We start from the raw sequence: 142470 nt of genomic DNA, 5'->3' as shown, positions 1-142470 counted from the left end.
ATACACATAAGCATACATATCATACTTACCTTATATACAGCGTTACAACTTGACAGTACGTGCAATATCCGAAGATCGTTCACGTACCATCAAGCAATCATTCATACATATCACATCATTCATATAAGGCATACACTTATCTCTTAGGATAAGCGTATTAACAAAGAGTATGCACACAGCCCCGAAAACATAACACATAAATGGGGCTAGAAACTCACCTGAACTCTGCCTCTTCCTCCGATAGTTGTAAATCCCTTCTTTAACTGAGCTCGGCTGACTGTATAAGTTACACGTATCAATACTCGCCTGATCTAATCTGGTGGTCTAGTATTAGCTTACTTTTACTTATCGTTTTTAATTTATCTTCTAATCGAACTTGACTTTAGGCGAAGTTAAACCTTAGGCGAACTTAGCTTTAGGCGAAGTTAAACCTTAGGCGAACTTAGCTTTAGGCGAAGTTGTCATCAGGCGAACTTAGCTTTAGGCGAAGTTGTCATCAGGCGAACTTAGCTTGCAAGCGAAGTTCATCAGGCGAACTTAGCTTGCAGGCGAAGTTGTCCAGCTGCGGTACTGTTCGACCTTAATCACCTTCGTTTCTCAACCAAATAACTCGATTTAGGTATCCACGGAATCGTCTGACCAGCGCCTACAAACCCCAACCATCAAATCGACCTAACATCGATGTTTAAAGGGTGCGATTTAGGCATATAGGTTACGGGTTCTTTTTATCAATCGATTAACCCATCAAATCATAACCATTTTCAGTAAGTTTAGCTTTGTTGGATTCGTTTTTACCATACAAACTCAGATCTATCATTCCTCAAATCAAACCGAACCTATACGAACGATTTCTAACTATAAACGTACCTTGAACGAGTCGAACTACGAACACGGTTAAGCCTTGATGTTGTTTTGGTCCTGTCACGACGTTCCAGCACCAACAAGCTCGGGTTTTCGCCTTCGGATCTTGGTTCGGGTTATAAGATGGTGTTGTGTGTGTTTTGGTGGTGTATGGAATATGTGAGAATGAGGATTAAATGGTGATTAATGGTATTTATATTTAGGGATCATCGGCTTAAGCCCATGGACTCTCCTTCCTTCTATCATAACCCAAGTCCATAACCCATATCCATTATCCAACACTAGCCCGACCCATACCAACTCCTACTCTATTTATTTATTTCCCGATAACCCGAGTAAACTTTCCCTCTATTATTAAGTAATATAATTAATATTATTTTGGAAATTTCGGGATGTTACACTCGTTTATCATTTAAACGATATTTGCATAACTATGCTATTTATATTGAGCATTTATGTAAACACGATTCTATACATTATTCTATATCATTTCATCTAATCTATTAACGGCCTATGTGTAGCTGTCTACAAGTTTTGGCGCTATTAGAAACCGTTATTATAATGACGATTATATAAATAGTTTCACAATAGTGGCCGTATTCACGTTTTATTACATTTAATCGATGGTTTTGGTTGTTAACTAGATGCTATTTTATTTATATTGATGCACGTATGCGTCACCCCAAAGAAAACTCACCTCATTCTCGTGTCATTCTTTTCATGTAATCATATCCTCAACTACTTGTAATCTCAAGTTGATTCGCGTGTAAAACTCATTGTACGACATAATTGTTAATTGTAACGTTGTTTACCTTGACCTCATACTCACTTATCGGCTTCTCATTTACATCTAACTGATTTTTCATTTATGCTTATCGGATTTTATACTAGTCTAATGACCCAACTTTAAACCATGGATTCTAACGATTTACTTATTCCATCACGCTGCAGACATTTGACTTCAATCTTTGTCTCGAAATTGTCTACCCTGGATTTTATTTACTCGATCGTCTTTTTTTTACTTAAACCAAAATAGCTATTTTCACCTTGGATATACTTTAAGACTTTAAATTGTTTCATTTATGTATTCCCATTTTCCTACTTATTAAAAAGTCAATCCCGAAATTTGCAACCGCTAATACTGTTTTGTCAATATTGGTAAAATTCAACAAAATTTATTTACACATTTAATAGTTAAAGATTTTAAAATAAATATGTCTCTTAAACCACATAATGGAACGAACCATGTGGACCATACGACGATCTAAATAATTATGTGTGCACACTTAATTATCGAAATCCCCATATGGAAGCCATGGTAAGTACGCTTGTGTGCGATAACTCAGACCCGAGGATGATGGCAGAAAAACGATAGAAATGACAAATGAGATAAGGGTATGGTGGATACGCCGCTGGTACTTCCTATATATAAGTGCCTTTATCATGTTCCTCATTTGTAGCGTTTTTCGAGTCATATAAGGATTTAACGTTGTTCTTTTGCATAAAATTTGTTAATGCAAGTATCGTATTAAAGACAATATTCGTTAGTAATTACTTTCTTTAAGTTTATTTTAATTTCGGGACGAAATTTTTAAAAAGTTGTGGATACTGTGACATTCGTCAAATTTGAGTTTCGATTTATATTTCGTTTGTAAACTTTCATATTGTAAAAACCGACACAACACCCTTTGTTCTTTATTTATTTATTATATAATATTATAATATACCTCGACCGTAAATAAACCAATGTTTGTCGTAATGTAGTGTCGTTAAGAAAAACTTATGATGGTCCAAACTTATTTTCGTAAAGTGTTATAAGCATTAGAAGCCTTCAAACTCGTTTCAAACAACCATTAGAACTTGAGGGGCCTGTTGTGTAAATACGTATTATATAAACATAACTAAAAACAAACCCTAACATTAACTTAAACATTCCCAGCCATCTTCTTCTTCTAGCCGCTTTCCGGCCGCCGCCTTCCGGCGAGCCCAACTCCGGCCACCACCATCTTGCACCACCATCACCACTAAACCACCACCATCGCAGCCCACACCACCACTTCCATCACCTCCACCTCATTCTCTATAAAACGCAGCCGCCGCCGCCACAGCCGACGCCACCCCTGCCGGCCAACACCACCAACGAACACCTTCACCCAGCCGCCACCCACCCCCCTGCCGTTTTCCGGCGAACCTCCATTTCCGGCGAGTCCCGTAACTCCGACGCACGCCCAGCCACCACTTTCCACCTCCCTTTGGTCCATAACTCCGCCAACACCCTCTCCTTCCCTCCCTCACGTTTCCGGCAGCCCTTTACCCCTTTCTCCTCGGTTTTCATTTTTCTGGCGCCCGGAATTCCGGCCGCCGTGGCTGCTGTCACTCCCTCTCTATCTCTCACTCAGTCTCTCTCTAGCTCTCTTCTCTCCCTCTGTTTGGTTTCCATCTTCGGCAGTTTTTCGACTCGGGAATATGTGATAGGTAAATAAATTTCGGTTTTGGTATTATTAGTTTCATATATTGATTTCCGGGTTTAAGTAGTTAATAATTGGTTTTTGTATCGGTTATAGTTTTGAAGCGAGATTTATGGGTATGGAGTTGGTTTGTTTTGGGTAAAAGATAAACGAGCGGGAATTGAATACATTATGTTCTTATGGGTTTAATTATTTTGGTTCGGTTGGTTTGTACATAAGTTGTTGAACGAGAGGTCTCGGGTTCGTGTCTCAACCTAGACCGGTTTCGATATAATATTTTTAGACTTAACAAATTGTTACCATTAGTATTAATATCAATATATAAAATTTATTATTAGTATTATTACGTATAACTTACTAATATATTTATTTATCATTATTATTATCAAATAGATAATTATTAGTATTATCATTATTATTATTAACAAGATTATTAATATTTTTTTTATTACTATTATCTTTTAACAAAATGATTATTATTATTATCACTATTATTATAAATATTAAAGTTGTTATTAATATTATTAAAGATCATATTATTATCTATTAAAATCATATTTTTATCATTTATTTATTAACAATAATATTATTATATTTATTTTGTGAACTCGTTTAGAAATCGAACCGACATCGAGTATAGTATCATTATTTACTATCAATATCATTACTTATTATTATTACTATGTTTATCAACAACACCTTAAAATTAATACCAAGATTTTATTCTTTAACTATCATTATTAGTATTATTATAAACTTTATTATCAATTCCTTCTTTTTATAAAAAGCGAACCCTTGATTTAAAACCCGTCTTGTTTATATTTAATATTGGTTTGGTTGTTTAAAAGCCCAAATAAAATAATATTAATTATCATTTAAGTATGAGTCCCTAATTATTAACAAATTAACCGACAATCCGATTTACTATCGAACCGTCCTATTTATATATTTTACTTTACGGTGTCAAGTTCATTAATATATATTACATTATTTATTCTAGCTAAGGTGTTTATCAATTAAGTTGGATCTTTCGTTTACGTTCAGCTTCATTTACTTGTCTATTTAATTCTCGGTTCATCAGTCGAGGTGAGTACTTTCATACCCCTTTTTTCCATCTTTCGTTTTGGGGTGACATTTCATACTTATCAAACTAAATGCTTTAATTACTTGCATCTTAAACCCACAAACGTGATTGTATACCTTATTTGAATAATTGCTCGATTTGGTGTTCTATGCTTATTTGACTATGTGTTTACAGCTTTTGGATAGTGAAACTATAAATCCTATACCATTTGGCAATGGCAAGGTGTCGTTAACGTATGCTATTAACGATAACTATAAATCCTAGACTACTCGGCAACCCCTTGTAGTTAGGTGGTGCTAATGTAAGCTTATTAGCAACTGTCATAAAATCCTAGACTAATTGCCAATAGCTAGGTGTCGCTAACTTGTTAGCGATAACTATTTATTCCAGTTTATAGCTCTTATTTATTGTTTTGTATACAAGTTTTGTGGATTTTCATACTATACACTTATATGTTCAAACTTATGAATTGCTCACCAACCTTTGTGTTGACAAACTTTATTTTATGAAATGTTACAGGTTTGACTTTTGTTGACTCGAGTGCTTGACGGAAAACGTTACCAAGACCTTTAGGATATTAGCAAAACGAACAATATAATTATTACTTGTATTCAGTTTGTTTGTGTAGACGAGAAGTGTTGTTTATCGATTTGTTGAAATAAAATGAGTTAAATGAATATTGTCACTTCAAATAGTGTCTTGTGTATTTGTCCAATCACGTTGCACCCCGGCATGTTCCGCCTTTGGTCGGGGTGTGACAGTTATCATTTCTTATTTGGGTCTTCAATTTCTTCATTTTAAGAATATCCATATTGTTTTCACTATGCGGGGCTAGCCGCCACCGGTAGGCTTTTGTTTTCACTTATCGGGACTATCAGCGACTCGTGGGATGACTAAGAAACTAATTCTCTCAACCTACCCTCAATATTCTGATCAATAGTTAAACATTTGCATTTACCAAAATTTCAACTTTATTAGATACAATGTGTATAAGAATATATGATTGTGATGAAAAAAATAATAAATAAATATAGATTATTTGGATTGTTTTTATTTATTGGCCTAGCCGGGACTAATGGGATGATTTAGATGGTGAGTCTCTCGTTTTAATTTTCTTTGACACTTAGGCTTTTCATTTCTTCATTTTGGCTTCCATTTCTTCATTTTAAGAGTGTCAAGTTTGTTTTTCCTATGCGGGGCTAGCGAACACTAGTAGGCTTTTGTTTTCACTTAATGGAGCTATAAGCGACTCGTGAGATGACAAAGAAGTTGATTCTCTCAACCGACCCTCAATATTTTGATCAATAGTTAAACCTTCTCATTTACCAAAATTTCTACTTAATTCGATACTATGTGTATAAGAACCCATGATTTTGAGAAAAAAATAATAAATATAGACTATTTGGATTTTTTTTTATTTTTGGGCCTAGCAGGGACTCGTGGGATGATTAAGATGGTGAGTCTCTCATTTTATTTTTCTTTGGCACGTAGGGTTTTCATTTCTTCATTTTGGTCTTCCATTTCTTCATTTTAAGAGAGTCCATTTTGTTTTCCCTATGCGGGGCTGGCAACCATCGTTAGGCGTTTGTTTTCACTTAAAGGGTCTGTTAGCGACTCGTGGGATGACAAAGAAGCTTATTCTCTCAATTTACCCTCAATATTTTGGTCAATAGTTAAGTAGTCGTATTTACCAAAATTTATACTTTATTTGATATTATGTGTATGAGAACCAATGATTCTGAGAAAAAAAAAATAACAAATAAATACATACTATTTGAATATTTTTTTTTGGCCTAGTAGGGACTTGTAGAATGATTAAGATGGTGAGTCTCTCATTTTATTTTTCTTTGGCACATAGGGTTTTCATTTCTTCATTTTGGGCTTCCATTTCTTCATTTTGAGAGTGTCCATTTTGTTTTCCCTATGCAGAGCTGGCTATTATGGTTAGGCTTTATTTTTTCAGTTAACGGGGCCATTAGCGACTCGTGGGATGACTAAGAAACTGATTCTCAACCGACCCTCAATATTATGATTCAATAGTTAAACCTTCGCATTTGCTAAAATTTCTAGTTTATTTGATACAATGTGTATAAGAACTCGTGATTTAGAGAAAAACGAGCCTCAGGGGTAGGTCTACGGTCTTTTTCTTGATCCGGTTCTTTCGTAGGGTCTTATAATATTCTATGGAAGCCTCCAAGACCGAATTTATGAGCTGGTTCAGTGGATCGACTAATACGCAGTTTTTTCATTCAAATATCATTTTAATTATATATCGATATTTTCATTCATAATTTGTTAAATACCTCAACTACATAATCATTTTTTTATGTATAAAATAAAAAACTTTTTATTTTATTATATACAAATTTATACATGTACCGTGTAGGTAGTTTTATATATTGCCTACACAGATTGTTAGTTTGTGTAGGCAATGTGTGAATAGAACACATTTTTGTGTTACAGTTTTGAAAGAGTAGATGAAAACTTCATAAACTCATGGAGGTACACAGAATGAATATGTGAGAATAAAATTATCATTTAATCATAATTTCTTATTGTATTTATCCTCTTACACCTACATATCATTTACTGAATTTTATCACGTTCATCTCGTATATTTAAAATTGTATATAAATTGATTTAATAAAAAAAGGTATATCTAATTTCATTAAATAGCTAAATATTTTGATTATATTGGCATAACTACTCGTATATTTTTAATCCCTATAATTTAGGTAATTAATTATTTGATTAATGGTGGATTGATATGTTTTGATTTAATCCTTATAATTTAGGTAATTAATTTATTTAACTAGGTTAGAGCCTGTATTCCACACGGGTGAAAAATATAATCAAAATATAAAACTATTATATGTTACGTAAATTCAATTGTTTCATATAATAATTTTATTTATGATTTTCTTTATTAAGTTTTTAATATATTATGCACTATAATTATAAGTTGAAAACCAAATCTTGATGTTTCATTTATTTCAAATAAAACATTCATATCGATATTGTTATATTAAATATTGTGTGTATAAAAATGATATTTATAAAAAATGTTGTCACATATTAAAAAACTAAATTTACAAAGACTAAGGTTTTGTTGTAAAAGAAAATAAATAAAAATATATTATATTTTAAAATAAAGAGAAAAACGATGAACAATCTTAAATGGTTGTGTTAAAGAGATATGAAAAGACAATGTCATATTATGAATTATGAAAATGTTAACAATTAAATATAATTTTGGTTTTATACTTGAAGAGAAATCACATTTATATATGTCAAGTCAAGAAGTCAAACACAATTACTATTTTAGTGATGTTGGTAAGCACATTTGGTTTGAAACATAAGGTCTTGGGTTTGAAACCCGTATCACACAATAATATATTTTTTAAAATTTTATAAAGCCTTACGGGTCATAGGTTATAATAAAAAAACGGGTCATGGGTCATAATATAATAGAAAATAGTGACATGATATCTACTTGACATCATATGTGGAGTGCCTAGTTGAATGTCATGTGGACAACTTTTGTTGATTTAATAATATAGTTATATTAGATTAAGGGGTGAATTGATATGTTTTGATTAGCTGACATAAATATGTTTTCATTAAAAATATAATAGTTTGATCTAGAAATTTAGGTTATGAATGAATCAACAAGACATGTGTCTTAAATTATTTTATTAGAATAAATAGATAACATTTTTTTATAACAACTAATATTCAACTCTTAAATCCACCAAACCAGCTAGAGGATTTAAACAAACAACCTCTAAAGTAAAAGAGCACCTATTGGCTATTGCTCCACCAAATATCTTTGAGACAAATGCTCTTTCATACTTAAATAACTTGTATTCATGTGTCAATATGTTATCACTACACCCACCTTATATCATCAGTGTGCATGTCTGCTCAATAAATGCAGCAGAAGGTTGGTAGTAAGAAATAAGAATCACCAGGCCAGGAGGCCATTATAAATGTCAAGGTCTCCCAACAGCTTTGTGGCATGAATCACAACACTACTGCCTTTTATAATAGTCAACAAGACCATTTGCTACATTTGTGCTTCATCGCATATTCTTAATCTTCACTCTGTTTGAATATATGATAATATTTAACCCGCATTTCCATGTTTACAACCTCCATCAAGTTTTGATCTTTTGACTACTTTGCCATCATGCATGTTCCAAACATTAATCAGTGTCTTTAAAGAGATCAAACATAAATCACTAAATCAGTATCTTTATAAAACCCTGCTATTAAAATACCAAACGTAGTTGTGCGCGGCTTACAACCCTTTCTAACCATCTCATCAATCACCGAATAACACAAGCTGGACTCGTTAAAAAGCCCGATCGAGCTGAGCTTAATCGAGCCCAAGTTCAAGCCTAAAAGTAAGCTCGTTTAATTAACGAGCCCGAGCTTCACTTATCGAGTTGGAGCCAGCTCGCGAGCCTAAATGAGCATGTCATTAATATAATTTTATAAAGTATATATTTAATAGTTATTAATTAATATATATAATGTTATGAAAAAATAAATAAAAATAACTAAGTATATATATTATTTTATACATAAAATTATAATAAAAAAATAATATAAATATATAAAAATAATAAACAAGCTGACCTTGAAAATCTACTCACGAGCAGAGTTTGAGTTTTGAAAATAGAGCTCAAAACGAGCGAGCCTAGTCGAGCTCGGGCTTGCCTCGTTTGCACCCTAACTGGACACACCCGACTCACAAAACGACTTGATCACTGTGTTATAAGTATCAAGATTAACCTTAACAGTACACTTAACGTGAAACTTGAGATAAGCACGCTTTATCTCGTCGTATCTCTCCGCCAACATACACGAAAACAATAACATGTTTAAAAATTTGGTATCAATAACAATACCTAGTTGAGGCACTTTATCATAGCCTCATGTTGTCGATCAGTTACTACAATCATCATATGTCGATTATCATTTTCTACGGCTAGAGCAATCAACCGGCTAGAACAAAAACCTCTTTTAGACGCTTATGGTCAAGTAAACAAATTTAAACACATTGTGGGTGCTACTTGCCCGTTGTTGCAAGGACTTAGAGTTTTGAACTCCCAGTCAAAGGCGTTAGAATAATAAAAAGATGGGACGCCCAGACCAATTAAGTTTACCGATTTAACTTTTCGGTCTTGAATTTTTTTTAATGTGTGGTGAATACACTTACAAACGCCCGTAAACGTGCATGGTCACATGATATATTGCACCCACAAACTTCCTTACAAACGTGCGATAGACAAATGCATTCATAGCACAATCATTGTTACATTTTCCATATCTTTTATATTTGTTTATACCAACGTGTGTTTAGATAGTACAATAATAAAATATTAAAATTTAATTATCAAAAGTTTGTAGAAAGGTCTATTATATAGAAAGGTATTTAAAGTCTATTTAAAGTTTTAACGTAACTCAACGTTTATACACTTCAAAGTTCAAACACAACTTAATTTGCTATAAGTTAATGAATTCACTATATAAATTTAATAACCGCATACATTTATATACTTTACAAACATGATTGTATAAAAATACAAACTTCGTAAATATACTTCGATTTTGTTTCGAAAATGAAAAAAAAAAGATAAAAAAATAAAAAAGACAAAACAAATAGAAAAAATTAATAGGACCCACCTTCGTGTTTTTTTACCTTCCGTCCTCAAACTACCAAAGACAAAGCCACATGATGGGGGCGGCCTAGGCAGTAGATCTTCAAAAAACTCACTGTGTGTGCGATCTAACCAGTAACCACATACTCCAAAAATAAACAAATAAATAAAAATACTTGTACATATACTAATAAAGAAAAATTCTAAATGTTCGGTTCCGTTTACACTTTACGTTTTAGGCAAACCCGAACTTTCGGGACGCCTAGCCAAATGGGCAATAGAATTGGAAGAATACGCGATAAAATACAAGCCAAGGCCAGCTATAAAAGGCCAGGTCTTGGCCGACTTTATTGCCGAAGTCCCCGCATCGCGGGAGAAAGAGTGCCAGGACGAGGCTCAGCCCTCTCCAGCACTAGACATCGATGAAGTCTGGCGACTTTACACTGATGGAGCGGCCAGCAGCGAGGGCTCAGGCGCAGGGTTAAAACTTACCAACCCAACAGGCCAAGAATACACTTACGCTATTCGACTAGACTTTCCAAGTACGAATAACGAAGCTGAGTATGAAGCATTCTTGGCCGGGTTGAGGACTGCGCGTAAAATGGGAGTAAAGAACTTGGAAGCCCATGTGGATTCCATGTTAGTTGCCAATCAGATAAACGGGACGTACACGGCCGTGAACGACACAATGGCCCTGTACCTCGCTCAAGCAAAAACCCTCATGCGCGATTTAATGATTGTAAAGTCATACACGTCAAGCGTAGCGAAAACAAATCTGCGGATGCGTTAAGCAAGCTTGCGTCATTAGCTTTCACTCACTTGGGAAAGGACATCCGCATTGAACTCCTGGGAGCACCATCAGTCCCACACAAGGAAGTCTGTGTCATCCAAACCGGCACAGAAACGTGGATGACACCAATAATAAATTACCTTGCGGCGGGCATACTACCAGAGTCAAAAACACAGGCAAGAAAACTACGCTGTAAAGCACTGAACTATCAACTCATTGATGACGTCCTTTACAGACGTAACTTTCTTGGCCCCCTCCTCAGATGCGTTGACGACCAAGATGCCAACTACCTCCTAAGGGAAGTACACGAAGGCATCTGTGGGATACATGCAGTGTAACACCCCGACCAAAGGCGGATTATACATCGGGCGCCACATATTGTTTCATTACTCGTGACACTATTGGGTGTCAATATTTAATAAATACATTCATTCGCGCACGCGCAGGGTAAACAAGAGATAACATAAAACATCATAAATCAATATATTATAAATCATAATATTCGAACAGCAAAAACTTGTCTTGATACATTTTAATCTAGGTCCAAAATAAAGAAACTTCCTATGTGTCCACAAGCTCCAAAACAGCTACTGCAAACCTGAACATGTGTTAAAATAAACGTCAAACACTTGCGTGTTGGTGAGAAATCAAGTTTAATACAATACATAGATAACCATAAATCTGCGCGCAACATGTGTATGTCTGGTTTTCAACAAGGGTGTAATCTGATCGGGACCAACTCTAAGATTCATAAGACTGCCAGTGCTCACAATTGAGCTCACAAACAAGACAAACTGTGTATGTGCAAACAAAAGAGAAAATCATAAATGATAGTTCTCCCGTGTTCATCTAATGGTACCATGAAAACTGCGGAATAGACCGACAAGACGGTTAATGATCCACACATACAAATAAACAGCCAAGTCTACGTCCTCAACACATGGGATACTGCGCGACTAAAGTTCATAAACAAGTTTAAGACTCTAAGTTTGTATGAACACATGAACATCCCAAAACATTAAAAGCAAAAAGGGATTAGGTACGAGATTACTCACTTGATAAACGATGCGGTGTAAGATAAAGCAAGAACCAACTTTAAACAAGCACAAGTTAACCTATAAATAAGATTATTGTTTTAATGAATTGATTTAAGTCTTGATTATAAGTTAGCATAATTAATAAGTAAATTATTATATATAATATATATATATTACCGGAAAAGCAGGGCAGAACAGGGAGGAAGACGGAGGCAGAGAGGAAGACGGCAGAGAGAGCAAGGGGCAAGAGAACAGGAGAGATTAAGTGTTTTGTGTGTGTAGTGTTTATGAAAATATTACTATTATTTATAGAGAAACCCTAGGAGACATGAATCCAGAAAAAGGGGAAAAGATTCCAAAACAAATAAAACAAGACAAAACAAAAGATAACGACTAGATTAAACAGAAGGAAACTCAAAGGGTTCAGCGCGAGAAGGCTAAGGCGCGAAGGCAGACACAGAAGGTCAAGAGAGCGCGAGCGCGAAGGCAGACAGAACCAACCTTAACGCGTCGCGGAAAGAACTACATTTCTAAGCGCGCCGCGGGAAGAATCACATTTCTTAGCGCGCCGCGGGAGGAACTAAAATTCCTAGCGCGCCGCGGGAAGAACTATAATTCTTCGCGCGTCGAGGGATGAACTTCGATTCTTAGCGCGCTGCGAGAAGAACTACAGTCCTTAGCGCGTCGCGGGAAGAACTACCGTTCTTAGCGCGCTGCGAGAAGAATTACAATTCTTAGCGCGCTGCGAGAAGAGTTCGTCTCGCGTATCGCTGAAACAGGTGGTCTTCACGCAGGATTCCTTGTAAGGGGTCTGGCGCGTGGAGCTGCGCAGACAACCTTAGGCGGGAAGGAACAAAGGACAAGCAAAGAGTTAGAAGAAAAAGAGGGAAACAAGGCGTAAGGGCGGGACGGCGACAAGAGGGAAAAGAGGGCGGAAAGAGAGAAGGAGAGGGACGGGACGGCGGAAAGAAAGAGAGAGAAAGAGGCGGGAAGGAAAATATATATTATTATTAAAAGTAAAATATAAGTATAAATATTAAATCATAAAAGAAAGAGATCGGGTCAGAGAAACGGGTACCTGGGTCGGGTCGGATCGGGGCAGATGTCACAGTCTCCCCTACTTTAAGAAATTTCGTCCCGAAATTTATCTCGAAGTAGGTTGCGCAGAGAACAGGTGCGGGTACTTGATCTTCATTTGATCTTCCCTTTCCCATGTAAACTCGGCTCCGCGCTTGGACTCCCAACGAACTTTCACGATAGGGATACGACTGCGCTTGGTCTGCTTTACCTCGCGATCCATAATCTCAACAGGCTTCTCAACGAAATGCATAGTTTCATCAACTTGAACTTCATCAAGTGGAATGTGAAGGTTCTCGTCAGCTAAACACTTCTTGAGATTGGATACATGGAACGTTGGATGCACATTACTGAGCGCGGGCGGCAGGTCAAGTCTGTAGGCAACTTTTCCCACACGCGCGAGAATCTTGAATGGACCAACATAACGAGGAGCAAGCTTACCCTTCTTCCCAAAGCGGACAACACCTTTCCAAGGCGACACTTTGAGGAGAACAAGATCACCAACTTGAAATTCGAGAGGCTTTCGCCTACGATCTGCGTAACTCTTCTGTCGGCTTCTGGCAGTCAGCAGATGATCACGGATCTTGGCGATTTTATCGGTTGTCTCTTGAACAAGTTCGGGTCCTGTGATTTGAGCTTCACCCACTTCGCTCCAACAAATCGGGGAGCGGCACTTACGACCGTAAAGTGCTTCAAATGGGGCCATACCGATACTGGAATGATAGCTGTTATTATAAGAGAACTCGATCAAAGGCAGGTGTGAATCCCAATTACCTCCAAAATCAAGAACACAAGATCGAAGCATATCCTCAAGAGTCTGAATAGTTCGCTCAGACTGACCGTCAGTCTGGGGATGATATGCCGTACTCATGTCCAAGCGAGTTCCTAGCGCAGATTGGAGAGATTTCCAAAAGCGAGATATAAAACGGCCATCGCGATCGGATATGATGCTCAAAGGAGTACCATGGCGGCAGACAATTTCCTTGACATAAAGCTGCGCGAGTTGCTCAACACGGTAGTTTTCACGAATGGGCAGAAAGTGAGCAGACTTAGTCAATCGATCCACTATTACCCAAATGCTATCATGTTTGCTTGCTGTCAAAGGTAACTTGGTAATAAAGTCCATCGCTACACATTCCCATTTCCACGTAGGAATTTCTGGTTGTTCGAGCAAACCAGATGGGCGTTGGTGTTCAGCTTTTACTTTAGAACAAGTCAGGCATCTAGCTACGAACACAGCAATATCCTTTTTCATACCGGGCCACCAATAAGTAATGCGCAAATCCTTGTACATCTTATCAGCGCCAGGATGAATAGAATACCGAGATTTGTGCGCTTCACTCAGGATATCAGCGCGAAGATTCTCATCAAAGGGAATCCAGATGCGATTGAGATAGCAGAGAATTCCACTCAGATTAGGGACAAAGTGTGCTTCCGCGCCACACGCTAACTCGGCGCGAAGGTTACCATTACTGATGGATGCGCGCTGCGCGTCACGAATACGCGATTCAAGGTTGCTTTGAATCGGCGCGAAGTGAAGCTGCGTGCGCGGCAAGATACAGTTAAGCTGGCAGGGTTTTCGGCTGAGCGCATCGGCTACCACATTAGCCTTACCAGGATGATACCGGATCTCACAATCGTAATCGCTGATGAGTTCGTTCCATCGGCGTTGCCTCATGTTAAGTTCCTTTTGATCAAAGATATGCTGAAGGCTTTTATGGTCAGTGTAGAGGATACACTTAGTACCATAGAGGTAGTGTCTCCAGATCTTTAAGGCAAAAACAACTGCACCAAGTTCGAGGTCGTGAGTTGTATAATTCTTTTCATGAACCTTGAGTTGCCTTGATGCGTAAGCGATGACCTTGCCTCGTTGCATAAGAACACAACCGAGACCTTGGTTGGAGGCATCGCAGTACACGACAAAATCATCATTACCCTCAGGTAGCGCAAGGACAGGAGCTTCACACAACAAACGCTTGAGCGTCAGAAAGGCTTCTTCTTGCTTCGAGCCCCAAATATACGGTTTACCTTTGTGCGTTAGAGCTGTTAAAGGCAAAGCGATCTTCGAGAAGTTCGAAATGAAGCGCCGGTAATAACCAGCTAAGCCCAGAAAGGAACGGATCTCAGAAGGAGAGGATGGCGTAATCCAGTTCTTGATTGCTTCAATTTTGGATGGGTCGACATGAATACCCATCTTGTTGACAACATGACCAAGAAACTGTACTTCATCAGACCAGAATTCGCACTTGGAAAGCTTAGCATAGAGTTGCTCAGCTCTAAGCTTTTGCAATACCAATCGGAGATGTTGCTCATGCTCGGCCTTAGTCTTAGAATACACCAGAACATCATCGATAAACACAATCACGAATTTATCCAAGAAAGGCCTACACACCCGATTCATTAGATCCATGAAAACGGCGGGTGCGTTGGTTAAACCGAAGGACATGACCAAGAATTCAAAATGGCCATAACGAGTTCGAAAAGCAGTCTTCGGAACATCTTCATCGCGGATGCGCAACTGGTGATAGCCAGAGCGGAGATCAATCTTCGAGAAACAAGAGGCACCTTGGAGTTGATCAAAGAGGTCGTCAATACGCGGTAAGGGATACCGGTTTTTAATGGTGAGTTTGTTCAACTCGCGGTAATCAATACACATGCGAAACGATCCATCTTTCTTTTTAACGAACAACACCGGAGCACCCCAGGGCGAAGAGCTAGGGCGAATGAATCCTTTAGCAGTCAACTCTTGAAGTTGGCTTGCCAATTCTTGCATCTCAGCGGGTGCAAGACGATAAGGAGATTTGGCTACGGGGGAAGCACCAGGGACAAGATCAATACGGAACTCGACTTCACGAGCGGGGGGGATACCAGGAAGATCATCAGGAAAAACTTCAGGGAAATCACGCACAACAGGGATATCGCGAAGCTTCTTTTCTTCAGCAGGTTTAACCACATGGGCTAGAAATGCAATACACTTCTTCCGCATGAGTCTTTGGGCTTCGGCGCAAGACATAAGTTTAAGACCACTGGAGGGTTTTTCGCCGTAAATATGAAGATCACCATTTTCTCGAGGTATGCGAATCATCTTCTTGGCGCAAATAACTTCGGCGCGATTCTTCGAGAGCCAGTCCATACCAATGATAACATCAAAGCTTCCAAGAGACATAGGGATGAGGTCAATCAGAAAATCGTTTTCGTTAAGGTTAAGCGTGCAATCTTTAATCACCGAGTTTATTAAAATAATTTCACCATTAGCCAATTCAACTGAAAAATCTTCTTTTAAATCGTTGCGCGGTCGCGCAAGCTTCTGCTCGAAGGCGCGAGAGATAAAACTTCGATCGGCGCCAGTATCAAAAAGTACAGAAGCATAAAATCCGTTAAGCAAAAATGTACCATTAACTACGTCATTATTCGCTTGCGCTTGGTGCGCGGTTATGTTAAAAGCTCGGCCACGCGCTACTTGGTTTGAAATCTGGTTCACCGGATTCGCTTGCGTAATCTGAACTTGTAGTCTTGGGCACGCGTTCCGGAAATGACTGGGATCACCGCAGTTAAAGCACGATCTGGGTCGTGGGTTTTGGTAGGTTGGTTGTGGGTTCTGCGGGTAGACTGGTGGTATTGGCGCAATTGGGTTGGCGAGAGGGACTCTACAGTATTCGGCAGAGTGACCAACGCGGCCACATCGGTTACATTGTCGACACGGGGTTTGGGTTGGGTGGTGAAGTCTACAGGTTGGGCAAAAGGGTTGGTTTCCTGTGTAAGGTTTCTTAGTTGGCGGGGCAGGGAGTGCTGGATTGGTTAAGGCATAGTTGTGAACTACAGGAGGTGTTGGGTAGGCTGACAGAGGGTTAGGCGCATAAACTGGAGGTTGATAAATGGGTTGCTGGACAATGGGCGGGTTGGTAAGGGCATAGGCCTTGCGCCTGCGCTTGAGGTTGTTACGGTTTGAGGGTTCTGGTTTGGTTTCTGCGGGTTCAGGGACAGTCTTGGCGGGTTTGGTTTTCTCTGTTCCCCGCAGGAACAGGGTTCCTGCTCTGACATGGTTGTCGCTGAGCACGGCGGCCAACTCGATGGCGTCAGAGAGGGTTACTGGGTTTCTGGCCCATACAGAATCTTGAATTTCCATGGGGAGACTCCCAAGGAATTTCTCTATGGCTCGGCGGGAAGGGGTAACAAGGTGAGGGACAAGCAAACTTAGTTCATGGAAGCGCGTCGCGTACTCGCGCGCTTCGCCGCTGTATTGCTTCAAGTTCCAGAATTCTTCCTCCAGGCGCTTAACTTCGTTGGGAGGGCAGAATTCTCGCGTAAGAATTTCCTTAAATTCCTCCCAGAGCATGCTGGAAGCAGCTTCTGCGCCACGCGCATGAGCTACTCCATTCCACCATGTAAGCGCTCTGGATTCCAGGACACTGGAAGCATACAGGGTTCGTCTGTCTGAGGGGCATTGGGTGTGGAGGAAAGTGTTTTCTATTTTCTCAAGCCACTGGAGCATCACGGTGGCTCCTTCAAGTCCTGTGAACTTTGGAGGGTTACCCGCGTTAAAGGACTTAATGTTATAACTGGAGGTATTGTTTTGGCTCAAGGCTTGGGCTATCGCGGCGGCCATTTCCTGGGAACGTTGCTGTCTACGCATGCGCGAGGCTTCTCTTCTCTGAAATCGGCGAGATAGCGGAGGCATTCTATAAAAATTTTAATTTTAGTTAATATCTTGGTTTTATCGCAAAGTATAACTTTATAAAGCTTGGTTTCGCAGGGTCAGTTACTGTCAAAAGTTAAAGTAAAATAAATGACCCTAAATGCAGACTTAATAAAGGTAACAAATTCGAATCAAGAATCGACAATTCATGTATCACCATGACTTTCCGAATTCCCAATTTAAAATATACGAGCAAACGAGTATTGGAGATTGACGATTCATGTATCACCATGACTTTTCAATCTTCAATATAAAATACACAAGAAAATGAGTATTGGAGGTTGACAATTCATGTATCACCATGACTTTTCAAGTTTCCAACCTCGGAACATAATCGTAAATGGAAATTGAAAATCAACTATTCATGTATCACCATGACTTTTCGGATTTTCAAACCCAACAAACGAATATGTAAGAAAAATCAATAAAAATCGAAATTCAACAAAAATCGAAATATCGCGAAATAAAATCATATACTGCGCAAGTGCGAGCATATTCATAAATAACGAGTAATTAACAATAAGCGCGCAAACATGAGATTTCTCTCATGCGCGAGAAGGGACTCTTAGGTATTCTAGGCCGTTACGTCTAACCACCTATCCTAAAGTCAACGAGCTCTGATACCAATCTGTAACACCCCGACCAAAGGCGGATTATACATCGGGGCGCCACATATTGTTTCATTACTCGTGACACTATTGGGTGTCAATATTTAATAAATACATTCATTCGCGCACGCGCAGGGTAAACAAGAGATAACATAAAACATCATAAATCAATATATTATAAATCATAATATTCGAACAGCAAAAACTTGTCTTGATACATTTTAATCTAGGTCCAAAATAAAGAAACTTCCTATGTGTCCACAAGCTCCAAAACAGCTACTGCAAACCTGAACATGTGTTAAAATAAACGTCAAACACTTGCGTGTTGGTGAGAAATCAAGTTTAATACAATACATAGATAACCATAAATCTGCGCGCAACATGTGTATGTCTGGTTTTCAACAAGGGTGTAATCTGATCGGGACCAACTCTAAGATTCATAAGACTGCCAGTGCTCACAATTGAGCTCACAAACAAGACAAACTGTGTATGTGCAAACAAAAGAGAAAATCATAAATGATAGTTCTCCCGTGTTCATCTAATGGTACCATGAAAACTGCGGAATAGACCGACAAGACGGTTAATGATCCACACATACAAATAAACAGCCAAGTCTACGTCCTCAACACATGGGATACTGCGCGACTAAAGTTCATAAACAAGTTTAAGACTCTAAGTTTGTATGAACACATGAACATCCCAAAACATTAAAAGCAAAAAGGGATTAGGTACGAGATTACTCACTTGATAAACGATGCGGTGTAAGATAAAGCAAGAACCAACTTTAAACAAGCACAAGTTAACCTATAAATAAGATTATTGTTTTAATGAATTGATTTAAGTCTTGATTATAAGTTAGCATAATTAATAAGTAAATTATTATATATAATATATATATATTACCGGAAAAGCAGGGCAGAACAGGGAGGAAGACGGAGGCAGAGAGGAAGACGGCAGAGAGAGCAAGGGGCAAGAGAACAGGAGAGATTAAGTGTTTTGTGTGTGTAGTGTTTATGAAAATATTACTATTATTTATAGAGAAACCCTAGGAGACATGAATCCAGAAAAAGGGGAAAAGATTCCAAAACAAATAAAACAAGACAAAACAAAAGATAACGACTAGATTAAACAGAAGGAAACTCAAAGGGTTCAGCGCGAGAAGGCTAAGGCGCGAAGGCAGACACAGAAGGTCAAGAGAGCGCGAGCGCGAAGGCAGACAGAACCAACCTTAACGCGTCGCGGAAAGAACTACATTTCTAAGCGCGCCGCGGGAAGAATCACATTTCTTAGCGCGCCGCGGGAGGAACTAAAATTCCTAGCGCGCCGCGGGAAGAACTATAATTCTTCGCGCATCGAGGGATGAACTTCGATTCTTAGCGCGCTGCGAGAAGAACTACAGTCCTTAGCGCGTCGCGGGAAGAACTACCGTTCTTAGCGCGCTGCGAGAAGAATTACAATTCTTAGCGCGCTGCGAGAAGAGTTCGTCTCGCGTATCGCTGAAACAGGTGGTCTTCACGCAGGATTCCTTGTAAGGGGTCTGGCGCGTGGAGCTGCGCAGACAACCTTAGGCGGGAAGGAACAAAGGACAAGCAAAGAGTTAGAAGAAAAAGAGGGAAACAAGGCGTAAGGGCGGGACGGCGACAAGAGGGAAAAGAGAGCGGAAAGAGAGAAGGAGAGGGACGGGACGGCGGAAAGAAAGAGAGAGAAAGAGGCGGGAAGGAAAATATATATTATTATTAAAAGTAAAATATAAGTATAAATATTAAATCATAAAAGAAAGAGATCGGGTCAGAGAAACGGGTACCTGGGTCGGGTCGGATCGGGGCAGATGTCACATGCAGGTCCACGCGCAGTTGTAGCTAAGCTAAACAACGCGGTATACTTTTGGCCGGGGATGCATACGGATGCGCTGGCGTACATCAGAAAATGCAGGTCTTGTCAGCTCTACGCACCCAACACGCATCGCCCGAAGAATGAACTTGTTCCAGTCACCTCTGCATGGCCATTTCAGAAGTGGGCCATCGACGTGACTGGCCCATTTCCCACAGCAGCAGGGAACGTCCAGTTTCTAGTGGTCGCTATCGACTACTTCACCAAGTGGATAGAAGCAAAACCCTTAGCCCAAACGACCGCGAAACATATCAAAAAATTCGTTTGGGAATTTATCATTTGTCGTTTCGGGCTCCCACAGAATTTGGTGAGCGATAACGGCACCAACTTTGCTGACAAGAAGCTACAACAGTGGCTTAAAGAACTTCAAATCACCTACACCTTTACCTCGGTGGCGCACCCGCAGGGTAATGGTGAGGTGGAAAGAGCAAATAGGAGCATCGTCGACGGCATAAAGAGAAGACTATTGAAACACAGATCCGGCTGGGTGGACGAAGTTCCACACGTACTTTGGGCACACAGAACGATGAAAAAGGCAAGTACGGGAGAAACCCCGTTCAGCCTCACTTATGGCACTGAAGCCATGGTCCCGGTCGAAATTGGTTTACCCTCACCAAGGGTCATGATTCAACCAGAGGACAATAATGCGGAAAGACGGTTAGACCTTATGCTAACCGAGGAACGCATAGACTTAGCCGCAATGCGTGAAGAGAACTACAAACGACAAATGCAAAAGTACTACAACACGCGGGTAAAACTCTGCAACTTCAATGTAGGAGACTACATATTGCGTAACAACGAGGCTTCGAACCAAGATCGCCCAGGAAAGCTGACTCCTGTCTGGGAAGGTCCGTACGTTATCAAACAAGTGCTGGGAAAGGGCGCATACCGGCTCGAAAGGCTCGATGGCACCCCCGTCCCAAGAACATGGAACGGAGCTCAATTACGCAAGTGTTACATGTAGATCAATTCCAAATTTGTAAAAGGCCCAGAGCCACTTTTAATGGAAATGATTCTCCTTAGAACATTGACGCTGATGATTTTACATTTATACTTGGAAACTTTCCACACGGATATGCCGGTCTTCACCGCATAATTACGAGGAAAGTCGTTGCGTGGGGAAGGCGGCAAAACCCGCATAAACCCAAAAAACGGCAAACCTTCACGCAGGTCAGTCATAGGTAAACTTTGGTCATTCCACTAAATGAAAGTGCCGGTCCTAACCGCACAAATCATAAGAAACCGAACCTATTGACAACCACGCGTCGAACGGTTAACTTATCCAAAACACTGGGAAAATTGCTAAAATAAACTAAAATATGCATGCGCAATTCATATAACGTTTATAACGCAAGTCTCAAAGATTCAAAAGTAAGCGGGAATATACCCCTTACCTCGGCAACCAAGTAACTATAAGACGGGTGCGGGTACAGTGTCAAGGCAAAACCCTTCACATACTTAGCACCCGCAGGGAATTGAAGCCAAGAATACCTCGGCAACCAAGTAACTATAAGACGGGTGCGGGTACAGTGTTAAGGCAAAACCCTTCACATACCTAGCACCTGCAGGGAATTGACGCCAGGAATACCTCGGCAACCAAGTAACTATAAGACGGGTGCGGGTACAGTGTTAAGGCAAAACCTTTCACATACCTAGCACCTGCAGGGAATTGATGCCAGGAATACCTTGGGAGTAAAGTAACTATAAGACGAGTGCGGGTACAGTGTCAAGGCAAAACCCTTCACATACCTAGCACTCCGCAGGGAAATGAAACCAAGAAGGATCTTCTGGGCCATGCTTGCGCAAACGGGAATAACATCCCCGCATAGCGGGAACGTCGAGAACTAGATTGTTTGAAACTTCAAGATGGAATTGGTGGTTTTAACATAATTGATCACTATGTTCAAAACTACCAAAACCTCATGGAGAATCTACACAAGAGGTACTCAACGCTCCTGACTTGCGAGGAGGTTACAGACCTACCCGCATCATACCCAAAGATCAAGCAGAACAGTGGGAAATTCTGCGTGACATTAGGACTTCCGCGGGAAGAATCCCCATGAAAAACCTTAAAACTAAACTCTTTTCAAAAACCCTTTGCTTAAGTCCAAAAGTTCACCTCACTTTATTAAACATTCATGAGAAGAACATTGGACTGGGGGGACTTGAAGAGGTAGGTCCCAGCAGAGCCCAGTTGGACCCACAGACTCACCTTGAAAAGGGACGTCTGCGCAGTTCAACCCGCAAGACTCCTTAACGGACGTCTGCGCGGTTGAACCCGCAAGACTAAACTAAAGGAACGTCTGCGCAGAAACCAACTGGATCAGCAGGACCCACCACGCTCAGAGACGTGACGTCCTCACGTGCGGTACGCAAGCTGTCCCCGCAGGAAACGCCTCCCAATGGTTTCCAGGTACTCCGCCTGTTCCCGCAGTTACGGATACCGGCCATCAGGGAAGGCCACCCGCGCAGCATGGCTACACGCACAAGGCTTAACTCTCATAATAATTCAGCAGTCACCTGAAGAAGGAATGAGCAAGCCGGGAACAGTCCCGCACAAAGGCGGGAGGGGGAATACTCCCGCCCAAATGAGCCAGTCCGTACGATACTGAGGATCTTTTACTGTACCTGACGAGGTATGGGCAAAAGATCTGTCCAAAGATACGACAGCTCATTGACAACAGTATGGCGAGCAGCATGCTCTTGTACTGTATGTCACTATTAGCCGCTACCTACTCACCAACTCCTGACATACCACGTGCATAGCCTGTAGTTGGTGAAAAAGGAATAGTACACAACAGGCCTGGTCACTATCAGCCGCTGCCTACCCACCAACTACCAGCATGGCACGTGCGTAGGCCACTGTTGGTGGAACAGGAATACTATTCAGCAGGCCACACCTCCTTGGAAACCTACCTTCGGCTATAAATACCACAAATGGTATGATCATCTCATCTTAACATATCTTATCATATTATACCTGATATCTGCTCTAGCAATCTCTTAATATACATTTATATTTAAAGAGCAATCTAGTCTGATTCTCACGCCGGAGGGTGGTCACAAGGAGGAACCCCCCCCCCCCTTCTCAGTGACAAGCTCACGGTGTCTGTTTTGCAGGTTATCAGAAGAACCATCTTTGCCGGGTCTAACCCCTCGTGGGAAACATCTATCTAACCCCCAGGTTACCCGTAATCTGCCCGGGGTCCGGTTAGTGTTTCTTCAACAACCGATTTAAAACTTCAAATCAGGATTAACTATTAAACCAGAAAATCAAACCAATCAGCTGTATTTAACTTTACATGATTAAGTTCTTTCTTTATAGCAAAATATCATCTTTTGTTAGATTTTTTAAAATAAATCAGGATATGTTTACTTTATATATTCATGAGATAAAATACTATATACATGAGATAAAATTATTTACATTTATAGATTTGATTACAAAATTAAAACCAATCTTTAAAGCACACGTTCGTTTTTGAAAAACTTAACCTGAAAATTACAAAACTTTAAAACAATACTAATGCTAACTTTATAATCACAATAAAGCTTGTCTTTAACTCTTTATTATTATTATAATATTATTACAGAGTGAACAAACTCTTTCCTTCTATAATCTTCTTTCTTTCTTTCTTTCTTTCTTTCTCACTATTAATCAACTTCATCTTTCATTTTCCTTTCTTTCACCTTTTGCCCCAATATGTACTCTTTCTTGCACCTCTAAAGCACCCGTTTTTATTGCAATTCTTGATCAAGATTGCCTGTGCGATCCATCAATCAACCGATTTGTGATTGTGGGTCGAATTTGATCAAGATATGACGAGATTCCAGCTGGGTTTTCCGTTGTCTTCGATAAAGATGGTTGATTTCTGGGTATCGGCTGATTGGTGGGATGAGATTAATGAATCAAGAAAGTGGCAAGATGGAATCTTTTTCACTCTTTGTGCGTCGTACGGCGTCGTTTCGGCCATTGCTCTTGTAAGCTTATTCACCCAGATGATTTACATCAAACCCAGTCATTAAGTTTGTTAATTTTGGGTATTTGTTATAGTTGTACCTCAATCTTGCTTTTTTTTAGCCCTTGATAGATTAGGTTTATTAAACTATTGGGTGTTTGTTTAAACAGTTAATTGTTAAGAAATTGTTGAAATGATTGATATTTTTAAGGATTTAGGGGATTAGATTTGATATGAATATTGATTTGTGCATGTTGTATGTGAATATTGTGTGGCAAGTTTTGCCTTTTTGGATTTAATCATTTATCGATAAAAAGATGGATCATTTCTTATAATATTGTTTGTTTTGAATATGTGCATGATTGCAGATTCAGTTGATTAGGATTCAGCTAAGAGTGCCCGAGTACGGTTGGACAACGCAAAAGGTTTTCCACCTCATGAATTTCATTGTGAATGGAGGTAGAACATTAAGCATCTATTAGACTAGTTTTTGTTAAATGATTCATGGTGACACGTATAAAATGTATTACTCGCTCGGTTTTATTGCAGTGCGTGCTGTTGTGTTTGGGTTTCACTTACAAGTGTTCAATTTGCATCCAAAGGCGAGTATGCTGTTTTTACTACATTTTTATGAAAGTATTTCACTTTCATATGTTTTTAGAAATAAGAAAACAAATTTGAAATCTTGATCAAATTTTGTTATTAGGTTTGCATTTGGATGCTATTGGAAATACCTGGCCTACTGTTTTTCTCGACGTATACTCTTCTAGTCCTATTTTGGGCTGAGATATATCACCAGGCTAAGAATTTACCAACGGGTAATCTCAGGATTATTTATGTGTCGGTTAATGCAGGGGTTTATTTGATACAAGTAAGCTGTTTGTGATCCCTTATGTTCAATAAGTCAACTGTCACTTGATTGCTATTTTGATCTTTATATGTATTTAACACAAGTTGTTCGCTTTAGGGTTGTCTTTGGCTTTATCTATGGTTGGATGATAGCAGCTTGGTGCAACTCATCGGAAAGATATTTGTTGCAGGTTAAGTTTTTTTACTAGTTGTCAAATGTCTAAAATACCCCTTGTTTAATTTACTGATGTATTCTTGCTTCATGTTTATGCTTCAGTTATATCACTTATGGCTGCAGTAGGCTTCCTGCTTTACGGAGGAAGGTGAGACTTGTAAAACATTTTGGTGATTCTATCGAGTATTTATAATACTTCCTGCTACCAAATAGTTTTAGGTTATTTCAAGTTTGTAAATGTTTATATCGAATGCTTTTAGGTTATTTATCATGTTGAGACGATTTCCTATTGAATCTAAAGGCAGACAGAAGAAACTTCATGAGGTTGGTGCTTAACATGTTTGGCATAAACTTATGTTAATTCTTTGATTATTCATGGTAAAAGAAGTAGCGAAAAACTGATTCCGATTTACTTATTGTAGGTTGGATCCGTGACGGGAATATGCTTTACTTGTTTTCTTGTAAGAGGCTTTGTGGTAAGATCCGATTACTCTTCTTCAACTGTAACTTGGTTTGGCAATAATTAGTAAACGTTTTGGATTGGCAAGTGTGTGCATATTAGTTATAAAGATTGTTGTCTATCCATGTGATTTTTTGTTTATTTGAACTTGATTTTTTTTCAAATGCAGGATGTTGTATCAGCTTTTGATTCACAAGCTTCATTGGACGTACTTGATCATCCGGTTTTGAACTTTATTTTCTACATGGTACTTTATACTAGCTATTCTTAAGTTTGGTTCGCTTAAATTTGACAGTTTTCATGTTTCTTTGTCGACCCGTCTATTACTAATATTTCTTTTTTTTTGCTCCTTAACAGCTGGTTGAGATTCTGCCCTCGGCTCTCGTGCTCTACATTCTTCGAAAGCTGCCTCCCAAGAGAGTATCAGCTCAGTACCACCCTATTCGTTAGTAGCTGCCTGCATCTATGCAGTATGCTGGTTACCATTGACTTTTACTTTCAACGGTCGATTCAGTGTTTGATGTTATTGGATCTGAGCAGACTCAAATATATGCAGATTTATGTTGCTAGTTTGATGTAGAATAATGGTAGCAATATGTCAATTGTCATTGCAAGTTGCAACTTGGATTGGAGAAATCTTTTTGATCAATTTCTTCGAGAACCTAAATTGTCATTTGGTCACCATTGTAATGCTTGACTTGAAGAACCTTATTTTTGGCTATTATTGTTTTAAGTGTCTTGAATATTTGGTATCCAATAAATAGAATCTTTCCTTGTATTAAGGTTGTGAGTTGTGACATTTATGAGCAAGAAGTACCCAAATCCTTTATTATGCTAAATTCTGAAACATATTTTTTTTACAAAACATCATCAGATTATATGCATTTTAACTATAAAAATAATCATTGTCTGATTTCATCAACTCCTGCGGCCGCAAATCTTACTTCAGCTGGTCGGGCTACTACAACGGGTTCATCAGCAAACAGGGCTTGGATAAATGGCGGGGTTTTTAGGGGTCGACGTCCAGTCATTTTCGGATAAACGTCTTCTAGAAAATAGTAAGCGTGACCCGCTATCATTCCCTGTATTTTTCAACAAATAAATTATTTTTCATGTTGTATTCTTAACATAAAGTAATATTTGTTTATGACTTACAAGTAGATCCACCCAAACACTAGCACCAACAAGAACAGAGAATCCCAATAAAACCTGCAAGTGGATAACAAGATTAATTTAATCTTAAAAGCAGATTTAGAAATCATAGATATATGTATTGGCAAGATTAGTTGACTCACCCATGGTAAGTATCCTGCTGTAAAAGTAAAGATGCCCAAGAAGCTCATATGTATTAATGGATTTTGTTTGCACCATACATAAACCTGTGAAGCAAACAATATGAGAAACGAAAGAGCATTAAATTCCAGTAACTCTATAAATCTATAATATTTGAAGATAAATAAAGTATATGCAGAAAACTTACCATCATAAACGTTAGTGAATTGCTAAGAAAGAAAATATTAGCAAATGATTCTGACAGATAAGGTATCATCCCTCCAACAATCACAGAAGTGGTTAAAACAGTTGCGCCAAATAAGAGCATATAAAAGAAATCCGCTGTCCTTCCCCGGAAGGAATTTTCTTCTAGAAGCTTGCAGTATCGAGACAGGAAGAACATGTGAAACAGAAAGTTCAAATCTGTAAACAAATAAGTTATCATGTTAGGGACTTTCTTCATGAATATACGGTTTCTCGTTTATAAGAATAGAACATACACAAAAGCATGTTTGACCACAAATTACATTTCTTGTTTCTGTGACAACAAAAACCAAAACCGGTTGAAACATGTGCAAGAATGCTTGCTTACCCATCTTTCGGAAGTAAAGGAAATTGGTGACCAGCCGCCAGATTTGATATTTCTCAACAACAAGCATCGGATTCAAGTACAAGTGCTTTGGGGAGATGATCTGCACAAAATTATAAAATTTCAAGTTTTGTACTTTCTGAGCTCATATTTACCTAAAACGTCACACATAAAATCTGTACTCAACAGATAGTTGAACATATAGCTTTCACTCATTATATCATATTGTAACTATAGTAAATTTAGTTAATATCAGCAAAAAACCTCCAACTCTATTAGTTTGGCCTCCATGAAGAACAATTTATACTCAACATGTAAATGCCACCACCTGCTAGTGGTATGCATGGTTCGGTTTGGGTCAGTTTTGGTTTAAAACCGAAACTTTGGTTTTTGAATTTTTGAAAACCATTTGGTTTCAATTTTAACGGTTTCGCCATTTGAGCGTGAAAATTTTGAGCCAAAACAATGGTATTGGGCCTAAATCATTTTGCTAATTAAAAACTAATCGATTATTATACATTTGAGCTAAAACATTCACATTGCAAATTTATTAAACTCCTATAAATTACTTAAAATTAAAAAGAAAAAATATTGAAATCTATAACTTCAGTTAGGTTCAGTTTTTCGTTTTTATTACATGCAAAGCCAAAACCGAACGGTTAGTTCGGTATTTACTTTTCACAAAATCATAAAACCTATTTAGTTCAATTTTTTTCGTTTTCTTATCGGTTTTTTCAGTTTCACACACACCCTGCCCCCTTCATAGTTTTTCTTATTAAAACAATTTAGTTTTTCAATGAAATGTGAACCCAAGCATACAATATTACAATTAAACCCTTTAATTTAACACAACAATAATTCCCAAATTATTCTGACCATATAAACCCTAAAATATTAATCTCACCCAATCCACACAAAATTAAACATTTTTATCACTTAATAGCCAAATCCACACATAATTCAACAAACAATTAAACTCATTAATCATCATGCAGCGATTTTAATAACCTAAAAATCGACGGAAAGCTGTAAATTAATGTAATTAACGTAATTACCTCAAGTGAACAGCCGATGGTGGTTACGACAGCTGCCGTGAGGTACGATCGAGTGATAATCGGCATCTGTTTGTACCAATCTTCCACAGCTTGAGCCATTGTTTAGCCTGAAGAAGAAGAAATAGAGATACAGTGATGAGTAAACCCTTGTGGGTTGGTTGGTTGATTGATAATAACGATTTGATGATGATATAAATATAAATATATATATATGTGTACTCTGAGGTACAAGTAGTGATAGCACAAATAGGATTCAAACAAAGTGAGTGGCACGTGCCAATGAGAGGTGGTTGTGACATGTTGTAGCCAATCACATCTTCTCAATTTGGGACAACATGTAGGAGGTTGACTATGTGGTTATTGGAAAACATCGTATTTATCTCAAATATACAAAAAAAAAATAAAAAATGGCCAGCTTATAAATAATAATAACAATTATTTTAGGTTGCCCGTGATTGCATATAACGCTGGTGATTCAGTCTATCGTTCAGAGATTTATTACAATAAAACCCTGACTCTTGCGTGATATTTTGTCACGAAATATACTAGAATTCATAACCTTTTATAAGGATAGCCGTAGAGCTACCATAGAACCAATTGGTTAATGGTAACTTTAATTGGAATTATTAGTTTATTACTTATTATCGCACATATTAAATAAATACTTTTTTTAGAAATATATATTTTAAATAACGTATCGTATGATATTTACCAAATTAAAAAAAAAATCATTAGCATTGTAATTTAGTATGAGAAAATTATAATCTAGATTTTACCATAAGGCAACACGTGACAATAGATAATTAATAGAAAAGATAGTGAAAAATAAACTTTTAGGTGGTTTACAAAGTTGACACGGCTTTTTCATTGTTTTTTTTATATTCATGTGGTATATAATTTATTTGATAAAATTCTTCTCTTACCTTTCAAGTATATTTACTTTTTTCAAAATAAATTATTTTATTGAAACTATTGTCAAAATAAACAAAAACACTTGTTTTTATAACACTTTCACCCTATAAATTGTCACATTGTATTGTTGTACCATGAGACACAAAGTAGCAATGCAATAGTTTAAAATTTGTGATTTCTCACGTCGTTGCAATTAACTACAAAATCACCTAACTTTATCCACTTATTATGATAGTTCGGTGAGGAATAATCAAACCTGGGGGCAGTAAACTAGGACCAAATTTGACTTTTTTCCTTTTCTCCATTCACCCTCGCGCCAACCTTCAACCCACTCCTCGCCTTTGAACCCAACTTCACACCTAGGAATAGGGGGGACAGTTTACTCCTTGAAACCAATATTACTCGGAGGGTTGGGTTGGGTTGGGTTGGGTGCCCTGCCTTAACGAAAATAACGAGGCGTTTTTCACCATTTAATGAAACCATTATGGATGTTTTAAAGTGATAGAATGAGACCACGCATGCAAATTAAAAACAAAATTTCTCGTTCATTTTGGTAAGGTTTTCATCAAATTGCGTTCACAGTGTGATGTTATTATTACATTTCACCTTTTGGTACACTCAGAAACCATTACTAGTTTTATCAACAATAATAACTATATTTTAGTATCTTTTCTTGAGTGGTCAATCTAGAAGTTCCATGAGCTTATTGTTGAGGATAAACTGGTTTAATGCATTTGAAGATTATACATTGCATCGGGTATTTGTGTAAAGCACGTAATGTTAAAAGTGACTTTAAAATAAGTTGGGGTAAACCATTAAACCAACACCAGCATACAGAAAAAGAACATCAGAAGCACAATGCAAAAACCAAATTACAAATCTTTATTTAAAAGTACCAACATTGTCAAATACAAACCAAACCAAACATTTGCCAAACCACTTAAATCTTTCACAAACTGACAAATAACCAAAAGCTTCAATTCAGTTACCACCACGCAGACGAAGGACAAGGTGGAGGGTGGACTCCTTCTGGATATTGTAGTCCGCAAGAGTGCGTCCATCCTCGAGCTGTTTCCCTGCAAAGATCAGCCTCTGCTGGTCCGGTGGGATGCCTTGTCCTGAATTTTAGCCTTCACATTGTCAATAGTATCCGAGCTCTCAACCTCCAGCGTGATGGTCTTGCCGGTCAAAGTCTTCACAAATATCTGCATACCACCTCTGAGACGAAGCACCAAATGGAGAGTTGATTCCTTTTGGATATTGTAGTCTGCAAGGGCGCGGCCATCCTCGAGCTGTTTCCCTGCAAAAATCAACCGTTGCCGGTCTGGTGGGATGCCTTCCTTGTCCTGGATCTTTGCCTTGACGTTGTCAATGGTGTCAGAGCTCTCAACTTCCAGTGTGATAGTCTTGCCGGTCAGTGTCTTCACAAAGATCTGCATCCCACCTCTCAAAAGTAACACCAAATGAAGGGTTGATTCTTTCTGGATGTTATAGTCTGCAAGAGTGCGGCCATCCTCGAGCTACTTTCCTGCAAAGATCAATCTCTGCTGGTCTGGTGGAATCCCTTCCTTGTCTTGGATCTTGGCCTTTACATTGTCAATTGTGTCGGAACTCTCAACTTCCAAAGTGATGGTCTTGCCAGTCAACGTCTTGATGAAGATCTGCATTCCACCTCTCAAACGAAGCACCAAGTGAAGAGTTGATTCTTTCTGAATGTTATAATCTGCAAGGGTGCGACCATCTTCGAGCTGCTTTCCCGCAAAGATCAACCTCTGCTGGTCTGGTGGAATCCCTTCCTTGTCTTGGATTTTTGCTTTCACATTGTCGATTGTGTCAGAGCTCTCAACTTCCAAAGTGATGGTCTTGCCAGTCAACGTCTTGATGAAGATCTGCATTCCACCTCTCAAACGAAGCACCAAGTGAAGAGTTGATTCTTTCTGAATGTTATAATCTGCAAGGGTGCGACCATCTTCGAGCTGCTTTCCCGCAAAGATCAACCTCTCCCTTCCTTATCTTGGATTTTCGCCTTCACATTGTCGATCGTGTCAGAGCTCTCAACTTCCAAAGTGATGGTCTTGCCGGTGAGAGTCTTGACGAAAATCTGCATACCACCTCTAAGGCGGAGCACCAAGTGAAGAGTTGACTCTTTCTGAATGTTGTAATCGGCCAAGGTACGACCATCTTCAAGCTGCTTTCCAGCAAAGATCAACCTCTCCCTTCCTTATCTTGGATTTTCGCCTTCACATTGTCGATCGTGTCAGAGCTCTCAACTTCCAAAGTGATGGTCTTGCCGGTGAGAGTCTTGACGAAAATCTGCATACCACCTCTGAGACAAAGCACCAAGTGAAGAGTTGACTCTTTCTGAATGTTGTAATCGGCCAAAGTACGACCATCTTCAAGCTGTTTACCAGCAAAGATCAATCTCTGCTGATCTGGAGGAATCCCTTCCTTGTCTTGAATCTTGGCCTTGACATTGTCAATGGTGTCAGAGCTCTCAACTTCCAAGGTTATGGTCATGCCGGTCAAAGTCTTGACTTGGATCTGCATTCCACCTCGGAGGCAGAGCACCAGGTGAAGGGTAGATTCCTTCTGGATGTTGTAGTCAGCCAAAGTACGGCCATCTTCTAGCTGTTTGCCAGCAAAGATCAATCTCTGCTGGTCTGGAGGAATCCCTTCCTTGTCTTGGATTTTGGCCTTAACGTTGTCTATTGTATCGGAACTCTCGACCTTGAGAGTGATGGTCTTACCAGTGAGTGTCTTAACAAAGATCTGCATCTGTACAATGAACAAACACAATAAGAATCAAAACAAGAAATTCACATTCACTACCAGCTAACAAAGATCAAATCAAATAACATGCTCAGAATAGAAGAAACATGGTCAAATCCCCAATACACTTAAAAAATTGATTAAATCATAAACTGTAGCTTACTAGTTTATTCAATCATAAACCTGCAACGTAATTTTATTCAACCATAAACAAACCACAACAATCATAGACCTGCAGTAAGCTAAATTTATTCAACCACAACAATCATAAACCTGTAGCCTAATATATTCAATCACAGCCTGTAACCTAAATTTATTCAACCATAAACTAACAATCATAAACCAGTAACCTCATTTCATTGAATCATAAAGCTGTAAACCTAATTTAGAAAAAGAAATCGTTTCCTACACACCTACAATTAACCAGATCTACAATAGCATCACACCTAGGGTTTGTATTAACTGTTTTACAAGTCACAGATCTATCTGTTAATTAAACGCTTCCAATCTCATAATTGAATCAAACGAATCACAGATCTATATATTATTAATCAAAACGTTTATACTTTCGTGACAATAATATAACAACAGCAAGCAGCGATCGTGCGTGCAACTATTGATCTGATAATTGAATTAAACGACTGAAAAATAGAAAAACGAAAGAAATAATAGATGGATAGATACCTTGAGAGAGAATTGAAGGATTATATAGAGAGGTATGAAAAGAGGGGTGGGCATGAAGGCGAATTTATAGAATAGATGATGAAGGTAGAGTGTTCGGGTATGGTCTCTACAACCGGAACGCATCACGCACTTACAAAATCTCGACCGTGCGTCGATTAATCGTTAGTCCTAACTTCAATGATTAATTTTAGGCTAATCGGTTAACGGTTAAATACGGCCAAAATCGACGTTTTCTGGCGAGATTCCATAAACAACCATCAATTTCCTGCAAGATTGTAGCCAATTTCCAGCCAAAATGTGTTTATGTATGTATAAGAATGAAAATTACATATAAAATGTGTGTATGTATACATAAAATTAAAGATTATTCATTAAAGTCCGATCCAATTAATCCTGATTAATCGCTAGTCCCCACCCTACCGTCCGATTAACGACTAGTGATTTTTACAACATTATTCACGCCCTTTATCTTGCTTTTTAAGTTATACCTTCGAGTTTTGAATTGTAATATACAAGTTACTCGTGCATCAATGTATAAAAGTTTCTTATGAACACACACTTTTATAATTTGATTCAAAGTTTCATGGGATTTCTTGACTTTTTTGAGCTACTTGCATGATAAACAACTTTTGTTAACACTATTCAAAATTCAAATACTTTATTTCCTTAAGGAGTATTGGTTTTGAATAATTTCCAATGCCACCAACTAAATGTTAAATGAGATTTTTATTTGCCAACGGGACATAGTTGGGATTATTTAAAACCAATATTCGTTTTCTTAATAGTGTTTTACTTCACTTGATAATGAGTTATTCATTTTCTTAACAATGCTTTTATCTTTACTTGATAATGTGTTGATCAAGCGTTGCCATACCTGCGAAACATGGGATAAAAATCTTCGTCAAATATAACATAGCATGTTATTGTTTTCTCTAGTTAACTAAAGTAGTTATAGTGTCAAATTAAAATTTAAATAGATATTATATGAACCAATACTTCTCGTATGGTGCCCAGCCGTATAATATATGTGGTAATATGGATCTCATGTGACCCAATACTTGCTTAGCGGGGTCGAGACGTATAATTCAAATGGATCTTGTACGACCGATACTACTCGCATGGGTTTGATTCGTAAAGCCAGTGTCGTATAAAGTGGCCAATGATCTCTAACACAAAAAGCTATCATCTATGCGATTGTATGAACCTATACGGCTTGTATAGGTGAAGTCACACGCAGGGCTGTAAACGAACCGAATGAATACGAACAAGGCCTTGTTCATGTTCATTTGTTAAGGAAATAATGTATTCACGAACACTTACCGAACGAGATTTTATATTTGTGTTCATTCATTAAGGATATAAATGTGTTCATGAACGGTTCACGAACAAACAAAATCATGAAGCTTAGAGATTAAGATCAATGCTTTATCAATGTGAATAATGAGAACGAGAACAATGAAAAAACAATGTGAGAATATGACTTTCTAATTTATCTCATGTGTAATAAACTAAAGAATATAAAATGTTTAGATAATATAAATAAAAGTACAAAAAAATTTCATGAACAAAATGTACAAACGAACATGAACGAGTGTTCATGAACGCATTATCGAACGTTCACGAACACAATTGAACGAACGGGGGCTCTGTTTGTGTTCGTTTGTTTAACCAATCAAACGAACTTTTTCTTCATGTTCGTTCATTTATTAAACGAACAAACATAAACAAACTTCCCATCAAACGTTTGGTTCGTTTACGGCCCTGGTAGCACGTCTTGAATAGCGAAAGCCTATTTTAATTAGTTGATAAAAAAGGAATGTAACGTTACACTTTATTATTACCCTCCGTTTCAAATTCAAATTCAAATCATTTTCCGTCACCTTCAAACTCACCGGAACCCTAGATCCGATCACAGAACCACCGATTCAATGGAATCAAAGCAACAAAAGCATCAAATTCCGTCATCTCCATCTTCTTCATTACTCCGAGACATTTCCAATTTCAAAACCCCAAAACCGCAACGCCGGTTTCAACCAAACCCTAGCTTCAAGTTTGAATCACCGTGTCCTCAATTCTTCACGGCCTCTAAACAGACACCTAAGTCATCATCAACATGCTCGATGTTTCGCCGCCGCTCTAGGTTTTCCCTTGCTGCTCAGAAACTTAAAGCGGTTGAGCTAGAGCATTCGAAGTCGTCGAGGAAAACGCAGACGGATAAAGAGAAGTCCTTGAAGTCGTTGGCGAAGTCGCTTACTGTTTGGCTCAATTTCCTATTTGAAAACCCTAGGTTGTGCCATTTGTTTTAGTTAATTTAGTTTGTAGTACTAATATTTATAGGTTTATGTTGTATTTTTGTACACTCTGGTTAGTTAATTTAGTTTTTTTCTCTAGTACTAATTTTTATTGATTTATATGGTATATTTATGTACACTCTGGTTAGTTAAGTTAGTCTTCTTAGTTAACTTAGTTTGTAAGACTAATTCCTATAGATCTATGTGGTATTTTTAAATAAACTCTGGTTAGTTAATTTAGTTTCCTTAGTTGATTTAGTTTATAGTACTCATTTCTATAGATTTATGTTGTATTTTTGTACACTCTGGTTAGTAAATTTAGTTTTTTTAGTTCATTTAGTTTGTAGTATTAATATTTATAGATTTATGTGGTACATTTGAATAAACTCTGGCTAGTTGTATTTTCATACAGGCATAAAATAATCAGTTTTACGTAACTTAATATAACCTCAGTTTTCCAAACATTCATCTCTATCAGAATTGATTTTTACAGCTGTACGAAGCACATCTAAAACACTATTATATGTGTAACCTGTTAGTGCAAGAGATTCGCGGAGCTGATTATGATTATTCAGCATCACATGATTACCCTAAAACTGGGTTTTCTTCGGCATTAGTTTGTTTTGACTCATTTTCTAAAATTTTAGGTCTTGTGGAGTTGATGTATCAAGATTTACGGGTGAGGATTCGTCTGATGTGTCATCAGATGTGGTATTTTTGGGTGCCAAGCGGGAAAGTGTGTCTCATGGTGGAGTGGACATTGATCGAGAGTGGCGTGGGCCCAAGCGCAGGAAGGATATTTTGTGGGTTGATAAGGGTAAAATGGGAAACAAAGTCTTGAGTCCGCCGCATTCCCGTTTGCAGGCTTCGCTTGAGGATGTTTGTAGCTTGGATGACTTGAAAGAAAGAATGGCAGTTTACTTGAGCCAAACTAGTTGCCATGAGATTCTTGTTGTCATGACTCATGTTACAAAGGTTTGTTTTCTGTTTTTTGTGGGCTTGTGTTAGTTATAGGCCTAAATCTATGGTCACAAACTCACAATAATGTTTTTAATTATTTAACTTTTCAGAATGTTGATGAAGGAAGACTAAAGATGAAGGCTCACTGTCCGATAGTTACTGATGTTGGAATGAAGGAGAATGCCTTGAAGATTCTAATGAGCTATAACCCTGTTTGGCTAAGGACTGGGCTTTACATCATATTTGGTGTTGAATCCTTGTTACCAAAGCCAAACACAGACACAAATTCAGAGCAAGAGTTTTCTTTTCTAAAAATGGTTTCTGAAAAGTTGTTTTTCTCACATTCTGGACTAGCAAAAGCCTACATTTACAACAAACTGGTTGATGGTTTGTACAGACCGGGCTATTATGAAAAGTTAGGAAATGTTAAGAGAATTTTATTGCTAGTACTCATACTTGACCGAGCTAAATCACAGAGCAGTTTGCCTATTTGTTATGGTATCGATGGGATTGATGGTGGGTCCCCTTTACTGTTCCCATCTCAAGCTACTATCAACTCAAGTTCTGATGTGATTTCCGGTAAATAGAACATTTATCATTATTTCATTGTTCAAGAAACTTTAATGTCACAAATTAATGCTTGCGTTTTTTATTTAGGTTTTTTATCACCTGAGGTGATGCATGGAGTTGGTAATCTTCTTACACAACTCACAATTATAGGATACAAGCTTTCTTACCACCAAGTATGTTGAAATTTCTTTAATTTATGACTTTATACCACTTTATTGTGTTTATATACAATGATTATGATCATGCTACATATTGCAGAATCCTCCTGTCAAGTATGTGTTTAAGGTGACCGATCTTTTTAATGATTTACAAGATGGAGTTCTTCTCTGTAGAGTCATTCAATTCTTACAACATGACCCATCTATTCTTAAGGTCGGCTTATTATAAAAATGAATCTTCTAAAAGATTTTGGTTTCTATTAAACTGCATAAAAATAGTTAATAAGTGCTTTAAGCTTCCTTCTGTTATTATAATTATTTTCTTCTTTTGCAGAAAGTGGTTGTTCCATCAGATGATCGAAAGAAGAATTTGGTTAATTGTGAGATTTCACTTAAATATCTGAAGCAGATTGGAGTTCCATTAGTTGACGAAGATGGAACTGAGATAATAACGGAAGATATTGCTAATGGAGATAAGGAGCTCTTAATCTCATTGCTATGGAACATGTTTGTTCATCTACAGGTTTAGTTGAATTTTTATACTTTAATCCAAATGTTACTCATGTTAAATTGCTGGTTTATAAATTTAGCAAAAATTTATGTTTGCTTCTTATAATTAATCTGATCCTTGTGCTTTACCTATAGTTGCCGCTGTTGATCAACAATGAGTTTATATCTGATGAAATCACTAAAATCCGTGGACCTGAAATGGTATGCATTCTACACATACAAATAACATGATTGCCAGTTTACTAATGATCATATGACTTTTATAAATTGGAAATTTGTTTTAAATCATATGGTACATGATTTTTCATAATGCCTTGATAAATTTAATCTACAACTCTCTCTCTTGATCTTAGCAGACGCTTCCAAACACCTCAAGTCATTTGGATATGCTTCTTGAGTGGATTAAGGTAATTTTGTTTTTAATTACCATCCATGCATAAAATAGTTGTATCGTGTAAGGTTAACGTATGCAATGATACCTACTGCTACTCATCTATGCAGGCAATTTGTGATAATTATAATTTGAAGGGTGAGAATTTCACTTCCTTGGTTGATGGTAAAGCCATGTGGTGCTTGCTTGATTATTATTTCAAAAAAGAACATCGTGATGTTAGTTCTAACATGGTATGCATTCTTACCCTGGTAAAGTTGTTTCATTTGTTTTCATGATCATGTTGTTCATTGTTATATGTTTATGAACTTCAAGGATCCAAAAGAAACAAATGGAACGTCAATCATGTCAGCTTCAGATTATGTTGATGCAGTGCATAACTTCTTGTTGTCACAAAAGTTACCAACACTATTGGGGAATTTCCCAGAGGTATGCTATTGCTATATAATCTTATTTTATCTTTTACTTTTCAGATGATCAGAACTTCAAGAAACACTTGACACCATCACCAGTGATTATATTAAAATTGGTTTATAGTTGCCCTAATTTACATTTTCAATGTTTAGGTTTTACAAGTTAGTGATATACTTGAGTATAAAGGAGCCTGCAGTGACCGGGGAGTGATCATTTTGTTGGTTTTCCTCTCATCCCAACTAGTTGTCAAGAGAAAATTGGTAATGAACTAATGACCAAACTATCCTTATGAGGGGTAACTTGAAATACATTTTTATCAACTGGGCCTTAACATGAATGTACATTATTGTTTTTTATGGCAGCGACAGATTAATTTTCATAAACTTTTGGGTCATAATCAAAATCCAGAGATAAAATGTATCAGGCGAGATCAATTCATTGGATCTCATGAAAATGAAGCAGAAACTTGTCAGAATGAGAGTGAAGGTTTCCACTTTGCACTGCTTTATTTTTTTCTTCTCAAAGTTGGATGCTTTTGGTTTTCCATATTTATCATGAGACTTTATTTATTTATTTATTATTTTTTCATGTAGATAATGGGAGAAATTTTAAGGCAATCATGGCTTGGTGGAAAGAAATGGCTCAACACAACAGCAAAGCCAGCGTGAATCCGGTTTTCATAGCTTTAAACAGCTTAAGTGGAAAGCAATCAAGTGATAACAAACGAGGTTATCAGTCTAAGCTTTCTATATCTAGTTACTTTAATAATATTTCTAGTTGGTTGCATAATAAGATTATCATAACCCTCATTTAATGTTATGCATTTGTTAGATGTTTCTTATGTCTGATGTATACTTTCATGTTTGTTTCAGAGAATGCTGCAACAATCATACAATCTCATTTCAGGCGGTTTGTTAAATACCAAAACTTCAAACGGATTAAGAATACAATTTCTTTTCTTCAAGCTGTTATTCGTGTTTGGATAAAGGTGAAGAATACATCAGCCACTGCAAAATTCAATGCAATCAAGATTCGAGAAGAATCATACGGTATTAAGCTAATATTCTTTATTTGCATCATTTCCTGTTTTGTTAATTTCTTAATTTTTGATTTTTTACAGATGGAAGGAAACCATCAAAAAGTTTTTCTAGATATTTCATTGACAGATATGCTTTTATCAAGCTCAAACGTTCTGTAGTAGTCATCCAACATGCTATACGACATTGGATTGCCCAAAAGCATCAAACTGATGCTGCGATTATTATTCAAAAATGCATTCGTGGGCATGCAGCAAGGTCTGCATATGTTCAACAATCAGCTGCAACCAAAATTCAAGCTTGCTATCATGGTTGGGTATCAAGGAAAAGTTTCTTGCATCAAAAGCAAGCAGCAGTAAAAATCCAAAGTCATTATCGTGGACACAAATCAAAGAACAGTTTCTTGTATAAGAAGCATTTCTTAAATCAGAAACAAGCAGCTACGAAGATTCAAAGTCATTATCGTGGATTTCTTTTGAGAAAGAGTTTCTTGAATCAGAAGCAAGCAACAACAAAAATTCAAAGTTCTTTTCGTGGATTTCTATTGAGGAAGAGTTTCTTGAATCAGAAACAAGCAGTAACAAAGATTCAGAGTTATTATCATGGATTTCCATTGAGAAAGAGTTTCTTGAAGCAGAAGCAAGCAGCAACAAAAATTCAAAGTTCTTTTCGTGGATTTCCATTGAGGAAGAGCTTTTTGAAACAGAAACAAGCAGCAACAAGAATTCAAAGTTCTTTTCGTGGATTTCTATTGAGAAAGAGTTTCTTGAATCAGATACAAGCAGCAACAAAGATTCAGAGTTATTATTGTGGATTTCTATTGAGAAAGAGTTTCTTGAATCAGAAGCAAGCAGCAACAAAAATTCAAAGTTCTTTTCGTGGATTTCTATTGAGGAAGAGTTTCTTGAATCAGAAGCAAGCAGCAACAAGAATTCAAAGTTATTATCATGGGTGGTTGTCAAGAAACAGTTTCTTGAGAAAGAAGCAAGCAGTTATAAAACTACAAAGGTCATATCAGGCAATAAAGTGTTTGAGAAGCTTTAAGCAGTCTAAACTTGAAATCAAGGCAGCGATTACCATTCAATTGCATACAAGAAGATGGATTGCTTGTAGGGTAGCATGTAACTATAACCGCTCCATCGTGTTGATCCAAGTAAGATTTTTTTTTTATATATGCACTAGAAAAGCGTATAATATTCTTTTCACTATGAAAACTGTAAATAGTATTTGCCACACTGACTTATAAATGTGTAGATTTTGCCAGTTCTCCATTCATATTCTTCATGCAAGTTTAGCTTTATAACTTTCCGAATTTTTAAGTGTATAAGTATGTCAAAAGAATATGCAGAATAGCTAATTTGTTGTAGTTATGCTATTCCTCTGATACCGCTTTTACATGAGTTTAATTATTTCCTTGAAACAGAGATTTTGGCGTAGTCGGTTGATGAGAAGGGAGTTTTTGTTGCAAAAGGAAGCCGCAACGAGGATACAAAGTGCTTTTCGGTGTTTAAAATGCTTCAAGAATTTCAATTGTTATAAAAATGCTGCTACTATAATTCAGAAATTTGTCAAGGGGTGGATTATTAGAAAGAGGCTTTTAGGTAAGTCTTATCATCTTAATGGCTAATTATGTTTTGTGCTACTTATCACATCGCTTGTTTTTTCTGTTAGATGTATGTTTATAGATGTAACTGACATCGACACATTGGATTGAATAGAAAGTGGAGCAATATCAGGCTGCAATCATGAAGTTAAGTTGTACGAGAGTTCTGCTTTGATGTTGCAGAGATGGTGGCGGGGTATATTGCTAACCCGATCCCAAAAAAGAACAACATCAGCAGTTTTGATTCAGTCAAACGCTAGAGGATGGATTGCTAGAAAACGAGTAGCTCAGAACAAACAACGTGTTGCAGTGATCCAAGTGAGTAACAAACCTTTGATTTTAAGTTCATTATGTTCCAGAATAAATGCAATAATTTGTTTTTTACAGTCATATTGGAAGGGATATATTGAGAGAAAACATTCAAGAGAAAAGGTAACCGATATACGGCTAAGGGTGCAAAAGGCTGCTGAAAATGTGGATGATGGCATGAGAATTATAAACAGGCTTATTGCAGCACTTTCTGATCTGAAAAACATGAAGAGTGTTACTGGCATCCTTCATACTTGTGCAACACTTGGTAACGAGCTAGTTTACTTGTTCTGGTTATTTAAGAAGTTTACTTTTGGGATATTTTAATTTACAATTATTGTTTTATACAGATATGGCTACAAAACACTCTCAAAAGTGCTGTGAGAAGCTTGAATTAATTCGTTCAATTAGTCGGAGCATTGTTGATCAAGAGGTTTTAAGACACACACTTTCTGTTTTTAAAAACCTCACACGTTATCCCCATTTAACTGAAGCGCTCATTGACACTAATGGATCGGGCCAAACAATTCTTTGGGAATTCATACGGTTTGTAAAGATGTTTCTTGACAAGTTTTCATGTTCATTTGTCGTGGTTCTTGTTCTGTTGTAATCTTGTTTATCTTACTTTTATGGGATGCAGAAACAAAGAAGACGCGTACTTCATTGCAGCTGATGTTTTAAGAAAAATATGTTTAAACAAAAAAGGAGTTGCGAAGGATTGCGAAATTTACATGCTTTAGTAAAGAGATTGCATAATCTTGTTGAAGATCTTAAAAGGAAAGCAGGCAATGAGAAGAGGTACGCATAAGTAACATCAGTTTTAATTATTTCTTAATCGCTAAAAACTAGCATTTTCAGATTCATGGAAACATTTTGTATATGCAGGAATCAACGAACTGCAGCACCAAAGGAGCAAACTGACCGAAGATTGAAGGAACAGACTGACCGAAGACTGAAAGAAGCTGTTCAAATCTTGAAACTGATAACAAATGGTTAAGATCAATTCCAGCTTGGAAGCACTTATGGTTTTTGTGTTTTTAGTTCTCAAGAAGTCTTGTTTCCTTACAAGAAATCTAGTTTGATTGTATGAACTAAATGATAGGTGTTGATCAAGGCTTTAGTGTTTTGTGGATTAATGTGTAGATTGGAGATTTGATGTGTTGATTTTAAGGTTACAAAATAACCTTAAAAATATCAAATTTTAATGTTCTGAACATTTAAACTTTTGTTTGTCGTGGCAGATAACAGAAACGCATCAGCTGATTCGATACGAATAATACGATACTAGCCATATAGAAAACAGCTATATAACAATCTTTATACTTATATATTCACATAATCCAAACTCCAGTTTAGAAAGAAAAAACTATTCCTTAATATGGCTTGCACCGACAAGCTTAAAGATATAATATGCAAAAAAGACGCGAAAATGATTTTAAATTAAACAATTAAACACCTTTCCTGAATCTGAGTTTTATGTATTGACTCCAAGCACAAATCCATTGCTGTAAGAAGGAAGATTGGTAGATAAACTGTAATTCCTCACAGGAGAACGAAAAGGGTTCGGTGTAACAGGATGCGTAATATGCAATCCCACACCACGAATAACTTGTTTTGCTTTTGCACATAATATTTCAGATTGCTCAGTAAAGAAAGCTGAGAATTCCTTTGACTTAATCAACTCAAGAGCTCCATTCCAACTAGAATAATTATCAAATCCACAGTTTAAACCGACAACAACATGTGGAGGCGGCAAATAAGGTGCTTCCTCTTGGTAAATTCCCCTTACAAGGTTCACACGCACTCGACTTCCAATTCCCAAAGTCGAACCGGATAAGTTTGTCGGGACCCCGGGCCCCACCATCACTATATGCACGTTTCCCATCCCGTTAAGTATATGACTTATCTCTGCGAATGCTGGCATCCAATCTAGCTCCTCTTCGGGTCCAATGTAGTGTAAAATGACTTCTTTACCCTTGAGTAAAAGATTCTTGGAAACGACACTTAGTGTCATTAGGATGTAATAAACGGTTAACGGGTGTGAAAGGATGTCGGCAACCGGGCTAGACAAAGGTAGTGATCTAAGGTTGTAGTATTCGGGCCAGCTGGCAAGAAGGGTCGGGTTTGAAAGCCCGTTTTTCTGCATGACAAACTTGTGTGGGAATTCATCATCATCTAAACCACCCCAAGATTCAGATAATTTGTTGGTTGTAGGGAGCAAACCGAAGGGACAGTGAGAATAGCAAGGGCATTTTCGTCTCCACATACCCTTTTTATGCACACCGTTCATTTCAAGATATTTACACGGATGCTCGTTGGAACAAGGAAACGTAAATATATTAATTGCTAACTCGTCTTCGCGCTCCATCATTGCTTTATAAAGCCCACAAACGCCTTTATGCGACTCTTTCCAATGTTGTTTTTGGCACAAAGCGCTACAATAGATTATACCGTTACAATTGTCACAAGATGTTATATTTTCTCCAAACACTTGTTTTTCACATTTAGCACATTGTCTTAAACTGACTGACTTTAAATCAAAAAAAGTTTCCTCCTTTTTGAAGTCCGAAACTTTAGTAGGGGTCGACGAGGCACTCAAGTTGACTTTTTCGGTATATCCTTGACCAGGTGGATGTGAGAATGTAACAGCAACAAGATCATTTCCCTTTGACAATTCAGCAGGCCACTGCACATCAACAGTTTCAATAAACGGGTCAAACGAAACAAACTTTGACCATTTCGGACTATCGTAATTCTCTTGAAGCAGCGGGTGGACTAAAGTAACAGCTTTCATGACACCATACACAAACCTAAGCTACCATACACAAACCTAAGCTCTTCGCTCGTAGGATTTCTGCACCTGAGCTCACCCGACGAGTTGCAACGACACACATCAAAAACTGGAAACCGATCATCACCCGAAACCTCCAAAACCAAAGATTTAATCATTCTCTTATGTGAAATAAACATCAACGATTCCACCTCATACGTCACCCTCAAAACCTCAACATTCGGAGCACGAACCGTCTCTCTCGACCCCATCATTTTCTTCGCATCATTTTCCGATCTAAACATATACAACGCGACATCTCCACCGTCTCCACCAACAAACTGCGCACACGGGAAAGGCTGTTTCTTTCCCGTCCAATCCGAATCTTTCCCGACCTTAAGCCCAAAAAGATGATTCGGTCTTATTCGTTTCCACGGATCAGTCCTATACAGAGCAGCTGCAGCACTATAAAGAGACTTGATAACAGAAACCGAAATGGTTTCCACATTTGTTAAACAAGTTCCTGATCCCGGACCAAGCCCGGGCCCGGAACCGAACTGATGGCAGTATCTTATGAATAGTTTCTTCAGATGGGCATCCATATATGTTATGTGTGTTGTTCAAAACCTAAAAATGGGCAAAGTTATAATAATGTGGGCTTAAATGTAGTGAATCTAAGGCAGGTAAAACCCTAAAACATTAATGAATAATGTGGCGGCAGAGTTATGAACATAGAGCTAATTGCATCACACTTTTAACATAATAGTAATAATAATAAGAACAAGAGAATAATAATAATAAGAGATGGGTGTACAGTAGTTGTTTGATGAATGCAGGTTTGCTTGAATGGTTGGTGGTGTTTAATACAGATCTGACCGACACAATAATCGGATATTGTGTTCAAATGCAAGACAGAGAGACTACTGTTATGTTGATGTTGGTTGTGTTTTAGGACTTGTTTTGTACTTTGGTCGGATTTTGGGTTGGAAACTTGGAAAACAATTTTCTTTTCTTTTTTTTAAAGAAATTTACTAACAATTTTTTTTATATCAATCAGGTTGTGTCACGGGTTAGACTAGCCGGTTAAGGATGCTAAGCCTTAGACATCATTTTTTGGGCTTTGACTTTGATAAAAGGGTTTGTCTTCTGAACAATCAGGAGTTGGCACATGTCATTTGTCTGTTTTCTTGATTATATGTGTTCAGTTTGTTATTCTGTCAAAATAAAGGGCAATGTCGTCTTTTTTTTTTTTCACATGTATATCAAAACGCTATCTTCTTCCACCCTTGTTCTTTAAACTAGCTAGTTCTTCTAAGTGGGATCATCGTTGATATCAACTTTAATTGAACAAATCCATGTGTTCACACTCTGTTTACTATCTAATTGTGTTATGGTTTATAGATCCTACCGAATTTTGTTAAGTATGGTGTCAAATAAAAGCCATCCGATCTAATCTTTCAATACGCTCTGATATAACAAACCTCAATTTGTGCCTACACTAATGTTGGTAAGACAAACGCTGTTTGGCAGATACACCAATTATTCACAAGACGATCCGGATATGTGTAGAAATTGTTAGCTAGATGCTCTCTATCCAGTTGCAAAGAGCCGTACATGACGAGTGATGTTGAATGAATTGGAGAATAATGATGGTGGTGGTGGGTAGTTGTTTCCATTGCCGTCACCGACGGAGATGTCGAGGTACGCAAACTGCATGCAAAACACATAAACGCAATTGAGCAATCATAAAACGTCTTTTCAGTTGTTTTTTGACCGAAAATAGACTGGATACACATAACAAATCCATCATTTAACAAGGGGCGATAAGGAAAGATAACGATAATAATAATAATAATAATAATCCATTTTATATGAACGACCGACTATCATTCATTCATATTCATATTATTCAGATTCAGATTCATATTCCGTTATCATTCTCAAATTAGGGTTACGTTTTCATCCCCAAATTTCAATATCTCTAAATTCGATTAATATTTAAAATTACGGTATGCAACCTGCAACAATGGACCCTCAGCAGCAGCAATGGATGGCCATGAATCAACAACAGCAGCAGTTCCAGCAGCAAATGTATACTTATAATAATAATAATAACAACCAGCAGCAGCCACCGGCAATTCCTCAAGCGGCTGATGAGATCCGTACTCTGTGGATCGGAGATCTGCAGTATTGGATGGATGAACACTATCTCCTTACCTCTTTTGCTCAGACCGGAGAGGTGCTTTATTATTATTATTATTATTTTCATTTGTTTGTAATTGAATTATGTTATTTTGTTACACTTTATTTGCATTACTGGTAATTATAGAAATTGCAGTGATGGAGGGAGAATTGAGTGTTTTCTATTACGTGTTTTTATTGATCTAATTGCATATATGAAAATGAATTTCTCTGTAATCAGTGATCACTACTTCCCTTAAAAAAAAGCCTGCTTTTTAACTGTTTTTTTTTAACATGTTACTTTATGGAATACTTTTAGTACTTCACAAATTCAACACTTTATGTATGTGTTTAAGTGTAACCAGTGCCGTCCTTGAGAATCGTTAAAATTTTTGGGCCGAAAGCAAGAAAAAGTTTGGTCCTTTAGTGAAAATAGCTTTTTTATTGGGCTTAAATAATTAAATTTTTAAATAGGCTTATTGGTTATGATTTCGGTTTTGCAAAAAATGTTTTGTAATAATGGGCTTTAATGAATTCAGTAATTGAGTTTAAACATTAAGAATATATATATTCTTTAAAAAAAATATATAAAAAATTTCTATTAAAAATTTTTGTGGCCTAGCGGGGTGATCGGGTCAGGGACGATCACTCCCCGCCCCCCTCAAAGCCGGCCTTAATTGTATATATGATAAAGTCTAAGTAGGAAAGTGTTGCAATGTGCTAATCCAACTTTGCTAGGTTCTTGCACTTGATTGCTGCTGATTTAGTATAATAGGAATATGTTAATATCTTTTAATGATTATTGTGCTGAACAGTTTGGCTATGTGATACTGGAGTGTGTTGTTGCTTGTTATCGTGAAGTTATATAAAGTTTCTTTGTGTTTGCAGGTGGTTTCTGCAAAAGTCATACGAAACAAGCAATCTGGGCAATCTGAGGGTTATGGTTTCATTGAGTTTGTTAACCGAGCAGCTGCAGAAAGGCATCTACAGGCATATAATGGTACTTTGATGCCCAATGTTGAGCAGTTTTTCAGGCTAAACTGGGCCTCCTTTGGCGCTGGTGAACGTAAACAAGATGACACACCCGATTACACTATATTTGTTGGGGATTTGGCAGCTGATGTTACGGACTATACCTTGCAGGAGACGTTTAGGGCTCATTATCAATCTGTTAAGGGTGCTAAGGTTGTAACTGATAGGCTAACAGGACGCACAAAAGGTTATGGCTTTGTGAAATTTGGAGATGAGAGTGAGCAAGTGCGTGCCATGACTGAAATGAATGGAAGATTATGCTCAAGCAGACCTATGCGAATTGGACCAGCTGCTAACAAAAAGAATGTTGGTGGTCAACAATATCCAAAAGGTACGTGCTTTTGCTCTTACTGGCTCTCAAAATGCAGTTTGCTGATTTTATCTGCTTGGATTACAGTAGCCTGTGAAATGATTCTTGTATCTCTTCTGTTTAATTCATTTCTTGGACTCTTTGTTATCAGATATTTTATGTTTGGTTTTCTTACGAAGCATCTTATGATTTATCCATTCGCGATTTTGGTCGGTTCTTGTAAATTAACACCAGCTTAACGTCGTAATTACCTTCCCGTGCTTTGAGAATTACCGGCATTAATGCTATTAACACATTGAACATGCAAAAACTTATAAACTCCTATTGTCTCAAAGCAGGGCATCGAGAGGTTCTATCATATAAGGGTCTGGCAATGATTTCAGCAGAAATTGTTACCCTTAGGTCAGTTTTTCATTTTATGTCATTAATTTCCCTTGCCGTTTATTTAAGTTCCTCAACGCAAAGTTATGTTGTGTTGCTTTCTTTTTCTCAAGTTCTTTTAATATTGAGCTTTCCTTTCAGTCAAGTACTTTATTCGTTGCCATTCAATGCATTTGTTGTTATTTCTTTTAATAGCCAATATAAAATTATTTTTATTCTGTTAACATTCTTTCTTTTACTTTCTTACTTGGATCTGTACCCCTCTTCCTTAGCTTTAATGTTTGCTTTCTTTTCTTTTAATTAAAATTCACCGATACCATATTTAGATTTCTCTTTAAGCTGTATAGTATACAAGTTTATCATGATGATGAGCTTGTCAGTAATTAATTCCCATGATCTGTACTTAAGCTTCTTATTTGGGTATATATAATATAATGCCAGACAACATAGCTAGCATGTGTTTCACACGGTCTTAGAATCAAAACGTCTAACCTTTGGTCTACATAAGACCTGATTCTAGCTTTATGTAGTTTGACACTTGACAAAGTTGATCAACCCAAAAGAAGGGCATGTTTGATGTGGATAAAGGGATTGTGTAATCTATTTTTGCTGGTGCCTGGTGGTTTTTATTAAATATTAACCTTTGTATATGGAGAAATGAACATCTTCATTAACCAGATAAAGATGAGGTTTTCATTTTTAAATTCCCATGTAGACTCAAAAGCACTAGTAAGTTCACTATGCAAGGAACCAACTTGGTGCAAGTAATTTTTGTTTTTAAGGTGTAATTGATATTTATCAGCTGACTTGAAGGAATCATGCATGGTTTAATGGGATTGCTTGTTCTGTTTGCCTTTATGTTTTGGTTGATTAAAATAAAATACTATGGTGCTATAGGATATTTTAACCCTATTAGATGATTTTCCATTTCACTATTCTGAATTGAGGTTTATGGTTTTGTATCCGTATATTACAATCTCTTGATCTCATTCACAATCTCTTGGTGCATTCAGTCACTTCCTGCCTCCATCTCTGCAATTACTGATCTCTGGGATGTGACATTAAACGGGGGCTACAGCATTTTACTGCCCTTTGAACATCTTTCATTTATATTTTCTTTATTTGCAGCTTCCTACCCAAACACTCAAGCAACACAGAATGATGATGATCCAAATAATACAGCTGTCAGTAATTTCTTTCATTATTGTTGGTGGGTTGGATCCAAATATACAACTGAATGTTAAAAAAAATGCATTGCAGATATTTGTTGGTGGGTTGGATCCTAATGTTAGCGACGAACACCTTAAGCAGGTTTTCAGCCAATATGGACAATTAGTCCATGTGAAGATCCCTGTTGGCAAGCGGTGTGGGTTTGTTCAATTTGTTGATAGGTGTGTGATATATTCAGGCTTCTTTCGATTCAGGAACACAAATCTATTTCTTGCTGTTAAGTCTTTTCTATTTCCATGCGTATATATATTTTCAGAAGTTGTGCTGAGGAAGCATTAAGAGCGCTACAAGGAACTCAGTTTGGTGGACAAACTGTGAGACTTTCATGGGGCCATAGTCCTTCCAACAAACAGGTTTTGTTTGAAACTTTGAACATGTCGTGAATATTTGATGCGTAGATATTTGCTTCCTAAGAAATTGTGATTTGTGTGTGTAAATTTGCTCAGCCTCAGGTAGAACAAAGTCAGTACAATGGTGGATACTATGGGTATGGACAGGGTTATGAAACTTATGGCTATGCACTGGTTGCTCAAGATCCTAATATGTACTACGGAGGCTATGCAGCAGGATATGATGGCTTCCCACAGGCACAGCAGCAACTACAACCACAGCAACCACAGCCACAGGTAAGATTAACACAGGGTTATACGTATACATTGCACAGTTTTTATTGTCCTATATAGTGTCGGCATATTGATGTGACCAACGAGGGCAAAGAGGAAATTGGTTGCTAAGAAAGTGAGGTTGCGATTTCCGTCTTTACTTAACGTTCAACTAAAAGTGAGGTTTGGATGTGCAGTGATATGGCGTTGAATGGGAGGCTGAGCTGTACCGGATCCTGCGAGTGAAGACTTCTCGAAATTATTGAGTAAATGATCTGCTGCTTTTAAAATTATTTGTGGTTTTATTCTGAATTTTTGTTTTTCTGCTGAGATGTTCCTGATGCTACTTGCCATGTTCTGTAGCCGCTTGGCTGTATTTAATTATCACAATCAGGATATCTTTCTTTACTTTGGTGCTCCCTCCTCCGGAGGTTGAGATTCGGGTCCTGTTGTGGATTATCAAGTTGAACTAGGATTTAGTGGTAGATTATATGAGTGTGTGAGTTCTGAAAAAATAATGCGACCGGCCCAATGTTCATGTTGAATTGCTAAAAGATTTTTTTTCAACTCCGGCATCATAATGGGAATATCAAGTTATTATGAAAACATTGCACTAAAACTAAACCGTTTAATTTTTTTATATCAATGACTCACGCTTTTATGATTTTTTACTTGTATACAAATGCCACACTTTTTCTCAACTTTTCATAAGGAGCTAAAAATAAGGAATCTCAACACCCCCTTAACAACGAGAAAAAGACCAAATAATAAAATACGATTACCATTGTATTTTCTTTCAAACCTTAAGCATTTATACTCTTAACTTATCCTCTTTTTATTTGCCACACCTCATATAAATTAATAATTAATCGCAAAATATAGATGTTTAGTTTTCTATAGTTCAGTTTTATAAGAATCTAAAAAAAACATCTTACAACAAATATCATCAATGTGTTTTGAACATCAATGTGCTTTGAACTTATTGATTATGATTAAAATACAATATATACTATTAACTATTAAGTATGTAACATTAAGTACATATTCATTATAAGACCATGTGTAATGGATGAAGTATATAAGAGTGTTTTGCACCATGCAGTGTCAAGTCACTATAGGGTCGTTTTACAACAGCAAGGTGCAGTGAACGAAGGATGGAGCTCATTCCAATCATTAATTCCTTATTATTATTATTATTAAAATTAAAACAACTAAAGCCAATCCATCAATTATTAACCGGCTTCTTTCTCTTCCCTCCATCTATTGCTGTGTGGGAGACGCCCTCACCCAATTTCCACCCAAGGCGTCAGGGGACATCGCGTTTTGGGTGGGTATGGGGCATGTTGTAAAATATTATCAAAAGAATAAATTAAGAATACAAAGTCTTATATGTTTATGACTTTATGTAAGATTTATTTGGCTGGCACAATAAAATATTTTATTTTAGAAAAAATGAAACATATATATATATAATTCACATGCATGCAATATCTTTTAAGTTCGAAAACCACGTACGAAGTCTTCGACAACTCTTCGCCTTCATCCGTTTAAACGATCAATTAGGTTTTAAGTATTCATAACTCATCTTCTATATTATTATTATATTATATATTTGTGTAAGACTACGTAATTAAGCTTATAATTTCTGTACTAGAGATGAGTGTGATCGGATTCGACATCGGAAACGAAAGCTGCGTCATCGCCGTCGCCAAGCACGGCGGCATCGACGTACTATTAAACCACGAATCCAACCGCGAGACACCAGCCGTCGTCTCATTCGGCGACAACCAACGCTTTACAGGCGCCACATCAAACCCTAAATCAACCGTTGCTAATATCAAACACTTAATCGGCAAACAATACAAACAAGTAACACAACACCTTAAGTCACTCCCATTCGCCACCACCGAAGGTCCACGTGGCGGTATATTAATCGAGTTAAGTTATTTAAAAACCAAATGGACGTTTACTCCAGTTGAGATTTTGGCTATGGTGTTTAAGCATTTGAAGTTAATAGCTGAGGAGAATTTAGAAGCTAATGTTAATGACTGTGTGGTTGGGATTCCGGCTTATTTCACGGACTCTCAAAGGCGCGAGTACCCTGACGCGGCGTGTATAGCCGGATTAAGCCCTTTGAAGTTGTTGCATGATGGTAGTGCAATAGCATTAGGTTATGGAATGTACATTAATGATTTTGGCAGCCGCCCGACGGTTGTGACGTTTGTGGATGTCGGGCATTGTGACACGCAGGTGACCGTTGCGGCTTTTGAAGAAGGGAACATGAAGGTGTTGGCGAATTCGTTTGATCCGGATTTAGGCGGTCGAGATTTTGATGAGGTTTTGTTTACGCATTTTGTGAGGGAGTTTGATGAGAAGTATAAGATTGATGTTTGTTCGAATATGCGTGCTTGTGTGAGGCTTCGGGCTTCTTGTGAGAAGGTGAAGAGGGTTTTGAGTGCTAATTCGGAAGCGGTGATTAGTATCGAGTGTTTGATTGGGGATACGGATGTTAGGGGGGTTATAACGAGGGATGCGTTCGAGAGTCTGTCGTCGAAGCTGTTGGAAAGAGTTGCTATTCCTTGTGTTAAGGCTTTGAAAGACTGTGGATTGAGTGTTGATATGGTGGATACAGTTGAGCTTGTTGGTTCGGGGTCAAGGATACCAGCTATAACAAGAGTTTTAGCCTCGGTTTTCCAGAAAGAACCGTCGAGGACACTAAACGCTAGTGAATGTGTTGCGAGAGGGTGTGCTCTTATGTGTGCAATGCTGAGCCCGAGCCTTCAAGTTCGTGAATATAAGGTTGATCAATCCGTGTTTCGTCGTGTTTGTTATGTTGTTAAGAATTTGTGTAATGTTTTTTGTATCGTTTGCAGGTTCAGGATTCGTTTCCTTACACAATAGTACTCCCTTTGTCGAACCATGACGGCATGGTTCTGTTTCCAAAAGGCAGTCCATTTCCAAGTGAGCAGATGATGGTGCATAATGGAAAGACTTTAGTTTATTTTGATGTCGAATACGACAAGGAGACGGATTTCCCTGCAGGAATATCATCTACAGTTGGTCGTTTCGAGGTGAGAATCTAATATTTGTGTGTTAACTGATGTGTGGGTGAAAGAACGTGTTTGAGGTGTTTAATATTGTGTGTTTTAACTGATTATATCTATCAAACACGAGTACTTTGAATATTGGTTTTATGTTTATAGGTGCTTCTTATGTTATGGCACCTGTACTTTTGCTATACCTTGAGATAAATGTTAAATGATTTTAAGGTTGGTCGGCGTGAAGGTGCTGATGCAGAACGTGTGAAGGTTGAATTCAGAGTGTTGCTTAACACACACGGAATTGTTGAAATAGATTTCGCGAAAGTAAGTATTTAGTATCACATTAATGGTGGACATTGATTACTAAGAACCATTATGATGTCTCTTGTTGTGTTTGTGGCTTCAGATGACAGTTGATGGTCGTATGCTGAGAATTCCATTTTCTGATAACTTATATGTAACGACAACAAGTGACGAGTTACATGAAGCTCGAAAGAAAGAAAAGATTTTAGCAGAGCAAGATTTAAAGGTGGAGCAAATTAAAGACCAAAGAAACACACTTGAGTCTTTTGTCTCTGACACTCGCAGCAAGGTAGTTGTTTTGTTAAAATTTAACCTCATAAAGTTATCATTTTTGTTCTTGGATTGCATATAAATTGACATAATATAATGTGTTGATTTAGCTTTCGGGTGCCTACAAGAGCTTTGCCACAGATTCAGAGAAGGAGGTAATTATTAACAGTCTGAAAGACACCGAAGACTGGCTATATGAAGACAGTGATGACGAGTCTGAACAAGACTATACCGGAAAACTTAAAGATCTCAAAAAGGTGTCTAGAAAATGCTACTTTTCAGCTGCTAATCTGTTAATGTAACATTGTGCATAGTATGGTGCATACATTTAATCATGTTTGTTTTTTTTTTTAGCTATTAGAGTCAGTTGAATACAAATACCAGGAACATATCAGAGCAAAAGCGGAAAAAGCTATGCGAGATTGTATTGCGAATTATCGTTTGGTTGCTGATTCACTGCCTGCTAGGAACGAGGAAACGGTAGAACTATAATCTTGTCCTTTTGTCCCATAAATTATAAATTATGAAATTGGTTTCTTACTGCCAAAGTAACTCACACTCTTTCTTGCAGGTTAAACATGAATGTACTAGAGCTGAGCGGTGGCTTAACAATCTTGATCGGCATTTGTCTCCAACGATCTTGTCAGATTACATTACTCGTTCCATGAAAATTTTTGAGAGGTTAGTATCACTCTGGAATAGGATTGATTATATGCCCTTATGAATAACTGAATAACTTCTAGTTGATAACTAGTGACATTAGAAACCGAAAATTGTTGGCTTTTCACATTACCTCCCACTTATGCCATTTTTTTCTTTAGCGTTTGCAAGGACAAGATGAAATCCAAACCTTCGGTCCCAAGGCGTGATGAACCAGTAGACTCCAACCAGCTTGTGGACTCGGACCAAAGGGACCGACCCGTTGAGTCTGACCAAAGTGACCAGCGCGTTGACTCTGACCAAAGTGACCAGGCCGTTGGCTCAGACCAAAGAGACCAGACCGTTAACTCAGACCAAAGTGACCAGCACAATGACTCAGACCAAAATGACGAACCCGTTGACTCAGACGAAAGCGAGCAGCCCTTGGACTCGAACCAGATTGTTAGCAACACTATGTCATGTAAGTCCAAAGCTAAATCTTCTTAGAGTGATGGAACCAAACAAACACAGTATGTTCAGAATTTTTTCATAGCTGCAGATAAGTTTTTGCTTCCATCATCTTTATTTTCTGTTTTCTTGCCAAGTATTCCGTATCATACGCTGCTTATTTTGGAATTTGGATTGAATACATTTGTCTTGAGGTAAAAACTTAGATATATAACATCAAATGTTTCATGTATATTGAGGACATTAACACAACAAATACAAAATATGATTCAATCACTGATAAATCCAAATGATTCCTTGACTCGCTTTCATTCCTTCAAAAGAGTTCCTTTATTTGCTTCCCATTTATCCAAACGTTTGTTGGTTTTTTCCACCTGATTTTATAAAAACCGTAAGTAGTTTATAAAATTTGTAATATTAAAAAGGCCCATATTTTTATTTTTTTTACAATACCTCTTTATTCCAATCTGTACGAAGCGTTGACCATAATAAGATGACGGTTTGCATCGCGATTCCTCCAATTATTCCCGACCATAATCCCTATTAGTATTAAGATGCAATGATTCTTTATTTGATACTATAAACAGTTTATAGCTGTATAACAGTTACTTAGTGGTACCTTAACTCCAAGGTTGAAATGGAAACCAAGAAGACATCCGAGGGGAATGCCTACAATGTAATAGCATCCGACATTCACATAGGCCACATACGCTTGCCATCCGCAACCAACAGCCACACCTTTGATTATATATTCATTCATCTTGTCATGTCATATCATGTCAATTGCATTCATAACATATATTCATGAGCATGCATGCATGTGAATGTTTTACATGTACATGCATATATGTACCTGATAGAACTGGCTGGATGCCATTAAGAAGAATGGTTATGGCCAATAGTGGGCAAAGATCAGAGACTGCATGTGCAACAGTTTCACCACCAGTGAATACATAGCTAAGAACATCACGCACCAATAATATAATTATCGCTTCAACTACAGCAATGAGGAATGAGATGGTAGTAACTGCCAACACCGAAAAGGCTGCAGCTTTCGCGTTTCCAGCTCCAAGCTCGTTTCCGACCCTTACGCTGTTTTCATAATTTTATATATGATAAGTGATAACTCCTTTATTTCATATCTTTAATTTTTGAAACCATTTTAAATTATTAACCAAACACTTAACAAAAGTTTTACAAACTGAAAAGTATACAACTATCATTCTAATCTAACGTGTGAAAAAATAAATTTACCTAGCAGCTGCATTGAACCCAACTGAGACCATGAACAACAGCCCATTGACACTTGAGCTGCACAAAGTTTAATTAACATTAAAATCTTAATATTAAAAAAAAATTTGTCAGTGCAATAAATATGACATGAAACAGGCCGATATAAATATAAGGTGGTTAGAAATTGGAATTCAATGAGTGACCAAACCCTTGGCCCATTTATACTGCACATATGGAAATTAAGAACTGGTACCTAAAAAGACCACACGATGAATGTGACGCTTACCAAACTGATAACGCGTCCAGCGACAACTCAGGGTTCTCAAGCAATCCTGCAATCAACACTAATATCTGAAAATACCATGTCTCCAAACACAGCATCACAGCTGATCCACTTGACAGTTTTACAAACTCCCAAATCCCACCAAACGCCCTTGAGTTGAACCCGGTCCATGTGGCCTTACATCGGTCACTTGTCAAGATGTAAACAAACTGACCAACGACGATAATCCACCATGACAAACTCAGTGTCAATGAAGCACCTAACAACCCCAAACCGAACTTATACACCATGATCCACGAAAGGATCAGGTGCACAGCTAGCGTCCCGGCTGAAATATAAGCACTCGGTGCCACAATACTTTGAGCTTGAAGGAACTTTTGTATAGGAAAGTTGATAGCATACGCGAATACTTGAGGTATGAGGCCATACACGAATAGCGCTGCTGCGGATGCCACTGATGGTGACTGGCCGATAAATATTAAAATTTGTTTAGAAAAAATGTAGATTATTGTGACCGGGATGGCTGTTACAAGGAGAACAATTGCGGATCGTTGAAGGTATACTCCGAGCATGTCAAATTTTTGTGCTCCAAATGCTTGACCGCATATTGTCTCCACTGCGCTACCCATTCCGAGCTACATTTGATCACATGTGTATATATATGGAACTGTGTTAAATCAGATCAACAGTTGGATACGTTACCAGACACTATCTAACTAGTAGTTTTATTTCAAAGTACCTATTTTTTTGGTTAGAATATAATTAATACTTATAAAAACCTTAAAACTTTGACAAAAATGTATATAAAGTTAATTATATAAAAACATTTCAAAACCTTAAAGTCAGTAAATATTGATTAATAATTTAAAAATATCTGAAACCTAACTATTTTTAAATATGCAAAAGCTTTAAGTTATTAAAAGTTTACCTTGTAAGAAATATGTAAAAACTTAAATTTAGAAAATATAAAGAAACTTGTTTTTGTTAAAGGTATTTACAAACTTAAGTTACCTAAAAGCTAACTTGTAAAATTAGTTAAAACTTATTTTATCTAAATATATAAAATGCATAACAACTTGTTTTTTTAATGTTTAAAATTTAAATTTAAGCAAACCTATTTAAAAAGACCCAGACCAAGACATGTGAAGACAAAAAGTTGCCACGTCAATGCAAGAATGTGTGAATTTGGCTCAAGATGCTGTCTTATGTGCACAAGCTTTTATTGATTCAATGAGTACTTTGATAAAAGAAAATAAAAGTCAACCTCCAAATTTATAGTTTCATTTATCAGCCCGGCTAACTTGGTTTAAATTATTCAAATACAAATAACATGTAATTAAATTATCTGATCATTCCGAGTTTGTTCGAGTCTTAATGAGTCATGTGTACTTTTAAGAATTTTACCTATTTTAACTTCAATAATTTCATATTACATAGTCAAACTTGAGCTGAGCTTAGACTTATTTAACGTTTTTCTTAAAATACTTAAAAGTAAAAATAAAATAAAAAAGATATATAAGTTATTTAATAAATAACAAGCAAACTCAAGCCCTGTCAAGCGTAGCTTGTTTATACAATACTTACCATGAGGCCATAAGCAAAGAGTTGGATCCCTTGGTTACCAAGCGAGGCTGCTGCAAGTTCCATGTTACCAAGTTGGCCCGAAAAGATTCTAGTGGACACAGACATGGAGTTGTTAATCAAGTAAACCATGACTGCAGGTGCAGCCAGCTTGAAGAGTAGATTAAGTTCTATCCTAGACGCCGTTGTAAGGCGCCTCATCAAGGGTGTTTTGGTGTCGGAAAGCACTCTCTCTAGCTCTATGCTGCCACCATGGGCTGTGGCAGACTGTGAAGTTATGCAGCCTTCAACTGGTTCTATTAGAGGTTGATGAAGATCATTTGTTTGAGACTCCATTTTTTTTGTAATATTAGTTGGCTGGCTTGCTTTTACTTGTTATCTTTGTATAGTATATATAGAGAAAGGAACATATAAATTGGAATATTTATGTCAATTTTAGTTCTGAATTAGATTCATAAAAAGAGGTGGTTGGTAGTTCTTTCTTTCTTTTTTATATTTAAAAATATCAAGTTTTAATTTTTAAATTATCTTTTATGAGCATTATTTTGATTAAATTATTTTATGGTAGTTATTTATTCTATGAGTATTATTTTAACTTTAAAACCAAAATATACAACCCAAAAAGAAATATATCATATGCATGTTTTAAATGCCAAAATATGATCTTAAATTTAGATTTTTTAGTCGAGAAATTTATACAATGACGGTTTTTTTTTTTAAATACTAAAATCACTCGATATAGTTTAAATATGATCTTAAATTTAGATTTTTTAGTCGAGAAATTTATACAATGACGGTTTTTTTTAAATACTAAAATCACTCGATATAGTTTTTTTTTAAAATACTAAATAAAGAATATATGAATTATAGTGATGATTTTTTTTTCAAATTAATTTGAAGTAGAAGGTGATATTAAAAAACACCATTCATTAAATAGTAACCATGTTTCGTAATTTTTTTGATTTATGTGAAGTTGGAATAGAAAACATCATGGAATAATAACTTAATAGGTTCATATGTTTATGTCGTTTATGACTTTATGTTTATTTAATTTAATGTTTATATATATATATATATATATATATATATATATATATATATATGCAAGACTGGACACCGTTTTAAAACCAAGTCCCTTAAAAAAACATAATTGACTTTAATGGACACTTGCTATATATTGAGTCAACTTCACCCTGCATTTATCCTCACAACTCACTAACTCAGTTTCTAAAAGTTTTAAGTGTCTTTGTTAGAAATATCGAGAACAAACAAACTTTGCTTAGACCGTGCTTCGCATGGATCCTATGCATAACTTTTTAATGTTTGAAATTTTTATTTTAACAACTGAGAACAAATAATTTGAATTATATATATATATTCATAGCGAGAAACTCTCTAAACTCCTTATATATAATATTAAATCGTTTTGATTTATTTTAAATCAAGAATATACTTTAACAACTTGTTTATTACATCAACGTCCTTTCCATATTGACTAGTAAAAGGTAACACCTTTTTCATATGGGAAAATTCTAAAAATAAACATTTATGAAACAAATTTCTAGTTATAGGTATCATTTGTAAAAAATTTCAGAAATAGGTATTATAAACCAGTCGTGACGAGTAATTTGTAGAACCAATTTAACATTGTCACGTGTCCTTAAACTAACCGTAACGAGTACGTTCACCAATCATTTACTTGTCACGACTAAATAAGTTTCGTGCCTCGTAATCAACGCCCACGAGTTATTTAAAAGTCCTTTAGTCACGACGACTAGTTTACTCGGTTTACATTCCCTACATGAGTAGTTTATTAGCAGTCAACTCGTCACGACTAGTTTAACCTTATAATCTACTCGTCGCGATGTACTGGCTTAACCTTATAAACTACTCGTCGCGACTAAAGGACTTATGAATTACTCCTGGGTGTTAATTACGAGGCATGAAACTTATTTAGTCGTGACAAGTAATTGATTAGTGAACGTGCTCGTTACGGTTAGTTTAAGGACACGTGGCAAGTTTGGATTGGTTTCTATAAACTACTCGTCACGACTAGTTTATAATACATATTTTTGGAATTTTTTAAAAATGATACGTAAAACTAAAAATTTGTTTTTACAAATACTTATTTTAGGAATTTTCCGTATTCATATTCTAATCTTTTTTGTGTCCCATGAAAGCCAATTATGTGAATGTCATTAACAACCGGCCTGTAGCCAACTTTTTGTTGGTTAAATATATATTTATTTTCCATCAGATTGCACCGAACTTTATTTTAGTCTAGTAAAGTTGTAGGCTTAATTTGACTCTCTTCAATTCTTGGTTTTATTAATGATGGTTCTGTTTATTTTGTTGCTTTTGTGTTTTGTTCAATAATTTGCTTCTTACTACCTGTTCTCAAATCTCAAAAGAGTTCATGTTCCAAAAATAAAATGTAAAATACGAACAATAACAATACTTTAAAGCAATAGGTTTTAAGACCCCGCCGGGTTGTTAATTTTAGTAAACGTGTTGTTAAAGCAATAATTACATTAAGTTTTTAGTCTATAATTCATCTAGTAGAATCACTGTTAGCAACTACAGATTCTCTAAATGTATTAGCATGCCAGATATTACAATTAGTTCAACATGGCAACAACTCAATTGAGTTAAAAGATTTTTCGCTCTATAAAAGCCAGCCAATATTGTATACCACACGTTGCAATATAATAAAAAAAACTACACCATAACAGCTCATGGCTTATTCAAATCTCCCCAAAACACTAACAAATACAAAAAAAAGACAACGGATTTTTAAGAATGACTTGTTTGGCTTCATTTGCAACATTCGTCTTCCTTGAAAGTATTTTCACATGTGCACTAGTTGTTGTTAGTACCCTCTTGTAGTCTTTTAACCCTCTTGTCGTCTTTAACCGTATGTCACTTTCTCCGCCTGCAAAGCACAGCTTAACCTCGAACACGACACGTTACAATTCTGTCGGAACCATACATGACCATAAGTCACTGTCAATAGGAGGACAGCACAACAACATAGCAAACACAAAGAAAGCCAAACCAAACACCACGAATAATGAACAACAGCATATGGACTCGATCAAGACGTATGGCTGCAACACCATAAGTCAATTATCATCATTGCCCATATGAAGATACCAACAAATGCTGCAAAACGGGACCAATTAACTGTAAACGAAAACAAAAACCATGAAATTAACAAAACATATCAACCAATCCTATCCCCAAATTAAATCTGACTTTCAATAGGTAAAGCAACTGCAACAAACAAATTAAAGGCATCTCGTGACAAATCACAAATGCCTTCAATTCAATTCAAAAATAAAAAAAGAATTAAATTAAAGATATCTTTATATCTATCTAAATATTTACATGACTTACTTACCTCTCTTACATATAGGAAGTACCAAATCATGTGAGTATACTTGTTTAATTAGGCAATAACTTTAAAGCAACACCCTGTAGAAGAACGAACAATATCGTTACAATCTTGAAGAAACACTAACCGGACCCCGGGGCAGATTACGGGTAACCTGGGGGTTAGATAGATGTTTCCCACGAGGGGTTAGACCCAGAGAAGATGGTTCTTCTGATAACCTGCAAAACAGACACCGTGAGCTTGTCACTGAGAAGGGGGGGTTCCTCCTTGTGACCACCCTCCGGCGTGAGAATCAGACTAGATTGCTCTTTAAATATAAATGTATATTAAGAGATTGCTAGAGCAGATATCAGGTATAATATGATGATAATAGATAAGATGAGATGGTCATACCATTTGTGGTATTTATAGCCGAAGGTAGGTTTCCAAGGAGGTGTGGCCGGCTGCAATAGTATTCCTGTTCCACCAACAGTGGCCTACGCACGTGCCCTGCTGGTAGTTGGTGGGTAGGCAGCGGCTGATAGTGACCAGGCCTACTGTATACTATTCCTTTTCCACCAACTGCCGGCTATGCACGTGGTATGACAGGAGTTGGTGAGTAGGCATCGGCTAATAGTGACATACAGTACAGGAGCATGCTGCTCGCCATACTGTTGTCAATAAGCTGTCGTATCTTTAGTCAGGTCTTTTGCCCATACCTCGTCAGGTACGGTACAGAAGATCTTCCTGTATCGTACGGACTGGCTTATTTGGGCGGGAGTATTCCCCCTCCCGCCACTGTGATTGTTCCCGGCTTTGCTCATTCCTTCATGTGACACTGAATGATTGAGAGCTAAGTGCCTTGTGCGTGTAGCCTTGCTGCGCGGGTGGCCTTCCCTGATGGCTTGTATCCGAGGCTGCGGGAACAGGCGGAGTCCTTCACCATTGGGAGGCATTTCCTGCGGGAACAGCTTGCGTACTGCGCGTAAGGACGTCACGTCTCTGAGCATGGTTGGTCCTGCGGATCCAGTTGGTTTCTGCGCAGACATCCATCTTCAAGGTGAGTCTTGCGGGTCCAACTGGGCTCTGCTGGGACCTACCTCTTCAAGTCCCCCCAGTCCAATGTTCTTCTCATGAGTGTTTAATAAAGTGAGGTGAACTTTTGGACTTAATCAAAGGGTTTTGAAAAGGGTTTTTTAAGGTTTTCCATGGGGATTCTTCCCGCGGAAGTCCTTGTCACTTGCAGAAATTCCCGAGTTTCCTGCTTGATCTTTGGGTATGATGCGGGTAGGTCTGTAACCTCCTCGCAAGTCAGGAGCGTTGAGTCCCACTTGTGTGGATTCTCCATGAGGTTTTGGTAGTTTTGAACATAGTGATCAATTATGTTAAAACCACCAATTCCATCCTGGAGCTTCAAACAGCGTAGTTCTCGACGTTCCCGCTATCCGGGGATGTTATTTCCGTTTCCGCGAGCATTGCCCAGAAGATCCTTCTTGGTTTCAATTCCCAGCGGAGCGCTAGGTATGTGAAGGGTTTTGCCTTAACACTGTACCCGCGCTCGTCTTACGGTTACTTTACTTCCAAGGTATTCTTGGCGTCAATTCCCTGCGGGTGCTAGGTATGTGAAGGGTTTTGCCTAAACATTGTACCCGCACCCGTCTTATGGTTACTTGGTTGCCGAGGTATACTTGGCTTCAATTCCCTGCGGACGCTAGGTATGTGAAGGGTTTTGCCTTAACACTGTACCCGCATCCGTCTTACGGTTACTTGTGTGCCAAGGTTTTCTTGGCTCCAATTCCCTGCAGGTGCTAGGTATGTGAAGGGTTTTGCCTTAACACTGTACCCGCATCCGTCTTACGGTTACTTGTTTGCCAAGGTTTACTTGGCTTCAATTCCCTGCGGGTGCTAGGTATGTGAAGGGTTTTGCCTTAACACTGTACCCGCATCCGTCTTACGGTTACTTGTTTGCCAAGGTTTTCTTGGCTCCAATTCTCTGCGGGTGCTAGGTATGTGAAGGGTTTTGCCTTAACACTGTACCCGCATCCGTCTTACGGTTACTTGGTTGCCAAGGTAAGGGGTATTTTCCCGCTTACTTTTTAATCTTTTTTGAATTTTGAATTTTGAAATTCGAAAGGTTGGTGGAAAGATAAGAACAGTCCAAACATCTGAAACGTCGTGCGACGGTTTCTTCTGACTGTGTCAGGACGTGCAGGAAGTTATGGTGACGTGACAGTACATGGTCATTCCAGACGTCTTTTTAGGCGCGTGGGCGCGTGGCCGCGAAATTAATGGTATGCAAGCTGTCAACAGCTGTTGCCAGCTTGCTTTTTGCCACGTGTCATAGTTTCATTGCACCTTCGATTTCTCTCTCCTCCGCATTAAATTCATCGCATTAATTGCGATTAGTATATAAAGGGGGAGAGGGTTCTTTGTAATCCACACTTTCACTCTTCTCTTCATCTTCTTAGCGATTTCCGGCGAATACTCACCTTTTCAGGCCAGCATTTTCCCGAAATCGTTTTCTTCTTTCTGCAAGATGTCTTCACGTGATCTCGAGTCTACAGCCGATGACAAGAGTACTGCTGGCGAGTGCCAGTGTGCTCTGCCCGGCGATCTGTACCGGTATGTTGTCAGGAAGTTCATGCTCGAGTCTCTCGAGCCTGAGTTTCCTGAACCCCATCAGACCGTGTACGATGCCGCCAGAGGCAAGATCGGGGTTTATGCAGCATTCTTTGTCTATGGGAATCTTAGGTTCCCATTGACAAAGTTTGTTTACCGAGTCCTTGAGAGGCATGGTGTTCATTTGACCGAGTTGCACCCCATGGCGATCGCCAAGATTCGCCACTTTGAGTGGGTGTGCCGGATACTGGGCGTTGAGCCCTATGTTGACCGCCTGATGACCTTCTACACTTGGAGGTGCATCCAGGGGTGGTACACGTTGACAACCCGTATTAAGGGTTTAAAGATCTGCGCGACCGAGCGCAGTCTTCGTGCGTGGAAGAGGGAGTTTTTCTTCATATCCGCTCGCGCCATCCCCATTGCCATGAAATTCAAGAACGGGCAAGCACTTCCCAGCCTTCACGCCTCCAGCTACCAGGAGGCGGAATGGTTTGCGAAGATATCTCGGGTCCAATCTCCGGTTTACCGGTTTTCGGAGTCCGGGATGGTGATGTTGGGGATGAGCCGGGTGTGGAAGGCGGCGGACGCGCAAAAGGTTCCGATCGTCCTCGAATACGGTTCGAACTCTATTCCTTACGGTATGCTTTCTTTCCTTTTGTCAATTTTGAATTTCTTCTAACTTTTTTCCTGTTTATTTCAGAGGGGAACGACCTGCAGTCGCTCCTTAACCCGCGGGAGGCTGACGGTCCCGCACGGATGGGTACTCGTGCTCTGGACGAGAACGAGTTGCCCATCCTAGAACAAACGGCGGATCGGTTCGTGGAGGTCTATCCGCAAGGCCATGAGATCCTGAACGCCAGGCGGCCAGGTAAGGCGCTATTCGACCCTCGACCCCTCAATATTGAAACCTCTGCAGGTATTCCTCTAATCGTATGTTCTGATGAGGAATCCGCAGATGGTCCTCCGTTGGTGCGGAAGAAGAAAGCTGCTGGCGGCAAGGGGAAAGAGAAGGCCTCCACTGCCGATCCAGCGCCTTGGTCTGATTCGGAGACCGAGAGCGAAGAGGTGGCGGGGAATCCCGGTGGTGATACGACCACTGCTCCGGAGGTTGCGACTGTCACCTCCGGAGAGCCCAAGAAGACGACGGTGACCGGCGCAAAGAGGCCGGCTCCATCGGGTTCATCCCCGCCCGTCCATACTTTCAGGCTCAAGAAAACCCGTAAGTACAACTTTAGCTTTTCTCTTAGTTTAATATCCTTTTAACGCTTATCTTTTTTACGCAGGCGTGGATGTTGACGCATTCCAGGGTGGAGCGCAGAGGAGTACCTCTCCGCCAATGACGGTAGGCTTGGTCAGCCTACCTGAGGCGTCGACCCAGGCGCCTGCGCCTGCTTCCACTGGTTCAGTTGCTCACTCCTTTGAGCCAACTGTTCCAGCCGAGATGACGTCACCGCCGGCTGTGAGTGCGATTTTTACAGCATCCTTCACCGAGCCGGCGGTTACTATTGCTGCGGATTCCGCGGCGACGACCGCGGCGGCGACCACGGCGGCTGCTACCATGCCCCCGCCATCGGCAACGACGGCCGGCCCATCAGGTACGCATGGGGCTTCTCGCCAATCTTTGCCACCTTCCCATCTGCCTGACCTCTTGGATGGATTTCCTTTGGGTTCAGGTGATGGGTTCGGCGGTTATCGGCCTGTTATTGACCCTACAGGTGCGTAGGGTTCTTTTGGCCCTTTTTTATTTATATATATTTTTTATCATCTTTTCCTAACTGCTTTTTGTTTTTTGCAGTGTCGGATTCCAATGAAGTGTATGTTCCACGATGGAACATTCGCCGAGGAACAACCCTTCGCACCCCTGTGGAGTGCGTGGAATGGGCTCGTCACGCTGCTCCCAGTGGTGCGTTGGGGGAAGCCATGGCTAGCTACCAGGAGGGTAGGCTAAGCAATGAGCTTCGGGTTCTCCTGGCCCGGATGCAGCCGCGCGTCGAGCTGCTTTGTCGTGAAAACGACAAGTTAAAAGCAGCTCGCGCTAAAGAAGTAGCTCAGGCGCGGGCTATCCGGGAGGAGAACCAAAAACTTTCCGCAGTGGCTGCGGAGAAGGAGAAGGCCTTCAAGGCCCTCGAGGTTGAAGTTCAGGCTCGACTCGAGGCCCGTTCCAAGGCTGCCCAAGCTGTTAATGAACAGCTTCGGCTGGCTAAGGAAACTGCGAGGAACGCAACCGAGAGGGCCACCAAGGCTGAAGCTGTTGCTGAGCCTCTACGCGTGGAGAATGAAGAGCTTAAAGCCAAATTAGAGGCTCTCCAGCAGGCTCATGATGCCTTGGCGATGGAGGACGCTAAGAAGCTTCAAGAAATCCTGGACCAGAGGGGGGTGCTTGACCATACCGAGCGTAAGCTAAAGGGCGTCGAAGAGGCTGCGGCTAAAGAGGTGTTGCTGCCGAACGCGCCCGTAACGAAGCTCAAGCTGCTCTCCAAGAAGCTCTGGTTGCCAAGGAATGGCTTCTTCGAGAAGCGTTGTCTCAGGTATGTTTTCATGTCTTCACGCTTTTCTTTGTAAATAGAAAAGGTTTGACACTTGTATATTTTCTTTTGTAGGTTGTGCATCGGGTCTTCTCAGAGACATCTTACGACGATGCTATGAGCGCAGCCCTCAACGCTTCTCACGAGGATGGGGAAAAGGCCGGCTTCCTGCTTGGTCTAGGGTTCGTTGAGAAAGGCATCCCGCCTTCCAACTTCCCTTTATTCGATGTAGATACCGAAGCTGTATACGACCAAGCGGTAAATCAATACGCCGCCTTCCCGCATCCGGTGGTGGAGAAGGTGAATGAAGTTGCTGCTGCTGATGATGGGCTAGCTATCCTCAAAGCTTTCCTTGAACTGCCACGCTCTACCGATGGGGCTGGTCCAAGTGGAAGTGGCCCTGAAGCCTGATCCTGAAGATCCCTTCCCACTGCTAGGATAGATTTAGCTTGTATAGATTTATTTTCTTGTAGGCGGGTAGTTACCCGGCCATTCTTGTAATGAATATTTATGAAATATAAATCTTTGTGCGGGTAAGACCGTTTCTTTTATTGGATTCCTTGCTTTATAAACGTTATATGACTTGCATACTTTAGTTTAAATTAGCAATTTTCCAAGTGTTTTATAATAAGTTAACTTTTGAATGTGGTAGATAATAGGTGTGAAGTTTTGCTTCCTTTTTCGTGATTGTGCGGGTAGGACCGTCACTTGCACTTAGTAGGATGGCTAAACTTTACCCATATCTGACCTGCGTGTAGGTTTTCCTTTTTTGAGGATAAGCTAACATTTGAACGTGGTAGATAATGAGTGTGAAGTTTTGCTTCCTCTTTCGTGATTGTGCGGGTAGGACCGTCACTTGCACTTAGTAGGATGGCTAAACTTTACCCATACCTGACCTGCGTGTAGGTTTTCCTCATCCTTTTTTAGGAATTTTGTTTTGAACCGTTCGACGCGCGGTTGTCAATAGGTTAGTGTTCAGTTTCCTTTCATGATTCATGCGGATAGACCGGCATTTTCATTTAATGGGATAACTGAACTTTTCCCCTTCAACTGACCTGCGTGAAGGTTTGTCGTTTTTTGGGTTTATGCGGGTTTTGCCGCCTTCCCCAGCCAACGTCTTTTCACGTAATTATGCGGTGAAAACCGGCATATTAGTGTTGAATAAATTAACCGTTCGACGCGCGGTTGTTGATAGGTTAGTGTTCAGTTTCCTCTCATGATTCATGCGGATAGACCGGCACTTTCATTTAATGGGATCTGAACTTTTCCCCTTTAACTGACCTGCGTGAAGGTTTGTTGTTTTTTGGGTTTATGCGGGTTTTGCCGCCTTCCCCAGCCAACGTCTTTTCACGTAATTATGTGGTGAAAACCGGCATATTAGTGTTGAATAAATTCATAAAGTATAAATGTAAAATCATCAGCATCGATGTTTTAAGGAGAATCATTTCCATTAGAAGTGGCTCTTGGCCTTTTCTTTACAAATTTGGAATTGATTTACATGCAAACTGTGTAAATGAGCTCCCTTCCATGCTGTTGGGATGGGAGTGCCATCGAGCCGATACGCACCTGGTTCGGGATCTCGTTCTTTACGCAGCATGTAGTCTCCATATCGAAGCTGGAATTTTATTCGTGTTTTTCCCAGCTGGGGTTCTACACGCATCAGCCTGCTCAGCGTTCATTGCGCCACGAGGTGTGCGAGCGTCCCATCTCTGACGAATGCTTCGACCATGTCCTTTACGTCTATGCATTCTTCGGTGTTGTGGCCTTTGGTCCTGTGAAAGTCACAGTATTTACTCCGATCAGCATTGTGACGATGTCGGATTATTTGAGGCTTTGGCCATGGGAGCTCCTCGGTGGCGAATATCTCGGTGACGCTTTTGGTGAGCGGTGTCCATCTGGAGTTCTGGGTCGATCGTACGTTATCCCTTCCGCCTAACCGATGTTGCAAGCCGGATGAGGTGTCAAAGTTTATCCTTGACTGCCAAATGCCTAGCTTTCGCTTTTTGTTTAATCGGGCGGTAAGGACGTTGTCTTCCATTGTCTTCTGGGTGTAGAGGTTTGTGCTCTGTGGGAGATCTCTACCCAGTTGCTTCTCAGTCTCCGCAAAGCGTTTAGCAGCTGTCATGATGGCATCCCATGTGGATGGCATGCCATCTTTACCCGTTAAGGTGCGGATGAGCTCTGGGTCGTTCGCGCCCTGAATAAAAGCAGCGCGAACAAGATCTTCGCTAATGTTACCCAGACTTAGCTTCTTCGAGTTGAAGCGAGTGATGAAGTCCAGCAAAGATTCCTCTTTTTCTCGAATGCACTTGAGGATTGTCCATTGCTCCTCGGTATACTTTCTTTGCTGGCTGAAGTGTTGGCTAAACTTCTGTTGGAAGTCAGCCCAGTCGTAGATGTGGTTGACCGGTAGACGATCGAACCACGCTCTAGCAGCCCCGACCAGCGTCATTTGAAACATGTAACACCACGTAGGTTCCGTCCAACTACTGACGGTTGCCCCCGCTATGAATCTGTTCAAATGATCATCGGGGTCAGATATACCATCATAAGTGCCGATGTTGGACATCTGTTTGGCACTTTTTGGGGCGATTGCTTCCGCAATGTCCCTTGCAAATTTGGACGTTCCCGCATTTGCAACGTTTGGTCTGAATGCTTTGGAGAAGTCTCGTGGACTTCCTCCTGTGCTTTTTGGTTTGAAGGCTTGTCCAAAATGCCTTCTCGGTTGGGAGTCCGTTTCCTTACGCTTCCCTTTTGCCCTATGGCGAGGGTTCGCGTCAGAGTCGGATTCCTCTGAGTCATCGTCCAAGTATTCGAATTCGTCGGCCTGTTGGACGGAACGCAAGCGTTCGTCCAACTCAGCTTGGAATTCCTTTTGTCGCGCCTCTGCCCATGCCTTAACTTCATCGAGAGTTTGGCGGGGGAGTCTTCGTTTCTCAAACTGGGTATCGGTGAATCTCAGTGAGCGATTATTTACTGCACTTGCCCCAGCTTGGGTAACTGGGGTAGTGTTTGTAAAATTTACTTCACTTGCCCCGGATTGGGTAACCGGGGTAGCGTTTGTAAAAACTGTGTTGCCGGTATTCCCCCCAGTAGCTGGGGATGTGGTTACCGGAATTTCTTTAACCATCTTTGAAGTTTGAAAAAACTGGAGAAAAATAAAATTCTAGCTTTATGCACGGATGGCGCCAATGAAGAAACACTAACCGGACCCCGGGGCAGATTACGGGTAACCTGGGGGTTAGATAGATGTTTCCCACGAGGGGTTAGACCCAGAGAAGATGGTTCTTCTGATAACCTGCAAAACAGACACCGTGAGCTTGTCACTGAGAAGGGGGGGGGGTTCCTCCTTGTGACCACCCTCCGGCGTGAGAATCAGACTATATTGCTCTTTAAATATAAATGTATATTAAGAGATTGCTAGAGCAGATATCAGGTATAATATGATGATAATAGATAAGATGAGATGGTCATACCATTTGTGGTATTTATAGCCGAAGGTAGGTTTCCAAGGAGGTGTGGCCGGCTGCAATAGTATTCCTGTTCCACCAACAGTGGCCTACGCACGTGCCCTGCTGGTAGTTGGTGGGTAGGCAGCGGCTGATAGTGACCAGGCCTACTGTATACTATTCCTTTTCCACCAACTGCCGGCTATGCACGTGGTATGACAGGAGTTGGTGAGTAGGCAGCGGCTAATAGTGACATACAGTACAGGAGCATGCTGCTCGCCATACTGTTGTCAATAAGCTGTCGTATCTTTAGTCAGATCTTTTGCCCATACCTCGTCAGGTACGGTACAGAAGATCTTCCTGTATCGTACGGACTGGCTTATTTGGGCGGGAGTATTCCTCCTCCCGCCACTTGATTTTTCCCGGCTTTGCTCATTCCTTCAGGTGACACTGAATGATTGAGAGCTAAGTGCCTTGTGCGTGTAGCCTTGCTGCGCGGGTGGCCTTCCCTGATGGCTTGTATCCGAGGCTGCGGGAACAGGCGGAGTCCTTCACCATTGGGAGGCATTTCCTGCGGGAACAGCTTGCGTACTGCGCGTAAGGACATCACGTCTCTGAGCATGGTTGGTCCTGCGGATCCAGTTGGTTTCTGCGCAGACGTCCCTCTTCAAGGTGAGTCTTGCGGGTCCAACTGGGCTCTGCTAGGACCTACCTCTTCAAATCTGATACATATCCGTGTGTATATTACTACATAAACTATGGAAAGTCGGGACATACCAATTGGTACCAAACCATATAAGAGAAAGCGCATTGTTTTTCTTTTTAAATGTGGATATAGGAAGTGAGACACTCCACGAAGCAACGGCTTGGGAAGCAATATCATATAATCTTCGGTGACTCAATACACGAAATATAAAAACTCAGCTTCAAATAGATATTCTTTTATGGTACGTAGAAGGTTAATAAGGGTCATAGATCATCTGACTTGCGTTACTCAAAAGCCATACTACTCGTGTTCGTGTTCTTAACGGCCTGTTATGTATGATTAGATTTCAAGCTGGCCTAAACATAATTTTAAAACTATAGGATTAGGATTTAGCCAACGTGCATGTTTTTCGCCCATAATTGTGTCCAAAAGATCTAGATAGATGGATTTTGAAAAAGCTAGCATCTATCATATATAAGAAGTCAATCAAATTAATATATACCCTTTACAACTTAAAATATTTTGAGTGCATGGTGTTAGAACAATAAAAAAAATAAAAATACATATTCAAGGATCAGCTTTAAACACCATATCCTTGTTACCTTTCTTGGAAGATTTTACAACCAAATGACAGCACACTCATGACCGTTTACTTCATCAATCAAGGGATTCACTTTTATTAGTTTTAAACACCATATCCTTGTGTCTTTCATGATTCTCAAAACCTTTTTTGTGAAGATGAACGGATTGTATTCAATTATTCACCTTTCTTTTTAATTCATTCAAGTACAAAAACTTTAATTAAATATTGATGCTGACCTTTTACTTTGTCTCCATTTCACATTTTATTTTGTTTTATTTCATCTCCCATTGAAAATGTCTAAGATATCATCATTTATAACAATTTAAAAGATTAAAATCGAAATATATATTTATCTAAATTAATAATGAAAAATATAGAAAAGTTTCCATTTAAATATGTTCAGGCTACCCGTCGAATCCGGTTTGGCTCCAAACCGCGTCACGAACTCGGCTCATGTCTCGGCCTTTAAGCGTCCGACCAACCCCCTCGAAAACCGACTTGGCAGCTGATCTATGGCTACGTGCTAAGTACTCATGTGGTGGGACCATATCATACTCATGATCGTCAGTCCCATCATCTGAGTCATGCATGGACTCAACCGAGTCAACTCGGTATATCTTTGACCAGTCTGGCACGTTGACTGGTGCAGAAGTGGCAACATGACGTCCATGTGGGGACGCCATATTGTCACATCGGGATTGGTGAACAATCCTGTGCGATGTTACGATTGTCTTTAAAGGCTGATGATCATCAAACGCGACTGATAGCCCCCCAGTGGATGCCGAAGTTAATACTCTGGCATGAGGGCGGGACCGAGTCCTTGCGCTACCTTCTAAGGTAGTGCGCGAGGTCCAATCATTACCCCCGTTGACCATGTCATCAACCATCGACCACACCTCGTCTTCTCTGAGCTCTCCACCATCGCCTTCTTCCACGTGGCGGGTGCCGAAGAAGCGTTCGCTCCGGCTGATGGTAAGTGTTCGAGCTTTCACCATGGATCATAACAAGTGAAATGAATTGAAACTGTGTGGTGATCATATAGGGTCTTATTTATAATGCTTGGGTGCATTTGAAGTGAGTTTGGAGTGAATTTGAATCGAATTTGATTTTAAATAATTGTGCATGGGACCGTCTAACACTACAAGTGCATTGTGGTGAGAATTGAAGACGTGAATTGTGAAAGTAAAAACCATTTATTTATTTATATATTCTTTAGACCCATCAAAATGAGTGGCTTGTTTTTTTATTTATTTTTGGTTATGTCATTGTTTATTTACTTTGTCACATCCTAATCACTCTTCAAGACATATATGGGCGTTCTTGTATAAATGTTCATGCTTCTGTAATGTCTCGGGAGATGGTGAAGGGACTCTATCTGTCGATATAATGCCCAATTACGCATGGTCTTAAACTCCTAATAAACAAATCAATTGTAATTTATAATTTGTATGATGTAACTATTAAGATTACATAAAATGTTAAGCTGCTTGAGAAGATGCATCTATAATTTATGAAGTACCACACAATTAAAACGAAATCAAATTGAAAAAATATAAACCGTACATAAGAAACCTAATTCAAACCAAATGAAACTCCAAATTCAAAAATCAATTCATATGAAACCAACTATTAATAAGTTTTATCGAAACATGTAACAATGAAAGTGTCTCAACAAGTCTCATTTAAATTCCGCACCACCTAATAGAATAAAGTTGTATTAAAAACAAAATTATTGAAGTTATTGAACCAGATCGGGTTGTTTATGCCGCAAGTGACCAAAAACAAAGAAGAAATTAGTTACGCGATAAAGGAATTTTGAGATGATAGCAACGGGATGGAGAGAACACCATTCCGGCCGTTTGGTACCGTCCATTAATTTCGCCAAAGATCGGGATGAAAGAGCTCCACTCTATCCACCCTTGTAACCATCGTTGGTCTTTGCAAACATTGTTATTATGATCAATTGATCATGTCTAACGTAAGTTGTAAAAATAAAGTTGTGCCGAGCCTATTCTGTTGACACCAACACCTATGACGGAATTTGTAATTTACCTATTATTGTTTTAAAGGCTAATTTTATTGATGAAAATAAATAACTAGACTAGAATTTACATTACACACAGTTTGTAATTAATTTACTTGGTATGAAATTATTATTATGACTATCTTATATGTGTGTTTGTTTTTTTAAATTTAAAATAGAAAAAAAAAAATTGGTGGATGGGCGTATGAATGGGCAGTTGGGCCCATAAGTGAAATGTAGTTATGGTAATGGACAAGATGATTCACCATCAAATGCATTTATCATCCTAAAGCTCAATGCTCCTTCCTATATCAGGGTCCTAATCGTATTTAATCTCCTTTTATTTTCAACATTAGACTTATCCTTCAAAAACCCCTAAATATACATAGATATATAGATATATATAATTGATTGGGTCAAATTATGTTGACATGACATCACAAGGATGTAAAAATGTATAATTGCAAAATTGGATGTGATATAATGCTATTACATAAATAGTAACATATTTTTTTGTATAAAATCATAGTATATTATATCATTTTATGTTTTTAATAAGGTGGTGGTAATCGCACATTGCGAAGATAACGTTGGCTTGGGTCAAAAACGGTTTCGGTTTCAATATCGGCACTAGTTTAATTACGATATCTAAAAAACACTTTATTTTAGAAATAAAAATAGTTACACACAACTCCGAAATTTATAGTCAGTATCGGTTTAGATAATAGCAATACCGGTATTGATTTTGTTTGGTCGCAATTGATTCGATGTGTCACGGTGCCGATGCCAGTCCGAGAAAAAAAATAAACACAGATGGTTTTGAAAATACTGATACCGGCAACAATGTTGTGAGGTTAGAATCATTTCAGTTCGTCGCGCTACCGGTACATTGCAACATCCGTATAACTTATAATAAAAAAAAAACATGTTATTTTGAGCATAACTCCGTTAACAGCTTATATTATACCGAAATGAGGGAAGAAAAACTATTTAAGTTAACAAATGCAGTTTACTAGATAATAAAAGGTACAGCTATAAATTTCACCTCAAAGCTCACATCTACACCTACTTTTGAAACTTGACATTCACATAAAGAAAACTATATACAAATATTGAATATCATTTTTTGTAGAAAAGTAATATAATATGCAACACTTAGTTGAAACTAGTCCTTTCAAGTTTCAAGATAAACATGTCCCAATAGATTGTAGATAATTGACAAATCTGATAGCTCGCACTATCTTCTTAAATGACCAAAAAAACAGGCAAAAGTTAAAATTTTTAAGATATTTTTTATCTTCTTAAAAGCATCTCCCATACTTAAGTGATCATGTTTCATACATGACTCATATAGAAACATCATAAATGAAAAAAACCAAATTGAATCAGGTTTTAAACATGAGATCTTAAAGATTTCAAAACTTACCTATCACGCTTAATTGAACCAAAAGATCAATGCCCATGTTTTAGAGAATTTGTATATTTTAAGAAGATTTCGATTTTGGGTCAAAATATGAAAAGAAGCTGAGAGTTTGGATCAAATTTATCTTTATGTTTTAAAACAAATATAGTTATCATATAATATAATTACTAAAAAAAAATAGATTAAGTAAATGATTAAATTTGTTGGTGGTCACTTTCAACTATAATTCTATTTAATTAAAAAAAAGTCACATTTAATCGACCTCTTGACACATACTACAACGAATGAACATGACATTTATTATAATTTAACATTTATAACTTTTTTTAATATATTTATATAATGATCACATGAATGACCTTTGTGAATCCACAAACATATTTAATAATACACATGTTGAATTAAAGGACGAGATTATAAACTTGGCATAACTCTTTGGAGATAATATATATATATACATGTTCCGATGGACGACAAAATTAAAATCAGAACACTAAGCTGTCTTATGTTAGATGATAAATTATGTGGGCAAAATTTAATTGAAAATCCTAAAAAATAACAAACTTGTTTGATATTAGCCTAATTTCTTGATAGTTACCAAATTTTTGTAACTAATTTCATTTTAAAAATCATATTTATGTATAAATAATTATATTTTGCAAGTTGCTGTTCTGAGAGCTTTTTACTGTGTTCTTCAATTTAGTGCTTCGGTTTGTTGTTCTTCCTGCATCATATATTGTACATTTCTTATTGCTGTTAGATTGTTACACGTATTCAGTTATTATTCACATCCCCTGATATAGTGATATCATCTCTCTCTCTCTCTCTTTATATCCTACCCTCTCTCTTGGCTTCACTAGTGATCTATGGCCACCACACCACCATCGTACTCAACTTCCGGTAATTACCAGCGGTGTGTCGTGGTGCATGTTACGGCTCCGAATCGTCTGTAGCCGGGTTTCATTTTGTAAACCCTAGGCGACGACGGCTGTTGCCGGGTTCTGAAGAGGTAGGTCCCAGCAGAGCCCAGTTGGACCCGCAAGACTCACCTTGAACATGGACGTCTGCGCAATGACCAACTGCTCCAGCAGGACCCACCATGCTCAGAGAACCTTACGCGCAGTACGCCAGCTGTACCCGTAGGGAAAGCTTCCCAATGAAGTACCCCGCCTGTTCCCGCAGCTGCGGATACAAGCCATCAGGGAAGGCTACCCGCACTAACAGCAAGGCTACACGCACAAGGCATTAGCTACTTCAGTAGTCACATGAAGGAACGAGCAAGGCGGGAATACTCCCGCCTAAATGAGCCAGTCCGTATGCTTCTGGAAGGTCTTTCGTACTATACCTACTAAGGTATGGGCAGAACAGGCGATTTGACCAGAACAGCCCATGAACCAATCACAGGGTGACAGCTCACCGACAACAGTACGAGGAGGAGCACCCTCTAATACTGTTTGTCACTATTAGCCGCTGCCTACTCACCAACCCTTACAATAGGACGTGCGCAGCCTACAGTTGGTGGAACAGTGTATAGCCGGCAGTAAAGGAACAGTGTACAGCCGACCTTGTTACTGTTGGCCGTAGCCTATCCACCAACCAGCATGGCCTGTGCGTAGTCCACTGTTGGTAGAACAGGAATACTATTCAGCCGGCTGTACCTTCTAGGAAACCTACCTTCGGCTATAAATACTCCAACACCTTGGAATGGTAAGGACATCATCTGATATCTCATCTTATCTAGCAATCTCTTAATATACACTTATATTCAGAGCAATCTAGTCTGATTCTCACGCCGGAGGGTGGTCACAAGGAGGAACCCCCTTCTCAGTGACGAGCTTACGGTGTCTGTTTTGCAGGTCATCTGAAGAACTATCTTCTCTGCTGAACCTCATCCTCGTGGGAAACATTACTTAACCCCCAGATTATCTAGATTATCTATAATCTGCCCAGGGTTCACTTAGTGTTTCTTCAGGTTCAATTTTAAAACCCTAGGTTGCATATGGTTATGGAAGAAATAAGAAGATTATGTTTTCGGCCGCATGTATTCTGATTACTACTGTTTCCATTTTTAAACCTAGGCGGCGGGAGATCTGTCAGTGGTTGCCGTAGCCAATGGTGGTGGCAGTTTAAGTTCGTAGACTACTAAGCGTCGGGATGGTAATCTCAGACTCCGATGAAGGCATTTGGAAAATAAATGAACGGTTCCGGATGTATAGAGGTTGATTGCTTATTTTTTTATCATTTATTTTAGGTATCTGAAAAGTAAAATAACATAGTATATATATGCATTAGATTTTTGATGAATGGAATAATGTTGAGAAATCAGTCTGTGTGAATTTGGTTCTCACTAGGTGTTTGAAGAAAGTCCCAAGTGATACTGGCTGTTGTTGTCATTTGGATGTCTTTTTCGCTTTATTAAGTGAATGACATGCTAATTGTTTTGTACTAGGTGTCATGTTTGGATGCAGGTCTTGGTTTGTTATTTTGCTCAGTTTCATCACTTCCAAGGTTAGTTATTTGTAACTAATCTTTTTTTGACTTTTGAGAACTTGGATGAAAACTATTTTCACGATTTGTTTTCACTCACACTTTCACCATTACTTCAATTATTTGTCGAATTAAGTAACCCCAGGGATTCATGTATCTAAATAAGAAAAAATAAATTTTCTTAATACCCTTGCGTTTTGAATATTTAATTAATGATCTTCAAAGGGAAGTTAAAACTCCTTGAACGAACGACATATGCACAGGGAAGCAAGCCTTATGTTTTAGGTTATGATGATGCCCCGCTATTGGCATGGCAACCTATTTGCAGCCATGACGGAGATCTGAGCCTTAGGTAATTACACTCGATTACCACCAAAATTTTTGTGCAACAAGGAGATTTTGGTAAATATTCGGTCTAAGCTATGAAGACGGTGCGCTATCTGAAGGCCTTAATATCAAAAAGGCCACTGCAGCAGTCACAAGGTTAGTAATTTAGTATACACAACCATCTCAAAGTAACATGTCCAGAATAGTAACAAAAAAACTTTTGCAGGTGACTGTGACAAAAGGAATCAAGATGTGGATATTTGAAGCAAGCATATGTTTTGGCAAACCATATGCTAAGTAACAACACATCTCCCAACACAAAGACTCTTAACAAAGATGCAACTTATACTTTTTTTCTTTCTAAAGATAGCCTTGGCTAAGGATGCTTACAAATATTTTGGATATGTATAAATAACAAACCAAACCCTAACTTTACCAAAAGAAATCTGAAAGAGACGAACAAGAAAAAACATAATGACGAATAAGACGAACTAAGATATACACCTCTAACCCTACTGTCAATTACTCTTTCTTTTATAATTATTAGTCTGACTGCTCGTGTTGTTCGAATCTCTTCAATATGACCAGCATCAAACTTTTGCTCAAGCCCATGCTAACTTGCCTTAAGCCCGAGCATATACAAAAGACTTTAAAAAAAATGTATAAGAACCCAAATTATGTGCAAACAGTTATGTTTGATATTTTAGTTACACATTTTTAACAATACCAATGTAATATGGTTTTAAACAACTACTCTAATACAGTAGAATCATTAAATAATTTTCTACCAAAATCACAAGTATAATGACTAAGATTGTATTTAGTAACTTATCTAATTGTAACTTAGCAAAAACTATAGTTAAAAGTTAATTTACTAATTTTCGTATGTGTGTATGAACTAAGTAATACGTTTTTGTATGTAAATAATAAAATAATTTATAACCGTTTGACTAGAGATAATGGCTAGTGATAATTAATATTAATTAAAACTTAAAAGGCCATATCACTCTTGACGAAATCATTTGTGTAGTCTCAAGTCTCCATCTTTGAACCACAGCCATTGAAGATGCCTTTTATTATTTTTAGACATTTACCTAATTATTCCTTGTATTGTCTTTTTTAATTTTCTTTTCGTCCACAGCAATTTACTTACTTTCAGGGAAACTTATTTAAAATACTTTTATGAGATTAATCACGACATTGTTTTAATAGAAAATCTTTTAATAGACAGGCCATTGTGCTCTCATGATGTTACAATTAATTTGATGTAGTAACGTCGTATCAAGAATTTTATTTGTCAAAAATTTATATTCTCAGGTGTTGCCAATGATATATATGTACAGGTCAAGTTTTGTTTTTCTATATAATAAGTTGACATATTCTCACTTTTCATCATAATAAAGGTGCTAATGTATAAAATATGTACTCTTTTATCTTATAATCTATTTATAAACTTACCAAGTATAATCTACTCTTTTATCTTAATCTATCATATATGTTCTAGCATATAAGCTTGGAGACATGTTCCTATATCAATTGAGTCAATCCTGGTTACCAAGCAGTTGAAAAAAACGGAGTAACAAATATTGCACGAACTAACACGATATGAAATCAGTTAGGTCTTGCGTTAGCATATCTAACTTTTCTAAAAACTGGTCATTTTCGAGTTGACTTGTTTAATTAGTAAGGACGTGTTAGGGTTGACATAGTTTAATTAAAATGGTCGACCCACTAATCCGTTCCACTTTTTTTTTCCTTAACAACTCACCAACTCGATTAGCACATTTATAGCTTAAGTATTACCTTTCAGCCCGCTTGACACGTTTAGATAAATGAGTTAAATTGGTTATGTTGGGATTACATGATCTTAGGTGTGTGCGGATTAGAGTTGATAATATGGTTTGTGTTCAGATTAATCAATTCAACCTACGAATATGCAATTTGTCAAGCCAAACAACTCAATCCCATGAACTATCGACACAGATTATAGAACAAAACCATAGTTAAACTAGCATTGGCTTAATTGCTTACCAAGAGATGGGCAGTAAAATCATCCTAACAAACACTATATATTAGTTTGTCTAAACGTTTATATCTTTGTTTATATTATTATATGCCATCATCTAAGAAACCAAAAAAAGTTTGTTTAGTGCTTTAAGTGAAAAAACTTCCGTTCTATAATTGGACAAGATATGCATGGGAATAAGCATCTTTACAAATGAAATGAATATATTTTTTTGTGTCAGAAACAAAATTGAATGGATTAATTTGCAAGATCAAGTCAAAAAGTGAATAGGATCCCACTTATCATAACTTTGTTCCAACTTCCAATTCCGTATTTTATGAACTATAGTGATTGTGACACATGTTTCGCGCTATGCTATACTGCTATAGTGGTGTGCTAGGTATTATTCATCTGTTTTAATTTTGGGTTTCTTGGTTTAGATAATTTTTTTTTAAATAATGACTAAAGCATCAACGTGCCATTTTCTTATTGTTTGTAAATACAAACGTAACTAAATATCCAAGTGCATAGGCAGCTGGTCCATTTTGACAGGTACATATGAATTGACAATAAAAGCTTTAACTTTAGTACCTATGACGCATGGTTTCAATTTTATTATTTAAATAGCAAACACATGCCATCAGCCATCGTTTGGTTTGTGATTGTTGATGGTATGTAAGGAGGGTGGTCAAAGGAAAGTGACTGATGATTGATGTAAGCCGGTTGTTTAATGAACCTTTGAATAAACAAAATAATCATAAGAGACTCAAAAACGAAACCTCAACATAAACTGATCAATGAAATCATTTGTAAGGGTGTTGCGGCGCAGCTTGTTACCCGTTTGTCTGCCACTTTATTGTAATCGTTTTGAGTTTAATGAAAAAATTAGACCAGAATACAAACAAAATGAAATGCGTTATAACTAGTATAACAAAAAATTGCTTAGTGGTATTGCAAGAAAGAGTTTTATGCATATCATCTATTTTTTAACATTACAATATGTAAATCAAATATTAAATTTACACGCACACTCCGGTTGAAAACAGTTTCCTAAACCACCTCAATAGAAAACCTAACCGGTTTCCAACCTGATCCAGAGTTCGTACTTCGGAGGCTCAAACCGGTTTAAGACCCGACTCGATTTGAAAAAACCGTATCTTTTGCCCCAAACCTAGGGCTGTAAGTGAACAGGACGTCCAGCCGTCCATTCGACGAGAAGTTTGCTTATGTTTGTTCGTTTAATAAACAAACCGAACATGAACAAAATATTTTTGTTCGATAAGCTTAACAGATCAACACGGACAAAGGCCACGTTCATTCAGTAGTGTTTGTGAACGTCCAGTAACGTCCATCCGCTTACACCCGATAACGTTCTTCCGGTAACTTCAGTTTGGTAGGGTCCGTCCATTAATGTGTCCGTTAGTGTCCGTCTACAATACTAACGAACGGACACGAATGGACACAAATGGACACGGACAAACTCAATTCCTTAATGAACGGACACGAACATGAGTTTTCGTTCGTTAAAGTGTTTGTGAACTGTCCGTTTGTCCGACAAAAGCTTAACGGACGAACACGAACAAGGTCTACCCAAACCGATTGTGTCCGATTCGGTTCGATTCAATCCGTTTACAGCCCTACCCAAACTGGTTTATAACATAGACCAAATCTATTTAATAGTTTCAAGTATATGTTTTCTCGGCTTATAACCCGAACCGGTTTGGGCCCGATCCGTACACCTCTAGTTTTAACATTGGTTTAAATTGATCAAAGCCCATACAAACAAGCCCAATTCACCCCTCAAAAAACAGTCAAACATCAAACCACCACAGTCTCGCCGGAAAACTCGTCAATGGAGTTTGAAAAGAGAAAGAAAGCCACCTTAGCCACCATGACTTCACCGGAGCCTGACAAATCACCAAAAGGAGACATAGACAAACCTTTAATCCCACTTCTTAATACCCTCAATTCCCACCCATCTTACTTCACCACCAGTTCTTGCTCCGGCCGAATCTCCATCCTATCCACCCCAACCGCCGCCGCCACCGCCGCCGTCAAGAAAAAAGCCAAAGGTGGCAACTGGGTCTTCATTACCCATGAGCCAGCTGACCCAATTTCGGTTCAAAATCTAATCTTTACTCATAATCAAGAAAATCTTGTGTTCAGGTTTGAGCCTTTGATCATTGCTGTTGAATGTAAAGATATGTTGTCTGCTCAAAAGTTAGTGTCTTTAGCTATTTCTTGTGGGTTTAGAGAGTCAGGGATTACTAATGTGAATAGCAAGAGGGTTATTGTTGCGATTCGGTGTTCGATTAGATTAGAAGTGCCGTTGGGAGAGCCTAATAATGTAATGGTGTCTAAGGAATATTTGAATTTTCTTGTTGGGATTGCTAATGAGAAGTTTGAAGCTAGTAGGAAAAGAACTGATAGTTTTCATGATGCATTGTTGAAGAATGAGTTTATTATGCGTCCTGAAATCGGTCACGCGAATGGTGATTATGAGTCGTTAAACTTGGATGATCAAGATTTGGTTGATAAAGATTGTTCGTTGATTACCGATGGAGTGGAAGATATTCGACTTACAAGTGAAATAAAAAATGACACAAGCAATGGTAAGACTTTTTAGTCTGTAGGACACTTATCTGTTAACATGACATAAAGTTTGAATCTTTAAATAATGTGTTAATGTTCTCTAGGAGTCCCTGATCTTATTCTTCCTATAAAACCGATGGTGATTACTGACGAATCAGTTGAAAAGCTTCATCTTTGGGGTCATTCAGCCTGCACACTTGAAACTACAAAAAATCCTAAATCAGTGCTTGTGTTTGGTGGCTTTGGAGGCGTAGGAAGACATGCAAGGAGAAAAGATTCATGGATTCTAGATTCGGTAACTGGTCAACTCCAGTTAGTTGAGTTTTCAAGCACCCCATCCCCGCGTTTGGGTCACACAGCTTGTTTAACAGGAGCGCTTATGTTTGTTGTTGGAGGTAGAGCCGATCCTGGGAACGTGCTAAACGATGTTTGGGTTCTTAATACTACAATTAATGAATGGAAACAGGTACAGTGTACCGGAATTGAATTTCCTCACAGGTATTTTTTCCACGTCTGTATATTTTTTCTGTATTGATATTTTGATTTAAAACCGTATCTTTAAATCTTGATCGCTTATTGTGTAGTCATCGGCATGCATCAGAAGTAATCGGGTCAAATCTGTACGTTTTTGGCGGGATTCAAAATGGCAGCATATCTTCAAGAATGTATAAGCTTGATACCCGAAACTTAAAATGGGAAGAAGTAACTGTTCTAGGGGAAAAACCGTCGCCTCGTCATTCTCACACATTGGTAGCCTGCGGTTCTCAATTGTTTATGTTTGGAGGATATGACGGGACGAAATCACTTGGAGATTTTTACAGTTTTGATACTCATTCATCCAAGTGTCATGGGAGGGTGTCCTATCAAACAACACTATCAAGAGTTATCAATATTCAAAGTGGGGTCCGGTGCCTGGAAGCGTATCAAGTTGAGTTCTATTGGTGAAGACCTTTTTGTTCGTTCAACAACAAGTGTTGTTGGTGATGATCTTGTTATAGTAGGTGGCGGTGCTTCTTGTTATGCGTTTGGAACCAAGTTTAGTGAACCAATGAAACTAAACTTGCTTACATTAGTTTCTTTGGTTGAACCTTTTAATGAAATCAAGAATCAATCAAACACTCTTAAGGGATCAAAAGCGGGTTTTGATTTGAACCTCGAGGGCGCATATGGTAAAAAGATGGTACCTTTGAGTTGGGTTCTACGAGTTGATAAAAAGCATGCGAAACCCGCGAAGGATATATTAAAGAAATTTGGATGGTTAGATGCAGAGAGAAAAGTATACGCACAAGAAAATGGAGTTCATGTTTGTTTTCCGGTCACCAAAGAGTTTGTGGCACTTTACCAAAATATAAAACCGGATTTAAATGAAGCCATAGACGAAGTAAATAACCTTAATTTGCAAGAAGTCTTTAAGGTTGTTTCAACTGCAAGTGCCTTGGTTCTTTTGGCTGCGCTAGGTGCAACCACACATGCTGACCACGTCGTCAAAGTTAGAAAAGCTTCGAGTTCTCCTTTGAGTGTAATGAAAGAAGCAATTGCTTCTTTGTTAAGCCGTCACAATCTGACTACAACACTCTTGGAACAACTACCCGCGAAGTAATATACTAAAAATAAAACTGTGATATTTTCATGGTCGGTTAGGTCTGTGAATATAGGGATACTAAAATTTGGTTCTTGTTTTTAGATGGGAGCGATTAGGAGACATTGTCGTGCTTCCAATGACTTCTTTCAAGGACTCGGTTTGGGACTCGCTAGGAAACGAGCTTTGGTTGATTGTTGCTGACTCACTTGGTGCTACGCGTCTTGCTCGACAAGTTTGCCAATTTTCTAATACATGCGTTTTATGCTTCACAATTTTTTGTTGGTTAATAATTGATAAAATATGATTTCATAGGGAAGGGTTTTGCCTACTGGAACGAGAGACAGTGGGTTAGAGATTCTAGTTGGGGTCAATGGATGGGTTGATCATCGGGAAAATGGAGTTCTTTATTCATTTGATGCCACCAAATGCATGTTTTCATGGGGTAATCTCTCAGAGAAGCGCAGAATGGGACAGCTTGACTGCAAAGAGGAAGTTATCGTTGACTTGTTTGCTGGCATTGGATACTTCACGTTACCATTTCTTGTCAAGTACGGTTTTTTCTACTCTTTTTGTTATTTACACTTTGCTACATTTGGAGCTAAAGTAGGGCAAATTGCAATAACTTGCAATGTATTTTCACCAGATTTTAAAACCGTTGCTGTCACACCCCGACCAATGAAGGCGGAAACGTCGAGGCGCGACATGATTGTTCATTGCACAACGACACTATAAAGTGACAATATTTAAACAACTCATTTAAATCCATATCATCATAAATAACACAACAATTGTTCATACAAAATGCCAAATAGATAGATAAACAAATAACTTGTTCTTTCATTTTCTAATATCCTAAAGCCAAGATGATAAGTTTCTTCAAGTAATCCAATCAAGCTAACATCAAACCTGTAGTATTGCATAAAATAGAGTTTGTCAACACAAAGGTTGGTGAGCAATTTTCATAGTTTTGGACAATAAGTATATAGTATGAAATCCACAACTAGTATATGAAAACAATAAATAATAGCAACAATTTAGATAATAAAACCGTCAATAAGAATACATTGACGACAATAATGAAATCGTCAATAAGAATACATTGACGACACCTTTCTATATGGGGATACCATATATACTCGGAATTAACGTATGATCATACTTTGATGAGGCTACCCACCTTAGCATTCAAGAGACTACCCGCCTTAGCATTCAAGAATTTGCACATAATCACGTAAGGCATATAACACCAAATCGAGCATTTATTTAAGTAAACATATACAATAAGTGTTGTGGTTTAAGACTCAAGTATAAATCATTTGAATTTGAATAAGTATGCAATGCCACCCCCAAAACGAAAGACGGAAAACGGGGGATGAAAAAGTACTCACATTAACAAGTAACTTGAAAGATAGTGTCGTGAATAATCGGAGAGATCGGTTTAACGAGCAAGACCTATATTAAACGGGCCTTGTGTTAGTAGGTAGTCTTGGAAGGGTTTAAAATAAAATATATGACAAATAAAGTAAATAAACAAAGTTTAGGGTTTAAAATGTAAATATTTGAGAAATTAAAGAAACGAGTTTTGTAGAATAAGTTTACTCGAAACCGGGTCTCGGTATTCTATTAATTAGTTTTTCTTTTTTTTACTCAACCTATGTTAAGTAATAATGTGGGTTAAAATGCAATATTGCAAAACCCTTGGTTATAAGAATACCAAAACGAGGTTTAAACGAGTGTTCGGGTTTGTCGGTTCGAGACTTGATAATTGACCAAGCTCAAAGTTAACTTCCCAAAATAATAAATGTTATGAGATAACTCAATAAAATAAAAATAGACTTAACCAAGTATGTAGTTCTATTGTGAAGAACCTTAACGTTCGTTAAGCAAGTATACGACTTTATCGGTCCGAACTTTTTATAAGATCAAGTTGGTTACCGACATGCCAAGTATGGTTAGAAATTAACTAAAATTGTTTTAAAATATAATCTTGAAGAAAAATATGAGTTTTGGTGGCTAAAAACACACTTGTGTGTCTTAAGCGAGTGAACTCGGTTTAGTTCGGTTTTTGGAGACCGAGGATGGTTACCACATACCCAATTACCATGGAACTTGTAAAATAACTTATAAATAATAATACTCAAGTTTACATTCAAAAAGTTAACAATAAAGCTTTTAAACGAAAGTTCGGTTTTTGGTTCGGTTCTCAACTCGGGATGAAACCGAGGCTAGTCACCACATACCCAATACCATGGAACTTGACAAATATGAACAATAAACTAAAATATGCAGAAGTTAAGAAAGTATAACAAGTTATATGGTTAGATTTGTTAAATATATAAACAAGGACTACAAAGTCCTCCATGTAACCTTGCCTTACTAGCCCGACATTTTAACCGGCCGAGACCGGAGAAATGAAAGACCGAAGGTAAACAAAGAGTGTATATTATATATATGTTGTATATGTTGTAACATCAAGCTTTAAGTATCGAGAAGTTAGTTAAAACGAAAGATTAGCTTAGTTTGACCTTGAGAGTCAAACTATGAAGAACAACCTTAGAATTCAAGAATTTGAGAGAGAAATGAGGAAATGAGCAAGCATAAATGAAGAAGATGGGTGTGTATATATAGGGAAAGTTGAATGGGTCTTTCATAAAGGGTGTTTCATGAAAATGGGTTGGTTATAGACCCAAGAAGCACAAACTACAAATGGGTCCTTCAAGTCTCCATTTTGGTAGTTTTTGTCCTTGGAGTTCGTTTTGAGCGTTTTCGGGGCATTTTAAGAACCAAAAAGGGTGTTTTTTTTAAGATCCGACAACTATAAAACAAATATGTAACATAAAATTCATCATTTTGATAATATCGAAAGGTTTGGGATACAAAACGGGTCGGGTTTACATTAAGAATACAAGTATAAAATAACCCGAGATTGACAAATGTCACAGTTACTAAAAGCATTCAACTTTGAAAATTGTAATAAAGTCGTTTGCCATAGTTTATTGATATTAAATTTTGAATCTTTATTGTTGATAATGTTGTTTGAGCAGGGCTAATGCAAAAATGGTGTATGCTTGTGAATGGAATCCCCATGCTATAGAGGCTCTAAGGCGTAATCTTGAAGCAAATGGCTTGGCTGATCGTTGTGTTGTTCTCGAAGGAGATAATCGTGTCACAGCACCTAAAGTAAGGCTTCTTGTTTTTCATATGTTCTATTAAAAATAAGTATATTTCTAGTTGTATTACTAATTTTGTGCTATAAATTTTGCAACTGTTAGTTTAAAACCATCTTATGAAGTGTTGACTTGCTTGGTATTTTGATGTTAAAACTTAAAACCGTCTTGTATTTGTTTCTTTTACTGTGAATGGGATAAATTTCTTGTCATCATTTGGTTTGACTTCAAAAGTCAAAAAGGAACTTCTTAAGAGGAAATGCATGCCATCAATTGACTTATTTTTTTCAGGGAGTTGCTGATCGAGTCAATCTTGGTTTGCTGCCATCAAGCGAGGGTAGTTGGGCTACTGCTGTAAGGGCATTATGGTAATTTCGTTTAATTTTCTATTTCTTACGTCTGACTATTTGAGGTCAAAATGACTTAATTTTAACTTCCAAATAGATACAAAGACCTTAAAATTTTCAAGTAAGTTTTAACAGTTTATCATAATTTTGTAAATAAATATATATACGTCTCCACTTGCCTTGTTATGTAAGTTTGACTTTTAGCCAGTTTGACTCTGTATGTGTTCTGTCTCTAACGGGCCGTTTCTACAGGAGCACGGGTGGGATGTTGCATGTGCATGGAAATGTGAAGGACACTGAAGAAAATTCAAGGACAGAACAAGTCGCAAAATCCATCAAAGAAATTTCAAGATCCGAAGGTAAAAGAAGTTTTTTTTTTTTTTAATTATTATTTTTTTTAACAGGACAAAATAATCTCAGCTTTTTGATGAATTTGCAGGTTATAATTGGGATGTATCTGTTGAGCATGTAGAACGAGTGAAATGGTATGCGCCTCATATTCGCCATCTTGTAGTAGACATAAAGTGCACCCACATAGACTCATGAGATCAAGAAAACAGTTTTGTAGAAAAATGTAATAGTTTACCCCATTTGTTCAAGTTAAAACCACATAAGTCGGTTGTTTGGTCGATCGATCTATGGTTTCGTGTATCAGACCAAGCAGTTTGTACTAAATTGAGTTATTGTTTAAAAATGGTATTATTATTTATTTAATCGAGGGCATTTTAGTTTCAGTTTGATATCACCTTCATTTGAGCTTAAACTCTTTAAAAAGGAGTTGTTTTAATTTGCTAATTATTATGTTACTCTACTAATGCCAACCTGACTTGTGCAACATAAAATATAGTATGAATATTAGAGATACTTGGATAACTTATGACAAGTTGCTACTACATTTGTCAGCCAGAAATCAGGACATTTGGCAGTTATACACGTGGTCTTATCCTTTCAAGGAGCCTAAGTTTTAGTGTCCAATTAAAATCATGTGGAGCTGTCTGTCTTTGTATTCCCTTCATTCACAAGTCACAATAAATCATTTAGATCACAAAATATCGTATTATTTTGTTTCTATTTGGATTTGATAGTTATCTAATCTAATAAATCGACTTGTATTAAAATAAAATAGTCGGTGTGAAATAAGAGTTAACCTTAAGTATGGATTAGATTACTGTATTGGACGTACTCCTTACGACGGTAAATCATGCATACAAAGTTGGGCGTACTTTAATACATAGGCATGTTAAACTAGTAAATATTATAGCTTCAAACACACATAAGAAATAGTCTTACAGTTGGAATGGGTTGGTACATTGGAACTGGCTAGACGTATGTAAGTTAACAATAAAAAAAAAACAAAACTTGAACTTGCGTTTATAGTGTGTTGTATGAATTTTTGTAATAAACACATCGTTATATGCATATATAGGCATACAATTTATTGCTACTCTACGAGACTTATTACAACTCGTTTTATGCATACTTACTTTACAGTATACGAATTAAAGTGTATACAGTTTAAGTTAATAAAATTTATATATTTTTCTTAAATTAAAGAACGAGTTAAAATATTTTTGGTTTTCAACTGAAGGAGATGGGTGTATGTGACTCCTTATTTTTCTAACTCTACACGAATATTTAAACTACCAATTTATTAAATAACAACTATGCATTATCTTTATCTTGGTCCCTAAAACTGTCGGTGGTCTAGTTACCAAACTACAAGTTACAATCCTGTTGTGTTGTCACATGTCACATGATTTATGTCACAATTGTTTTATTTCGTGTTTTATTGTCTTATGCTACCGTGACATAGTATAGTTGTTGATCACTTTTTTTCATTGTTGTCACGTCCTGCCTCTTTATGTCACCAACCACAATGCTGGTTCTAGTTACTGTTTTGTTATATGCACATCTTTTTGTGGTGTTATTGAGGCTACCGAGGTTGAAAGTTCGATTCTCGTAGTGAACAATGGGGTAGATTTAGGAGAATGATTAGTGAGTGTGTGAGTTATGCATTCTAAATCTTTTAATTAAGTCTACTGATTACCATAATATTCAAAGATAAATATGCACCATTTTGTTTAGATACCATTTACGTTATCAATTATTATACAGATTATACAAGTAATGTTGAAATTCAATTTAAAAATTAAGGTAGGCATCGAAGGCTCAAATCATATTAAAAAGAAATATAACTTTTTTAATGTGAAAATATTCGTCACCCCATACATAATCAATGTGTATAGGTAAAGGTTAGCAATAAATGACTTGAACAAAAGTTGAAACTTGAGGAATCTATCTTACACACCGGAATTATTTTAAATGTTTCTTTGGCTTTTCTTTAGGTTTTTATTGTTAGAATCACACGTTAATTTAATCAGAATACATTTGAATAATGATGTTTATTATTTATTTATTAGAAAAACAATGCATACTTAGGACAAAATTTCATTACAAACACTGACAGAGGTATTAGAAGACTGAAACAATGATTACTTTTACTCCATATTTAGTAATCAAATGACCCATTTTAACATAAAAATGGTGTGTCTTATCATCATTAACTAGTAATGTTAAGGCTAATTGTTGTGGGCTCGCGTTAGCTGGTTCAAGTCCACAGAGGCCAGTGGGGTGTTAAACACCGCACTTGAGGGATTAATGGGGTGTTATACTGTTACGGGGGTGGTAATGTGATAAGTTTTGCTCTTCTTGCTAAACCTTGCCATGAAGCTCTTTATCAAAAACCAGTTATATGTTTTGTCTAAATCCAAATTACTTTTTCCCACTTTTAATTGCTTTTAATATCTTTTGTGTTGCTTAGACCGAAAAAAAAAAGATCACTTTTTTAATATATTATAACGAGTTAAGTTAAAATAAAAAGTATGATTTGTGTAAGAAGGATAAAAAATAATCTAGGCAATTGATTTTGGATTTTAATTGTTGAGATTAGTTTGAGGCAAAATCATGTGTAAAATAAGGACAAGGGCACAAAAGGAATAACACATTTGTTGAGTTTCTCTATCCACATGCAAGGCATATACCAATTTCTCTCATCATTTTAAAACATCCATAACTTTTTTTACGGCATTTTTATTGAAAAACAAATTCATCACAATAATGAGTGTTTTTTTTATCTTTTATATGAGTACCATATTTTTATATAAAAATTAAAAAAAATAAGCGGGTTTTTTACAAATTGTGTTTTACCAAAATTGTGTTTTATAAAATTGTGTTATAGTGTTGTATTTTTCATTGTGTGTTTTTTCATAGTGTTTTTTTTTTATTATGTTTTTTATATTGTGTTATACAATTGTGTTTTTTATTGTGCTTTTGTCATTGTGTTTTTTTTTCATAGTGTTTTATCAATTGTGTTTTTACATTGTGTTTTTGTTATTGTGTTTTTATTTTCATAGTGCTTTATTCATTGTGTTTTTTTTTTCATAGTGTTTTCCATTGTGTTTTTTTCGACGTTTGTTTTCTGGTGACTTTTTTCGATGAACTTTTCGGCGATTTTTCCGAAGAATAATGTGTTTTAATATCAATTATGTGTTTTTCATTCCAAAATTGTGTTTTTAGCCTTGTATTATCACATTGTGTTTTTTTATAATGTTTTTTTTTTAATTTTGTGTTATCGTGTTTTATTTTTTCATTGTGTTTTTAACATGGTAACAAACATCACCATAGTCACCCGTCCCTCGTCTGAAACTTCGTGTCATCATCGGAGATTAATAAATTCAACTGGAAACCACCGCCACCACCCAGTCCCATGCCGGAATATTCGTGTCTTCCGCTGCCACTAACAATGTTCATCACCGGATAAACGATTTGCAACGGAAACCACCACCAATCGCCGGGATGAGTTCGTCGGAAGCAACAACACGTTTTTCCGGCTAAGTGACAGGCTTGGATGGTATTCGACAATGATTAAATCTTTAACATGAAGCTGCTCTATGTTCTAGGTGTTGAATTGGAGTTTAATCGAAGCAAGAAATGAATCAGATCTGAAGACGAGGTGGCCGGAGAAGACGGCTGCCAACAGGTTGTTCACCAGTGATGCGCATGTATCCGGCGATGGCAAGACGTGGTGGCGATGGGCGGTGGATAGTGGTTTATTGAGATATAGGGTTTTAAGATGCAGGAGTTTGGTGAAGATGATAAGTGTAGGTGGGTTTTTTTATATGCAAGGAATGGACCAAATTACCCTCCTTTTAATCCTTCCTACACTTATTTCAACTCCACCCATATTATAATTATCAACATCACTTTCAGTTATAACTTTTTTTAAAGGCATTTAACTATTAACCATTAAAGCATCACACTTTACATTTGTATGCAGTAATTTATCACTATATATAACAAACTGAGTACCATATGATATCTATCACTCACACAGAGAGCAAACATGGCTCTCAAAGCTCTCATCTTCTTCACTCTTTTCTCTCTCTCAGCCATTATTAATGTTTCACTTGCAGAAGACACTGACTCAGACTCAGGTCTGACCCTTAACTTCTACAAAGATTCATGCCCACAAGCTGAAGACATCATCAAAGAACAAGTCATGCTTCTTTACAAACGCCACAAGAACACTGCTTTTTCTTGGCTTAGAAACATCTTCCATGACTGTGCTGTTGAGGTACACTTCTTTACTGCATTATATATGATTACAAGGGCATAATTGGTATTTGGGAAATAGTCTTGTATATGATTTAATACATTTTTCCACTGTACTTATTGCTTAACTTTATTTGTATTTTTATTATTTGGATCATTCTGCATATTATATACCTACTACACCACCACAAGTTTTCATGCATAGTTTAATTTACACTATTTATGCAGTCATGTGATGCTTCATTGCTTTTGGATTCAACAAGGAGGACACTGTCTGAGAAAGAAACAGACAGGAGCTTTGGACTTAGAAACTTCAGGTATCTTGAAACCATCAAGGAAGCTGTTGAGAGGGAGTGTCCAGGAGTTGTATCTTGTGCAGATATACTTGTACTTTCTGGAAGGGATGGGATTGTTGCAGTAAGTTCACTTTTTTTGCTTCTTAATTCTTAACATTTTCCATTTTATGTAAAAATTCAAGATTTATCTTTAGTGCATTAATTACTACTTTTTTTAGTTATTTACTGCCACTCTGCAAGAAAAGTTGTAGAATTTTCGATAAAGATGCAAGCTTTAACTGTAACTTACTTTCTTGTACCTTTGTTTGTCATCCCTACAAGAAATCTTGATGTAGGGTGGGCTAGATATATAACTAAATTGGTAAGGCTAGATCTGTATGCATTAGCTAGTTGTACCTAGTAACAAACTATTCACACACCACTAACGGTCCGTACTAACGGTTTCCACATATCATACGGTCCATATAACTTTATAAAGATATGTGGAAAAAGTTTTACGGACCCATATAAAAAATAAGGTTTTTATGCGAGCCTTTGTAAAGTATGATGCATGAAAAATGTTATACCATCTACCGAAAAATGTTTATACCGCTCGTATAACCTCGTACAACTCGTATGATATGTGAGTGGTACACGTATGGTAGCACCTTTGACCTTTCTTAGTTCTTAATGGACACATGGCAATGGGACATCATATACTGTGCATTAATTAGCTGTACTCATACGATGAATCTCGTGCATTAATGCTTGCACTTTACACTAAATTTTAGATGTGTCCACTTCATCTAGTACCTTGCAGTTACACCAATTTGACTTTTGTACCCCCTTCTAGGTTTTGGTCACACTCACTATGAAAATATTATCTGTCACAAATGTTGGTTTATGGAATATGGATGCAATTTGTTGACTTTGATTTGTGGCAGCTTGGTGGGCCTCACATACCTCTAAAAACAGGCAGAAGGGATGGTAGGAAGAGCAGAGCTGATATCTTGGAGCAGTATCTTCCAGACCACAATGAGAGCATGTCTGTGGTTCTTGAAAGATTCAAGAATATTGGCATTGACACCCCTGGCGTTGTTGCTTTACTAGGTATGTATAACGTATAATGTATAATGCATAATGTATAATGTGTATTGTATCATCAATCATCATGCATAATGCATCATGTAGTTTAACATTGGTTGGTTTTCTTGTAATAGGTTCTCACAGTGTGGGCCGGACGCATTGCGTGAAGCTAGTGCACCGTCTATATCCACAAGTGGACCCTGTTCTTGACCCGGGCCATGTTGAGCACATGCTCCACAAGTGCCCGGACGCGATCCCTGACCCAAAGGCCGTGCAGTACGTGAGAAATGACCGTGGTACCCCTATGAAACTCGATAATAATTATTACAGAAACATATTGGACAACAAGGGTTTGTTGCTAGTGGATCACCAATTGGCAAATGACAAGAGAACCAAACCATATGTGAAGAAAATGGCGAAAAGTCAAGATTATTTCTTTAAACATTTTGGACGAGCCATCGCTATTCTTACTGAGAACAATCCACTCACTGGCACTAAAGGTGAGATTAGGAAGCAATGCAATGTTGCAAACAAACATCATTAAAGTCATCTTGTAGTGTGGAGAATAAAGTGATGATGGTGTGAGCATCATGTAATGTAGGACATGTTTTTCTTTTTACTTTGTGTTTTAGGAAAGTGAATGCTTCTAAATGAATGCTATGTATATGTTGGATGAATGATGATGGTGGAGTCTGAGTATGTATGATTGTATGATGCATGAGACTGTTGTTGAAAGCTATGCAATTAATCAAATGCTTTCTTTGTTTGTGTATGATCATGGCCACTTGTGATGATAAACAATAGTTTTCTAAAAGAAGAAAGATTCATTAAGGCAATCTGCAGGGCCATAATGAATAGCTTAATAATATATACAGGACATAATGTTTATTTAAACATTCAATAATGCATTTCATAAGTGTATTAGAGAGAAGACAAATTAGGTCCTACATTCACATCACTAAATTCATGACATGGTGCTGTTGGGGTTAAAACTTAAAAAAAACATAAAAATAAAATATGCTTTTAAAGTGCATGCTATTAAAGTGCCCCACCGGCCAAAAGATCCCAGTATACCAACAAAACCTTTTATAATGTCCAAAAAGATGATGAAGTCTCTTGGTGTCAAATATGAAGCACCAAGTGGCTTACATGGTCCTGGAATCACATGCAGAATTTAAATAATTTGGGTTTTTTAGTAAAGGCTGTAATAAAAAAGTACTATGGATATATATCAATCATGTCACTTTAAAGTTTAAACTACCATTTAATCATTTATATCACCATATAAAGAATAAACAAAGCTCATTAATTCAAGAATAAAAGCAAAAGCCTCATCTATATAACACCAACAGCATGATACTGGTTATACTAAAAGCATCAAAAGAGCTTGGTTTGATGCGCATTTCCACTTCTCATCATGTTGCAGAACTCATCATAGTTGATTTTTCCATCCTGTTAAAACAACAAAACCATTAAAACCTGTTTTCAGAGTGTTTGGATTTGCTTATCTGAAGCCGCCTGAAGTTGCTTATTTCAAAAGACCGTCGTGCACTAAAAACTCGATATATAAATTCTCAGGAACAGAAAAAAAATATTTGTTTTGTGAGGTTTTTAATTGTTTATTTGCAACAAAAAAAATATGTGGTGGCTTACATTATCAGTGTCCACTTCAGAAATGATGTCCTTGATGGTAGCCTCATCGCCCATGCCATATTCCTTCGTTGCTGTTTCTAGTTCCTCCATGGTGATGTATCTGCAACATCACCATGGTAAGTTACTATAAATTAAACTCCTCAGAAACTACTAATTTCATAAATCTTCATCTATAAATATGACCCTTCAACTATTGAAGTCAAACTACCAGTATGGTCTCAATATGATCTTGAAAGATACCATATTTAATCTCATTAGTAAAACTGCAACGTTTGACTAGGCCTGTAATTTTAAAATAAATTCAACTTGGATTTTTAATCCAATATTGTATGGGCATTCCTTAACAAAGACACCAAATCAGTCTCAATAATTATTTGTAATGTCAAAAAACATATCATAACGATTTATGCGAGAGAATACAAATTGGAAAATGTTGTCATTCTCATAGATCAGTGCATAATTGAAATAATACAAAAGGAGAACTAACCCGCTATTATCAGTATCAAAATGGCAGAAGGCTTTATATAGATGTTCATCTTTTTCAAGCCTGTGCCTGTGCATCGTAGCGGTTATGAACTCAATATAGTCAATTGTTCCATTCCCGTCCACATCAGCCTGAAACATTGAATAACTATTACTACTGAATTAAGAAAAAATATATGTATACAATTCACAAAAACTTATGTTATTAATATAATCACATAAACAGAACTCACGGCATCCATGAGTTGCTTAACTTCGGCTTCTGACAGCTTGGAACCGAGCCTAGCAAGTCCTGTCTTTAACTCCTCATAAGTGATTGCACCGCTTTTATCGGTGTCCATGTTCACAAACATTGCTTTCAGACCTTTAATTTCTTCTTCAGACATACTTTCTGCAATTACCTGGGGCGTTTTTAAATGCAAACGTTTAGAGCGTTTAATAATTTTATTTTGCTGGCTGGATTTAGTTGGCAGGCATTAATGCTTACTTTCAAAGCGAGTTTCTTGAGCTTATTCATTGCTCTAAATTGCTTCATTCTGGACAGCACAGCACTATCTATCGGCTTGTCTAATGCTTCTCCGCCTTCTCTCAGCCACGGATGCTCTAAACGAACAAAATTTAATTATAAAACAAAGATTATGATTGCAAGATAATAACAAAAAGCTAAACCCAATGGTTTCCTTATGGGGTGCTCAAATTTGCATTCAGACTTCTTTGTCCATTTGTAATCATTATGAAATAAAATGCAAGTAATAATTTTGATTATATTATCCTCTTTTGTTGTTATTAAGGTAGTTCAGATATAATACATTTATAGTCTTTACACATGGGATTATATGATTACTGTAATGCACCTTAAAACAAAGCATATAATCAGTACCAAGAATTTGGGTGGAAGTGATTCTCTGTTTTGGATCAATGGTTAACATTTTACGAACAAGATCTTTCGCACTACTTGATATCGAGGGCCAAGGTTGACTTTCGAAGTCAATTTCCCCTACTAGTATAGCATCAAATATCCCCTTTTTGGTCTCTACACATATAAAAGAAAATGATCACTATCTCATTGAATATAAACATGAATATCACAACCGGATACATTAAAGAAAACGTTATCTTTCTTTTACCTGCCCAAAACGGGGGCACGCCACTTAATAAGATATACAAAATTATCCCTGCACTCCATATATCTATTTCCTTCCCGTAATTACGCTTTAGCACTTCTGGAGCAACATAATACGCACTACCAACTATGTCACGGTGCACCTTCCCTGCAAAGCATGAAAATTTTGTTCCCAAAACAGACCAAGAATGCAAACTAGAAATGTATAAGGCTTTGTTTTGAACCAAATATTGCATAAAAGACTGTTTCCATCATAAAATAAACATAAATTTTGATCAAACTTGATGACAAGGCCTTTGAACTATCAAGAAAGATGTATCTTAGGTCTAAAGGGATCTCTTCTGGAGATCCTGTTATGTCAATATCATCAACATAAACTGCGATTATGGTAAACTTTGAGCATGATTTTTTTATAAAGACACATGGACTGATTACATCAGACTTGTATCCTTCTTTTTCGAGATATTCACTGAGTCTATTGCACCACATACGACCAGATTGTTTGAGGCCATATAAAGATCTCTGGAGTTTTATAGCACACATAGACTTACTTCTTCAGGCAATTTTAATCCTTTAGGGATTTTCATATAGATGTCATTTTTCAAGGGTCCCGTATAAGCATGTGGTGAAAACATCCATAAATTAAACATAAAGATCAACCTAAATATGTGACAACATTTAGTAACTTATAAGGTTATACCTTCTTCGATAAACACGGACAACCCAAAATCGGTCGCTTTCAACATTGCATTTCCATCCTTACTCGAAAGCAAGAAATTTTCAGGCTTAAGATCCCTATGCATCACACCCATAAAATGACAAACATAAACCACATTCACAATCTGTCTACAAATAGCCGCTGCAGCTTTCTCCGTATAATGCCCGTGCGCTATGATGCTATCAAAAAGCTCGCCACCCGCACACAACTCCATCACGAGATGAACCGAGTGTCTATCTTCATACGTCCCTCGAAACTCAACGATATTCGGCTGCCCGCTCAAATGCTGCAAAAGCTGAACCTCTCTTTTAATATCATCTTTATCACTCTTGGTTGATAACTTCCTTTTCAAGATTGATTTGGAGGCATAGGTGTGACCAGTTGAATTCTCGGTACAAAGATATGTTACACCAAATTGACCTCTACCCAGTTCTCGACCAAGCGTGTAATGTCTTCTGATGGCTTACCTAATATGGTGTTAGGGTCTGAAGGCTGAACATGAGGTCTAGGGTTTGGAGGCTGCTGCTGCTGTTGGTGATGATGAGTTGCATGGGTGTAACTGGATGTGGGTGTGCTGTAATTTTGGTGCTTTGAATTGGGATTAGAATTTGTGTTACGAGGATGGTGTTTCTTGCTGAGGCAGCCGCCCATTGTGAAAGAAAGATGAACAAATATTGAAACTTTAGGGTATATATATAATAATAAGTTTGTTTGTAGGGTTTGAGATAAGAAAAGATTTGGGATATTTTAGATTCAAGTGAAAGTACAAGGAATAATGCAGGTGTATCTATTTTGGTACAAGATTGATTGAATGATTGCGTAAAGATGATCAAAGAAAATAGATAGATCTATATAGGTTTATTAATGTTTAGCTCATCACCATGAACATGAACATGCTGATTCTAAGGCAGAATAATATATAATACTTTAAGATGGTGTATGGAAAAGGTGACCAACACCCACGTGTTAATATGTACTCGCCGTCTATGATTACATATGCAGACCAACCTTTATAACTTTTATGCAACCGAAAGTTATACGGACCATGTGACTTTTGTACGCGACCTTGATCGAACGACTAGTGAAACAACTCGTATAAAATCTCAATGTAATTTTATACAGGTTTGTATTATTATAGAGAATATGTTTATTAGTTATGATGTATTGTTATATTATTACCTTATTAAAAAGATATGATTTGATTAGATTTCTTTCTTAATTATTTTTACTACACTGATATAAATATTTATTAATGATATAAAATACCTTAGCTGGCTTTTATTGTTTTGGTTGTCGCCCTCTAACCCTCCTTTCTCTCACCTCTCATCTTTACATGTCATGGTTGGTTGTCGAATATCTTCCTCTATTGTTTCTCTTGTGTGTTGACTTTCCTTCTTCTACTTTTCGTCCTACTCGGGAAATATTTTACCCATTTATGGATTATGTTTTATTTATTTTTATTTCATCGTCCTCATGCCACCACAGTTGTAGGCTCGTAACTGATCATACCACCAAAGTCATAGTACTTGTCACTATATAGTTTCGACGTGTCCATTTGTTCTTAGATATGACAGCGCTATGGACATAGATATGTCGTTGCCTTTTTCCGCAACAAAACTTCTTACTATTTTAAACGTGTTGCCATCGTACCTATTGTTGTCGCTGTTATAGTCTTGATCTGTTGCGCGTCATGCGACCGTGCCTATTGCTGTCAACGATGAAGTTATGATGGTTGTGCTTCCGGTCGGCTTGGGGGGGGGGATCAAACATAAGTTTCTATAGTGATGTAATTAAACAAACCAAGCTAGTTCATGATCTACTTGAGATAGGCTAATTAAACCTCAAACCTAGCCGAACCTAAATAAGCTCAAGCCCAAGCTTTAACATAATTTTGTTTTTGTTTTTAATTTAGTATAGCTAATACATTGAAAATAATAACGCTCACTATATATAAAGTTATGATGTCAAAACAATTAGCTGCCAAACCAAAGCCCTAGCTTTAGGCCACCAAACTTTAAAAGGCCTCATTTTTTTTTTAAATTACTCCTTTAACATTCATATTAACAAGTATATTTCATTTTTAACAAATAAGCTTTCGGTAGTGTAGCACTGTAGCGGTTTGGATGTTGCTTTCTTTACATCTGGTCATATGTTCGATTCTCCACTGGATGTGCTTTTTCTTTTATTTTTTTTGTAATAAATTTTCCTGCTATCAATTACCTTATTAATACCATGTAATGTAATTTTCTAATGCTTTCCATTTGTTTTAAGATATTAATTGTGTTCTTAGTATTATACTCTATTGATAGTTTTTCCATCAAATTTCTAAATTTTCTAATATCAGTTACTTTTATAATATCATGTAATATACTTTTCTATTGTTTCCATTTATATTATTTTAAGATATTAAATGTGTTCTCTGTATACTCCATTGAAAAGTTTTTCATAAAAAACTAGCAAAGGAATTTCATCAAAAACTAGAAGGAAGCTGTATATATACATGAATCTAGTATTACATGTAAAGAATTACTTGTTCCCTATTTGATTAGGGAAAAAAAACTTCATCATGTTGAATGCTATTTTTTTTATGTATATACATCATTGAGATTGATTTTGGGAGAGGAGACGAGGAATCACCTACAAGTTTCAGAATCTATCGACACTCAACTCACAATTAAAGGGAATTTATGAGTCAAGGTTTCAAAAGTTTGATTTTTTTTCTTATATCTTACAATTTTCATTTTCACGATTCACAGTTGTTCTCATTTCTTTCAGTTGTTAATAAAGTTATGCTTGATTTTTTGCTTAGTTGATTTTTGGCATGCATATTTTTTTTTCTCCTTAGTTGAACCTGCAAAGTTCATTAGTTCGTTTATGCTAAAGCTCTTTTTTATCTGTTTTATAGTGGTCAATTTGGAGTCGGTGCAGCTAAAATGTCCATATAAAATCTTATTAGTTAATTTCATCATATTTTCAACATGTTAGGATTGAAGCAAAAGAAAAAATATATATATTTTAGAGAAAGGCCCCATGTATTATAATTCGCTTTAGGCCCTCAAAACGGTTGGGCCGCCACTGATAAGTTAAATAACACTAATAAACGAGCTGCGTCTAACTCGAGTTTTAGAAAACTATTCAAGAGCCATGCTCGAGTTTATGTAATCGTAAATAATAACTTGGGTTTTGTGAGCCAGAGCTCACCTATTTTATGGATTGTATATGATGTCGTATAAGGCTATAAGCCGTATGATAAGGCAAAAAGTTTATACGACTTGTATAACTTTTATCATTAGTCATTTATTATGTGCCGGTCAAAAAATCATTGTGTTTTCTTTTGGAGCGGGCCTTCATATTTATGGTTCAGCCCGCCTTGGTAATCTATTTTAATCGGGTCGGCCCGATAACATTCAATTTCAATTCAGTAAAATGGCCCAGTTCTTTCTGGTCGGCCATTGTTCTTCAACCCCTGCTAAAACCCTTGATCAATTTGATGCTTTTACTATGCACCCTTTAATATTAATCAGGTCTGAGGGGCCTCGTTTGGGTCTTGAATTAAACGTTAAGAAAACAGAGTTATTTTGGCCAACATGCAATGGGGTGAAGGCACAGGAGGGGTTGTTCCCTTGCGGGATTGGAAGGCCGGTGCTTGGCGTGAAACTCCTTGGTGGTGCTGTAAGCCAGGATGCGGGGTTTATCAGCAGTTTGGCTATGAAAAGGGCATCTAGCGCTGTGGAACTGATGAGCTGTCTCCCAAGACTTCGGGATCCTCAATGCGAGCTTCTTTTGCTTCGCTCATGTATGGGAGTCGCCAAGCTTTTGTTCGGTTTGAGAACATGCCAACCTATGTATGTGGGGGAAGCTGTTTCTATATTTGACAATGGTCTTCGAAGGGCGATTGAGGACATCGTGGTTTGTGGAGGTCCGTTCTTTGGGGATCTCCAATGGAGGTTGGCGTCACTTCCGATCCGTTATGGGGGGTTGGGTCTCTGTTCGGCCGAGGATGTATCAACATATGCTTTTGTGGCTTCGAGAGCACAGTCGTGGTGTTTGCAAGACCATATTCTTTGGGGTTGTGATATTCATAGGTTGGACTCTGATTATGGGTGTGCGATGGATCGTTTACGTACTTCACTTCCAGATTTTGATCTTAGCGGGTTCTCTAATAAGGACACCGCCCCCCCTAAAGCCCAACATGTTGTGGCGAGTGTCTTATTTAGTGGAATCGTCAAGAGTTTAGAAGTGAAGTTTGATCTATCCCCTCGCCAAAAGGCGGTGTTTGAATGCCTTCGGGCTCCTCGGGCTCAGGATTTTCTAACGGCTATCCCCATTGAAGGATTAGGCCAACGTATGTCGGGTTTGGAGTATCGGGCTATCCTTAAGTACCGGTTAATGATCCCTATGTTCCCGACGGATGAACCTTGCCCAATTTGTCGCAAGGTCTGTTTGGATTCTTTTGGTGACCATGCGGTGCATTGCAAAGAATTGCCTGGCTTTAAATACAGACATGATCTGGTTAGGGATGTTCTGTGTGATGTTCTTAAACGGGCAGGGATTTCTGCTAAAAAGGAGGCCCCTGTTAACTTTCTCACGGATCCTATTGAAGGGAGGTCTACTTTACGACCAGCTGATATTCTTGTGTTCGGGTGGGCAGGGGGGAAACACGCTTGTGTGGATCTTACAGGAGTGTCTCCTCTTGTTGGGCTCAGGGACCGTGGGTTTGTTGTGGGTCAGGCTGCGTTGAAGGCTGAATCGGGCAAAGTTGTTAAACACGAGAAAGCTTGTTTAGATAATCAACATGTCTTTCTACCATTTGCCTTTGATACATTTGGTTTTCTGGCTCCAGAGGCTGTGAAATTTTTGAGTAGGGTTCAGCGCGTCGTACACGGAACCTCTTCAGCTTCTAGGTCTCAAAGCTTCGTTTTTAGCAGGATTGGCTTTGCTGTTCAAAAGGGGGTTGCGGCGCAGCTTGTTGCCCGTTTGCCTGCCACTTTATTGTAATCGTTTTATAGTAAATTATATAAAACTTCGGTTATTTATATTAATCCAAACCTGATTTGGGTTTTCTTGATTCTATGTTACTGAAGCTCTTCTCCACCAAAAGAACTCATCTTTTTACACGAACTCTTCACTTTGGTAAGCATTTCAAACACCCAAATCTTGAAGACATTACTTTTAATTCAATTTCTGTTCATTTAACCCAAACAAAATGGAACTCCTTGGACAAAATATTATCATCTTCAAATGTCACACACTCGTTAGTAAATCGAGTGCTTTTCGAGTTTCGCAACTCACCCGAGTTAGTTCTCAGGTTCTACAAGAGGGTTGTAGAGCAAAAGGGCTTTTCTTTTTCATTAGATTGTGTGTGTGTAATGATACATGTGATGATTAGCTGCAAAAGATATGATGATGCATTAGATTTGATGAGTAAGTTAATGCAAACAATGGGTTATTCTCATTTAGAGGTGTTGGAAGGATTATGGAATAGTTATGATGATGAAGTTTCGTGTCCGGACGTGTTTGATGCGTTGGTTAGGGCGTGTGCGCTTTTAGGTGGTGACGCTAATTGTGCTTATGAAGTGATTGTAAAGTTAAGGTTGGAGAAAGATTTTGACGTTTCGGTTCATGCTTGGAACAACTTTTTGAATAGTCTTTTGAAGTCGAATGAGGTAAATCGGTTTTGGAGAAAGTATGGAGAGATGATTGCGTACGGCTATGTAGAGAATGTTTATACAATGAATTTGGTTATTCACGCATTGTGTAAAGAAATGCTTTTGGATGAAGCGATTAGCGTGTTCTACCGGATGTTAAAAGGTGGAATATATCCAAATGTAGTTGCTTTTAATATGATTATTAACAGTGCCTGTAAAGTCGGAGATGTTGGTTTAGGGTTAAAGTTGTTTAGAAAGATGGGAATGTTGTAAAATGGGGTGGTTATGCCTAATTCAGTTACTTTTAACTGTCTCATTAACGGATATTGTAAGTTAGGAGATTTGAATATTGCAGAAAGCCTTAGAGATGAAATGAAGACGTTGGGTATTGAACCAAATTTAAGGACGTATGGGACTTTGGTTGACGGGTATTTGAGAAAAGGTTTTACAGATGAAGCTTTTAGGTTGTGTTCTCATATGGTGGATAACGGTTTTATTCCTAATAATGTTATATATAATTCGATAATTCACTGGCTTTACTTTGAAGGTGATGTTACCACAGCTTCTATTCTTTTGTCACATATGATAAAAACCAACGTTTGTTTCGATAAATTTACTAATTCTATATTGGTTAAGGGGCTATCAAGAAACGGGTTCTTGAATGAAGCTCTTGGCTACCATAAATGGCTCGTGGGGAATAATCTGGTGGATAAAGATTGTTTCTTGGAGAATATTCTTGTTTATTATCTCTTTAGAAGTGGTAACGCTTCTGTATCGAAGGTCAAACAGGTTCTTGATGATATGGTTGACCGTGGGCTTAATCTAGATATAGTTACATATGGTACTATGATTGATGCGTTTAGCAAACTAGGGAGTATTTCAAGTGCGGTTCGTGTTTATGATGATATGATAAAGTCAGGAAAGAAACCGAATTTGGTGATATATAACTCCATTGTTGATGGTTTGTCTAAGAATGTTTCTATCGATGTAGCCAAGATTATGGTAGATGAGCTGAGGAAATTAAGTTTACTTGATGTTGTGACTTTAAACAGCTTATTGAACGGTTATTGTGCGAATTGGAAGGTTAACGAAGCGTTAAATTTGTTTTCTCAAATGCAAGAAGACTGGAAATTGGTAAATAGAGTCACGTACAATATACTCATCAACTTTCTTTGCAAATTTGGATCGATTCAAGAAGCAAAGGATCTTATGGAGATGATGGTGACTCAAGGATTGACTCCTGATTCTATTACATATACGATTCTTCTTACGAATGCTTGTAAGAAGATGAGCCCGGAGGAATTGATTGAATTGCATGACAATCTGGTGGTCAAAGGAGTGATTCCGGATAGTCAATCGCACAACGAGTTTGTTGGCCCGCTGATTGGGAATGTAAGTTTTGACCTTTGATCCATGTTTGTGATTAGATTGAATGTACATACAACTGAAATGCACATAGGTTATTATTTGTATCATTTATTCTGGAACTTTATATAGGGCAACTGATTCAGATTGCTATACAAACTTGTACTCTGTGCATTATGAGTTACACCTAGCACTAGTGGGTGAAGATGATATGCTAAATCACTTATTTAAGCTATGATTTCCCATTTTGAAAGCATTCTCAATGAAAACAGTTTTACATTGTTTGGAGTTTGCAGAAGACAAGTTCTAAATGGTTATAGTGCTAAAGAAAGCTGTACCCTGTTGTATAAGTTGTACCCTTACACCAGATTCAGACAAAAGGCAAACTATTTTACCTTCTTGATCTTGTGTTTTTTTTTTTACTATGTTAAAAGGGCAATCCTGTATCTATATTCTCATCCTTATAACAACATTAAGATAAGTGGCAGAAAATATATAGGAAAAACAAAATATATAATTATATATTATTAAGAAAATAAAGGGGCATTTCATCCTTTTTTCAGAATATGATTAAGAAAGTTTATATTCTCTGTAGACTTATACCATATGACACATGTTGTGCCTTGCAATTAGTTTGGGATTGAAGTCATTGAACTTTCTTTAGCATATTGTGCCAAATTCATACATAATCGAATAGAGGTGCATAAACCGGGTATTTTCAGAAATCATAGCCAGGTAGGAACTGGTTCCGGTATGGTCAACAAAAGTCAAAACTGGGTCCGGTAGGAACCGGTTCCTGGTATAGTTGGGTATTTGACCGGGTTTTCTATTAGAGTCAGGTCGGGTCGGATTTTTACCAGGTATTCCCAGTTTCGATTCTGACGGGTCCAGGTCGGTTCTGGGGAGACCCAGAATCTAGTCCGTTTTCATTGACCAAACTGCTTTATATACTTGTACATCAAGCAACATAAATTATACACTGCATCAAATTTCTTCTAAACTAAAATCTACTTTTTATGACAAAAGCATAAATAAATAAAAAAATTAGATTTTGTGGGAGCTCTCTTTAAAAAAAGGAACACCATGCATTTCAAGGTGTACACTCATACAATAAAAATTGTGACAAAAGAATAATTAAAAAAAAATCTAGTGGGGTCTCCTGATAACCAACCCCTCATGATCCATACACCAACATGATCATCTCCATCCACTCAAAAGTCTCATCCACCACCATACACACACAAGAAAAAGATAAGATTTTTATCAATCAAGAAACCAATACTACTCCTCTTCTTCTTCTTCTTCTTCTTCACCCACACATTACTTCCATTCTTGAATCAGTAACCATCATGTCTTGCTCCAATCTAACAATGTGGGTGTCTTCAAAACCCAAACTTGATTCATCCTCACCACTTTCTTTCACATCTTTCATCACCCCATCTCCACTTCCCACTTCAAACTCCAACCATGCACCTTCAAGATCCTCATCCTCTTCTTCTTCAATCCACTGCAGCCTCCGGGAGCTCAGAACCCGTATTGATTCAGTCAAGAACACTCAGAAGATCACAGAAGCCATGAAGCTTGTTGCTGCTGCAAAAGTCAGAAGAGCCCAAGAAGCTGTGGTCAATGCAAGACCCTTTTCTGAAACTCTAGTTGAGGTTCTTTACAGCATCAATGAGCAGCTTCAAACTGAAGATGTTGATGTGCCTTTGACCAATGTCAGGCCTGTGAAGAAGGTGGCACTGGTGGTGGTCACAGGTGACCGTGGTCTTTGTGGTGGTTTTAATAATTTTATATTGAAAAAAGCTGAAGCTAGAATTAAGGAGCTTAAGACTCTTGGCCTTGATTATGTTGTGATTAGTGTGGGTAAAAAGGGTAATTCTTACTTCCTTAGGAGACCGTATATTCCGGTTGATAAGTTTCTTGATGGAAGCAACCTTCCGACTGCGAAAGAGGCGCAGGCGATTGCAGACGATGTGTTTTCTCTGTTTGTAAGCGAAGAAGTTGATAAAGTTGAACTTTTGTACACAAAGTTTGTGTCTTTAGTGAAATCTGATCCTGTGATTCATACTTTACTTCCATTGTCACCTAAAGGGGAGATTTGTGATGTGAATGGTGTGTGTGTTGATGCTGCTGAAGACGAGTTCTTTAGGTTGACCACTAAAGAGGGGAAATTGACCGTCGAACGCGATGTGATCAGGACTGAAACCGTGGATTTTTCACCAATCTTGCAGTTTGAACAGGACCCTGTGCAGATTCTTGATGCTTTGTTGCCATTGTATTTGAACAGTCAGATATTGAGGGCGTTACAGGAGTCATTAGCGAGTGAGCTTGCTGCAAGAATGACTGCAATGGGGAATGCAACGGATAACGCGACTGAGTTGAAGAAGAGCTTGTCTCGGGTTTACAATCGACAGCGCCAGGCCAAGATTACTGGAGAGATTTTGGAGATTGTTGCTGGTGCTGATGCATTGGCTTGATTGATCAATATGTTTCGGTAATCGGTTAGTTCTTGCAACTGGTTAATCAATCATATGTGTTGAATTTGATCATAATATGTATTTATAACAGGAGAAACTGTTAAGGTTAATGTTCACTGCAAACAAATCAAATTGGTGCATTTGTATTACTACATAATAATATACACATATATGTGAATATGAGTTTTTTGTTTCATATCTTGTGTCTTAGCTATGATGGATTTCTTGACTAGTGGTTTGAGAGTTTTGGAATTAAATGGTTTTTTTCGATCAAACCGAACCAGATGTACTAAGATATACTAAGGGTCCTGCTAAGCATACGGCATTGTGTTTGTTTTTACGATAACTAAATGTACCACTTTCGGTATCACATGAGTCATTCCATCTTTCCTGATCACTCATTCGCACTGTATACGCCTTCATATATATTGTATACGTATGGTATACATTTGTTATGCGTCCATATAATAAGTGGTATAACAAATATATACGGTCCTAGATTTAGCAAATGCCATACCATCTACAAATATGTATGTTAAAGATGTATACATGCATTACATATATATAGTTGTGTGTTTATTAGCTGTGTTTTTATGACCTTTTAGCATTGCAATGATAAGTTCAAACATATATCCAAAAAGCATATCAATAATAAATGATATCCAATTCATATAATTAACAAGAAACGCATGTCCAATTTAGTTTTTCCCTTCCAAGTTCAATTACAAATTAGAAAAATTTCTTAATTATTCATTGACTTGCAATCTATTCAACTAAAACTATGGAAGAATTAATCTAACTACACCAAACGCCTTTTCTCCATACTTAGCAAAATATGGGTCCTCATCTTTCTTTTTCCTCTGTACACATAGTACATACTACACTACGTACTTAAGCATTATGTTAGTTGAGACTGCTCAGTGTAGTGGCGATGGTGGCGGATACCATGATGGTGGTGGTGTTGCAATCTACCACATAAGGACAATTCTACCACGTATTTACCACATAAGCATGCTTTTGACACAAAAGCATGCCACCTCATCAACATACTAACGGAGATACGATTCCATTAGTCAGGGATCGTTGGGAGAATATGTGTTAAAAGGTAGGATTGTCACTAAGCATTCCGTTAGTTGGACTGTTACATGCCAATACGCAATAGTTAAGATTATTTAAATCCAATTTTCCTTTTAAAAATTATGTCAAGATTCCCAAAGTTCACCCAAACGTAACATGTTTGACTTTCTTCACTAACTTGAGTTGAAAGATATGCGAAATGTTTGTAAAACTACTACACCTCTTGTTACGGGCTGAAACCGTTACAAGGTATGGAACATGTTCCGCACCACTTATCATTTGGATTGAGTTCTCGTTAATAACGATCTCTACTATCAGTCTCATTCTTACCCTTCCACTCCATTTTCTTTGGTTTTTCAAGTAGATCGGTATAATGATTATTTAATATTAATTTTATAAAATATTAACCACTTATTATTAAAATAACCATTTATAAGTCAAAACTTTTTAAATGAAATAATCACATTTGCCATAAGAAAATCACCTTAATAAACACGTTTTTTTTAATTTAAATGAACTTTTTATTTGTAATTTTAGGATGATATAAGATTTGTGCTATATATGTGTGTTTGAGTATGTATACCAAATACCTTGCTACCCAATAAATAGATGATTTTTTTTTCTCATTTTCCCAAAAGCCCATCTTTTAGTTTCTTGACAGAAGTGCTTAATTCTTTTCTCTGTTGTTTTCTTAACATTTTAGCAAAAGCTCTCATCTTTAAAGATATATATTGGAAAAGATATATATTGGGTAGCAAGGTATTCGTTAAACTCAAACACATGCATATAGCACAAATCTTTGGTCATTATTTTGATAAACACAAATTTATTTGTATGTGTTAATGAAGTGCTTTAGTTTTATTAAAGGTTGAAGCAATGGCAGATAAAGAATTTCAAGAAGAAGATGTGTGGGATGTTGTGAAGGAAAGAGCATTAGAACCAAACTCAAAACTCAACAAACCCTACAAGATCAACAAAAAATCATCATCATCATCATCATGTGTATTGACATCCCATGATGGAGCAAGAATGATACCAAGATGTTGTAATGAGGCTAAGGTATCAATATCATCACATAAGCAACAACAATCCTCAGCTCCAATGAGTATCCCTGACTGGTCAAAGATTTACAAGAAAGGTCCAAGTGATCATAGATACTATGATGATGATAATGATAATGATGATAGTGAGATTGTGCCACCACATGAATACATTGCAAGAAGGCTAGCCATTACTTCTTCAATGTGTGAGGGTGGAGGTTGGACACTTAAAGGAAGAGACCTTAGCAAATTGAGGAATGCCATTTTGAGAAAAACTGGTTTCTTGGAGTAACTTAGCTAGTTTCCATGCACATCCATCAAACCATCATCATCATTATTAATATCATACATTTTCATCATCAACCTTGTGTCCTTGTTTCGATTAGTAATATGTAAGTGGGTGAAGAAACACAAGTCCGAACTAGATAGTCCGAACCTACGTTTACCCCAGATGTGAGTCTACTGAGTATCGATGAAGACAGATCCAAGCTATCTACCTGCAAAACAGAACACCGTGAGTCTTGTCATGGGAAGGACACGATGAGGGGTCTTCCCGTAACCACCCTCCAACGTGAGAATAAGTAACTGTATTGATCGGAATAATCGATACGAATACAAGTAATTGCGTAAGGCGTGTGGGGGTGAATGAATACCTGAAGTTGGTGAAGTTGGTATTAATAGCCGAAAGTGGGGGAAGTTGATTGGTGGAGTTGTCACTATCATAATATTCCTCCTTCGCCTGAATAGGCACGTGTTGAGCCTTTATTGGATGTGACAGCCTGGACCCGTTTATGGGACCGCCATTATCTGTGCACGTTGTGGGACAGCCATTAGGTGTCCAGATGTCATCTTTCCATTGGTCGATGTCGCTATCAATGAGTATTGAGGGAATATTCTAGAAATAATTTGTTATAACTGCTCTTCCATATCACATGGGGATAATATGTGTGATGAGTCCCTCGTGTTGCTTGCGAGCTCTTTCCACGGATGCTCATTGGTAATCCGCGGGTTACGATAGAGGTTTGCAAAGCATGTCTTATGGACCGCGGGTGACTTTGCCGGTCTTGTTATGACTGCAAGTGTTCCGGTCCAAATGTTCGTCTCGCGGATGTTATAAACGATCCGTTGGTCGAATTAGGGATTTGCGGGTAGCTTTACCGCCCCACCTCCCCAGTGGGAGTATGCAATAGTTTTGTGACGGGAGTTTGAGGATTTGCCATGGCCTTGCATCATATATATATATGGTCTTGTATTTTAAATAATTTAATTTGATCACTACAATTTGTGGTGATTTTTTTATCTTCTCTAAAATTGCTTAACTACTAAAGTTATATTATACGCTTATATATGTGTTTAATTGAAAATTAAATTTCGGTTGGTCATGTGGTATACCGTGTTATTGGTTTGATATACTTTTTATGAAATTACAAGCAAGTAATATATATTGATGGCCTCTCACCTTGGAGGAACGTTTGTTAAATTTATGAAATAACTAATTAAATGGCCTTAACAACATTATTATTTTTTAAAACTATATTTCATTGGGTTCACCTGTTTTTAAATTAAATGAAAAATTATATATACATAGGAGAGAGAGAGAGAGAGAGAGAGAGAGAGAGAGAATGGGTTAGTTCGTCTCCCGTCATCAAGATTTGTACACATCATGTAATCGGAAGTTATCATAGATAGATCGTAGTAGTAAACAGTTAAATGAGTTAAATATGTATATCATTCATGGTGAAATTAAAACAAAAAAAAGTTTTAAATAAAATATTAGAAAAATAAAAAGATGCATACGCACAAATAATGTTTTTTTTTTTGGAATGCCGGACAAATCCTCCAAATACTAATAGTACATATACTTTGGTCCTTTTACTTGCTAGTGTTAGAAATCAATTAAAGTATAATAAATAACTATTTGTCATGCCCTTTAAATATAAATATAAACTCCTTGGTTCCCCTTTCTCTATCTTGGTTGCCAAATTCAACCTCAGATTCCTTCGGACCACCACGTTTGCAATCGTATTATTAACTTGTCAACACGTTTATAACCCGTACCCGTTTAACTGCTATTTGCTAGCTAGCTCTAAACTTAACACATAAGTATGCTTATAATTAAATAATTAGTTATAGTATAGTACAGGTAATAAGGTAAGTTAGTTTACTTGTAGAGTTGGGAAATCCCAAAACTTGCTTCTTCTCCTGGAATAAGAAACCTCACAAACTTTGATTATATATTTATAGTTATAGCCATACCCTATCATATCATATCATATCATTCTCACCATCTCCATCTTTGATCTTGACAGGTGACGATTTTAACTTGAACTTGTTTTCTTTCTTTTCTTTTCTTTGCCTTCTTCTTTGGGTTTTAAGTTTAAATCAACCACCCAGTTCCACCTATATTAAATATATATTTTTCTATCTTCTTTACTTAACTGTATTACAAAGTTTTGAAATTTTAGTTGGTTATAATGTTCCTCAAATGTTTGAAATTTGCAGAAAGCAATCAGAGTGCAGCAGCAGCAGCCATGGTTAAATGCTCCTTCAAGCTTGAACATCCATCCGGTATCATACTTGTCGCTTTTAATTTTGTATCTTTTGTAAGTGATTATGAAATTTCATTTGGTTTTGTTTAAACAGAAAAGAGGTGTGCAGAATCATCGCGTATCAGGGAGAAGTATCCTGATCGAGTACCTGTAAGACATTCATTGTCTTTTTTACCAACAAAGTTAGTTTATATTAAACAAACTGTGTGTTTTTTTAAGTGTTAAAAGTTTTCAGGTGATTGTTGAGCGAGCTGAAAGAACCGATCTTCCTGACATTGACAAAAACAAGTATGCCTATCTTAACTCATACTTTGTCATATATCAAAATTTTGTCTTGTTTTCAACCTCCGCAAGTGTCATGTCAAACAATACAGGGGATGCTTGGATAACACATATCCAAGCACCACCATAAAGTTATGAGTGTGTTTAGAATTTTACATTCGAATAATTTAGGAAACGAGTGATCGCTCACTATTGGTGGTGTGCATCGTCTTTTAACACAAAACGTGTATACTATTGCATTGCAGATATCTGGTACCAGCTGATTTGACGGCGGGTCAATTCGTTTATGTGGTTCGTAAAAGGATTAAACTTAGCCCCGAGAAGGCTATATTCGTTTTTGTCAAGAACATGCTACCACCAACTGGTGAGACCCATTCACCTCAACCTATACTGCTGCTATACACATGACTTAGAACCATAATAATAATCTTTGTTCTTGTTACTTACAGCTGCTTTGATGTCTGCAATTTACGAGGAAAACAAGGATGACGACGGCTTCCTCTACATGACCTACAGTGGTGAAAACACATTTGGATCTCTAGAAATGCAGTAAAGTGATAAAGAAAGAAATTGTAAATGTTTTAACTCCTTAGTCTGCATATGCAATTATATGTTCATTTTTAAAGTCAAACAATGTCACAGATCTGATGCACATAAAAAGTCATAAAAAGGATTTAATGCCTTCACACAAGCCAGTCTCATTATATGTAATAATCATCCATACAACTAGGTTTGTGTTTCACATATAGATGTTATGTGCCACACAACTTTATTATTCATACCACCTGCTGCGTCCTCTACTAAACGACACCATATAAGACACTTTACTCGTTTTTAGGAAGTTCTTTCAGAAAGTCTTCATGATCAACCAAAACCTACAATCAAAACAACAGATGAAAAAAAGATTACACATTATTCTTCATCAATATGTCAAATTCGCAACATTAAAGCATTAGAAAAATAAAATTTACCGTTTTCCAACCATCTGGATCAAGACAAGACGTGATTTTGGTACCAATCCCAGGAAGCGGGCCAGGCTGCCTGGTTATCTTTCCACCAAGCTCTTGAACAACATGGTTCACCACTTCAGCACTTTTATAAACATCAGTTGTACTGATTGCAACCTATAATCACCATTACTCAACATTCGTAACACAAAACTTATAAAATCGATAACAAAATAAACAAATTAATTAACTCAAGATACAAGATTGTACCTGTGCATATGCATTTCCCTTGGTGTATTCAGTAACACCATAATTATATGTGAGCTCCAAAACAATTGTTTCTTTTTCTTCAGCATAGCCCATCATTGCCAATGTGAACTGAGATGAAAACAAAATAAAATGTTTTAGTAACTTAAAATTATGTAATAAACGTCTATTAAATTATAAATTAAAATGTATACCTTTTGTTCTGGCCTGTCAATTTTCCTGCATAACTTCATTCCCAATGCCTGCACAAAATTGGATCATTGCATTAACATTACATGGATAAGTTGCATTTAATGTATATCAAGAGATCAAACATAAAAACAGTACCTTTTCATAAAACTTGATGGATCGTTCAAGATCACCAACACGAAGCATTACTTGACAAAGTGGTTCAGGAGTGTGAGGCCGTTCAATGAATTCAAAAAGATAGCCATCTGGATCTTTAGCAAAAGCAATCACACTCGTTCCACCTTTAACTGGGCCGGGCTCCCTCGTGATGGTCCCACCTTTTGCCTTAATGTCTTCAGCTAGTTTGTAAACCTAACAAAAAAACAAAACACAATTTAGCACTAAAAAGAATCAACAAATTTGGCATAACATCTAGTAATGAAACACATAGTCACATACATCTGCAGTAGCAATTGCAAAATGCCCAAAACCGGTTCCTATATCGTACTTATCAACACCATAATCTGTTCATTAACATAAACCATCAACACACAAACATAGTAGTAAAATAGTAAAATACAAAAACAGTATCTTAGAAAAATTAAGAAACATACTGTATGTAAGCTCGACTGCAAAGTTAGTCTCTTCGGGGCCGAATCCAAGAAAAGCATTTGAGTACTTCTCGTCTGGTACATCCCTCTTCCTCAGTAGTTTCATCCCGAATGCTTCTGTGTAAAATCTGATGAAACAAAAACAAGTTAATACTTTAATAATATATCGGTTGGATGATCTAGCGGTAGAGATGGATGGCGTACTTAATGCTGCGTTCAAGATCACCAACACGATAGACCGCATGTAGGAATCGGCGGTTATCCTTTTTTGGGAATTCCAACAACTCAGCACTTACGGTGACCGCCATTCTGAAAAACATTCAACTTTAGTTATATCATAAAATAGAGTGAAAGCTAAACTTTGTTTAAATGAAAGTTGGATCGGTTAAATTGAATAGATAGGAAGTGTTGTCTTATGGCAAACATACATAAAACAAGAGGTACTTGTTGTTTTTATTATCCAATAATCAATCAATCAATCAAAACAAACTGCTATATAATATAATAATAATAATAATTTTGGGCGATGCAGAAGAATCATAAAGTATGAGACTTTATTTTGTGCAAGATTGATGGGTTTGGAGTATATAAAGTATAAACCCTAAATCTAGCAAGCATAAAACTATACCAAAGGGGCTTTGGGTTCAAATTTACCGATCAAATATCGATCGATTAAACCTGAGGGGATTCTAGATCATAAACACACACGAACGAACGAATGTAATGATTTACGTTACGTGTTCTAGTCTAGAAACAAAGAGAAACGCTCACAAGTTAATCGGTGGAGTGTCAGTAGAATCTGATGGAAAGGCGTGCTGACACCAACCCAAAACTACTTAAAGTGTATATATATATACTATAAATACAACCCGAACCGTTCTAACCTCGGTTTGATTACTGGTTACTCGTTTAAGGGTTTCGGATGAACCTGAAATACACGTTACGAGTTTTATAGCCTAATAATGTTAGTGTGCGACGCTTTAGTCGTTTAGTATTCCATCAGATTCTACGATTAGCATGCCATATATTTCAAATTTTATGCTTATAGTCTACTTCTAAGTTATAATTGTTTATTTGTTCTACGAATTGATATCAAGTTCATTCGAGTTTACATGCTTGATGATTGAAGACGTTTGTGTTTTACCTTTTTTTATATATAATTGGACTGTTTATACACTATTAACCTAACACGATACATATTGTGTTAACGAATTGTGTTGGTTTGTTATTTGCTTAGTTACGTTTATAAGTGAAGATGATAATGTTGTGCTAGTTTTAGCATTTCATTATCTTTGTTATTTTTTTTTTTTTTTTGTTTTCTAGGTTAGTTACTTGAAACCTGATTAATCAAACCTTGTAAAACTCGAGAGATATTAGAGTCGGATTTCGATTAGACTCTCTGTTGTGGAGCAAAAAAAAATGCGCTATCGGCCTAGTATGGCATCGTTAAACTACAACACCCTATTGAACAAGATGGCGCCCAACACCAAGCGCCATTCCAATGGCGGTGTTATACTCTATTAGTGTGTGATGTCCATTTCAAACTCGCCATCATATTCAAACACAGACAAACACAAATTTATTTATTTTATTTCTTTTATATTTTAAAAATTAGTTAAATCAAGTTATCCCGCAACACGTAGCGTTATAGATTTTAAATTGCTCAAACCCAAGATCCCGCAACCCGAAGAATACCCCTAATTGTGAGCCACCCATACTACTGTTGGCACAATTGTTGTTTGGCCAAGTGTAAAGCCCAGCCCAAGAATTATTAGGGTTTATTATATTTGGTAATGTCTTGACTAGCAAGTTTGGTTGGTCTATATAAGCTGAGTTATGGTTAGACATTAGAATAAGAGAAGTTGGTGTAACCAAGTTAGGGTTCATCAAGAGTCAAACCGAGTTAGGGTTTGAGGATTTGTAATCAGTTTTTTGAGTTACATTTTATTATTAATATAAATGAGAGTTAGGGGGTGTTTGGTTGTAACATCCTAAAATTTTAATGTTGAATAAAGAAAGTTATGTTTAGTGATTGCGCGTTATTGATTAATTAATATCGAGTAAGGAGCGGATCATGGACTTAGATTAATTGAAATGGGTTAAATGAGAATGGGCCTTAGGTCCATGGGCTTTAAGGGATATAAATATCCCCTAAACCCTAAAACATCACTCATTCCATCTTATTCTCTAACACTCCAAAACACACCCACACCACTCACACCGCCGGCGGCCGAGGGAGAGGAACGAGCGAGATCCGAGAGAGAGTGAGCGATTAGTTGTGATTAAACAAGTTAAACGAGATCCAAACAAGCACAAAAAGGTATGATTCTTGATCTTTGAAGTTTAAAGATCCAAGCTTTATAGTGTTTATACGACCGAAAACGGTTAGGAAGCGTAGTGGGTGATGTCGAACCATAACAAGGGTGTTAAAATCGCCAAAAATGCTTGATAGAAACCAAACAGCGGCTGAACTGGGCAACTTCGCCTTCAAAGCGATAACTTCGCCTTCAAAGCGATAACTTCGCCTGAGGCCAAGTTCGCCTAATTGATAACTTCGCTTATGGCCAAGTTCGCCTAACTGGTAACTTCGCCTGAGGCCAAGTTCGCCTAATTGATAACTTCGCTTACGGCCAAGTTCGCCTAACTGGTAACTTCGCCTGAGGCCAAGTTCGCCTAATTGATAACTTCGCTTACGGCCAAGTTCGCCTAACTGATAACTTCGCCTAAAGCTAGGTTCGCTTAAGGTTTAACTTCGCTTAAAGCTAAGTTCGCTTAAGGTTTAACTTCGCTTAAAGCTAAGTTCGCCTAAGGTTTAATTTCGCTTAAAGTCAAGTTCAATTAGGAAATAAATTAAAAACATAATGAAAAATGTGTTAAGACAGTTAATGGAAATAAAATTTTTCCAAGCTGACCTGGCAGCTCGACCCCAGCCAGGGGCTCTGCCCCTTGGACCCTGCTAGGGGCTGCCGCCCCTAGACCCCGCTGCCAGGGGCGCTGCCCCCGGACCCCCGTTCGTTGTGGGTCATATAAAGATAGAAATGCAATATGAGAAGTGATAGTTAATTGATGCGTATACTTGTTATACAGTCAGCCGTGCACAACTGAAGAAAGGGATTACGATTAACGGTGAACGTAACCGTGTTCAGGTGAGTTTCTAGCCCCATTCCTTGTTATGTTTTCGGGGCTGTGTGCATACTCGATGTGTTGTTAATACATTTATCCTAAGTGATAAATGCATGCCATATGTGATATACGTGATATGTATGAATGATTGCTTGATGGTACGTGAATGATCTTCGGATATTGCACGTACCGTCAGGTTGTAACGCTATGTATAAGGTAAGTATGATATGTATGCTTATGTGTATGAATGTAATAAAGTTAATAAAAGAAGGAAAAGACGGTTGTATGGTTGTATGGTTACGAAAAGGGTACCAAGCCCTAATAATACTCGAGGTATGATGTATGGTTGTATGGTAACGAAGAGGGAATCGAACCCTACTAATATTCGAGAACTATAGACCAGACCCTTATAATATCTGTGATGTTAGGGACCAGACCCTTATAATATCAGTGATGTTAGGGACCAGACCCTTATAATATCTGTGATGTTAGGGACCAGACCCTTATAATATCTGTGATGAGGCAGCTCGCTTAAAACGTAGGATTATGTATGTAAAGAAAATATGAATGAAAGTATGAAAGTATGAAAGTATGAATGAAGGTATGAATGAAAGTATGAAAGTATGAATGAAAGAATATAAGTTTATGTGTATTGTATAGTGTATGATTAACTAGAACTCACTCAGCGTAGCTGACTTTTAGTATGCACGCAGGTGAGTAGGATGAGACAGCTCGTTTGAGGAGACACGTGGCACTGAATAAAAGGCTGGCATCGAAAAACTCAAGACGTTTAAGTTTAATGTTTCGTTTATTTTGAAAGACAAAATGATGTTTTAAGACAAGACGTGTTTTGTTATGAAATGTTTTATGAAAGTTTTTAAATTCCGCGAATGTTTTAATTAACTCTGATATTTAGAACTGCGTTTATGAGTAAATCCAACACGAAAGTAGGGTTACCGGTGACGGGGCCTTACATTGGTACAGAGAATGGAATTGTAGAGAAATGGAATAGAGAAATGGAATTGCAGAGAAAGGGAATTGGTCTGGAGAATGAGAATTGACTGTTCTGTTTGGCAGTACAGAGATTTCAGTAGAGAAATATAGCTGAGAATCATTTCTCTTGTTTTGTACATAGGAAATAAACAGAGAATTATATCAACTTTATCATTAGCACAAGTATTTTTTTCATAACAAATATTTATTAAAAAATAAAAAACATATAAAAAGATGCATAAATTCCAACCAAAATATGCATTGATCAAACCAATTCACATACAAAACATAGTTTTTAAGCAAAAAACATCAACTATAGTTAAAACCAATTCACATACAAAACATACTTCAACCATACACAACTATCCCATTGAACCATCGGTATACAACTCGACCATCTCAATTTTCTCTTCTATTGTCAACGCAAGAAAAGAACGTCCTAGATCCACATCTTTACCAATCAAATGAGCTGCTTTGAACCGTTTTTTCGTAGTGATACCTGGTAAAGCTTTCAACTCATCACTAACCTTTTCATAGATTTCACGAGCCTCCATACCTTCTTTGCTAAGTTGTTCACCCACCATCTCCCCAAATCGAAGCAAAACTTCCTTGATATCTTTGCAAGACTCTCGATATATCTCATCTGCATCCGTGCTTCTACCTCTTTTGCGCTTGCTTGTTACACTTCCTGTTTGTCCTTCAGATCTATCAACATTTGGAACGGCTTCATCAACAAAATCAAAGTCTTCAATATCAACAGGTGAGCTTTTTTGCGTCTCTTGAACAACATCTTCTTCTCCAAGGTCAACTGCTTTACTACCAGTAGCTATATCCTTACCGAATATGGTACACAATTTGTCATAGAAAGGAAATGACTTGTCACGAAAATTCACAGCACCTTTGTGAGACTACAAGACAATTACAAATAAATTAGATTAAAATTTTAAAATCTAAAAAATATATTTTTTAGAATATACCTTCACGTATTCATTCCAAACACTATCATCGGCAATAATACAACATTTTTGTTCATCCCAACCAAACCCACTTGTAAGCACCATATCATATACAATGCTAAAGTGTGTCTTCCGTGTCTTCATCCTAGACTTTATATGTGGTTCTGCTTTGAGGCTAGAGTTAGGAAGACTTACATCTAGCAATTGTTGAACACCATTTAAATAACCTGGTTTGAATCCATTGTCAGCACCAACATACTTTCCGGATGCATGTATCTCCATTAATGCATCAATTAGCTTTGCATCTTCATCATTTGTCCAGGTATGCTTGCTCCGAGTAACTCCTCTCACTATATTTGAATCTGCCATGTCTACGTACAAATGCATAATTATACAATTAAAAATCATAATTCATGTAACTACAAATACAAATATAACAAGAAACATTAATAAGAAACAAATAAAGTGCATAAATAAACATTAATAAGAAACATCCTTGGTTCTACAAATAAAAAATACATAATTGTCAAACATAATTAAGAAACATTGTTGGCACGCTGCGCACGCATCGCAGTCCAACTATTAAACATTTCATTAGCAAGAAGGTCTCTACGATCGGTCCATTCTTGTGAGGGCTCGACATAGAAATAACATTGTCATGGTCATTTGCAGGTTGTGTGTGATTTACTGGGATTTCGTTATCAAGAGGGTCTTCACTCATTGTTGTTCGTATGAAATTGTGCAATAAACAACAAGCAATGATGATACGTGGCATGGACTCTATGGGATGATATGAGTTATCACGCAAAATAGCCCATCTATCTTTAATCATTCCGAAACATCTTTCTATAACATTCCTGGCCGATGAATGTCTCATATTAAAGAACTCCTTAGCATTCGTAGGAGGACGAGACCAATCGTTAAGATGATAACGTTGACCTCGATATGGAGTTAAAAATCCTTCACCATTTGTATAACCGACATCACAAAGGTAGTATGTTCCTACAGTTAACCATAAACTCTATGTTAATTATCATACTTAAATCTATGTATATTCTTTGAAAATTGTCTATCACATACCAGGAGTTATTTTAAGACCATTGGGTCTACTGATTGCATCACGCAAAACTCTACTATCAGCTGCAGAACCCTCCCATCCCGCTAAGACATACGTAAATAAAAGGTCTCTCGTACATACTCCGAGTACGTTAGTACAAATCTGCCCTTTTCTTGTCCTATAAGGTTTTCTATCAATAGCAGGGACTTTAACTTTAATGTATGTTCCATCTAATGCTCCTAAGCAACCCTGAGTTAAAATAAAACATTACTTACTAATTTATGTTAGCAAAAAATATCTTTAATAAAAAATGTGTTTGACTAACCTTAAACCATTTCCATCTTTCATCAGTTTCATTATCTGGCACTGGCACGGGTGACTTGTAGAGTTCTTTGTGTAATCGACATATAGCATTTAAGACTAACTTGAAATACCGACTTACAGTTTCCCCGGACCGATGAAATCTGTTGACTAGTATCCTATTCTTTGCATTATGAGCAAGGGTATGTAAAAACATAGCAACTTGCTCATCGACTAGCATGTTTTTACTATTCTGTAGTCCCCCTCTAGTTTCTAGCATATCACAAAGTGTTGTAAATGCATGTATATTCATTCTTATGTTAACAACACTCGTAACATCACTTTCATAAACCATCCTCACCATGTTTTCACGCCTATTATGGTAACTCATTAAATATTTTGTACGTAAAGTCATTGACTCAATCGACCGACGCAAATGATAAGTACACAACATCCACCAACGAATCGTAACATAAATGACATAAAATGCACCTATGGCAACTATTCTTTGTCTGGAAGGTGATCTTGCCATCTACACATAAAATATAAAAAAATTCAAGAAAAGCAAATAACTCCAAAATATAATCCAAACATTAGCAACAAAGTGATCATGAAAGCAAGAAAAATGATTACAGGCTACTTTATTCACTGACTTGCTGAATGTTGTTTAATTGCCAATGTTTACATCAATATATATGTTATTTTTGATGAAATTGAACATCCAAGTTTCCATGTGAGTTACAAGTCAATGTTATACAAGATCTCTAAGGTTTCCATGTGAGTTACAAGTCAATTTCTAGATAAAAATGGTGTAAAAAGTGATGATTTGTTGATATGTAGAAATCTGAGTTTTTGGTCAGATTTGAGTTTGTAAATATAGATTTATTTATCAACAAAACAATTGAAATAAATTATGAAAATATTTTCACAGAAACTTCAACATCTCTAGGTGTTTATATATTTTTCTCAAATTTTTAAAGTATGCATAAGGTTTTCAACTAAAATGCTAATTATCAAAGGTATCTAAAACTTACTGTTCAGAGTTTGTAAATGTCAAAATTTCTCAAAAATTGACTACTCAGGATTTGCATACAAGGCCAATTGGGAAATATTCTAGACACTTAAAATGTTCATTAGAAAGAGGAATGAAAGTCTAAAACTTCAAAAACAAGAGAGTTATGCTCTTTAGAAGTGGACCTAAAATCTGTCAGTCAAAAACAGATTTGACCTTCGGTTTTATTTTTCACGTTTGGGTAATCAAAACTTCTCTAAAAATTACGAAACCAGTGGGGTTTGAAACTAGACTCTTTGAACTTAATGTTAGACTCAAGAAACGATCAATTTGCATCTGTTATGATCAAAATATTGTTTGAACAAAACAGCATTACAGATTTCATCAGCAACAGCATTCAAGCAACTCATGTAAACATTCAATTTATCGGTTCCAACATTCAACCTAGCATCTAAATATCATTCTAACATAAAATTCATGATTCAAACTCATCAATTTCATACCATATAATGTTCAGTTCCCAACCTAGACATCAAAGATTTCATCAAGAGTCGAATTAAACATAAACCACTGAAATCTAACATATCTAAATCGATTACCAACAACATACAAACATCCCACGATAACAATCGACATCAGCATCTGAGTTTGGATCGAGGTTTAGGTCTGGTCGAGCATAAGAAAGTCGAAAAAATGAAAGTTTCATACCTAGGATCGTTGGAATCGAAGCAAGGATCGCGAATACGAACTCGGTTCTTGGATTGGAGATGATTTGTGGGTGATTAGAGGCTGCAAGTCGATCGAACAGCAGGGAGAGGCGTGAGTTTGCTGCTTTAGATCGAACAGCAGGGAGAGGCGTGAGAGAGTGAGGCTGAGAAAGAAACCCTAGAAATCCAATTCTCCGCTTTTTTTAGAGAAACAAAATCAGAGAAATGGAAATGGTTTATTTCCATTTCTCACCTCTTTCTTTCATAAACAAACAAGAGAATTCTTTCCAATTCCATTTCTCACCCCTCAATTCCCTCTACCAAACACCCCCTTAGTTGTTTACTTGGTGTTTGATTATCGATCTGAGATTTGAAATACTAGTTTAGTTATAGAGAATTAGAAATTACACTTTTAATCTCCATTGTTCACTCAAGTGTCGCATAAATGATTCTAGGCATCATGTGTTATACCAATGCTCACCTTGTTAGAGACTGAGGGGAACCATCGGCGCTGCTAGGAGATCGATGTAACCATCAAGATGAGCACATGCAAGCCACTTCATTTTTTTTCTCACAATTTGCAGGTTTACGTATCTACTCTAAAACTGTGAGGATTATTAAAAAGATTAAAAGATGGATTTATTGGTGTCGAATCATTTTCTATCGTAACAATCAATGGTAACGGATGCAACCCAAATTTCCATTAATAAAGTTCCCATAAGGAAAAGAACAAGTTTGAGTTGGTTAAGTAAAATAATTGTATGATAAAATTAAAAGGCAGAATTATTGCCTTCACAATCTTTATTTATTAAGAGATTGTGACATCCATTTCATAAAGAATACCCAATGGGTGGTGGTATCTCTTAACTACTTTCTTTTAAACAAGGCAGGCCACATAATTTATGTAGAATTCTTGTTTGATTTGTGGACACCAGATGGATTTTCAACTTATTTCAAGAACATTCTTACGACAAATAAAAATAAAGCCAAAGACATTGCTTTTGAAACAATTATATATGCGATAATCGTTTGTGCTTATGTGCTGTTTGCTTATGTTGTATATTAGTTTTTGTTTGTTCGGTTTTAGAACCGAATAAAACCTATAAATAGTTATCCATCTCAATTTTGAAAACAATAAGTTACAATCACAAGTAATTTCAACAACTAATAGAGGGGATTTTTTTTGAGAAAATATACAACAAAGTGTGAAAGAATTCACAGAAGAAACAAAACACAATATTGGTGGGTGTTAGACAATTTAGTTACGACTCAACGGTTGGATAGGTTTGATTGGTTTTAACCATAATGACCACTAGATTTATAAATAATTCACTAACTTTCGAAAGTAAAGCGCATCTAGAAAAGGAAGATGCGTGAATGTTCATGTAATTTATACATAAACCTTGATAGCATTAAAATAAATAATTAGCACAAACAATGTTCTCTTCTGGCCATTAGCCCTTCAGGAGACGTAAGCCATTAACTTAACTTTGTTGAACACCGTTTTTTAGGTTACAAGCTACTTGTCACGAGATTTTACTGGTTCCTAATTATTTGACACTTCATGTTCAACTTTGAAATCTTTCATAGGCGAAAACCCCAACGAGCGGCCCCTGACGCAGACTGACTACCTCTTTTGGAAGAAAAACCGAGCTACCTGTACCTGACCCACATGTACGACCTGGCATAGGATTTCTCATCGGAGTGGGAAACAATCCGGACCCGCTGGAACCGAAAATTACTGGCCAAAACATGACCCAACCCTATCCGAAACCTAATCAAATACCAATTTTGACTTTTGTTGATCATATCCGGAAGAAATGCCGCACCTCTAATTAAGTTAGAAGGACCGTGGTGACGTAAGCCATTAAGTAAGCTTCAAATTCCAGTGGCACGTCGTGCGTGTGTTGATATAAAAACACAAAGACGAAATCAGGTCCAGGTTCAATGAACCTTCCCCTCATCTTTGATCATCCGATCCGTAGCTCTCTCTCTCTGATACATATATATAAATTTCATCATCACTTCCATTCTCAAATTAATAATTCCATTCAATTAGCGTTTGATCGATCAATGGCGTTGGCTGCTTCTGCTTCTTCTACCTCAATTGCCTTTAATTCTCGTACAGACCAAGGTATGTTATTCGTTTCTGTTTCTTAATTGATTGTTTTGAATTGTAATGTTAAATGTTTTATATTTATAATTTGTAGGTCTTGTGTTTGGTGCAAGTGGTAAGTTTCAACCGTTGGATCGGAAACGATGTGCGGCGGTGAAGGCGTTGAATGCTCCAGAACCTTTGCCTTTACAAAAGAGGAATGATTCAATGGTTCCTTCTGCTGCCACTGTCTTTGCTCCTGCTGGTATGCATGTATATTATTATTTTTCTAGGGCTTTCAATTTAGGATCAATCAATTGGGGGTATTTTTATTTCTGGGATTCATTTTGTTAATTTATTCCATAGCAATTTGAAATAAAGGTTGAAAATTTACCAGTGTAAACGAGCCGAGCTCAAGCATGGCTGGGTTCGAGCTATTTTTTTAAAGCTCGGGCCGAGCTCGGCTCAAGCTCAGGCCCAGCTTGTTTATTATATATAAATTGATTTATATACTTTTTTAATTACTTTTATATATTTTGAGAAAAATTTAAACAAGTCAAAGCTCAGCTTGAGCTTCGTTTAGTACCTTAAAACGAGCCAAGTTTAGCTCGAGCTTGGCTTTGTAGTGTAAAATTAAAGCATAAAAGACCGAAGGGGCAAGTAAAACTTAAAAGTAGCCTGAGCCTAAATGAGCTTCGGCTCGGGCTCGATAACTAAACAAGCTTTATTTGAGGCTTAGCTCAGCTCGGCTCATGCTCAAGCTCAAAAAAGCCCGGCTCATTTTGAGTTGAATGTTGTGTGTTAATTATAGCTTGTAAAACTTTGAATAATTAAGGATGCGTTATAACTTTTAAATGACTTGAATGTTGTGTGTTAATTATACAGATGCAGTGGAGAAAGCATTAGAGGTTGAGGACATTGAGAAACTGGCTCAGGATCTTGAGAAGGCTTCTCCACTTGAAATTATGGATAAAGCCCTTGAAAAATATGGGAATGATATTGCTATAGCTTTCAGGTAATAATCTAACACTACAACTTGTGTTAACACATGATTTACAACTAGCTAATATATGTTGGAATACAATCTTAACATCCCAAAATTGGTTCTTGACTGCAGTGGTGCTGAAGATGTTGCTTTGATAGAGTATGCTCACTTGACCGGACGCCCCTTTAGGGTTTTTAGCCTTGACACCGGGCGGTTAAACCCCGAAACGTACAAGTTTTTTGATACGGTTGAGAAACATTATGGCATTCGAATCGAGTACATGTTCCCTGACGCGGTTGAAGTGCAGGCTTTGGTTAGAACCAAAGGTTTGTTCTCGTTTTATGAAGACGGTCATCAAGAATGCTGCCGTGTGAGAAAGGTGCGACCTTTGAGGCGGGCCTTGAAGGGTTTGCGCGCTTGGATCACGGGTCAAAGGAAAGACCAGTCTCCCGGGACTAGATCTGAAGTTCCGGTGGTTCAAGTGGACCCGGTTTTTGAAGGGATGGATGGTGGTTCGGGTAGTTTGATGAAGTGGAACCCTGTTGCTAATGTTGCTGGTAATGATATATGGAACTTCCTTCGAACCATGGAGGTACCGGTTAACTCGTTGCATGCTCAAGGGTACATCTCGATAGGGTGCGAGCCGTGCACGAGGGCGGTGTTGCCCGGTCAACACGAGAGGGAAGGGCGATGGTGGTGGGAGGATGCCAAAGCCAAAGAATGCGGTTTGCATAAAGGAAACCTCAAGGAGGAAAATGCTAATGGAAACGTTTCGGTGAATGGTAACGCAAGTTCTGATGTCTTTGAGAGCCAGAACATTGTAAACTTGAGCCGAGCGGGTATTGAAAACCTTTTGAAGATGGAAGACCGAAAAGACGGTTGGATGGTGGTTCTTTACTCTCCGTGGTGCCCGTTCTGTCAGGCAATGGAAGCGTCGTTTGTGGAATTAGCGGATAAGTTAGCCGGAAGTGGTGTGAAGGTTGGGAAGTTTAGAGCGGATGGTGATCAGAAGACGTTTGTGCAGCAAGAATTGCAGCTCGGGAGCTTCCCCACGATCCTTTTCTTCCCGAAGCACTTGTCGAGGCCTATTAAGTATCCCTCAGAGAAGAGGGATGTTGACTCGTTGGTGGCTTTTATCAACGCCCTTAGATGATGAAGAAAAGACTAAAGAGTGTTGCTTATGCATTGAGAGCTTGTAGGTGAATGTGCAACTTAATGCACAGTTTTGGTTCTGGTCATTGTATAACATCCATGTAGTGTTTTCTAGTCCTGGTTTTGGTCTTGTCAGCTTGATGCTGGTTAAAAATATAAAATAAATATTGTAATTGTAACATTTTTGTGGACATTTTTCTCTCTCATACGATCCTTCCCTTCTATATTTTTATTTTAAAATGTTTTTAAATACCAAGCCTAATTGCATAACAGATATGTATCCAAAAACAGGATATAATAATTCTACATTTGTATTTATTTCATTTTCAATGGTATGAATCTTTATTTATTTCTTAAATTTGATTATTTTGATTTTGTAAATACATAATTCACTTTTTAAAGTACCAAAACTTTTAAAAGCGAATATTCAAATGAAGTATGAGACTTTTTCTGAAGCTTTTTTTTGGCAAAAGATATTACATAAAACAAGTTTTTTTAGCAACACACAAGTAAAATCTTTATTCTTTGTCTTAAATTAGAAATCATGGGTTAATACATGTTCATAAAACCATTAATCTGAGTAAAATCAATTGAAATATTTACATTCTTTTAAAACAATAGAAATATGGTTTTCATTGTGCATTTAATATTCCTACCAAACTTTAAACCACCATTAAGAGACTTAAAAGTACCCATTATTTTACATAGATGATTTTGCACCATCCCCAAATTCAAGAAAAAGGAAGGAACAAAGTGCAAACAGCCAAAGCTCCAAAAGTGTGGGCACTACCATTGAGGGCATAATAGTCAATTAAATATGTTAAGTTCAATTGCTCTAGATCTCACTAGTCAAAACTGTTCTCAAAGATTTCTTGCCCAACTTCATAGTCTGCAACCTCTTGTTCTTGTGCCTTACAGAACATGAAAGTTGCAGACCTCAAACTTATCTTTAATGGCTGTTCTTAGACTCCTTCCTCTCATACCCGTCTTCTTCCTCATCTTCACTGCTGCATTACCAGGTACACACCTCAATTTTCTTCTCAGATTTTATGAACAATGTGAATAAATACAGTTTCTTGAGCACAAAGTTCAAGAAAGATACCAAAATTACAAACCCACATCAAAAATCACATTTTTTCACTTTCTTGCTTACTAATTCAAGAACCCCATTTGAAAAGATTTGATTTTTATTGAAGTCATGATGAAAATAGTCAAACAAATGTCAAGAAATACAGTTTCTTGAGCACCAAGTCCAAGAAAGCTACCAAAATTGCAAACCCACCTCAAAAATCACATTTTTTTTTTCACTTTTTATGCACTAATTCAAGAACCCCACTTGAAAAGATTTGATTTTTATTGAGTTAATGGTGAAAAAAGTCAAACCCTAATGTTAATTTTCTTGAATACTTTGCAGAGGTTAAAGTACAGCAAGAAAAAGATGAACCTTTTGTGGGAGTTAACATAGGTACAGATATATCAAACTTACTCCCCCCTGCACAATTAGTTTCATTCCTGCAACAACAAAAGGTAACCCATATCCGTCTTTACGACGCTGACCCGGATATCCTCAAAGCCCTATCGAAAACCAAGATCCGGGTCATCATTTCAGTACCGAATAATCAAATTCTTGGTATTGGGTCATCCAACACCACTGCAGCCAACTGGATTAACCGGAATGTGGCTGCATTTTACCCCGATACCCTCATCACCACCGTGGCAGTAGGCGATGAGGTGTTGACGACGGTCCCTTCTTTGTCTTCCATGTTAATGCCAGCTATTGAAGCACTTTACAGTGCATTAGTGGCTTCAAATTTGCATACCCAGATCAAGATTTCAACTCCACATGCTTCGAATATTATTCTTGATCCATTCCCGCCTTCTCAAGCTTATTTTAATGAAACCCTTTCGCCCGTTATAGCGCAGCTACTTCAGTTTCTTTCAAGGACTAATTCACCACTAATGATGTATATGTACCCATACTATGTGTTTATGCAGAACAAAGGGGTCGTTCCTCTCGATAATTCATTGTTTAAGCCGTTAACACCTTCAAAAGAAATGGTGGATCCTAATACTTTGTTGCATTATACAAATGTTCTCGATGCGATGATCGATTCAGCTTATTCATCAATGAAAAATCTAAACGTTTCCGATGTTTTAGTTCTTGTTACCGAGACCGGATGGCCTTCAAAAGGTGATTCGAAAGAGCCGTATGCAACTATCGACAATGCCGATACGTATAATTCTAATTTGATTAAGCATGTTTTGGATAGAAGCGGGACCCCGCTTCATCCCGAGGTCACTTCTAGTGTTTACATATATGAATTGTTTAATGAAGATTTGAGGACGTCGCCCATTTCCGAGGCAAATTGGGGGTTGTTTTATGCGAATACGACTCCCGTTTACTTGCTTCATGTGTCCGGGAGTGGCGAGTTTTTGGCGAATGATACTACAAATCAAACCTTCTGCGTTGCAATGGATGGAGTTGATGGTAAAACATTGCAAACAGCTTTGGATTGGGCTTGTGGGCCCGGAAGAGCTAACTGCTCTGAGATTCAACCAGGGGAAAGCTGTTATTCACCTAATAATGTTAAGAATCATGCATCTTATGCATTTGATAGTTACTATGAGAAACAAGGAAGAGCTGCAGGCTCTTGTGATTTCAAAGGCGTGGCCATTATTACCACTACTGACCCAAGTAAGTGCTTCCTTCATTGCACAATGTATATCAAACAAACGTACCCAGTAGAATCCCACTCATAGCAAAACTATCGGTAGGGTCTGTGGCGGGTGTGATGGTAGCAAACCTTACCAGCTCCCGCTGAGACCACCGGCTCTAAAAGCCTTCTCTCTTTCTTTCTATAGTGTTGTAAAAATCAGCCTGGGTGGTCAAAATTGGAGGCACTAGGCACTAGTTGGTCAAAGTCGGTCCTAGTCGGATAAAATCGGTCCAAATATCCTAACTCGGAGTCGGTCAAAATTGGTCCTAGGTGGATAAAATCAGTCATAGGCGCTCAAAATTGTTTCTAGGCTGATAAAATCGGTCCAAATCGCCCAACATGTCCATTGTCCAGAAGCTTTTTAGTGAAATCCAGCCCAACAAAATCTGCTGAAATACACTTTTTAACCTAGATGACTAGAACACAAGCTTCTAAGTACTTGATTTGCTATGTTTAATGTTAAATGTTTGAATTTTGAACTATTTTTAAGTATTATGTTCATATTAATGCATATATAACTATATTTATATGACAAATTACATATAAAAATTCCAATCCGATTAATCTTGATTAATCCTAGGCGGTACCCTACTAGCACCTAGCGACTTCTGCAACACTATTTATTATTATTATTATTATTAATTTTTTTTTTGAATGGCATGTTACAGTATAGAACTCTAGAATCATTTACATGAAACCTTGGTATGATTCATAGGATGCTTAAGTTATACTGTAGAAAAACAGGTATGACTTATGAGTATGCCATCCACTTGTAAGACAAAAATGCACATACATGTTTTATTTCTTTCTCTGACTGATGGAGTGAAAGCAGTAGAACCCACACAATAAAAATATAGCTATTAATGGTTAGATACAAATAAATCATGCAATGAAATCTGTACACTATGATTGTTTTACCATTTTAGCCCTGGTAAAGAACTAGATACCATGCCGGGGTCCCATTAGTTTTTGTATCTGTTGACTGCTTGCTTGCTTTATATTATGTAGTGACTTGTCTTCTTGCACTGGTTTTTGTACCAACTGCAGGTCACGGGCCATGTGCATTTCCTGGAAGGTTAGCTATAGTTCTGTCATCTTTTGTACCTTTGTTTTCCCAATTTCTCATTTCAAAAAAAAAAATGTAAGAATTACCATACTATCCTTTTTGTAAGATTGAGGCTGATGATGTTTGAATGTGGTGCAGTAAGATAATAAGCAATAGGACCGACGCGGTGGTGAACTCGACGAATGCAACAAGCGGGGTGGATGCGTTAAGGTTCGTTGGAACGAGGCCTTGTAAGGACGGTTGGGGAGTCGTTTTTGGTATCATGTTCTATTTGTGGTTGTCCGTTTCTTGAAGGTGCGAAGTAGCCTCTACTTGGAACTAAACTAAAGTTGTTGTGGACTGACTGATAGCGAGTATTGTGTTTTGCAGAAAAACGACGATGACAATGGAGCTGAGGTTATGATTATTTTTTGGTATGGATGGATGGACGTATGTATAATGTTGTATTTAGTAATTCATGGGAAGGAATGTAGACTGTATGTTATGTTAGCGGCGGTGTCAATGCGCATCTAAAGATGGTGTTGAACATCAAGTTTTCTTTCTTAATAAAAGTGTTCAATTTGTAGCCAGCCCAATAGTTACAAGTCAAGCCACATCCTTAATAAAAAGTGGCATTGATCTCATTTCAATAATATGCATGAATTAATAAGTAGGAATTAAACAAATTTAGCAACCTTAAAATGGTTGAAAATTAAGTAGACAGTAAACCGCACCAAAACGTTTGAAACATCAGGTTTACTTGCTTACAACCAAATCCAAATCCAAGCACTCACGAGAGCTTGGATTCTCTTCTCAACAGGGATCGTGATCACTGTTATTTTCTCGCCTAACCAACAAAATTGAAAGAAAGAAAGAAATATAGGTGAGTTGGCAACATATAATTAAGTTAATCATTTTACTAACAAAATAATAATAATACCTTTGGGGTCACGGTGTACAACTCCATACTATTCGTTAAAAGAAAAAAAATATTAATTCTGAAAATCTATATTCTTGACTCAATTTTTGTTCAACTCTGACTAAAACTAACGACAAAAAGGACAACTCAAACCATCGAGGGGTTACCAGCATCTTACATTTGGATAGGATGATGGATGCAAGCCATCGCCCTCTTTCATAAGATTCAACAACAGATCTCCAACGCCACTTCCTCGTCCTCTATTTCATCGTATTTATTATTAAGTTATTTTTTTGTTTTTTAATCAACTGCTCACGTTTGTGTGTATTTATGATCGGACGTGTTTGGTGATGAATCAGATCATGGTTTTTTTATTTTAGTTAAGTTAGAGGTTTAGGGTTAGTTTTCCACTCTGTGCTTGAGGTGCTACACTTTTTATGTTACTTAGTTAGGTTAACCATGAGTATGGTAACCAATGGGGTGGTTACCATAAATGCATGTATAAGAAGAAATGTAACAAACACAAAGATAACGAAAATAAATGAACACAGTTAAATGAACAAAAGCGAACATAGATGAATGTTCACGAACATATATGAATGAACGAAACATGCATACATGTTCATTCGTTTAATTAAATGAACACAAAGTTATGTTCATGTTCATACGTATGAATGAGCAAACACAAATACACTTTTGTTAAACAGTTTATAAACAACTCACTGAACATTTGATTTGTTTACACACTTATCACTAAGAGGTCCTTTGAGTAAACATCTTAAACTAAAAAATATATAGGAAATCTATGTTTAAAAGTGGAACAACCCATCAACCACAATGATGCTTAATAGTCAACGAAAACAAATGACTCAAATTGACAATATCAACATTATGGGCAATTTGATCATAAGAAAAGATAAATAAAAGTCTAGAAATAATGTGAGTAAAATGAAGTTTCATACATTAATGGTACATTGGGCATTATTGAAAATGTGCAATATGGTGTTGTTTTGGTTATTTTTGACTTCTGGGCAATTTTCACGTTATGTAGATAAAAATTAAATTTTGTTAAAGATTGACTTTTCTGGTCAGAATCGACCAAAAAGTCAAAATATGGTTGGTATGAATTTGCATTCGGTTTTATTACATATTATTTGAATTGCAAATTTCTATGGATGAACACTTGTAGCTTGAAGAGGGTGCGAATGATGCTTATAATATAGAAATAACTACTCAGACGTGGGCTTAGTTATGAAGATATATAAAATCGGCTTTTTGTATACCTAAAACATGATAGATTGTTACTTAATTGGGCTCTTGGTTGATATGGATTTTAGTGTGTATATTTTTGTAGATAATTTTGAGATTAAAAAAAATGTATAGGAGGCGAGCTCGATTTTAGTTCCACAATAGCCTTTCCAAATTGTATAAAGTAGTTTCATTTTTATTATTATTATTTTTTTTTGAAAAATGTTTTGATCTCTTTGGGTGCATTTGTTTTGTAACTTTCTTCATTCTTATTGAAATAATGTAACGTCACATTCTCGCGTTGATGTTCCCGTCCACCGGATGGGTAAGGTACTAGTTACCAGTAATTGCTGCTGATGCTGATGCAGATGCTGATGCAGAGTTAATAAGATCGCAGCTGAGATCCTTTCTACCTATTAATTAATAATACAAGATTAAGATAATCCAGACAAAAAATAATCTTGACTAATGGCCACTTACTTACCAGCCAAATTCTTGAAAACGGATTCCTGAGCGTTGGTACCTAAGTATTAGGTATGAATGAATTGTTCGACAATACGTACAACATAGTTACTACTTATCATAACCACCCACAAGCATGCATAAGTGAAAGATGAAAACAAAACAAATAAAATATCTTAAGAATGCAACCAACCAAACGAGTGCTTGGATTCTCGACAAAGGACTGGTCGGGGTATATATGTATTAACTAACTAACTATCTGACAAGATAGATAATTAAGATTGCATAAATAATATCTGGATTACTCGAGCTAAACCAACCACTTTGTGTGTGTGTGTATAAGAGAGAGTTTATTTTAATGAATGAGTCTGTCTGTGTGTCTGCTAACATTATTAAGTTGAACAGCCGGTCACTTAAGAAAACTAGCTTGTATACTGAAGAAACACTAATCGACCCCGGGCAGATTACGGATAATCTGGGGGTTAAATAGATGTTTCCCACGAGGGTTTGGTCCGGCAAAGATGGTTATTCTTCTGATGACCTGCAAAACAGACACCGTGAGCTCGTCACTGAGAAGGGGGGGGGGTACCTCCTTGTGACCACCCTCCGGCGTGAGAATCAGACTAGATTGCTCTTGAATATAAGTGTATATTAAGAGAAATGACTAGAGCAGATATCAGATAATATATGAAGATATAAGATGATGATACCGTTCCAAGGTGTTGGAGTATTTATAGCCAAAGGTAGGTTTCCAAGCAGGTACAGCCGGCTGAATAGTATTCCTGTTCTACCAACTGTGGGCTACGCACGTGCCATGCTGATGGTTGGTGGGTAGGCAGCGGCTGATAGTGACCAGGCCGGTTGTGTACTATTCCTTTTCCACCAACTGCAGGCTATGGACGTGCCCCGACAGGGGTTGGTGAGTAGGCAGCGGCTGATAGTGACTTTAAGTACTAGAGCGTGCTGCCCGTCGTACTGTTGTCAGTGAGCTGTCGTAGCTTTGGTCAGATCTTTTGTCCATACCTTGGCAGGTATAGTACAAAAGATCCTCCAGTATCGTACGGACTGGCTCATTTGGGCGGGAGTATTCCCGGCTTTGGGCGGGAGTGTTCCCGGCTTGCTCATTCCTTCTTCAGGTGACATTACTGAATTATTTGAGAGTTAGTGCCTTGTGCGTGTAGCCTTGCTGTGCGGGTTGCCTTCCCTGATGGCTAGTATCCGTAGCTGCGGGAACAGGCGGAGTACGTCGACCATTGGGAGGCGTTTCCTGCGAGAGCAGCTTGCGTACTGCGCGTAAGGACGTCGCGTCTCTGAGCATGGTGGGTCATGCGGATCCAGTTGGTCTTTGCGCAGACGTCCCTCTAAGGTGAGTCTTGCGGGTCCAACCGCGCAGACGTCCCTCTGAGGAGTCTTGCGGGTCCGACTGCGCAGACGTCTCTGTTTGAGGTGAGTCTTGCGGGTCCAACTGGGCTCTGCTGGGACTTACCTCTTCATATACCAATGAATGACACAGACAGAAGCAGAAACATATGTGTGTGTGTATCCAGATATGTTTTACAAGCTTTTCTTTCTACCTAGCTATCATCAAGTAGTTTATAACTAACAAGACAAGATGATTGAATTAATCATCACTAATGGCCATTGGTCAGACGAAAGGAGTTCACTATTAATTACGGTTATTGAACGGCCACAAAAACGAATGAATTCAATTCATTTCAGTTGTGTCAAAGTTCAAAATTCAAAATCCTTTAGGAGCAAATTAACAATAAATTAATTAAAAAAAAGATATATTAAATTAATTCACTATAAAAGCCAGCCAGCAAGGTACATAAATAATAAATAAAACAAGCACTATACAAAACACGTACACATGCATAAGAACACCAGCCAATTCATTTCAACAAATACTTATAATAAATAAATACAAAACACACGAAAGATCTAATTCATTCCTCCATTGCATACGTACCTTCGCGGCCTTCCATGTCGCTAAAATGAAATTCCGATTTGATATTTTTTTTAAGGATTTGGAGGGAAATCTTTGTCTATATATATATTTATTTATACCCTTCATCCTGATCCTGGGCCTGGGCCTGGACCGGAGGCTCCGTATTTTTCAACTAAATGGGCCGGACCGGAGGCTGGATTCGATTATTTATTTACTAGCTTATAATTTTATAAACCCCACCCCACGGGGCTTGGTAAAAAAAAATAAAAAAAGTGAAAGTTAACGACATCAATTATGTATGTATGTGTGTTTAAAATACATCTAACTTCTAACTATACTATTAAAGCAAGATGGTTTTTTCACATGACATCATTTTAGGGCTTCCACATAGGATGTCACGTAGATGCCATGTAAGCAGTTTCCAATTTTATCAAGCTAATCAATTATATTATATTAGGAAATCCTAATAAATAAATTATAGAAATATTATAGATGAATGCATATATAAGCAATTTCATTAAATATCCTATTAGTATCTTAACATTTCTCATAATCACACTGGTCAATATCCAATGTTGTATTTAAAGAGGTTTTTAGAAATTTATGAATTTTAAAATTTTGTTTATCATTATATATATCTTAATTATCCATAAGGTATGCTATTATTAAATTTAACTATTTTGTTGTATTTTTTTAATCACCCGTGTATCACACGGGCTCTATCATAATTGGCAAATATATAAAGATTACAAATAAACAGGGCCGGCTTAGAGTATGTGCGGGCTAGACAATCGTGCAAAACCCATCGAGGTTTGAGGCCCATAAGTTTTTAATGTCTTTGAATATATTTATATATTATATGGTTTTTAACTTCTTTTAAGATATTTTGAGGCCCATTTTTATATCTCGTGCAAGGCCTACAAAGACCAACGAACTCTTAGAGACGGCCCTGCAAATAAATATCTGTTTCATGCCAAGCGTTAGCGCAAGTATTCAACCTTTGCCGAATGCTATCTTTCACATTAATTGGACTAATACTTACTTTTCGTAATCACAAACAAACCAATTGATAAAAGGACAGTTGATTCTAGTGAGTTTATTTAAACTGTTGTGTTTATGAATTTGCCAACTGTTTATACTTTCATTTTAAAACTGTTGACTAGTCTATAAATAAAATATAAACGTACAAAAGTCAACATGGATAGAAAGAAATGTCAAAAACCATATATTATTATTATTATTATTATTATTATTATTATTATTCGTAGAGATAGAGATATGAGGAGGGATACCAAGCATGGGAAGTGTATTTTTAACATAATAATAATAATAATAATAATAATATAGGGGGTTAGGTTTTCTAAGAATGCTAGGAAGAAGGGTATTTCAATCTAACATTTAAATATCAAAACCCACTTACATTAATTTCAAAAATCCACTTACATTAATTTCAAAAACCCAATTACATATTTACTCTCTACAACCACCACCACTCCACCGCCCACCGCCACCACAACCGTCACCCACCGCTACCACCTCGCCGGAAAAGTCTGGAAAAACACAATGAAAAACACTATGAAAAACACAATATAAAAAAACACAATGAAAAAAACACAATAAAAAACACAATTGTATGACACAATGTAAAAAATACAATGAAAAAAACACAATGAAAAATACTATTGTATAACACAATTTTGTAAAACACAATTTGTAAAAAACCCACTAAATTTTTTTTAATTTTTATATTATAATATGGTACTCATATAAAAGATAAAAAGACACTCGTTATTATGGTGAATTTGTTTTTCAATAAAAACGTCGTAAAAAAAGTTAGGGGCGTTTTAAAATGATGGGGGAAGTTGGCGTGTGCCTTACATGTGAAGAGAGAAAGTCAACAAATGTGTTATTCCTTTTATGCCCTTTCCCTTATGTTCACACTTGATTTCCACATAAACTAATCTCAACTCTTCATATTCAAAATCCATGGACAAGATTACTTCTTATCCTTCCTACAAAAACTATACTTCCTATTATAACCTAACCCTAATAATATAATCAAAATATGCAGCTTAGAAAATTGCCTGTGAAGTCTTTCGGCTTTGAGAAATTTGGTTTGCTGTTATATATATGGCTGCGTTGTAAAAAACAGAACACCATTACTGGCCTTGTGTGTGCTTGATGTTTGACAAGTAATCATGGGTGTGTGTGTGCTTTTGTGGATCAATGGTTTCCACATGATAGGCAAGAAACATGGTCCATTGCCCATTGGCATTATCTCTTCTGTTTTGGACAAATTGGTAAACTTTTGTTGATGGTTTCTGTCTGTTATGTGCTCTTTCCTTTTGACTAAAACTGTGTACATGCATTAGTTTTGGGAATGCTGTTTTTGTGTCCTACTTAAGTATGTGCGCGTTTTGCGGTAATATGCATAATGTGTAATCAAAACTTGTTACAACAGTGAATCAAATGTAGAAAGTTGGACGCCATATTGTAAGCACTAACGTTTAATAGTATTCTGTAAATGAATTTAACTGAAATAGCATACACATTTTTAACAAACACATTTACATTTACACAAAAGATGTGACTTAAAAAAAATAGATGTATTACTATTAACAAAGTTATAGATTTTATGTAAAAGTCAACTCAATAAATGCATCTTTAAAAAAAAAGAATTTAAACATATTTAAATTCTCATTAATTATAACATATTTTCTATATTAACCATTTAATTTAATTGGTTCAAATATTATTATTTTCTTTTTAAAGGCAGGTTCGCATACTTATATGTATACTTAATAGTTTATATATTTACGTTACATGTGACACCTCTTGCGACTAATGAACTCTGACATGGTGTAAAGCAAAGTGCAATAAATAACCGATAAAATGAGTAATTAAATACATATATTTTGTCGCGTCAAGTTATTTTATAAAAATGTATGAACATGTGAAGGATTTTCTAAAAAAACCTCTAAAAAATAATTAAAAAAATCATAACTTAAAATAAATAAAAAAAACTAAAATGTTTCTGCAGTCATCCTTATTATAAAAAACATAATGGTGAGAAAAAAAATATATCATTGTGTCTTTTTATTTATCAGTATTTTTTGTTTATTTTTGTTATTGAATGTGCATTTTCTTTTCTTGATATTGTGTTTTTTTTCTTAATATTGTGTCTTTTTGGTCTTTTTTTAATGAGAAAATCAGGGAAACCATCTTTTTTTTTTTTTTTTTTTTTTTTGGATTTTTTATTTATATTTTAAGTTATGATTTTTATATCATTTTTCTTGAATACTTTTTTTGACATCCATTTATGCGTTTTGGCCTCTATTTATGGATTTGGGCAACCATTTATGTATTATGACATCTATTTATGTGTTTTGTCATTCATTTATACGTTTTAGCCACTATTTATTTATGCATTATGGTCACCATATATGCGTTTTGACATTTATTTATGCGTTTTATTCTCCAGTTATGATTCTTGACCTCCATTTACGCGTTTTGACATCCATTTACGCGCCTAGGCCTCCTTTTTCATATTATGACATCTATTTATGCATTTTGGCCACCACTTATGCGTTTTGGTCTTCATTTATGATTTTGGGCCATGATGACCGTCGTTTAAGTCATGCAAAAACCTAATTAACCTAAGCAGCTAGGGTAAGTCAGGTATCGTATCCACTAGGAGCATGTGGTCAGTGTGAAGTGAAATCAATTCCTAAACTTATGAAGTAATTCAATTAAAGTGCTGATCACACTAGCAAACGGTTTATATGTTATAACAAGCAACCAAGTAATCATGTATTCGGTCAATTAACAAAGACAAATCACACCCGGGAATCCAAGTAATTAACCTAACAGCAAACTCATGCAACTTAACAGATTAACAATCACTGATCAATACCGATTGACTAACTAGATAAACCTTAGACATCAACGCTTACTAACACACGACACTGGTTATCAAACAGTCCCTGCCAGTGTGACTCAACTAAGGGAAAGCGTATGCTTCATCACATTCAACTAGTCAAAATAATCCTATAAGCAATTATCATAGCAACTGGCACAATAATCGTTCTGATCGAAATAAACCTAAACCGACTGAGTGCACAATAATACTAGACATCAATACTCATAGATTAATCAAAGATCATTACAATCAATTTGTTCTAAATACATGAGAAAAACTGAAAGATACAATACTCTACATCCCGGGTATGACTCGAAGAAACTAGCCACGCATCGGCATCTCTCGGGCCTCGGTTATGATTTGGTAGGCCATGTAGGAAACTTAGAGATGATTGGAGGTGATGGGGGCTTGCTCTTTTGCTCTGAAAATCGCCTGGAAGGTGGAGAATTTGGCGTCTAGGGTCGTCAAGAACGTAATATAAAACAAACCCTAACTTTCACGATTCTGGGTACCATCGCGTAGCGCGATGGCCTCCTCTCCTGGTCCATCGCGCTACGCGATGGACCAAAGTCAACGCAGGAACTTACAGGGCATCACGTAGCGCGATGCCCCACCTTCAACACCCATCGCGCCACGCAATGGGCCTCTTTTCTCAGCAACTTCGTTTAATTGCCTCGGTAATTGTGCTGGACATCCCGGGTCTTCATTCCATGCTCATACAGGTCCAAATTAAGCTCGTTAAGTACCTGTGACTTGAAACACAATAAACATGTATGAAGTACCAAAGTTCCTAAAATAAACGAGTAAAACAAATACGTTAACACAAATAAATATGTACAAATAAACCGAACATCAGGCCATCGTTATGCGTTTCGAACTCCATTTATGCGTTTTCGCTTCCATTTATTTATTTTGGCATCCATTTATACGTTTATTTATACATTTTGGTCTCCAGTTATGCATTTTGATATCCATTAATACATTTTGACATCCATTGACATCTATCTATATTTGCATTCTGGCCGGTAATCTAATTCTAAGTTAAATGAAGCCATATATTTTAAATCAAAACTGACATTTCTTACTTACACATTTTGGTTATCATTTTTATGACATGTTTGTAAATAGAATGCAGTAGTAATCTGCCTCTTTAGAACTTTTTTCCTTTAAAGTTTTATATTAATTTGTAACCAATTGCAAGTCGTTTGTCATGATCTAAGACGTCTTTTCCCTAAAAAAACAAATTAAATATATATTTCCCATTATGCATCTCTGATGATAACTCGCCAATCAAGGGGAAAAGTGGAAAACTGTCAACTTTTAACCTATAATATAAACCAAAAAATGAATGATTTACTTTCTTTTTTTAATGAGCGACTAAATATTAAATTTTACTCTCTCCTATTTTACATTATAGTTACCTTATCGGCTTATCATCCCATCAATATTTTTTCCTAAACTACAAAAACAAACTTAAGAGTGTTCATATGTGTGAGATCCAAATTAATATTATTTTATTATATGCCATGTGCAAGTTAAATATTTATAAGATAAGTAAATGTGTAGGTTAAAAAAATGATAGGATGCACACATGTGTAGGTTAAAGAAGTTATAGGATATATACATGCGGAGGTTAAATAACTATAGAATACACATATGTGGTTAAACAGTTGGTTAATGAAAATAAAAGTTGAACTAAAAGGTAAGGATTTACAGGAAAAAAAAAGAAAAAAAAAATGATAATATCTGCATATGCTTACAGAACATGTTGTGTATGGAAGGTTCATCACTTCATGATAAAGAAAATAAATTAATATTGCGTCATAACTGATTATTATAAGTTGTTCAAATACTCCTAGCAGAAAGACGTGTCAAATTTTATTTAATAGCCAAGCCTGTTTATCCCCCAACAAAACCAAGTAGTGAGTATGGATGTTCTTGATCGGTTCAACTGTTTTTGATGAAATTTCTGGGTCGATCAAATGCTTACGATCTGATCTAGAAACTAAACTACGGTTTTTTCATAAACTAAATTGATCCTGCTAAGTGACCGTCTTGACAGTTTGGACATGTCTTTTTATATAGCACGGAATCTACCATTAAATCTTTAACAGTAGGTCTCGTTGTGTAGCCCGGTGGTAATACTGGTGCATGGTGGACTGGTGTCCCTCACAATGAGGTTCCGAGTTCCATAGCCATTCCAAAAAAAAAAAAAAAAAAAAACTTTAAAAGTTAAGTAAAGTGATGGGACTAAAGAATCAAGAAAGTTTTACCTCTTAAATTTCAAGACACCTATAAAAAAAATGAAACTAACTTAGGAATGAAATCAATTAATTTATAATATCTACGTGTTATAATAAAAAAATTACTTATGCGCATTATAATTATATAAACCGTGAAAATATTAGTTTGTGGCATTTCTTATCATATTCATATAAATTAAGTTAAACTAAATATTAGTTTATATATCGTCCTATCTAAGTATATCCAGTTGGTTTCAAATAGTAAACCGAACCGTAAAGCCTAAATTTTCATAGTGTAAACCGTAAACCGAACTATAAAACTCTTTAACCAAACTAAAAAAGACGAATTTACTCAGCTTTAGAATGTTCAATCAATTTCTAACATTCTTTATTTTTTTTTATGATAGCAATGAAGTCAATTTCAAAGAATCACATGCACTTGCAAATTGCCATTAAAAGTGATGAGGCTACAATTACAATCACCGGCGGAAATTGATTCAAAACGTGCTATGATTCCAATGCATAGTTGACTCCCCCGTGAATTTTGAATTTTTCCCTTTATATCTATCCATTATTCAACAACTAGTCCCTCTATTTTAAATATATTCACATGCTAACATGTTCATTCCTCGCTTGTTTAATAATGGTTATACATTATTGAGTAAAATAACTTATTGTACGTTTGTACCACGGTTTTTATTTAGTTTGTCATCGCGTCTCATGTTCCTTTTTGACTTCTGACTGATGACAACCAACACTTTTCTATTTCTTTTGTTGTTACCGAGTATTAATGACATTAATGTACAACATTGTACTTCCATGTGCCAACTAGTTATTAGGTAAATGTGGCTTTTAGTTTAATCATAATATTAAACCTAGAATCATGCTCGACGGACGGACTTTGGGTGTTTCTACATGCGCTACGTACTAAGTCGCGTTTATCAATAAACTGGTGCTATCGCGTCTTCAATATGCTTTATATTGTAATAACTATACAATCTTGATCATGATACGTTAAAAGCATTGTAAATGGATATTCACACAACCAATTAGTATCCGAATTAGAGAAGGAACTATAGAAGATGGAAATTAGACTAGAGATGGGAAGAGAACTTTCCAATTGCCAAAACATTCTTCATGATCTGACTCTCCCTCTCGTCTGCTTATATTTAGCGGCCAGCCGGCCATTCCTACAAACCCATTCTTCCCTGCATAGCTTCCTGAATTGGACTGCTTGGTTGGGTCCGCTATGGCCTGATTTGGTTAAGTTCCTAATCACGTTTATAACATTACACCCACCCTTTCAAATTCATATTGTTCTCAAGATGTAACGTTGTACAAGTATGGAATAAACTGAAAGTGGGAATATAGTCATGGATAGTATAAACTAGCTTTGGCAGCGTATGTCCATAGAAAGAGGCGGGGGGGGGGGGGATGACGATGAAGGGTGGCCTATGTTGGTGGTGACGGGAGTAGTGTTTCACGACTAGGATGGTATGGATGATAGTTGGGTTGTCCTGTTTAATTGAAAACTTTAGTAAAGTAGAAAAACTAAGGGACCATTTTTGTAATTTTAAGTGTTAAAAGAATAAGGAAATTGAATTACTGAACAATAGTCATGGTATCTCATCCCCACTTTTGAATGGAGTAGAATATTAGAACCCAAAGTTCAAGGAAATAGAGTACATTAATATTATAATATACAAAAATATTATAATCCTTTTACATCAAACAAGCTCGGCACATATTGAAGTACGCATACAGTGAAGATAATAATATTCTAGATAACATGTATTTTTTGTTATTAGAATCTACTTCTGAGGCCACTCATTCCATACAAAATCAAGAAAGTAACAATTTGTTATATGTTTATTGTTATGCAAGAAAATTTTCATTAGATAATGAGTTTACACAAGAATAAAAATACTAACAGTTGATTATCATTCGTGTGCCATTTAGTATGAAAGATGAAAAACCACCTTTTTGAGGATATGTGAATCATAAAGACAAATACTAATTTGATTTGCGTATCACTTAATACTAGTATTTGAATCTATTAGACTTTTATGAAACAAAATTACATTTAAATGAATAGATCCAGATACATGGTTAAGAGTATTAAGAAACTGATAATAATACAAACCCAAGTCCTATATTCAAATTAGATCAATGTTTTAAAAACCTGCTTTTTACTCGTATCGGATTAGACCAAAAAATGGCATAACCAGTTGAACCGAATTATACCGGGAAAACTGGTTATACCGGGAGATTCAACATGTTGAATAGTTTACCTTATAATTTCTTACAAATACAACTTTAACTTCAAAAATAACCCAAAGTAAATGATTTCATAACAAAAAACCATCCAAAAGTTAATCCATATTAAAAATAATACAAAAGCACTCATTTAAAAAAAAAACAGTTTGAATATTAATTGTTGGGCTAAAAGTAATTTTGATAAAATATGGGCCGCAAATATCAAAAATTTATTGGACATAAAACCGGTTTGCCGGTAAAACCGATATTTTTG

At 37.1% G+C, this 142470-nt stretch overlaps 13 protein-coding genes and 6 pseudogenes across 18 annotated transcripts; 12 read left to right on the top strand and 7 right to left on the bottom strand.

Moving 5' to 3' along the window:
- Nucleotides 1–23883: 23883 nt before the first annotated feature.
- On the top strand, nt 23884–26373 carry LOC143611618 (tobamovirus multiplication protein 1-like). The gene is made up of 10 exons (XM_077085801.1): nt 23884–24158; nt 24505–24595; nt 24686–24738; nt 24843–25007; nt 25104–25176; nt 25263–25308; nt 25421–25484; nt 25583–25636; nt 25790–25867; nt 25978–26373. The coding sequence occupies exons 1-10, from the start codon at nt 23997–23999 to the stop codon at nt 26068–26070; spliced, it is 879 nt and encodes a 292-aa protein (XP_076941916.1). The 5' UTR covers nt 23884–23996; the 3' UTR covers nt 26071–26373.
- A 43-nt stretch (nt 26374–26416) lies between these two features.
- LOC143611613 (derlin-2.2-like) lies at nt 26417–28651 on the bottom strand. Its single transcript, XM_077085795.1, has 6 exons — nt 28537–28651; nt 27485–27584; nt 27101–27315; nt 26916–26999; nt 26776–26829; nt 26417–26702 (listed from the first exon to the last, which is right to left on the bottom strand). The coding sequence occupies exons 1-6, from the start codon at nt 28633–28635 to the stop codon at nt 26523–26525; spliced, it is 732 nt and encodes a 243-aa protein (XP_076941910.1). The 5' UTR covers nt 28636–28651; the 3' UTR covers nt 26417–26522.
- A 1634-nt stretch (nt 28652–30285) lies between these two features.
- Nucleotides 30286–32233, bottom strand: LOC143612590 (uncharacterized; annotated as a pseudogene).
- Nucleotides 32234–35621: 3388 nt separating this feature from the next.
- Nucleotides 35622–42190, top strand: LOC143610758 (uncharacterized; annotated as a pseudogene). The gene is made up of 20 exons (XR_013149641.1): nt 35622–36167; nt 36263–36731; nt 36810–36895; nt 36981–37094; nt 37215–37403; nt 37526–37591; nt 37744–37797; nt 37892–38014; nt 38097–38210; nt 38348–38455; nt 38558–38681; nt 38789–38923; nt 39068–39244; nt 39316–40385; nt 40656–40854; nt 40951–41153; nt 41223–41412; nt 41495–41690; nt 41785–41942; nt 42030–42190. The product of XR_013149641.1 is annotated as an uncharacterized LOC143610758 (transcript).
- Nucleotides 42191–42610: 420 nt separating this feature from the next.
- On the bottom strand, nt 42611–44551 carry LOC143611607 (uncharacterized). The gene is given in 2 exon segments (XM_077085791.1): nt 42611–43977; nt 43980–44551. Coding segments are annotated over 2 exon segments (1896 nt in total). The 5' UTR covers nt 44517–44551; the 3' UTR covers nt 42611–42618.
- Nucleotides 44552–45925: 1374 nt separating this feature from the next.
- Nucleotides 45926–49782, top strand: LOC143610746 (polyadenylate-binding protein RBP45-like). The gene is made up of 7 exons (XM_077085144.1): nt 45926–46153; nt 46984–47458; nt 48947–49002; nt 49079–49209; nt 49305–49401; nt 49495–49674; nt 49732–49782. Exons 1-7 carry the CDS (start codon nt 45926–45928, stop codon nt 49780–49782), a joined length of 1218 nt encoding a protein of 405 aa, XP_076941259.1.
- A 1524-nt stretch (nt 49783–51306) lies between these two features.
- LOC143610735 (heat shock 70 kDa protein 16-like) lies at nt 51307–54410 on the top strand. The gene is made up of 8 exons (XM_077085135.1): nt 51307–52449; nt 52524–52721; nt 52920–53015; nt 53098–53283; nt 53375–53521; nt 53619–53744; nt 53836–53945; nt 54086–54410. The coding sequence occupies exons 1-8, from the start codon at nt 51307–51309 to the stop codon at nt 54408–54410; spliced, it is 2331 nt and encodes a 776-aa protein (XP_076941250.1).
- A 258-nt stretch (nt 54411–54668) lies between these two features.
- LOC143611600 (protein DETOXIFICATION 40-like) lies at nt 54669–57830 on the bottom strand. Its single transcript, XM_077085787.1, has 7 exons — nt 57472–57830; nt 55891–56522; nt 55626–55682; nt 55225–55463; nt 54991–55109; nt 54825–54911; nt 54669–54745 (listed from the first exon to the last, which is right to left on the bottom strand). The coding sequence occupies exons 1-7, from the start codon at nt 57802–57804 to the stop codon at nt 54680–54682; spliced, it is 1533 nt and encodes a 510-aa protein (XP_076941902.1). The 5' UTR covers nt 57805–57830; the 3' UTR covers nt 54669–54679.
- Nucleotides 57831–71061: 13231 nt separating this feature from the next.
- LOC143611590 (protein S40-5 pseudogene) lies at nt 71062–71725 on the bottom strand (annotated as a pseudogene).
- A 9095-nt stretch (nt 71726–80820) lies between these two features.
- Nucleotides 80821–87222, top strand: LOC143611578 (tRNA wybutosine-synthesizing protein 2/3/4-like; annotated as a pseudogene). Its single transcript, XR_013149795.1, has 9 exons — nt 80821–81600; nt 81685–82078; nt 82165–83176; nt 83265–83394; nt 83475–83710; nt 86207–86342; nt 86621–86697; nt 86929–87035; nt 87116–87222. The product of XR_013149795.1 is annotated as a tRNA wybutosine-synthesizing protein 2/3/4-like (transcript).
- Nucleotides 87223–91063: 3841 nt separating this feature from the next.
- On the top strand, nt 91064–93194 carry LOC143611567 (peroxidase 42-like). Its single transcript, XM_077085765.1, has 4 exons — nt 91064–91309; nt 91516–91704; nt 92507–92672; nt 92783–93194. Exons 1-4 carry the CDS (start codon nt 91079–91081, stop codon nt 93190–93192), a joined length of 996 nt encoding a protein of 331 aa, XP_076941880.1. The 5' UTR covers nt 91064–91078; the 3' UTR covers nt 93193–93194.
- Nucleotides 93195–93873: 679 nt separating this feature from the next.
- LOC143611560 (calcium-dependent protein kinase-like) lies at nt 93874–97276 on the bottom strand (annotated as a pseudogene). Its single transcript, XR_013149791.1, has 8 exons — nt 96608–97276; nt 95912–96055; nt 95665–95817; nt 95272–95387; nt 95018–95185; nt 94789–94916; nt 94302–94401; nt 93874–94100 (listed from the first exon to the last, which is right to left on the bottom strand). The product of XR_013149791.1 is annotated as a calcium-dependent protein kinase-like (transcript).
- Nucleotides 97277–101668: 4392 nt separating this feature from the next.
- LOC143611553 (uncharacterized) lies at nt 101669–103719 on the top strand (annotated as a pseudogene).
- A 1268-nt stretch (nt 103720–104987) lies between these two features.
- Nucleotides 104988–106314, top strand: LOC143611543 (ATP synthase gamma chain, chloroplastic-like). The gene has a single exon (XM_077085746.1). The coding sequence runs from the start codon at nt 104988–104990 to the stop codon at nt 106116–106118; it is 1131 nt and encodes a 376-aa protein (XP_076941861.1). The 3' UTR covers nt 106119–106314.
- Nucleotides 106315–108071: 1757 nt separating this feature from the next.
- LOC143610726 (protein S40-6-like) lies at nt 108072–108527 on the top strand. The gene has a single exon (XM_077085125.1). It carries the CDS (start codon nt 108072–108074, stop codon nt 108525–108527), a length of 456 nt encoding a protein of 151 aa, XP_076941240.1.
- Nucleotides 108528–110515: 1988 nt separating this feature from the next.
- LOC143611531 (autophagy-related protein 8C-like) lies at nt 110516–111619 on the top strand. 2 transcript variants are annotated; one of them, XM_077085736.1, is made up of 6 exons: nt 110516–110544; nt 110738–110803; nt 110879–110934; nt 111020–111072; nt 111312–111430; nt 111516–111619. In XM_077085736.1, exons 2-6 carry the CDS (start codon nt 110767–110769, stop codon nt 111617–111619), a joined length of 369 nt encoding a protein of 122 aa, XP_076941851.1. In that variant the 5' UTR covers nt 110516–110544; nt 110738–110766. The 2 variants fall into 2 exon arrangements, with proteins under 2 accessions (XP_076941851.1, XP_076941845.1); XM_077085730.1 differs by lacking the exon at nt 110516–110544 and having other exon boundaries at nt 110701–110803.
- A 129-nt stretch (nt 111620–111748) lies between these two features.
- LOC143611520 (lactoylglutathione lyase GLX1-like) lies at nt 111749–113846 on the bottom strand. The gene is made up of 9 exons (XM_077085721.1): nt 113831–113846; nt 113264–113368; nt 113063–113187; nt 112908–112972; nt 112608–112820; nt 112475–112522; nt 112284–112391; nt 112038–112190; nt 111749–111941 (listed from the first exon to the last, which is right to left on the bottom strand). Exons 2-9 carry the CDS (start codon nt 113365–113367, stop codon nt 111891–111893), a joined length of 867 nt encoding a protein of 288 aa, XP_076941836.1. The 5' UTR covers nt 113368; nt 113831–113846; the 3' UTR covers nt 111749–111890.
- Nucleotides 113847–123458: 9612 nt separating this feature from the next.
- LOC143612574 (5'-adenylylsulfate reductase 3, chloroplastic-like) lies at nt 123459–125472 on the top strand. Of its 2 annotated transcripts, none has more exons than XM_077086529.1 (3): nt 123459–123567; nt 124188–124317; nt 124420–125472. In XM_077086529.1, the coding sequence occupies exons 1-3, from the start codon at nt 123531–123533 to the stop codon at nt 125438–125440; spliced, it is 1188 nt and encodes a 395-aa protein (XP_076942644.1). In that variant the 5' UTR covers nt 123459–123530; the 3' UTR covers nt 125441–125472. The 2 variants fall into 2 exon arrangements, with proteins under 2 accessions (XP_076942644.1, XP_076942649.1); XM_077086534.1 differs by having other exon boundaries at nt 123459–123575; nt 124199–124317.
- An 852-nt stretch (nt 125473–126324) lies between these two features.
- On the top strand, nt 126325–129514 carry LOC143610717 (glucan endo-1,3-beta-glucosidase 1-like). Its single transcript, XM_077085118.1, has 4 exons — nt 126325–126458; nt 126854–128134; nt 129204–129231; nt 129361–129514. The coding sequence occupies exons 1-4, from the start codon at nt 126392–126394 to the stop codon at nt 129512–129514; spliced, it is 1530 nt and encodes a 509-aa protein (XP_076941233.1). The 5' UTR covers nt 126325–126391.
- Nucleotides 129515–142470: the final 12956 nt, after the last annotated feature.

This window comes from Bidens hawaiensis, unplaced genomic scaffold (assembly GCF_021521415.1).
Source record: "Bidens hawaiensis isolate Kalapana, Puna unplaced genomic scaffold, B.hawaiensis_p1.1 tig00002236_1, whole genome shotgun sequence".
NCBI classification, from domain to species: domain Eukaryota; kingdom Viridiplantae; phylum Streptophyta; class Magnoliopsida; order Asterales; family Asteraceae; genus Bidens; species Bidens hawaiensis.
The sequence above is the reverse complement of the archived record's forward strand: the minus strand, read 5'-3'. Positions and strand labels throughout refer to the sequence as shown.

Excerpts from the sequence above, each read along its gene's own strand:
- LOC143611618 (XM_077085801.1), top strand. The coding sequence starts at position 23,997 with ATGACGAGATTCCAGCTGGGTTTTCCGTTGTCTTCGATAAAGATGGTT. Across the intron at positions 25,177-25,262 it reads CGGAAAGATATTTGTTGCAG|TTATATCACTTATGGCTGCA; the intron begins GTTAAGTTTTTT and ends TTTATGCTTCAG. Across the intron at positions 25,309-25,420 it reads TTCCTGCTTTACGGAGGAAG|GTTATTTATCATGTTGAGAC; the intron begins GTGAGACTTGTA and ends GAATGCTTTTAG.
- LOC143611613 (XM_077085795.1), bottom strand. The coding sequence starts at position 28,635 with ATGGCTCAAGCTGTGGAAGATTGGTACAAACAGATGCCGATTATCACT. Across the intron at positions 27,585-28,536 it reads CCATCGGCTGTTCACTTGAG|ATCATCTCCCCAAAGCACTT; the intron begins GTAATTACGTTA and ends AATTTTGTGCAG. Across the intron at positions 27,316-27,484 it reads CCTTTACTTCCGAAAGATGG|ATTTGAACTTTCTGTTTCAC; the intron begins GTAAGCAAGCAT and ends ATTTGTTTACAG.
- LOC143610746 (XM_077085144.1), top strand. The coding sequence starts at position 45,926 with ATGCAACCTGCAACAATGGACCCTCAGCAGCAGCAATGGATGGCCATG. Across the intron at positions 49,003-49,078 it reads ATGATCCAAATAATACAGCT|ATATTTGTTGGTGGGTTGGA; the intron begins GTCAGTAATTTC and ends AATGCATTGCAG. Across the intron at positions 49,210-49,304 it reads TTTGTTCAATTTGTTGATAG|AAGTTGTGCTGAGGAAGCAT; the intron begins GTGTGTGATATA and ends ATATATTTTCAG.
- LOC143610735 (XM_077085135.1), top strand. The coding sequence starts at position 51,307 with ATGAGTGTGATCGGATTCGACATCGGAAACGAAAGCTGCGTCATCGCC. Across the intron at positions 52,722-52,919 it reads CTACAGTTGGTCGTTTCGAG|GTTGGTCGGCGTGAAGGTGC; the intron begins GTGAGAATCTAA and ends AATGATTTTAAG. Across the intron at positions 53,284-53,374 it reads TCTCTGACACTCGCAGCAAG|CTTTCGGGTGCCTACAAGAG; the intron begins GTAGTTGTTTTG and ends GTGTTGATTTAG.
- LOC143611600 (XM_077085787.1), bottom strand. The coding sequence starts at position 57,804 with ATGGAGTCTCAAACAAATGATCTTCATCAACCTCTAATAGAACCAGTT. Across the intron at positions 56,523-57,471 it reads TCTTTGCTTATGGCCTCATG|CTCGGAATGGGTAGCGCAGT; the intron begins GTAAGTATTGTA and ends GATCAAATGTAG. Across the intron at positions 55,683-55,890 it reads CTGGACGCGTTATCAGTTTG|CTCAAGTGTCAATGGGCTGT; the intron begins GTAAGCGTCACA and ends AACTTTGTGCAG.
- LOC143611567 (XM_077085765.1), top strand. The coding sequence starts at position 91,079 with ATGGCTCTCAAAGCTCTCATCTTCTTCACTCTTTTCTCTCTCTCAGCC. Across the intron at positions 91,705-92,506 it reads GAAGGGATGGGATTGTTGCA|CTTGGTGGGCCTCACATACC; the intron begins GTAAGTTCACTT and ends GATTTGTGGCAG. Across the intron at positions 92,673-92,782 it reads TGGCGTTGTTGCTTTACTAG|GTTCTCACAGTGTGGGCCGG; the intron begins GTATGTATAACG and ends TTCTTGTAATAG.
- LOC143611543 (XM_077085746.1), top strand. The coding sequence starts at position 104,988 with ATGTCTTGCTCCAATCTAACAATGTGGGTGTCTTCAAAACCCAAACTT.
- LOC143610726 (XM_077085125.1), top strand. The coding sequence starts at position 108,072 with ATGGCAGATAAAGAATTTCAAGAAGAAGATGTGTGGGATGTTGTGAAG.
- LOC143611531 (XM_077085730.1), top strand. The coding sequence starts at position 110,710 with ATGTTCCTCAAATGTTTGAAATTTGCAGAAAGCAATCAGAGTGCAGCA. Across the intron at positions 110,804-110,878 it reads CAAGCTTGAACATCCATCCG|AAAAGAGGTGTGCAGAATCA; the intron begins GTATCATACTTG and ends TTGTTTAAACAG. Across the intron at positions 110,935-111,019 it reads AGTATCCTGATCGAGTACCT|GTGATTGTTGAGCGAGCTGA; the intron begins GTAAGACATTCA and ends AAAAGTTTTCAG.
- LOC143611520 (XM_077085721.1), bottom strand. The coding sequence starts at position 113,367 with ATGGCGGTCACCGTAAGTGCTGAGTTGTTGGAATTCCCAAAAAAGGAT. Across the intron at positions 113,188-113,263 it reads GATCTTGAACGCAGCATTAA|ATTTTACACAGAAGCATTCG; the intron begins GTACGCCATCCA and ends TTGTTTCATCAG. Across the intron at positions 112,191-112,283 it reads AGGGAAATGCATATGCACAG|GTTGCAATCAGTACAACTGA; the intron begins GTACAATCTTGT and ends TGGTGATTATAG.
- LOC143612574 (XM_077086529.1), top strand. The coding sequence starts at position 123,531 with ATGGTTCCTTCTGCTGCCACTGTCTTTGCTCCTGCTG. Across the intron at positions 123,568-124,187 it reads CACTGTCTTTGCTCCTGCTG|ATGCAGTGGAGAAAGCATTA; the intron begins GTATGCATGTAT and ends TTAATTATACAG. Across the intron at positions 124,318-124,419 it reads GATATTGCTATAGCTTTCAG|TGGTGCTGAAGATGTTGCTT; the intron begins GTAATAATCTAA and ends TCTTGACTGCAG.
- LOC143610717 (XM_077085118.1), top strand. The coding sequence starts at position 126,392 with ATGGCTGTTCTTAGACTCCTTCCTCTCATACCCGTCTTCTTCCTCATC. Across the intron at positions 126,459-126,853 it reads CTTCACTGCTGCATTACCAG|AGGTTAAAGTACAGCAAGAA; the intron begins GTACACACCTCA and ends AATACTTTGCAG. Across the intron at positions 129,232-129,360 it reads CCATGTGCATTTCCTGGAAG|TAAGATAATAAGCAATAGGA; the intron begins GTTAGCTATAGT and ends AATGTGGTGCAG.